Source organism: Tauraco erythrolophus, chromosome 2 (genome assembly GCF_009769465.1).
Source record: "Tauraco erythrolophus isolate bTauEry1 chromosome 2, bTauEry1.pri, whole genome shotgun sequence".
In the NCBI taxonomy this organism is placed as follows: Eukaryota; Metazoa; Chordata; class Aves; order Musophagiformes; family Musophagidae; genus Tauraco; species Tauraco erythrolophus.
In genome coordinates this window covers 94573799-94717977 of record NC_141466.1, presented here as the reverse complement: position 1 = coordinate 94717977, position 144179 = coordinate 94573799, and positions in this window count along the sequence as shown.

Below are 144179 nucleotides of genomic sequence, written 5' to 3'. Positions count from 1 at the left end.
AATTATACTAAATTGGGTGCAAATTTGTCTGAAGATAATAGCATGAGGGTTTTTTTCTATCAACTACTAGCTGTAAAAGTTGGCTTTGGCAGGTAATGAGGACACTGTAGAAAAACTGGCTATAGAAAATTAACTCAAATGGAGTGATCCGGAATTAATTTGGTCTAAAAAAAATGAAATAGCAAAGGTAAATCTGTAATTAAGACTCTTTTGTTCAAAAGAGGAAACTTTGATAAAAAAAAAGAGAAATGTAAAGGTAACTACATGAGAAACTTTGGTAGATGAATGGAGAAGGCATCTGGAATTTTATTAGGATAGATACTCTGTTAAAAAGCTATCCAAAACTTGAATCTTGAACAAGTTAAAATGTAGAGAACAGTTCCAGGTTTGTGCACATCAAAAAGATGTTGATAAGAACAGAAAGAATAAACTTGGATACAAAAGAAAACCAACCACACAACCAAAAAAAATATGATCAGCAAAGAAACAGAATTTTCAGAAGGCCAGGTGAGTTATGGACACATCAAAGGACACTAAAAGAGCTATGTACCCCTGAAGAAAAAGCAAGTGCAGTCCCCCAAAGACTCTATTAGACAAAGTATTTTGAGCAGATAGGCAAAAGTGATTAAAACCTTACCTAGAATTTTGCACAAATCTCCTATTCTTAGCACAAACCTGTTTCACACTAGGTAAGCAAAGATAACGTTGGTGGGACGATCTTCTGAGAAGAGGTTAAGAAAACTGGACTTGTTTAGTAAACCAAAGGCTGACTGAGGTTCCAAGAGCATCCTGTGAGCTTACCCAAAGAGCAAACTAGAATTAAAAAAAAAAAAAAAAAGACAAAGAATAAACACTGCTCATAAATAAATGTACATCAGAAATGTGAAAAGTTTCTAGTCATAAGCAGAAAAGTGAGAACAGCATCCCTGTAGGCATAAGAGCTGATGTTTATGACAATGATTATATCACTTCTAATATCAAAAGTGGAAATCATAGGATAAGATGAAGAAATGTCTTCTAGCTACTCTTTTCCTGAATTTCTTTATGTTCCTGATACTGTATAGCTTTTCTGTGATTCTGTTTTGCACCTGTCTTTTATCACGTATTTATTCAACATAGGATAAACTGAGAAAAAGACCTGCCACTTTAATATACTGCATAACTAGCCTATAAATATATTTATTTGACATGGTAAGGCTAAGAACTTCTCAAGGGTCAGAACAATACGCATTTATGAAGATAATGAGCACAGTCAGTGCTTCTGTAGAGAAACAGTGGAGGGGGGAAAGCAATATGAAAAAGTGGGGGTTGGAAAAAAATAAGTAGATTGAATACCAACCTTCTTGCTTAGGTTCACAAGCCAGCTACTAATTGCTCGTTATGACAAGTTAGTTCATCATTATCTAGCGTTTCTTGCATCTTCTTCAGAAGCAGCTATCCCTACTCAATTTCTAGCAAAAAGGTACCAGTTTTAGATGATTCAATGAAGTGACTTAGTAGAGCACATTTTATGCAGTATCTCCATCATCTTTGTTCAGAAGGAAAAGAGCTGAGACTCTTTTTTGTACCAATTGCATAACTACAGAATAGTAAGGGACTCTGGTAGTTCTGGCAATTGGTACTGAAGACAATGGAGAAATAGTGACAAGTAAAACTGAAGCCTGGTTTTCCTGGGGGTTTGTTGTGTTTTTTTTTTTTTTCATTGTTTTCACATGTAGAGATGAAGATCTCACTCTCTTGCTATGATGCAAAAGGCTTAAGCTCCCGTGGTGCAGAGGCGTAATTATTAGCAGCTATGCTAGACATAAAGCAGTGGAGAATAAAAGCATTGCAGCTTCAGGTGAAAAATGGATCTCTCTGCAGAGGAAAATAAAAAAAAATCAACCATGAGCATTGTTTTTTTCACCCTGCATACTTCTGGATTCGCAACAGTAGCCACAAAGTATGAGACAAAGTTAATTACTCATTGAACTAAATAGAATAAAGGTAATCTTAACTCAACACTCATGACTAAAAAGTTCATAAATAATGCACAAAGTTACTCAGAATGGTAGGAGTATGGAAAAAATTGAAAGAATTTCAGTGTAAGTAGCTTCTGAAATAGACAAGATTCCTTTGTATCTTAACATTTTAGACTTCAAAATGGGTCTCTACCTTAGTTTTAATGTATTTTTCTCCACTTGAATTCAAGGCTTAAGGTTTCCCTTGACTTGGCAATGTACTCAAGAAAGATAAGATATAATGCTTAACTGAGATACTAACAGCATACATTTTTTTCTCAAAAATAAAGCACAAATCTCTGCATTTAAAGATCAATTTTTCAGAAGCAATTAATTTAAATCAGACTGAAAACAAACAACAACAACAACAAAACCCAAAAAACTGACAAGACGGTCTAAGATAATTTTCGGAGGAGATACTATACGTTGAATAATACTTAAATGATGTTAGAAGTAGAAAAGACTGCAGTAAGTTATGGCCCCATTTTCTGCTCAGTAAAAAATAGATAAAACACAGTCTGGAAATGGTAACTAAGTCTCAATGATATCCTTTCTATGTGTGCACTGAAACAAGTTATTATTCATATAAAATGGTAGGAGAAAAAACGGTCACTCACACTGTCTGTGTGAGAGCAAAATATCTGTTCACAAATAATAGGAAGCATTATGATTAACAAATCACACAGAAACTTAAACAAGCCCAAATCTAAAACACCTGTGATCACAACTTCAAAGCCCAATATAATTGTTTTTGACACACCAGAGTACACTGGAAGATACTCAGATGGGTGCACCTGTTTCTCTTGGGATTCCAAAAATGTTAAGTATTTCCATCAGCTATATTTTTATGGGGAAATTGTCATATGCCTCACTCTCCTCACTGTTTATCACAGCTTAGGCAGATCTGTAGCTCAAGAAAAGTCTTTAATGTATTTTAGTTGTCTTTAATGAGACAAGAATACTTGGTGATGTTTTTTTTTCTCCTGTAAATATCTGCATCGTTTTCTCCCAAACCTACTGAGGCAGGAAAAAAACTAAAATATCAGTTTTATTCTGTTCTTTTCTGCCCTTTAACCGTCATGTTACTGGTGGCTCATGCAACCTCAGTCCTACTGATGATCCTCGTCTCTAAGAAGAGATCTAATTCCTTCTTCCTTCCCTGAGATGAGAATGCCACTACTTTTTGAAATACAAAACTGGAAAGAATCATGTGGTGATTGTTGAGGACCATAAAAATATACTACAAAGTCTGCTTCTGAGAGCTACTTTAGAGCTATTGTCTTAAATTATTGCTTTTACACACCAATGGCAATAATGCACACATTGAAAAAAATTTCAAAGCATTGGGTTGTTCTGAACAGAAAAGAAAAAAAAAAAAACAAACCAAAAAACAACCACATGTTCACTAAAAATAGTATAATAGAATGTCTTGAATGATTTGGAAATGGCATTCTTTGAGGGGTAATTTTTTCTGTACATTTTGGCAAAAAGAAAAAGTGTAAATTCCCGACAAGTTTGACTTTTCCTTTTTGGAAAAAAGAATTTCTGCCGAAAATTTCTAAACCCAGTTCCTGATAGCTATTGTAAGGAGAAATGAAGATGCAGGCAATGGTTGTCAGATTGACAGAAGCAATTGGCTGGAGCAGGAAGAAATCTAAGTGGTATCTGTGAGAAAAAAGTGAAGACACTGCAGATGAAATTATTGTTTCAACAGATGAGATTGATTTTTATAATAATTTTGTATTTTGAGGATACAATGCAAGAGAATAAGAACATAAAGAAACAAAGCTTAACCAAGAGAAGTTAACATAAATTTGCTACAAATTTAACACAGTTTAACACAGTAAAGCAAAGGTTACAATCGTAACTCAAACTGCAGCCTCCTTCGATTAAAGAGAAAAGGCTTAAGACCAGTGTTCAATATCCTTGCCAAGGATATTTCAAAAGAAACTGATCCCACTGAAGTTTTCTGTATATTTCTCTGTGAAGAAATTAAGTGGCAAGCACTGCACCAGAAAATGAACCTGCACAAATGCAAGACTCTCTCAACGGTGGACGTGCTCCATGCAATATTACCTAATCAAGCACGTGTACTAAAAACAGATGGCAACCTAACTCCAAGCCCAATCACGTGATGAGCCTTACACAAGGCCTCCAAGCCATTGCACAGCCAAAATATTTTCCCACATCCCAGTTCTCTTTGCAGCCCATACTTTGCTCCAGCAGCTTCTTTCCATCCCTGCTGCAGTTGCAGCTCTCGACTCCTTGAGTAGCACAGAGAATGCAAATTGCCATTAGTAGTAACAGAGAACAGACCACAGGTCTGAGGTTGTCTTGGCTTGAACTGGGCTTAGCTTGTTTAAGCTGCAATAGCAATTGTCTAACAGCTAGGTAAGTGTTCCCTAAATTGTTTTCAGCTTTCATTTGATTTTGTGCAATGCTATGGTTAACACTTACTGTTAATAGCAATACCCAGAAGCTATGTTCTGTGGCATCAACTCAAGAATAAAACGTGCTGTGGAAGAGCACCAGCACAGGCAGATACCAGAGTTCCCCTGTAGTGAACACAAATCACAGTGGGCAGCTACTGGCCACTACAGGAGTGCAGCCCCACGAATCAGGGACAACAAAGACAATCAGAAAAACTGGGTAACTGGCAAGCAATGAAAAGAAAGAGCATACATGCATGTCACGTCAGGAAACAAGACAAAAATAACCCCAAGGAGACTGCAGGAGCAAGGAAGAAGGAATCACTGCGACCAGTATCAAACCGCTTCTGGCAAAGCACTCAGGGCACCAAGGACTCTCGTTATCCTCACCCCCTTCCTCTGGAGGGACATTAAAGCTGTGGCCTGATGACTCAGAGAACTTCTGCCTAGGTAACCATAATGCCAGAGAAACAACCAGGTGGGTAAGAGGAAATTTGGCCTTTGCAGGTTTTTTTTTTTTTTTAAAATGAACATTTTAACTATGTTGCTAATGGGAGGGGGGTAGCGGGGAGGGGAGAAGGGGAAGGTGGGCAGGGTCCTGTGTCCCTTTGGACTAAGACTGTCGTTATCGTTATTGTGTTTGGACTAATAATAAATATTTGGTGCATTTGAATAGCCTGTCAAGACTTTAATGAGACTAGCAACAAATTCTTCTGTCTACATGTCAGGTGTGCTCCATTTCTACCCATAACAAGATTTTGAGAGTAATATGAACAGGTGTATACATCAGTTTTGTGATCCAATGAAACCCTAATGTGGAATTAATCTTTTCTAATGGCAGTGTAGGTGTCTGCAATGAGGCTGGTCCCCTTAGAATAGTGAAGTTCAGAATATGATTCATCCAGAAAATACAGGCATTGACTTTAGGATAAGATGGATTGTAATAGAGATATTGCTGGCTATATAAACTAGAGCTCCACTGAGTATTAAGTGGTTCAGACTGGCTGTAAGTCCCTGTACTGGAGATGCTCACTTTTAGTCACAAAAATAGGACTCATAATGACCCCATTGGTCCGTGTCCCAGAACAGGCAAAGACACACTTGCATGGGATGCTTCATCTGGCTGATGGAGGAGGAAAATCAGGATAGCTGCTTGCAGGAGATAAAGCAAGAGTGGTGGAGTGTGTATGAGGACTACTGATGTTGGAGTATGTCTTGCTTGACCCTGTAGGATTATGTTGAGATGCTGTTAACCCCTACGTTAGTTACCATTGGACGAAGAAATTACATTTTCCATAAGCAGGGTCTCATGTCTCTATGGCAAATGAAAAGCTCAAACATTCCCTTCTTCTGAACAAATCAAAATTCAAGACAGTGAAGACTGGAAATTATTTGTGGAAACAAATTTGAAGAGGAAAAAAAATATACATCACGTTTGAACACGAATGTTTTGGGCAGCCCTCCTGAAGACTTAAGAGAAAGTCTTTGGCATTGATTTATGAAAACAAAACATTGTGTTCATAAGCATCAGTAGAAATGAATGTGAAATTGCAAACCTCCCAACTCTTCTTTCATTAAACTTTGGGACACTACCCACAAGATGAGAATGAACACCGCTGTGATTAAAGGCCTGACTTATGCCTGTGTGTGGATTGCTGATACAGTACCTAATGAGTTGGTATCCCTCCCAGTAGGAGAAGGAGCCATGCTCCCAACAGACTCCTCACAGAAAATGACTACTGAATTAAGGAAAGGGCAGAATATCTTTCTGAGAAGGATGAGAGGGGTGGGATTTTTTTTTTCAAATCCACATATTCAGTATATGACACTGAATGCTCTTGATTCCTGCCTGCATCAAAAGGAGTCAAATAACAGTCATGTTATAAGACTTAGGTACGTTTCTCAGAATTGTATCAATTTTCTCCTTTGGAGAAACCAGTCTCTGTATATGAATTTTATCAAATAGGAAACAGACTCTGAAACCACACATAAGATGCACTAGAACCTATCATTCTGTTTTGCAGCCTTATATTTCCTGTCCATGGGACCATGCCAAGCCAACTGACTCCATTTCAAGAAGTGCAATATCAAAGCTCGTCGACATTTTCCTGCCGTTGCCTCTCCTCTCACTACTCTTCCATAGAGGTTCCGGCAACACACATTTGTGGGGACTTTAAAAATGACAAGAATTTTTAAAAGTCCTATCTAAGTTGTTCGGATTGTATTTTATTTCCTTTTTGGGAGCCATGAAGAGGGACTAGGCGGAGGATGGCTGTTAGCCCTTCCTGCATTGTTTCATGTTTCATTCGGGGATGGCATTTACTGCAGCTGAGTCAGTAATTTTCTGGTTTTTTCCTCCAGGTTCATTTTACCCTGAGTGTTTGACTGCAAAAATTTGACAGTGCTTTTCATAACTTTGCTAACCCACATTAGTTTCTTTTGTCATTTTTTTACACCTAGATTCCACTGTAATGAACACAGAAGATATCGCATCGCCTATCTCTGCTTTGAATGCTTCTTATTCCTCTGCTGCATATTTCCTCAACAGTCCTTGATTTTAATCAGTTTTCAGCAGCTTGTTTGGCTTTCTTTCAAAGCTTTCCGTGTTCAGGTCCCAGCTCTTCCATGCTTCTGCTTTCTGAACACATCTTCACAAGTATTTTATTCAGTGAGTACTGTGATAGACTAGCTTTTATTCATTTACCAAGACGCATGAACATCATTTGCTACATTTGTGTGTAAGCAGAGATAAATTGAAGTCAGACACAGTAACGCAGTCAAAGAAAACAGGAAGGAATTCAATAGAACAAAATGCTGAACAGAGAATCATTAAAGGGATGGGTTTTGGAGCAGTTTTCAAACATTTCCATACCCAGGTCCGATTATCAAAACTGCAGTTATCTGAGAAGTTGACTGAATGGACAAGAAAGGCTTTTCTATCAGAAAATGGGCCAGAAAAGTACAAACCACAAGAGACCAAAATTATTCCAGTCAACTTTTTCCTTCATAAACTGATTTTTTAACAAATCAAAAGCAAGAAAATTTTCACTCCCACTCTGTGCCCCAAAGTCATTAGCTGAAAATTCCCTATAATTGACCTATGAAATTTCCATTTCAAGAGTGTTGGAATTGTTTCAGAAGATGTTTGATATCTTCAAAGGAAAATAAATAAATGGAAAATAATTACATCTTTTATAGTATTCTCCCCGTTTTTCCACGGGGATCATTTCAAACCCAACAAACTCTGATAACATTCTTGAGGATGAAACTCTGGTTCCAAAGAAAAGCTTTTCATGTCTAATAAAGGAATCAGTTTAGTGAAGGGAAGTTAATTTAGAAACAAACTAAAGCTTAACCATTTGCTGTTCTGTACATGTTTGTACATGCATGGTGGTATCCAAGTGGGCATGAGGCACTTAGTGAAATACCCAGTCTCTGCATTTGTCTCTTTTGTTTATCCTATGCTTTTTGAAGATTACCCTGTTGTTTTGTGGGAAGGAATTTCAAGGCAAATACCTAACTCCTCAAGTTAGAGGTGAGTCTTGTCCTCTTGGTACACAGTTTCATTATTCCAGTGACATGGTTGTCTTGAATGGTTACATTCTCAAATATTCCTCTAGCCAGCTGACTAAAGGCTTTGAATAGCAGTACTCCTTCAGTAGAATAACAGCATCAACACAGAGGATCTGTCACATTGTGATGCAGTCCTCAAAGCCACAAACTTTTCCTCTGTTTTGAACTTAAGAAGATTGCTTACTAGCAAGACCATATCAGCAGTGAATCAGCAGGAGAGAGTCAGTTTTGTTAAATTACTATGATAAAGCCTAAGATTGTTGTTACCATCCTATATTTTTAAGGTAAGTGATGGTTCTGTTCAGGTTTTTTTTTTTTTTGCTGAAAGACTATATCAAGAGAGAGAGTATTCCTTTTAAAGCGAAAATGCATAAGGTATAAAACATCTATTAAAATATTCCAGCTTTCATGCTGTTTTTCTTTTTCTTCTTTGTCTTTCTTTTGATTAAAAGTTTCTGTGTTTTCAAAAACAAGTAGTTTCCAGTTTCCGCAGAGAATAAGTTTTTTAAAAGTGAAATGAGAGGAAAAAGGACGTTATTTCTAAGAAAAAGTGTTTCTCTAGCAGAATCCTAAAATGGGCTGTTCATTCTGCAGAAAAGCACACACAATGCCTATGCTTAACAGAATGGAGTCTCATTTTCCCTTGGAGACTTGCATTATGTTGACTTTCCAGGCAGTACTCAGTCGTGGCCCCATACAGCAGCCAAATGTCACTGCACTGAAAGGCAGAAAATGGAAGGTCATTTTTGCTATTCTTTTTTCTACCTTGAAGATTTTTCTGTGATGGAAACAGTCCATTGTAGCTAATTCACTGCAAATCATGTTCTAAGCATTAGAGTTTAATTAAAGCACTTAGAAGAACTATCTGTGTTAACCCATTATACCTCTAAACATAGAGTCTAAACACGGAAACTGTATTACTCAGTCCTTTACAGAGGTCACTTTCATCGTAGAAGGCAAAATAACTAGCAATGTGCCAATGAGGTGCTAAGTGCATCCTTCAAAATGGACCTTGAAAGTACACAGCCTCTGCCACGTGTGAGCCTTCCCCAGTAACACACTCTTTACATATGCAGCTGCATAGTTGCAGCTAGGGAAACTTAGGCTTAGGGAAACTTAGGCAGCTTGAAACTTTTCAACTCGCAAATTCAGGGGTTAATGCAGACTGATTTAAGACACAGTGCCATAGGCTCTAGTTTGAAAGCGATCCCATAACTAGTTCAACATTTGACATACCAATCCAAATCTCCACGTATCAGGCAGCGACTCTGCGTATAGATAACCGATCCCAGGAGCCAGGTGTGCAGAGATGCTCACAGTAGCCTGGACCTTACCCTGTTATGTCTGCATACCTCTGACATGCCTGATGCAGAACTCACGGAAGTCAGTACGTCTAAGAAGAAATTATCTGCTTTTTCAGTTCATGACCTCTTTGGAGGTCCTTGTTCTCGTAAGTGTATTCATTAGCTGCTGATACTGCCCGAGGTAGCCAAACAAATGCTTCTCAGGCTGTGGCTTACTTACAACCAAATCTGTTCACATACTCACTCTCCATCCCTTGTAGCTTCATGTGGGTACAAGTTTCAGAGTCAGACGCAGCAGAAGACTTGTGGGATAAGTTTAAGTCTGGCTATAGTGATCAGTTAACACAGAACGATATCTGAATTTCCAGCAGGGCATTTCAGTTGCATTAGCCATCTTTATGCATGATTCTCTGCAAACATGTTTCCTCTCAGTGAGAGTAAACTCTCAGATGTTGCTTTACATCACAAACAGCAGAGATAACCTAATTTCTGCTCACTAGATGAACAGCAGAAAAATTTTCAAGATGAAGATAGTCAATACAAATTTTTTAACAAATAGTCATTCTAATAACATTTGGAATTCACAAGCCTTTCCATGAAGAACCGCAGACTGTCAGCATCTCTTTAAGCAATCATGAGAGTGATTCTATGAGTCAGAGAAAGCTATCAACTCTTTTATTTTTAAATTAATTTTGATTTTATTTATTGCTGTTCAGTTGCAGTTAATTAATAATTAGAGATGAAGAGAAGGTGTATTTGAGGACAAAAGAAAACTCTCCTTATGGACCAGTTTATTAAAGTCAGCTATTAAAGTAGCAAAGACTAATGGAGTTGTGACAGACCTTTAAGAATCATCGTAATTCACTTCAGTGTCTCTAAGAGCGCTGCAATTTTTAATCTTACAAATGTAACTTTTTACTGCAAAAACTTAGACACCCACTTAACATGTCAAAAAGGATTTCTCCTCTTTCTCAGGATCTTAAGTTCAGTGCATTCAGTCAGTCCTATGAAGACAGGCTGAGAGAGTTGGGCTGTTCAGCCTGGAGAAGAGAAGGCTCCGGAGTGATCTTATTGCAGCCTTCCAGTACCTAAAGGGAGCCTACAAGAAAGCTGGAGAGGGACTTTTTACAAGGGTATATAGTGATAAGACAAGGGCAATGGCTTTAAATTGAAAGAGGGTAGATTTAGATTAGATATAAGGAAGAAATTTTTCCCTCTGAGGGTGGTGAGGCACTGGAACAGGTTGCCTGGAGAAGTTCTAGATGCCCCATCCCTGGAAGTGTTCAAGGCCAGGTTGGATGAGGCATTTAGCAACCTTGTGTAGTGGAGGGTTGTCATGGGTTAGGCCGCTCTGGCAACCAACCCCCCCCACCACAGTCGTTCACTCCCCCTCCCCCACCCCCAGGGATGAGGGAGAGAATTAAAGGAGAAACGGGAAACCCGTGGGTTGAGATAAGAACAATCTAATACAGATGATTTAATACACAGTGTAGATGCTCACCAGCCCCTCGTATGCGAAGCCCGTCTCGTACCGAAGCTGCAATCCCAGATGAACACGAGGCCCCAAAATAGAGAGGGGGAGAGAGAGGGATAGTACTCCGAGAGTGGGAGTAGTGGAAGGGAGAGGAAAAAAAGGCAATAGAGCCAAAGCGCAAAAGCCCTTCTTCCCGGCTGTCCCTCACTTTTATACTGGGCATGATGCTGCATGATATGGAATACTAATTGGCCAGTTTGGCCCTCAATCTTAAGTTCCACCACAAATCACAAGGGGAATCGTGGCCCCCTTGTCCCGGCTATGCTCCTCCCTTATCCCGCCGTGCTTCTGCACTCTGCCAGAACACAACACACTGAAAAGTCCTTGGAGTTTTACTTCCAACCACAAACATCATCTTGCTATCAACATTCTTCTCAGAGCGAGCCTCTGAGTAAAACCAAAACACGGAGCTCTTCTAGCTGCTAAAAAGGAGCTAACTCTGTCCCAGCTAAAACCAGGACAAGGGTGTCCCTGCCCATGGCAGGGGGGTTGGAACTAGATGATCTTTGAGGTCCCTTCCAACCCTAACCAGTCTATGATTCTATGATTCTATGATAACCCCCTGTAAAGAGTGTCCATAGAAATGCCAGTCTCTCAGAGGTGTAAGAGCAGCACCTTGGAAGGCGTTGCAGTTCCCCAGGGTTCACAATCACAGTTCACTTCCCCAGAGTGGGCCAATTCCACTGTTAATCATGCAGGCTCATGCTGAAGAGGAGACATTAAAGGGTGAGAAAGTGCCACTGAGACTACAACATTCAAATTTGTGTCTCGGTTGGATAAAGCTAATTCTAGGCATTCCTTTAAAAAAATAAAAAAAAAAAAAAAAAAAAAGGAAGAAATTCTGGTGATACTAACAGATACCTGGACCTTAGCTCAATCTTTTGCATCCAGACAGGGCAGTCCCTGGGCTCTCACTCAGGAGACTGGGTTGGTATTGCCTCCTAGTAGCCTGTAGCACCACAACACAGGCTGTTCTGAGCTGTTGTACACCTGTTTATGACAGATCTGCTGCTGGATATGTATCTGCACGGCATTTAACTTTCGTTTTGGACAGGAGAAACCAACTGTCCTGAATACTAAGGAGGAGGTAGAATGTGTGGCAAAGGATTGTGCTTCTCATGCTTTGTTCCTCTGTGAGATACCTGCCTACTCTTTGAACATGGAAAGCTCACCCTCCAAAGCCAAACCAGCTTTGCCCTGTACCAACAAGCCCCTTACACAAACCAAGGGCAGAAAGGGGAAAAGGGCATCCTGCTGCAAGCTTGTGGTGCTCCACTAGATTGTGTATGTCCAAGCAAGACTGGTGCTGGTTTTCTGTGCCTAAGCTTATTACTAGATAGGTAATTAACCACCTTAACTAAAGTTCAACACTGAGGTAGTTGGAGCCCGGGCTTCATGCCACCTGTCCTGCAGGAGCACAGGCAGAGAACATCCTACTGCAGAGGCAACACTGTAGAGATTTCACAGATGCTGAGGGCCAAGTAACAACACCACCAAAACTTCTGGTTTCTGCTACTTGGAAGGGGAGCAGTAGAAACTCCAGAGAATATGAGGTCAAAGGAGGGTGTGGATTATCTGCATCACTCTCCACTCTTTCTTGAGAAGGCTTGCCTTTCTCACTTTAATACGTTGGTCTCTATTACCTGCCAGTTATTCGCTCCTCCAGATTTATCAGTCTTGTTAGTCTCATACAAAAGCTTCATTTATACTTTGGGAATATTTTTTTTTCTGTGTGGGTGGAGGGTGGAGGCCAACGGAATCAGCCAAAGTTTACAGAGTATGAAAGAAACAATTTCCTTTGTTTAATCAAACAAAATGACAGCAATTCCAGATGAAAAACAGAATATTCTTCAACTTGATGATGTCTGGGGAGAGACAAGAAAAACTTCTGCATGCACAAATTCCTTCTCATCTGTTTTCTTATCTCACTTCTTTCACAATATACTGATTCCAGTCACAGAAATGATTCAAGACAGTGCTGCAGACAGACACAGGTTCACCGAAGTTGCTAGTTTGTCATAGTCTTATATGCAGCCGAATCCAGAGGGCTGTTGCAGAGTATCTTCACTGCCAGCCTGAGCAAGGCAGTGCTCTGCAGCTCACGCAGTCCTGCTCTTTCAGAGCGCTGGTAGGACAAAATCATGCATGGAAGACACAGCTCAGAAACTTTGATTTTTCTACCTTTCTTGCTCAAGCTAATGTGAAGTAGGAGTTGATGCAGTTCTTCAGTGAAGAGTACGTTTTCCACAAAAAATGAGATTTCCCAAGAGACTGAAATAACTTACAAGTTGTGCTTAAATAAAGTGAGTAGCCTCATACCAAAGAGAGGGGATGGAGAACACAGAAATATTGAAGTATATGGGCTTCTGTTGCTGTTGCTTTTAAAATTCCAATATTTAAAAGTGTTAAATAACACAAACATGCATAAAACCTCTTTTTTTTGAGATAGGATGGACCCCAAATAACACTTATTTTCATTTTCCTTCAACCTCGATTTAATATTTTAGTGTTTGTCTACTTAAACTTAAAAAAAAAAAAGAGATTTTTTTGTAATGATGTGGGTAACAGCCTGTAAAGGATTCAAACAGGCAGCTCACTAATCATTTGATCAAGCGTTGTTTCAGGCAGCGTATCTAGTGATCTGTGTGAAATGCAACAGAAGTGTGAAAAACTTTGTTAGCTATGAACCAAGTGAACTAATACGTTAAGTCTGAAGCAGCGTTCTGGCAGTGTGCTTTGAAGAAGGTGCCAAATAAGAAAAAGGGCAATGTGATAGAGTGAGTCAACTAGAAGAGATGCAACACTATGTTCTTGAGTCACACATGACAAACATAGTCTTCCGACACTTTGGTCACCCCTTACAAAAGGCTACACATCTGCATGACTTGAGCTCCTGTTCAGCTCAAGGACTGAAAAGAGCCAGCGCATCACTGTGACAAATCACCAGTGCGTACACTCCAGCTCCATGTTTGTTTTGACTTGGCCAAAGGGCAGCTCTCCCTGGAGCTCCCGGCAGCACAGGCACTGCCATGGGCTGTTTATCCTCCTGCTGCTGAATGTCTCATCCAAAGCATTTCCCTGCTTCTGCCCCCAAGTCCTCAGAGATTAGGACCTCTCCTATTTCTCATATCAGAATGAGAACAAGAAAAATTTATAAATATTTTATCAATGACTCATGAATATTCTCATTCTGTCCGCCATTCTTCTGAAAAGTACATTTGAGCAGCCTGTTACAGAGTTTAAAAGGACGCCCACACCTGCTTAGGGATAACTTATGTGCAACAAACAGCACATTTATATGGCGTTTAAATGCTAACATAAAAATCGTAGCGACATGTCAATAAAGACACAATTCTGTAACTATTCTAGAGCACTGGAAACAGTTGATAACTTTAAGGTGATAACTGTAAAAAGGACAAGAACCAATGATGTATGGTTGAATGGGGTGGTATGTAAGGAGATGAGTAGAGCATAAGTGTTTACAGGAGAGGAAACGTTAACCTTTGGGTAGGACTCAACTAGTGAGAATGTCCAGAGTTACACTTAAAACAAACAAACAAGAACCTGTGTTAAAAAAACAGGAGATGGTTTTATAATGAAGAATGAGGAAGAAAAATGAGGAAGAAAATGGTGAAATAAGTGTCAAAATAATAGGGCTATTCATACAAAAAAGACTAATAAAAAACCTTTTCTTCCATTGAGAGTAATTTTAGCTATAGATACAAATGCTCGCTTACAAGCTATTAATAATATTTAAATGCATTTCTCTCTGCCATAAAACCGCTGAAGATTCCCTGTGCAGGACAGATTTTGGATCACTATTATATATGGTATTTTTTAAACCCAGTGATGTGCTGTAAAAACGTGTTTACTAGAGCTTCATCATGCGAAATTCTAGAAGCCCTGAGTTAGTAGAATGAGCATTCACTCTTCCCAGGAGTCTCACTGAAACGAGTAGAACTCTGTGCATGACTAAGTACATCACACTTCCATGATTTGCATTATAATACACTAAAAACACTGTCCACAGCTAATCCTGGATTTTCTTTTTTTACATGATTTCCCAGTGCAAAAACTGGATTACTTTATTTTTGTTTAATCGCATGGTTCATGAGAGTATTTTGACAGTAAACTCCTTTTTATACAGTCATACAAAATTATAAACACAAAAAAGCCCTATTTGGGGCTTTTATACCAACATTTGTACCAATGCTTTCAATTGCAGTGGAACTGAAGCTTGAACTTGTTGTGAAGTTGATACTAAACAATTATTAAAACATTATTTAAACAGTAGTAAAATATTTATGCTGCATTAAAAAAAATATTAAAAACAGCACAACAAAAAAGTGCTTGTTTTCTATGAGATTGCAACTAAATATACGCTTCAGTCATATTTGGAAGACAGATGCCATTCACTAGCTAAGAGATTGATTGATGGGAAAAGAAATTCTACTTTCTTTTCTTTTCTTTTTCTGAGAATCAAGGAATTTAACTCCTAACCCTTTAATCCATGCTGAAAAAGAGAAAAATCTCTGATAATTGCTTATATCATAAATAAGGGGCTAATCTGGGAAAATCTACCATCTGGATGCTGCCAGTAAGCACATCACCAAAGCGGGCAGCTCAGCTCTGCTTCTGCCCCAGCGAGGAGGCACACTCCGGCTGGATGGGGCTGCTTTACCCCGCGCTCGGAGCAACTCCTATGCTTTACACATGATGAGCTACTTTGCCCTGGGAGGTGCAGGCAGGACGAAGTGGAGCCCCACCGCTCACACCAGGGCCCATCTGAGCTGAGGTGACAAGAATGAGGAAGCCAAAATCAGCTACAGCCAAAGCAAAACAAAAAATACTGTGATGAAAACACGGTGAAAATATAATGAGATGAGTAAGCCAATCATTTCTGTATCACCTTCAGAATGTCACTGCCGGTTTTCAGAAGTCTGAATAGCATATTATAAAAAGGTAAATTTTATGAGTATTGCATGATTGGGAAAAATATTCCTTGCATTACCTATCGTGTGGTAACTAATATGAGATTCAGTTCAGCGGGAGTTTATCAGCAGGTTGAGCTGAAGACAGAGAGAGCAGAAGAATTAGTTTGTTCTTTAACTGAGCCTAAGAAATTTTTATTTCTGAAACTAGAGGAGGCTTAGAGCCACTAGATTTTATGTCATATCACTAAAATTAAGAAAAGTTTCTCATATAGACATAATTTTTAAAAATATCTAAAATATTTTCCAAGCTCTATCCCCTACAAAGGGTAAAATGTCTTGCTTGTTTTAAAGTGCTATGACTCTAAACTGAGTTTCAGTATGTTTGATAGCCTCACTAGTGCTCTATATTTTAGTAGTAACATATGTAATGTATCCCTTGCTGTCATGAAGATGTAAATCCAAGTTGAGGGTTATAGTTTTAAGTGACAATACAGAGTCTCTTTACAAAAAAGGTATTTTTCCAGTGATGCCATATGCACATCATTTGGAGGTTCTTTCTTTCCCGCCAACCTTCCATCAAGGACTCTAAAATAGGTATGTCTTTCTATGAATGGCAGATCATTCTCCAAGAAAGGGGTAAAACAGCAGTATTTTTCTCTTGAACTAACCAATGCAGAGAACTGTATATCCCAGTGTTAACATTCACAGAAAAGAAGGGTGCCACCAAAAATATGTAAATAGCAGATTTCCCTAAATATTTATGTGTTTGAAAGGAAGTCGGTAAATTTCTAACACAGCATTCTGTTAGAAGGCTTCTTGCAAGAAAAACATTTACAACTTAGATACTTTGCCCTGCAGATAAGTAAGTAACTTCTAATAGATTAGGTTTAAAAAGATATGTATTTATCATTGACAGAGTCTTTTTCATATCAGGATAACCAGATGTGATTCTACTGTTCAGTAGTAACAGAACTTATCACAGACTGTCAGGGTGCAGAACAAAATGTTATTTATATGAAACAAGCTGATCTAAAGGAGCTATTGTCAAAACACACCGGACAGGGAGCTGTCTGCTCTTCCAAAGTTGAGTGGGTTCGTGGTTTTTTTTTTGTTTAAATATCATTTCTTGCCAGATATTAAGAATATATGCCATCTCAGGCTAGGATGTATACTGAGGGAAGTACTAGTTTTTGAACTCTGCAAGACTGAAAGAAATTGGGCCACAAGTGCCTGGGGGGTCATGACAACGAAACAGTGATGAGCAGCTCATGAAAGGGACCCATATAGCTGCACACATGCTAAAACCTGTAGTCTAGGGCAGAAGACAAATGAGGCCCAAAAGTAAACCTGGCTCCAGACTGGAATATCAAATGAGCTCTTGGCTGAATGGCAGACTGAGTCAAAGCCCACACACCCATGGAAAAACAGTCCCACGTCTTCTTGGTCCATCTATGGGGAATGATGAGCATGGGGCAGATCTGGCTGCTTGGGGACCAGTCCAGGACTAACACGCTGCAGCATTATCACCACCTAAAGATTTTTCACTAACAATACAATAGGCAAATTTCTGAGCCTAGACTCATTCTAATCATTATTTTATTTCACTATTTCTCTGTTAATGTCCAAAACTGCTTCAGCAGACCAAACTTCATTTGCTAGACTAATTGTTGGTTGTTAAAATAAGAACAGCAATTTACCACTTACTATTGAATACCTAATTTGGCAGTTTATGAAATTTAAGAACACATGAAAGCACATCACGGATGAAAGGATGGGTGTTTAATTGCTTAACAGAATTGCTGCTGTGCAAAGATTGTGGAGTTGCTCTTCAAGAGAGATCCCTTGAGCCTCTTCCCTCCCACTTCCAGAAGTGATAGCTACTGTTGTAACTAACAGAGCACTCTCCTTCCAGGAGCTTTCCAGACTGGTTTTGGTAAGTGTGGAAATTCATACTTAAGGGGTAGATTTAAGAGCAAATCAAAGTGCTCTTTCAGAATCTGACACTCCGGCTGTGAAATGAACGGCTAATTTTTCACTGACTTTAAAGTCAGCAGGAGTAGCTTCAAAAACAACACAAAAATGCAAGACATTAATTCTTCAAGAGTGAAATTTGTCACTGCTGGTAGCACCTATGAATCACATGAGCTCTTCAACTGCTGTTAAATGGGACCTCAGTGACACACAGGCTGTGGAATGACAGTTTGTAGGGGAAAATATCGCATACGTTTGTGAAAAGCCACACTGAAGACTGAAAGCTAACTCTTCTTCTGTTTTCACAAGCACAGACTAATTGGATATAATAAACAGCATAAATGTAACTGCCTTCATAGTTCTGTAGATAATAGTCAAATTCTCATTTGATATTGTCCTACTTCTAAAATTTTAATGAAGCATTATGATAAGACTTAATTTTCTCTGTTTAATCTAATCTGGACATAACAGGCTCAGAACAGCACAATTACTGTGCTATGGCATATATAGAAAATTACTCATTATTACTGAGCTCCAGAGTAGAGAAATAGAAGATTTCCAAAGGCACAGAATGTCTAAGGCTATCATTCCTGTTTACACTGATAAGAAACTCTCCCAGTACCATTAACAAATTAATCAACTTTTCAATACTTCAAGGTGACAAAAATTAAATTATAGAAATAAACAACTTTACACAGGATTTAAATTTTATGTTGCTTACTCAGGCTAATTTCCAGCTTCAGATCTTTCTATTTAAGACTTTATATTTAAGATCAAGGACTGCATATATCTAGAGAAAGTGACTTTAGCCTGAGAAACAGAGAGCGCAAAGTGTATATATTCACACACAGATGTTACTAATCGATTTTTGCTCTATGTCAAATTAATTACCAAACAGTATTTCATCTTATGGGAGTTGATAAATATACTGGACCTAACATTTATAGACTAAATGATTCAAGAAATGTCAGATATCAGGGCCAACACATTTGCTGCACACCTCAATGCCTCAGCCTGAAGGTACAGCATCCTGCCCAGGTCTCAACCTAAAGTTAATGATTCCATTTTCTTTTCTACTCCATCATTTTTGATCCTCAGTGCCATCTATGTTTATTATAAGTATGGTTTTGATAAGTCAAGGTTTCTGGCCAGGTACTGTTTATTCCAAAGAGATCTTAAGGCAAGGAACAAGAAGAAAAAAAGCAGCAACATATTGGCATAGAAAACAAAGAGCATCCTCACTGAAAAGAGCAGTCTGCAGAGCATATTGTTGGATCTGATCGCAAGCGTGATGGAACGACATGCAGGAGGGGGAGGCAAGACCCACTGCCAGCAGTTTATATGCTGTGCTAATGAGTTCTCTGCTGCCCAGTGCTCCCAGTCTCATGGCTCTGCTTATTGCCTCTGTGAATCCTGTCAAGGAGTCAGTACCCCCTCTGGCCGGGAACAAAAAGTCGCTATCCACGTCTTCCAAGATGATAAGCCTTGAAAGAAAAAAGGTCTCCTTTTTCACACGACACATTGTTTCCGTGGATTCTCTCTCCAGTGCTTTGTGTCTGAGCTACAAGAACTTAAAATACCAAGAAGAAGCCCAGAATAAACCGTAAATCCTCATAAATCCAAACCTATGGTTGTAGACATTGAAATAAAGGCAAGGAATACAGAGGCTTTACAGGGGGGCTGTCTGAAAGGCTTGCCAGTTCACAGCCTCTGAAGATCATGAGAGAACAAAGAAAGCTTCAGTCACTGTTCATGGGGAGGTGTTAGATTTTGTTTTGGGTATATTCCCACAGGTAAAGGTTGGAGAAAATACGTGATTAATGGTTATTATGCAGTCTGCAAATAAAGCTGTATTTTCTGGGGAGATGTGGAGTAACACTCTTCCTTCTGCTCCCAGTGAAAATATGCTCCAGTAAGTTTAAACATCCTTAAACACCCAGCTGCCTTCTTTCTTTGCTCTTGGTGTGTTCTGTACTGTGGGTAACTGAAGCAGCAGTAAATATAGACATGGCTACAGGATTTCAAGCCTCTGAACAAATATTTGATCTGGCACAGGCAGTATCCTCTCTCACCCTCTCCAGAAAGTAACAGTGTTGCACCAGGGATAATGGGAAGGGAGGAAGCAATGAGAACCCCTAAAGGATGTAGGAACAAAGTGAATCCTAGAAAAGACAAAACAGAAGGAACAAGGGAGAAAAATCAGCATCTGGAAAGCTGTTTCTCAGTTGCAATATCTTTGCAATGGGGATAATTCTACACTGGCCAGAGGAAATGTTCAAATTTCATGCTACCTTGACCTACAACTGTTTGGTAGACACTAGCAATCAAATCCGACCCTGCAGTTGTACAGCCAGAAGTATCTACTGTAGAGTTTAAGCAGCCAGGGCTGAGCTAGAAGCAGCACAGCACGCACATGTCCCACCACCCAAAATTCCAGGGCAGCATGGAAGAAGGCAGAGCTGTGGTACTACTGTAGGTTAACAAATGTGTGGACAAAAGCCACCTCCTCTCCCAGCCCTCGACCACCAAACCACTATTTTATGGATTGTGTCCAAATAGGCATGTAGCTTACATGGAAGTCTGGTGGTATCTTTGCCACTTTCTCCTGGCAAAGTGCACCTGAGCCACTGCCTCGCACTCTGATGGTGCAGAGCTAGTCGGCTGGTCTTGGATACACAGAGGCCTCCATGATGCTACCACCTAAATGTAGGGAAAACTTGTCAAAACTGGAGTTTATGATCCCTAAGCATCACACTTAACTTGTGGGGCCTGGCTGCTCAGCGATTGGTGGTTTGCAGTTCTGGGCATAGTCAGGAGTAGATCCCTTGGAAAACTTTTCAGAGGGAGATGTAGTCATCTGTGAACTTAAAGACCACCTGAAGCAAGTAGCAAGTAACAAGCCACTATGGGAGCAGCCAGACAGCACTTACATAGTTCACAGATGTGACTATCTAAGAAGGTTCTTAGGTGGCCACATAAGCCACCTTGCTTGTATTAGACATGTCATTGCATTACTATGTTAAAGACTTGCAAATAGACAGTCCAAAAGAATACATATGATGGGGAGTTTTCACTCAGCTCTTCATCTTGAATTCAGTACTTATCTTCACTATGAGATTATCCCAAGGAGGTTTTAAACATACTAGCCATCTAAAAATTTGACACGCAGAAGGGGAGAATCATCCTTACTTGGAAATTTCTACCAGTTTTATCAGCTCATTTTCCTCTTTGCTTTCCTTCTCACGTTTGTGCATATAGAAAATCTTGCTCTTCTCATACAGAAATTCCACTGCTATTTTATTCTTCCCATTCCTCAAAGGATTCTGGTTTTGCTACAGTGTTTGGAGTAAACAAAAATGCCATGGAAGTGTGCCATGTAGTCTTGTTACTATATTTCAACAGATGGTAAGCAGTATTGTTCTGAATCTCTGCAGAACAAACAGCTATGCCTATATCCTTGCAGAGTTTTTTTCCTGAGGAGCTGGGAGTTGCAGCAAAGCAGCGCTTGATGTAATTTTCTTCCATTGTTCCTAGTTCCATAAGACACATGTAAAATTAAACAAACAAGATTCTCATTTTGAATGTGTAATCATGCCCATGGTTTGAGAACAATGAAGAATTAGATTAACTTGTATTTATAGGTGTTCACGTTAACCTACATAAAAGACACATATGCACCTCCCACAGATATGGGAAAGTCAGATACTGATTTCTTTCTCTCATCATTGTATATGGTGGATAAGTCCAGTGGAAGTCAGCTTAATGAAGGTCACATATCAAGATAGTCAGATACAACATAGTAGCAATTACCCAGGCAAGCAGAAACTGTGATTGCTATCTGTTCAAAGAAACAATTTATAGGAAAAAAAAGGTAATATTCACATGCTCATGAGCAGACAAGATTAAGAACGACCAAAGCTGATGATTAAAAGTTTCGGCTAACTATGCTACTAGCAGCGCTATAAAACTGCATAGCTGAGCAGACTGATGCTTGAAATTGAATGTCTGGAGTGAAACACAGGGTGTTTTAGTGTTGCCTGCATCACAGCACCAGCCATCATTTTCAATGAACACTGATCTGCAGAAAACTTCTATAGTCAAAGATTCTTGAGTAAAGGAAATGCGTTACAAAACCCTACCCAAATACAGAAGTGTTTGTTTAGAAAGTGGTGAGCAGTTCTTTTTTGAAAGTGCTTGTATGTCTTATGACCCATCCAATCTGAGAACAGCAGCATCATCAAAAACCTTATGATACCAGCCTTATAATACCTACTATAGATATCATGATGAAAATTCTGATTAACAAACTACAGATTAGCAGAAATTATAAGTAGAGTATGAAAAGTTCTCAGTCTCAAATATGCCACCAGCACTGAAGGACTTTGAATGAAATATTTTAGGAACATACACCAACTTAAGGACAGCTGGTAAACATGGAAAGGAACTAGAATGATTTTAATAAATTCTTTACTATATAGAAATCATCCAAATCTTCCAAGGGACAAGAAAAACCCTGCAGGTCATTGGTATCAGATGAGACATTATAAGATAAGGTAGTGAAAGCAATGTACCTCACAGTCTTGGAAAATGCCAAGGGTCAGACTGGCTGACCCAAGCAATCTGTTCTGGCCTTACAATCTGTGACACCATGTCAGCTGGGTGTACCTTTTATCTCAGTGTGCTTTGAAAAGAGAAACACATTACTAAGATGCTGGCAGAAGAATTCAGAAGGAGGAAAGAATGTAGGTTCCTCCATTTATTTATTTTTCCAAGGGTGGTAGGAGACCTGATTCAATTCCTACCTGGGAGTGTATCTTAGTTATTGTACTAACAGGTATTTGGGATGGCAACTGCCTCTGTTGATCTATCTGAATGAAAGAATTCACTAAGTTTTGAGTAAAAGCAAGGCTGCCTATAACCAAATGATTGATAGGATTGTAGGACTGGAAGAGGGCTTTTGAGCAACTGAGTCCTTTACAAGCAGGCATTATCGTATAATTGATAATACAAGCTTATCAACTATCATCCTAAATCTAGATTTATTTTTTTTGGCCTTACTATTCCTTGTAGACTATGGCTTCATACTCCCAATCTTCAGATGGCAAAAAATCTTTCCAATTTGCAGCTGCAACTGATTTATGCCTGCTTCATCCCTAAATAGCTTTGTCACAAACATCATTTAGTTAAACTAGTTTTTCTCAGATCTCAGCAGTCTCCTCTGGGACATGCTTATAGGAGACAGCCATTCCTCTCCACCCCCATGAGAGCCATCATTTTCCTTTGCTAACTCAGCCAACCTCTTTTGATCTCTTGTAGTAAAAAATGTTCTCCCAAATGCCCTTTCCCAGCACTGAGATCCTAGCATAGATTCATGCCCTTATCCCCAAGATGTGTGTCCTTGGCCTGTCTCCTACTGTATCCATTTCTACCCTTCTTGTCCTCAAGATCACCCCTGGTCAATGTGCAAGACTACAGTACCACCATACACTACAGATGCTTCCTATATGTGTCAGCCAATTTCATTATCACACTCCCTGTCTTTTATGCCAAAGTCTTTATTGGAAATATTAAATAAGATCTGTCCTGAGACCAGTCTTTGAGGAAATTGTCTAGTAACCTCTTTCAGCTTGATCATTTGCCTCACAGCATGACTTATAGTCATCTCTAATTTAGAGAGCTCCTTACCACATCTCAGTTCTTGTAATGATCTCCATCTTCACCATTTTAGCTAATAATTTCCTGTATGACACCGCATCAGATACTTTGCTCAAGGTCAGATAGATTTTACTGCTTTTGTCCACAGAATCATTTCTTTTTTTTTTCTAGACACATGAATGAAGATTTGTCAATCTTCTTTGATAACACAGGCATCAGGATAGCCTGACACAATGTGCCTCTGACCAAGACTATTCCATTTTATCTCGCTTTTCATATATCTACAGAGTTTTAATTAGTCTTTTTCAAAGTTTCTTATATAATCCTTTCATGAAAGTGTGGTCGGTAAAACTCATAAGCCAAAACAAGATATTTGAAATCCCCTAGAAGATAATGTGATAATTAAGACAAAGTGATAACGTGGATTTGATGCAGCTGGGGATGGCAGGGGAGGCAGAAGAACCAGATAATGTAACCTCTAACCTTTGAAGTGATGCGTATTCTCTCTTTCTCTACCTAAACAAAATGGAAAATGACATTATCCCATACAAAGTGGAAAAACAACAGCAAGTAGAATTTAATTCATAAGATATAGCTGTACCAGCTCAAATCTGTGGTCCCTCTCCTCAGCCCTGCAGGGACTCTCCGTCTCCATCAGTGACCTATAGCAGAAACAAGGAAAACCTACAGTGCAGCTTTTCCACTAGTCTCTCCCAGCTCCACAGGTGTGTGGCTCATGAATCCTTGAGAAAAAGGTGGTATCTGTTTGTTAAATAGTCCTTACTGGTTTTTCTGTACTGGATCCCTTTCTACAAATCAATGTAAGCTTCCAGCAACCACGACGTCTATGGAGACATGTTTATTTTGAGTCTCTTATCAGCTGATTTCTCTTGATGCCCCTTAGTGTTTTCAACAGGAAAAACACTGAACCATCATCCTCCTCACCTTTTCCACATCATGCCTCTTCTGTATTGCCCTTGAGCCATACCCATGGAGATATTCCCTGTGCACAAGCCATTGCACACCTTCAATCATCTTTGCTCCCCTCTTCTGGGCTTTCTCTCATCCTTTCTCTGCCCTTTCAGTGTACACCCTACTGCTGTGAAAAGGACTAGGGCCATTCCCAGAGGGGGAAGAAAGTTTTCAAATCTTTCACGACGAGGCCAAGTCCATCAGTGTCAGAACCAAATGCTGCTGGTTAATTTCCACTCCCCTGTTCCATCCCCTTCAGAAAAATCTGACCATTAATCACTCTGTGGATCCCATTTTTAAGTGTCTCTTTCTGACTCATCAGATAAGGACCACAGAAACCAGCAAGTTAGCACTTAACACTGCAGCGTTTAAATCCTTTTAAGGATTTTGCCCTCACACCTGCCCATGAGGCCATTCATAAAATCATTCCTATTTCCCTTTAATTTCTGCACAAGATGCTTGCTCATTTAACATACATAATTGCTGAGTTAAAGATAAGTCGCCCCTCCCACCCTGCATAACGAGAGGTAAATAGACATTCATGGCCACATGCTGCAGGCAGGGGTCCTGCACCACAGCAGGGCTGCCCAGGAGTGCTGCCCATTGCCCGTGGCCTCAGCTCTGCCTGGGCACACGCATCTTCCCTGGGGCTCCAACAGACCCTGGTACAGCCCTGACTAGGCAACCAACAGTGCCTTCTTATTTTGTTTGGAGCAAAGGGAGATGTTGCATCACTTCAGCTCACTTAATTTTGAAGCTAATAAACTCACTGTGAAAATGGCACAGGTGGACAAGGGGGCATGCCTCTTTTCAATACTTTCATTAAAGAAACATAGGACATTATTGACTTTTTACCTGTTATTCCAATGTCACATATGCATATTAACTTATTAGGACCCTAATTTTTACTGAGCTGTTGAACAAGCAATTGTTTCCCGATTATGTTGAGCTAAGACTTGTTATTTTGTGCAATCAAATTAAAAAGTGAATATAGGGGGTTTTTTATACTATGTTTAACCTGAGCACATATGTGCTTGATATTTTCAGCTCTACTTGACATTGCACGTCTGCTGACATTGCACATATCATCCAATCTAAAATTTAAAATTGATCAAAAAAACATTCTGTGTAACCAGTACCTGTATGTCAGGCAAAGCTTCAAACCTAATAGCATAGCTTAGCATATTACCCTGTAAACTTTATTTTTTCAAAACTGCGGTCCTTTCTCAGAAGAGCTTTTGCCTGTGATGCAGATTTTTCAGACTGGTGGTTTTGTCCTGCAACCGATATTGCAAGAGAACATTGCCCTCTGGTGTCACAAGCAGTGGCTTTATGCTTTGGAGGGTTCCCCACACACACTTTCTTTCTCACTTCTTTTTTTCCTTCTCTTTATCTGCTGCACTGACAGAGTTGTAGATCACTGGCATAAGTCAGCAGAAGATACGGAAGGGGAATGTTTCCATTTCTATGGGAAAATTTTTGCAGTCACGTAACAATTCCCATGGATGTGAAAATAATCTTTTTACACTACTTTATTGAAAGCCAGAATTAGAATCCTTCAGGTTGGGTGATACTGTAAAATCTTAGCTGATTCTTCTTTCTGACTAAGCAATCAAGTCATTTATTCGCTCTTTTGAACAGGTAAGTTTTTAGGGCTTTAAAGTGAATGTTACTAAAGCTAACAGAAGATTGAAGCAAAGATATTACTGGCTTCTTTACTGTTACCAGAGATTTTCTGATCATTACCGAGTTTTCAGGCCTGCACTTGGACACAGCAACGAGCTCTGCTTAATTGCACACAGCCTTGCTCCTAAGAGCCTGCCGGCATACTAGGGCAAAAAAGTGGTAGGAAACAGCAAAATCAAACCCAAAGAAGCCGAACTGTACCTGGGTGTTGGATAGCTGTACCAAAAGAGAGAGGGAGCATTATCATCTCAATATTTGGGGAAGGGAAAGGAGTGGTGCACTGGGAGTAACACAGAGCTTAATTTGCCTGGCTAGCCTTGCAGGCTCTGCTCTCAGATCATTTGCATAAGGCAGGACAGACAAGGAAAAGGGCCAGATTATTTTCCCTCAAATCTTAAAGCCAAAGATAAATTTTCCACTCAAATATTCCAAGTGTTTATTAAAAATGCCATTTTCAAAAGGACAGTTACCAAGATGAATAGATCTTATTGCTAACTGATTGGTCCACGCAAATTGCATAGACATGCATTTTTCCAAGCAGTGAGTGATGATTCCAGCAGATGATCCTACCCACAAGGTGGAATGAGTGTACACCATTAAAACAGAAGCTAGAGGCTCATTGCAGGGGTGACCAGATGGTGCTGTTTGTAACTGGTGGCCTATAACTTTCTGGATGTTGTCTAATTATTGCTTACCTTTTGATCACTATTTACTGATGCAGTGGGATTCTACATCTAGCTTTAGCCTGCTAACAGTCAATAGTCCAGGCTCAACTCTCTGGGTAGGACCCCTCATAGACAATGGAAACAGCTCCAGGGATTACTTTTCCTCCTCTTACTGTAGATGTCGGAGGGAATTGCCCCTCTCCTTCATTAACTAGAGATAATTATCTGAAACTAGACGCATTCGTTTTTATATGTGGATTTCTATCTGTCCTGTGGACTTTTCCCCGGTTGCACCAGGTCAGTTGTTGAGCCAGGCTCTCCATTAGTGCAGACACTGAGTTAAAGCCCTGTTGATAACCTGAACACAGGGATTATCTTCCCAGACATTTACAGGGCTGACAACTTTTGCATTTTTAATAAAACAAAATAATTCACTTTTCTGCTCTTTCAGGAAAACACAAATTGCTCTCTTGAAGAATTGAGGGCTGGCATTATTTTTGTGTATCTCCTCATTTGTAAATGCCTTTTACAGAGGTCTTCGCTGTCAGGAGAATAGAAAGAGAAGAACTAGAAGGCTGAGATCAGACAGGAAGCTCACTTTAGGAATTAGAGAAACTAAAGTCACTACAAAACTTAAACTTGAGAGAAACTTCAAGCTAGACTTCATGGAGAAAGATTACAGAAAAAAATGAAAATGATTCTATGAAAAAGCATTTTCCTTTTTCTAAAGAAAATAAAATGTAGATAACAGAAAGAGAACAAGCTCTGAAAAAATTTCTTGAGGTATTACAGAAGGAAATAAGGAGATAACTACAAGAAAAATTGGTAGTGAAGACAGAATGCCGTTTGAAAGCACTCCTCTATGAAGAGCCTTTTTTAAAAAAATATAGTAATAAACACGTAGTAAAGCAATATTTTCTTGAGCTTTTAATGTCCTTGTCAATGCCTGTTTACCCTTCTCCTTGTGCAGTGCTAGCATGGGCTTTTGGTGGATCTACACCAGACCAAATCAAGGATCTGATCATGCTGAAGGTTACTTTTGCTTTCTATGTTACTTCTCAGCTGGATCAATTTGGAAGTTTTGGTAGCGACGGGGCTAAAATGTGTCAGGCTACAATACTTCAATCCGGACGCGAAATTGGACAGCAGTCTGAAATTTAGATTTTTTTAGAGTCATGACGTAAACAAATACAGCATTGAAAGACATTCTGCAGAGCAAGCTCAGGGAAATCAGTGACTACACTCCCACACCAGAGACCTGACAATCATTTTGCCCTTCAGATTTATTTGCAGTAATGCATGCTACACATGCTATGTCCGGTAGGCCACATTTTCCTAAAAATTTTTGCAAAACAAATATTTCAATGAAAAATTTACACATAAATTATTATAAGGCTGCCAACTGTGGTAACCAGTGAGTTGGAGAGAAAGCCACCTCCTCCTAAATTTCAGTTTTTCTTGCTACTTACTTCATTACTTTAACTTATTTTTTAGGATTTCAAATAAATCTGGTGAGATTACTACTTACCAATCCCCAAAATCTGCTGAGCTGCCTTTTTGACTTCACTGACGTGAGTTCACGCCTATGGCTGCGCCACTGTCAGTGGAGTTGTGGTCTTCAACAAGCGATTCAAATGGTTGCCACGTTTCTCTCTCTAACAAGCACACTGTTAGAAAACATGATTGAGACCACATTTAACAGAAAGTCTCCTTCTGAGCTCCTGCATAGCTGTCTCCAGAGACTGGTTAGTCAGTCTTTGCAAATTACCTCTGAGAGCTACAGTCCCGCAGGCTGAAGATGGCTCTGGAGCCACCTTAAACTGTTATATGAGGCAACTTGCTGCCAGACTGACTTCTCCTTTCCTCCCTTTACTTATTTACCAGATTACAACTTTGTATACAGGCAGATCGTACATGCCTGAGAATGGGAACACGTGGGAAGATCTGCAGAAGAGAGCAGTAGGCTTCAGGGACAGTAACACAGTGAGGTTGATCCAGACTCTGGCTCTGGAGGTGAAATGCAGGTTCAGTCCCTCAGACATCAGTCTCAGCTGCCTCTCTTGGTATCCGATGTGGGCACCCACCTGCGTTTGTGCCTCATGCAAAGCTGATGCAAAGATCTTAGAGGCAGAGACTGTCTCTTACACACTAATGTAGCACCCGGCACATGAGCAGCGTTAAGGCCCTCAGTTAAGCAGCACTACCATGGATATGATCAGTAAAGCAGAGGCAATAAGATAATTAATTACCTTGGCTTTCAATTAATTAATATGGCTTTCAATACAAGTATTCACTGGATTCATTTAGTTTCAGAGTTGCATAAGTAGTTCTATCTTTATTTTTTATTTTAGAGTTGTTTGAGCGTTCCTCAAGGTTTAGTTTACGTTGAACAGGTATTGCAGGGACTAAGAGTCTCCGGGACGCTCAGAACTGAACTGTAATCATTTATTTGCATCCAGACCTGGTATAGCCACCCTCACCCAATACAGCCCCGCACTAGCAGGGTGCTGGGAGGCTGTGACTGTTTTGCCCCGGGTGTCAGAGCTAGTGTTGTCGCTGCTCCTCTTGGAGCCTCTTCCGCACGTGGTGGCACAGAGCAGATAAACCCTGCAATTCTCTGGGTACATCCCATTTCCTGAGACTTCTCCTGCCTTTCCGTCAGCTGCTGAAAAGAGATGAAGTGACACCCAAGCCCACTGTAAGTTCTCACTGTTGAAAGCAGTAGGTGCAAATCTCAGCATAAACTGATATAGCTCCATTATTTTCAGTGGAGCTACGTAAGATGCAAATCCAATTGACTTGCAAAAAATTGAAACCCCCATTACTCTTTGGTTGTGTCTCTTTAATGGTTACTGTCATTAGTTACTGTTGCCAACACATAGCCTAGTCTTCAGCCTAAAGCTCTTTACTGAACTGAGGCAGGCTACTACACCCTTAACCGAAGTGGTTATTTCAAGAGTAGATCTATAAACAGAAATGCAGGAACTGACAGCAGCCTGCCTTTTGGGAAAACCTGGTTTTCATCTCCTGCCTTTAAAGCAATCGCTCATTTTTAGTGAGTTTGGATTTTTTTTAACGTTGCAATATTATTTAATGCTATTATTTTATTGAAAAAAAAAAAAGGAACAGGTAATCAATCAATAGGTACATTCATCTTAATATTCAATGCTTATTCTAATGATATTTTGGTCTCCTGGTAACATTGCTAATGATTTGCCATCACGAAACGCAGAAAGAGTGAAGCTATTTCATTAGATTCTGAAACATGCTGAAATCAAGCAAGGGTTACACTGATTTTGCAAAAATGCACTGCTGGTTGCAATTCTCCTCATGTTACAGCAAACCGTGAAATAACACTATATCAAATTTCTGGCACTTGAAAACAGGAAAGCAATCCAAAGACAGTGGCCTTTTGGCAATGTCTAGCAGAAAGATGAAAGTGCTGAAACACAGGACTTCCTTTCTCTCTCTCTCCCGGTATTCGGATGTTCATAAAGAATCAGTGTAACAATTTTCCAGAGCCTAGATCAATGGAAACATGGAAATTAATTGTTGCAGTCACCTCATTACTTGATTGTCAGTGTTAATAGCTGTTCAGCGCTGCAATAAGAGCAGCAGTAGTGTATGATTTTATCAGTGCAGAGAAGCGTTTTCCAAGTGACAGCTTACAACGAGTGGCTGAGCCAGGTGCCGTGCACCACCGACACAACTCAGGATGCCCCTGTTCTGCTGCTGGGGACAGGAGAAAGGACCAGAGCACCACAGCTCCCTGCCACTGGCTCAACCAAGCAGCTTACTCATGGCAAATCTGTCTCCCATGAACAGTACAGAGCAATCACAGAGAGCAATATACCAAAGTATAGCACAAAAATGATAAAACATTTAGAATGACCTGCTCTTTCCCACTTCCTTTAAATTTCCAGAGGACTATTATGAATATAATTTCATCACTGCTCTGTGGCACTGACGAGTATGAAGATAGCCTTGCATCTGCAGAGCTCTTCAGAGGCAGTACTTGATGAGCATATCTGCTGTGCTGGAAGCACCCACCTCACTACAGCTCTTCCAAAAGTCATATAATCAAGCACTGAAGTACAGAAATGGTTTGTTTGTTATGTATCATGGTGAAGTGAGTAAAACATCCTTCCACAACTTTGGCAGCTTCATCCTCTGACTTCTCAGCTGTGCCTGTTTTGGAAATAGGCTAAGGTAGAAAAAAAAAAGGCTATGTGAATCCAGTCCTGAACGTAGTATCTTTGTTGATAAGGTTAAAGATATATGTGGCTGTAGCTGGTCAGAGGCTAGATGTTCTAGAGCTGCACCACAAAGTTCTAGTGAAAGCTGGGAGAGGATTCTTCAGAGTCCTTTCTTCATGTGGAAATCCATCCCCAGAGAAGAAAGACTAGTATGCTCAGAAAAGGGAATCTAATTCTATCCTAATTGAACAAAAGACAGTTCAAACCTTGATAAGACAAAGGACTTTAAAAAAAAAAAAAAAGCCAACATGGCTTCACTAAGGGCAAATCCTGCCTGACTAATCTGTTGGCCTTCTATGATGAGGTTACAGCATTGATGGACAGGGGAAGAGCAACTGACATCATCTACCTGGACTTATCCAAAGTATTTGATACTGTCCCACACAACACCCTTGTCTCTAAACTGGAAAGACATGGTTTTGATGGATGGACCACTCAGTGGACAAGGAATTGGCTGGATGGTCGCACTCAAAGAGTTGTGGTCAACGGTTCAATGTCCAAGTGGAGGCCTGTGACGAGTGGTGTTCCTCAGGGGTCAGTACTGGGACCAGTGCTGTTTAGCATCTTTGTTGGCGACATGGACAGTGGGATCGAGTGCACCCTCAGCAAGTTTGCAGATGACACCAAGTTGTGTGGTGTTGTGGACACGCTGGAGGGAAGGGATGCCATCCAGAGGGACCTCGACAGGCTGGAGAGGTAGGCCTGTGAGAACCTCATGAAGTTCAACAAGGCCAAGTGCAAGGTCCTGCACGTGGGTCGGGGCAATCCCAAGCACAAGTACAGGCTGGGCGGAGAATGGATTGAGAGCAGCCCTGAGGAAAAGGACTTGGGAGTGCTGGTGGATGAGAAGCTCAACATGAGCCGGCAATGTGCACTGGCAGCCCAGAAAGCCAACCGTATCCTGGGCTGCATCAATAGAAGTGTGGCCAGCAGATCGAGGGAAGTGATTCTGCCCCTCTACTTTGCTCTTGTGAGACCCCACCTAGAATACTGCATTCAGCTCTGGAGTCCCCAACACAAGAAGGACATGGAGCCGCTAGAGTGGGTCCAGAGGAGGGCCACAAAGATGATCCAAGGGCTGGAACACCTCTCCTATGAAGACAGACTGAGAGAGTTGGGGCTGTTCAGCCTGGAGAAGAGAAGGCTCTGGGGTGATCTTATAGCAGCCTTCCAGTACTTAAAGTGGGCCTACAGGAAAGCTGGAGAGGGGCTTTTTACAAGGGCATGTAGTGATAGGACAAGGGGCAATGGCTTTAAACTGAAAGAGGGGAGATTTACATTAGATACAAGGAAGAAATTTTTCACTCAGAGGGTGGTGAGGCAGTGGAACAGGTTGCCCAGAGAAGTTGTAGATGTCCCATCCCTGGAAGTGTTCAAGGCCAGGTTGGAAGAGACTTTGGGCAATCTGGTGTAGTGGAGGTTTTCCCTGCCCATGGCAAGGGGGTTGGAACTAGATGATCTTTGAGGTCCCTTCCAACCCAGACCATTCTATGATTCTATGATTCTATGATTCTATGACTTGGTTTGTTGATTATTGTTACTGGTTTTATTATTATTATTGTTATTCTTATTGTTATTATTTCTATGGGAGAAGGTATATAGTGAAAACAATCTAACAATACAAGACAATACATTTTGCTGAACATCCTCTTTTGCAAAAACTCAGGTAATGCTTCAGAAGCAGAGGCCAGGCTTAGCCAAGAAACAGTAATTGTTATAAATCATAATTATCAGAGCTTGTCTATACCAGATGAAATATTACTGACCTTTGCCAAAGAGGCATAAGTTTAACGGCTGTTGAATTGTCACACAGACACAAAAAGTCTTTTATTTGGGATTTCCAACGCTGAAGCTCTGTTTGTTCAAGCTAGTTTCTTTGGTCTGTTTCTACCAACTTTGTTCTGCAGGCATCACTTTCTCCATCTCCTTCTGCACTTACAACACTCAAAATATTAGTTGAAAAAGAATTTTGAGTGTCTGTAACTCACTGCAAAAACTTTTCAGACTGCAGAAGAGACAGATGAGACACTAACACTGACTGTATCTACAAAATAAATCCTTCAACACCAATAAATTGTATCAGTGCTTGTTTATTGAGTTTGGGTTATTTTTCATGTGTCCAAACTGATGGCAACTTATCAAGGCAATGTTATATAGGTTTGATAGTATATTTACTAGCTGAGAAATTTATAAAGCCACACGAAACTTTAAGGTCACATAAGAAAGCAACTAACGTCTTGTCTCTTTCTTCTCTATGTCAGATGCAAATCACACAATTAACAGGGACAACGTTTGCTCTTGAATTGCATACATCCTTTCTAATGCCCTCAGAGCAGTTCCTATGCACTCATGCATTTCTTGGTTACGGCCTATGCTCTCCATCCCAGTTTCCTCCCCAACAGGTAAAGGCAGCCTTTGAAAGGGCAGCACCATCATTTCACTGTAGTAGCAATCGAACAAGTCACCAAGGGGCTGTAGTGACGTAGATGAGTCCTTGTGGATGGCTGATATGTTTGCAGCAACTAAAATCTCTAGAAATCTTCATGTGAGAGGAGGAAGCAGACATGATTGTTCCTGCAACCTAATGTGTGCTACCTAGACTATTTTCCTCTCCATGAGCCAGGCTTATTTCTGCACAGAAAAATCCTCTTGAACAAAGAAGACCCTTTCTCTTGGGCTATGTAGAGTGTCTGAGGGCTGGACATTAGGTCAACTTTTCAGTGCAGATGGTAAGACTGAAGCACCAATTCACTACTTCGATGTTGAGCCTTGCATCTTCTAGAAAGTGAATTCAGAAAGCTGCCTAAGTTTTATTTCTCTGTGAGGAGCAGAGATGGCACGGCGCCTGTAGTCTGTGATGAATGTTAACAACATATACTACTTTAGTACCTCGTGTCTTCGGAGGCTCCATGTGCAGGTTTTCATGCTTTGGCTAAATGCAGCCAGGATTCTGCTATAGCTACACTTTCGTGTGACTCAGCTCTGCCTCTTGAGGTAAAACATCCTTCTGACTGTCAGCAATTAAACTAATGGACAACAGAGAAAGAAAGAAATATATATCCCCCAGCTTTTGGTGCTGGGGGACGTGACAGAATAAACTTCCAAAAATCTTGCTTCTCTGCTGCGGTCATGGGCACTGAAATTTGTCACTAACCAGTGTCATCTATGCCATGTTATTCTACATGGAAAAATGTTACGTCAGAAAACATTCTTTATAAATAGCAGTAAAAATGAACCATAATCACATGCTACTGAATGAACAGTCAGTAGAGACTGCTGGGTTTTGGTGTGTCAAAGCCCAGAAGGCAGATCTTGTCTTTCGGAGAGGGGGTGGTGTAGGACAACCAGGACAAGTAATTCCAGTACACAGCTAGAACAGAACTTGCTCATTCCCCTACTTCAGCTCATAGAATGAGTAATTTATTCTATGCCAACAACAAAATAAGAGTTTTGTAGGTGTACTCTGGGCAGCAGAGCTCATGTTAAAGTATCACCTCATAAGCTGACTCCGCACAGTGCATTGCTTGCTTTAATAGGAAGAGTCCCTAGAGCTAAGTCCCCAGCCCATAGGTCCTCCACTGGCAAACACAGAAGTGAAACTCTGGATCACAGGCTTCAGAAATGGAGTAAAGAAATTAAGTCATAGCAACAGTGAAATGAGTGAAATGTGGGATGATAGAAAGGGATTCGACTCATCACTCACTTTTCTGGCTGCTATTTGTTTATACCACATGACATGATGTCAATCATGTTGTGTCAAGGGTCCCTGCAGTATACAGAAAGTCTCCTCTTCGGTATGTCTTTATATGCAAACAAAAAATATCACTGACAATTTGGGAAGGTGTACTTACCAGAATCTGTTACAAAATTCAGATTTGTTCTTCAACATTTTTTTTGCCTTTGGTCTTTAGATTTATTATTACATCTTTACATCTGAATGCACTTTTCCTGATTTACTGGATTAGTTGATGTTTTTCATGATCTCTCGTAAGGTACTTAGTTTTAAGGATGGTATTTTCGTTGGGTTTTTTGCTATTAGTGACCCTTTAGATAATGTTTATTCTGAGTAGTTCTAAATGCTGCGCATTCCTCTTTTCATTACACAAAAATTGGTGGTTATTAGCATTCCAGAGACAACACGTCTACCAAGCTGACTGCAACAAAGATAAATTATCTGGTTTATGCTGTAGAAATTCTCTTCTTTGTATAAACACACACATCTATGGGACTATCTATGTTCATTACAATAATTTATTGTAAATAGTGGATAATGTTCATCATCCTAGCATCAGCTAGCTACATAATCAACTTATTTAAATTAAAAATTCATTGGGAAAAAAATTTCTTGTATTTTTTAACTGTATCCTGACTGAATAAAAATAGACTGTAATTAGTAAAACATTCTGAATACAAATATTCCTAGGCGATATTTTCCAGTGAAGAACACAGCAACATTTCCATTAATTTCAAAGGTGAACAGTTTTGATGAATACCGTGGGCTTTGTAAATACAAACCAGACACAAATAATGAAGGCCTAATGGGCAAACAAATGAACCTCGAAGGGTAGGCATTTGCAGGCAAAATTATGAAATTATGTTACCAGTGAACTGATGGTAAACATCTATTAAAGCATCTCAGTATTTATATTTAATCAAAACATTTACATTTAGCAAAAATTCTCACCCTGTTCCATACGACTCAATGAGATTGAAGATGAGGAAGGTGACTGTCAGCTTTGTTCTCCGTTAGTCCCTGAGCTGCCAGCAAACGAGCCAGCTTCCCTTCGATGCAACAAGCCTCAGGGGGCCGTGCCGTCTGCGGGGGACCACCGCAGGAGGGCCGTGCTGGGCACGCTGCCTAGCCCAGGCACGCTCTCTGCATGGGAAAGAGAAATGAGCAGATACTTCAGGCGTAGAAGAATCAATTTTCCAGATAGGACAACACATAGACTTTTACTCCGCCACACCTGCACAAGGTTTCTTAATAAGCTGACTCAAAGATGCCACATTAAAGGTGGGTTGTGGTAATTAATCAATTATGCCTAAATTAGTCTTGTTCATAGAAAAGTAGCTTTGCCAGCTCTGGGGTATTGTCACCTTGCACAACAGAGAGCTATCTATTAGCATATATACATCTATATATGCTGTGTAGTTATAACTTTGTCCGTATTCCCACTGTTCTTGTAGCCTTGATCTTGATCTGCCTGAGGTTTTGACATGGCTGAGCCTGGGTATACTGGGTGCAATTCTGAGCAGAAGCCAAGAAACGAGAACTCATTTAAAGCATAATTCCTGTCTGTGCTCAAGAGGAGGCAGGGAAGAAAGGAAATAGTTTAAGCCATCAATTGATATTTCCACATGGAAAAAGAATGGTTTCAAACTAGAAAAAGGTTTCTAATCACTGGAAAATAACTTTCTAGACTCAATACCAATAAAACAAACATACATGACCTCGTAAACAAATGGAAGATAAAATGAAGTTTCTGACATATCTGGCAGAATTATGCAATATAGTAAACCATGACAGAAGAGAGCTGGACTTAGTGATACAGGTCTCTTCTAGTCCTAGGCATGAGGTTCCTACAGGTCAACAACAACTCAAGAGATACAGACTTGTGTCAGGAAGGGCAGACAGACAGCTATCCATGTATATCAAGGGAGACCTCACCTCTACGGATCCACTCCTACTGTAAAAGTACTTATTATTTTGATATTCATGAAATTATTTCACATCAGGAGGCCTATTTTGTCTTTTCTTGATTGCATTATTGCACTTATTTAAATATTATTTAAATTCACATCTCATCATCTAAACATAACAAAGCCTACAAGGGAATTTAAGATGATATACAGCAAGCTAAAGTGATCTTCAATTTTTAATCTCCATCTTCCCATCCTAAACAAAAAGGATGAATGTGTCTTCAGCAAGGGAAACATTGCTGTGGCATTATAAATTTCCAGATGGTGCTAGCAATAACTGAATGAGTTCATATCTCTGATGTAACTCCCGTCAAATTAATGGCACTACACCAGGAATTAATTTGCCCTAGATCTGTACAAGTCAAATATAGCAAGCTGTAGTAACATCAGTTTTCTACACTCTATTTATTAAAAATATTAAATACAGACATTTCTAAATTTACACAAATTCTTTTTGTAAATCACCTCATCAGTATGTAATATCTTTCAGTTATGCATTTCATATAATTTAAAGGCAGCATATAATTATATACAATAATTTCACTGCAACCCAACATATGATCTTACATATTGTCATCTGAATGAAGCTATATAGTATTTCCATTTATAATATAGAAAACTAGCCGTTCTTGATATTATGGCATGTGTGTTTTTTCTTTAGTGGCTTGGCATAACAGAAGAAATAGTCATAAAAGTGGAAAAAGAATTTAGAGCTTACATAAAATATCTAAATCACTAAGTTTCTTATCATTGACCTTGAAAAACTGCACAAGAGACTGTAAAAAATAAGAAGTCACGGAGATGAAATACTGTCTGGAAGTGATGACCACAATATAATGGAAATAGTCCACGTTACAAGAAAAAGCACCAAAAACATGGAAATTACACCCTAGAAATACTAGCAAATACAATACCTTTGGCAATAGTAGTTGGCAAAAGAAACGTCACAGTTCTTAGTAATGGTTCCAAAACTGTTTTCCCTGACAATTTAGTAGAGAGTACTTTTCTTTTTTCTTCCAACAGGTAATATTGCTGAACAAAGCCTAAGAAGTCTATGTTTGGTATGACAACACTTTTTTTTTTTCCAACCCTAAAAAATCCAGTTGGGCAGAGTTAATAGGAAACTCTAGAAGGCAGAAGTTAAGTCGGTGTGGCTGAAACGCCATCTCTGCACAGTCTTGAAAAAACTCAGCAGATGTACAATATGACCATCATGAATGATGTTTTCAGCCAAGTTCATGCTGGTCTAGCCCTGCTTTCACATAAATCAATGTGAATTTCATACCATTGTTGAAACCTTTTGAAACTTATGGCTGGAGTTTCTGTAAAGAACCATGTAGGAAGGGGAAGAGAGACTTTCCTTGTAAGATTCAAAATTTCTAGTCTGCTTCATGGTAGATGCTACCTCTAAAAACGATCATACTTGATGGGATACTGCATTTCTGTGCTAAAGACAATACAGATGGCATTCATTAGACATACTAGCTATCTGAAATCTAGTCATCTAGTCTAAGACTAACATATGCAATGAGCATATAGACTCAGTAAGGAGCAATTGAGGTTTCCATTATAGCTAATGGAAAGCAAGATATGTTTTCAAAAGCAATCCATTTCAACTTTGCATGTCTAAGGTACATAAGATGAATTACTCTCTAAAGATTCTTTTCTTCCTCAATTGTACAGGGAGTCTAAGTGACTTTCTTAGACAAGACACCTTCCACGCAGTCTGAATTGGGCAAGAGGAATTTCACCCTCAGTATCTAGTAAGATGAGATGGAGAGTTTTCAGTGAAGGAAGATATTTGCACATAGCTATTTTCTTATCACCTCATATGTAGTTTTTATCAAGATATTACTCAGGTGATATAGCTTTGAAACTTCTCCAGTTTTCAGAGCTAGTGTGTTTTGTTTTGTTAAGCCCATTTTGACCTGAGATTTCACGGTGTGGGTGGTGTTGCTTGTCCTCCAGGAGTACCTAGAAGAAAGGTCCACAATGTACTAGACTCAGTTCACATGTGTTAAAGAATTCTCTATTCACAAGTGTTTGCAACAAAATGTACAGTAATGAGCAAAAAGTGAAGATAAACACCAAACAGAAAAAAGGCAAGGAATACAAAATACCTGGGAAACAATTCTATTATAACAAACACCTTAGCCATTATTGGGTCTGGAGAAGGACCATGCACTGGTTTTGTGGATCAGTCCAGTGGGCTCCCCCATATGTAGATAATTACATGGCAGAAAACGCCAGGGAATTTGAAGGAAAACTACTGTTGCAGTTGACTAATTCATCTTCATAGGAAAATATGGTTTTCTTATTCATTCTGACAATAGCTTAATGCAGTTCAGGGAACAAAAGAACCAGATCTATCCCTCATCCTTCTGAATAATAAAGTTCTTACAGGGCTGAAAAAAAAAAACAAACCCACACAGATTTTTATCAAGCTTTCCATTCTCATTCAGGTATTCTTCTGAATTTTTGAGTTGACCGAAGTCTTAGAGGTATAATATTAAAATACTGTGAGATAGATTGACATAGATAAATGAACGGGTGGACGGAGGGACATATATGCACACAATCTATGCAGAAAGAAAGAAATCTGGGACATATTGTCAATATCTTTATTAGAGTAGGTTGCAGGCATTTCTATGCCGTTTTGAGTTCTTATCTCAAACTTGACCTGTAAATCTTTCTGTGTATGCTCAGTAGTCAGATTTAGAAAGCTAGCAGCCAAACACTGTCTGTTATAATGCGTTTTCCAGTCATGGCTGAAGGCATTTTGTACTGTGTCTGAATATACAGTTCTCAAGATTGCACAGCAAGGAGGGGGTTATTAAAATTAATGGAATTTATATTTGTACATTGGAAAAAATAATTGCTTACTTCATGAAGTGCTGTAAATGATGAGTGACTTGAATATTATGTTAGTGAACATTTATAGCATAGTGGATAATTTTGTAATTACAATTTTTGATTACATTATTAAAGGTAGGTCACTTATTGCAATAATCTCTTCTGTTATGCCTCCTGGCATAATTACATTAGTTAGTAAGTACAGTGTTTTTTGAAGAAATTATGCCTGTCATTAAATGTTTCAGCCTTACCTATAATGAGATCAGCATTAACAAGCTTCTATCAGTACTCTAGGAAGATTTGATCAACAATGAATTAGAGGATTGAAGAGATAAGTTACTGTTTTAATTTGGTTTTAAACATTCCTTATTTTTATCTTCTGAAGGTTAACAAAATGCTTGTTTGAAAAAAAAGATCTATTTTTCAAAGTAGATGCAGATATACACGTGCAAAAATAGGCATCGAGGAAGAGGAATGCATCTTCTCGTTCTTCCTATATGTATGGTAAATTGCACCTGTCTCAGCATGTTTCTTTGAAAGCAGGGATATTATTGTGGGTAAAATAAAGTCAGTGAACGTAATGTGTCATATTTGGAAGTTCGAATACAAGGTATAGAAAAAGCCCCTTGCAAGACATTTTTAAGAAAAATAAATACACAATGAAAAAGGTCCAATCAGATATTAAAAGTAGACAAATCAATAGAAAATAGAGATCTAATAATCATATAGCCTTTGCAACAGAATGAAGTGGACGATGCATTTCTTTAGGGATTTATGAATTGTAGTGTGCAAAGTAGGAATCCTAGGCAGAAGCAGGCACCAAGAAATCCAAAACCCACAGAGAAATAAGAGGAAAATATTGCTATTAAAGTTAATAAAAACTCACATAGAGTAATGATTCACTCCAGATGTATTGAATGAAATTGAAAGACTGGGCTGTATCACTGCAAAATGACTGTTAATGTCAATAAGGACATAATTTGAAACAGCCTGTGTTTCTCATAAATTTTATGAACTCTAAGCTAGTAAGATCCCTTCAGAGGGAAAGATCAATGAGTTCGCCTATTGAGGTTATATCAGAAATTAAAGAAAATTGCATGGATTCATTTAGGTGGGAAGAAGGGTAAATTATGATAAGAGTTACAAGCATCGGTGTTTCTTGCACTCAGAAGGAGGTATAGCAGATACAGAAGAGAAATTTCATAAGGAATAGCCCTAGACCAGATTCCTGCTCTAGTGTGCCTAACCAGGACTTCTGCCACTAGCTTCAGGTGGGACAAGGACATCCCATGACAATCTTCACTTGCAATCATAAATATCTATACAGTAACAAGCACAGTCTAGAATCATTGCCCAAGAAAGTTAGTGAACTTTAAACAATGAGAACATAAAAAGGAATTGTTAAGTGCTTTTTCTCACTGATTTCATTTATTTGAGGCCCTCAGTGAAGCTAAAAATTGATACATACATGAGATACAGAAGGTTTCTTTAAAGACCAGAGGAGCAATCTCTGACACTCATTCATTTTCTTTCTTCTTAAGCGTGCATGCCTCACCAGCAAGGGGATGCAAAACAACAGGGCATCCACTCACATCCGATTAAAACATACTGTGAAAATTTGAGAAATCTCAACAGACTGAAGTCAAGCCTCGATAGTAAAAGGTTGAGAAACTGTTTTACAATAAGTTTTTTAATGAAAGAGCAAACTGTATATTAAGTACTCCTAGATATGAATTCAATTTTTTTCCAGGACTTTTTTCAAGGATTGTAAAAGATTTTCAACTTTATAAAGTTAGGCTTGAGACTTTGTAGGACAGACTATGCAAATAGAATTGATACTACCTAGACAACTCTTGCTGGCCCAAGAGACAACTCAAAATCATCATTTCAGTATTTATCACACATTTTTTGGTCTAAGACTCCTAAAGCAGCCTTCCTTTTTAAACAAATGTGTGAAACTACTTCCTACATCTGCATTTCTATTCTAACAGGCAAAGCTGAACTCTCTATTGCATTATCTCCTCCTCCTCCTGGTACAACCTGACTGATTTCCATAGGTTCTTACTTAATTTCAAATGCATATGAAAAGCCACAGAGGTATATGCTGTTAGATGAGGGGGGAAGGCATTGAAGTTACATAGGGTAAAGGTGATATTGTGGACTGACAATCTGTCCAGATAAAGGAAGTAATCATTTCCTTCAATGCTATAAAATTATGCTCACATAAAACTGCTGTTATTCCAAACAAGGGTCAGCTCCACTAAGGTGAAAAAGCAAGAGTCTATGTTTAATAAGAATTACATTGCCCTGATGAGACCAGAGATAGAACTTAAAACATTTTGTGCAGCATTTAGGGAGAAAATGTAGAGCAAAAGTGAAAATGGGCCTTGTCCTTTCTTTTCTTTAAATAAACCCCAAAACATCAAATTACTAAAAAACCTCAAAAAAAACTAAATTCAGTTGCACAAAACCCACAGACACGGCTCCAAAAATCTCTGAAATTTGCCTTCAGTCTTTTAAAAGACACTAACATGATGTACAATACAAAAATGCATTAAGTTTAACTATCTCACACTATTTTCTGCTATGTTTACACTACAGAGAGAAGGTATTTGAATTTATACTCTTTTTAAAATCTCAGGAGATTGAAAAGCTTTTAAAGGAGGCTTTTTGCACACTTTCTAATATTTGTTATCATGTCTCCCTGTGCACCTGCTACTACATATCTTCATTATTTTTTTAGCAGGTTTTTTAACTGACAGCCACCTCAAGACTACTTAGATAATAAGGTGAAAAAAGAACGGTTACAAAGAACTGACTTCACACTTATCTCCCATCTCTCTTTATATATGTCCAATGCCTTTTCATGTTCATTTGATACTGAGGCAAGTACAACTTCTGTGTGAATCCTAAGACCTTATCTAATCCTTCTAGATGGATGGCAAGCCCTTCAAAGAAAGAAGGACTAACAAACTGCAGAGTTATTTATTTTAATCTTTGGCATCCCGTTCCAGGAAACTTTAATACCAGTAGATTTACTGCAGCTCACAATGATCCATGATTCTTCAATGTAGAGACTGCTGGGTTTTGGGGGGAATTTTGCCTTGTACTTTTATTACAGATAGCTTTGGCAACCATATTTAAGTGTCAATATTATTTGTTCTAGCACACTGAATGTAAGAGATTAAGATCATGTGCACTACTTTATGTTTCCTCACTGTATATATCCAGGCATCTAGCCAAAGTCTCATGTATTGTCAGAACTGAAGACTCACACCAAATTGCTTCTGAACTATGAATTCATCAAGAAAATTGATGCTGGTTTCTTAGCATTGATCTTCCAATGGTGCAGAAAAATCTTCCTGCTTAAAGCAGCACTTTCCAAGGAAAAAATTTTCATAATTTATTAGGAGGAATATTTGGGGATACATTTCCATAGCTTCGATTAATTTGATAGAGCCTGCCAAGAGGAGAGTGCAATACAACACATCCATATTGCTTATATGCTCTCTACTCTAGAGCTTAGTGCTCTATACTACTGACTGTTTTCCTGGTCTTCAGGGGAGAGAGCATTTGGCACAGACAAAGAACATTCAGAGAGGTAGGCCCAATTAATAGCTTATTCTTGGCACAAAGTCATACATTCATTTATTACAAGGCCAGAAGAGACCCCAGTGATTTTGAGGTCTGACTCCTATGCAGTAGGACTTCCTGAATTAATTCCTGTTTGAAGCAGACTACATCATATAGAAAAATACTGTATCTTTGTTCAAACACTTCTTGTTAACCTACCAGTTTTAACCTGGATGAGACCAGAGAGAAAGGTAAAAAGGCCTTATTAAGGTTATAATTACTACAACAGAGTTTTAGTTTAATTTTAGAAGCATGGAGAGTTTTCAATTTTTATGGCCTATAACAAAATATTCCTGCAATTCAGATCCAGAATTCTATCACAAAACATATTTTTTTCTATAAAAAGTATATTCTTCTGTGATTATCAGGGTTTTTGCAATTCTCAGTTGACTGCTAAGTAAGTATAGTACAGAAAAATTCAAGACTAATGTGAGAAAAATTACCTATATTTATCCATCCTCAATGTTATGAGAGGACTAAAGATTTAAGGACTAACAGAAGATTTAAACTGTGTGCCATATGATAATCTGTGTTTCTATCCAGAAAATGTCCATAGCTGATGTTTTCAGCCTAATGGTCCCACATCGGTGTAAGAAGAGCCCTGCCTGTCTGATGGCATTTCATATCACATATAAGCAGTGCCAGAGGTACAGGGAGAGACTTGATTCTTGCAGGCTGAGGTATGCTTCAATTCTTGCTAGTGGGAACATAGAGTCAAAGCTTTGCCACCTCTGTCATCCCATCACTCACCAGACACTTACTTTTTCCTAAGCAGATTAGATTCAAACAGTTTGGATGTGAAGTGAGTTTGATCTCTAGCATGGATTGATGCATGTTCTTAGGAAGCAGAACATATGTACTCTTTGGATCTACTGAAGCTATGGAAACCTTCCTTTGTGAGAGGAAATAAGCAATATTAATAAATCAATGTCGAGACACTTAAGAGGTTACTGTTGATGGACCTACAAAACTGACTTCTAAGTCTTCGCTTCAAGTGATGTTTTTTTGGTAATTTTATGTGAAAAAATTAAAGCAAGATTTATAACATTGATTTTCTGCTTACAGCAGAGCCTTGTTCAAAATTAATATGACGCTAACAGACATTAATGATGTTACCTGGTGAATTCCTCTAAGCAATGGATAAGAATTACCCATTCCCTTCGGAGGAACCAAGATTTGGCTCATCACTTTGTAACAAGTTTGATCATTTTGTATTAATATAAATTTTTAAAAAGTAACACACACTTATTTCTGCTAATACTGTTCAGCTTAAAGTATCGAAACAGATTTTAAAATGTCATGAATCTAATACTGTGTTTCTGAAGATATTAGTATGTACTAACAATACATACTATTATCAGTGTTTTGCAACTGATATTTCAACAAAGTCACATCATCTTGCAAGAAAATTCCACCCTTTTCTGACTCAATTCAGATAAGTATGCAAAGGTAAGGATAGGTCAGACTGGGAATACTCTTCCTATATAGGAATGTGTTTTTTATGAACAATTTGTTATCTCTGTGCTCCTTGGATTGGATTCAGTCTGTCACTGTTTTTAGAGTCAGCTTGGCCCTAGGAGTCACTCGCATCTTGAAAGGATGCTTTGTGAATGGGAATACAGCTTATCTTTGAGTAAAATAAGGCTATCAGCTTCTACCAGGATTCAATATAAAGGCATACAGAACATTCGAAGAAGTGGGAGCTGCAGCTTTAGGGTACTCACGATCTTGGTAGGCATAAAACCAGACCACTACATAAAAGAGAAGCAAAACTAATGGAAATCATTATCCCTTAAGTGCTTTAAATACCTCTCTCTCTCCTACCCTGTAGTACATTTCCTCACTGTGCATGGCCACTGGCCTAAAATACTTCATCTTGTGTTTTAAAATAAGAGTATTTCCCACACTGATTTTGTTGCCATTTCAGTTTGCAAGTAGTAAGAGGCAAAGATCAAATAATCCTTCAGATAAGCTAACGACAATTTAATTTGATGGCACAATTTGTATATTCAGTCGACAGTCGACAGTCTGGGCCAGTTAAAGACGTATCCTGTGCCAATCAGTATGAGACACAATCTTCAGGTTTGTCTGACACAGACATACGGCTTCTGGCAGACTAGAGCTAAACTTTTTATGATTTTTTATATATTTTATAACTAATTAAAAAAAATACTTATGAAATTAAAAGCTCTGAAATTCACTTACCATATCAGCCTTCGGGTACTGTATAATGGTTTTCCATTATGGACTGAAATTAAGCAGTTATAAAGAGGCAGTAATTTCATAGTTAGCCACCCAGAAACTTGGTCATGTTAAAACAGCATTTTAGAAAATTACAGGTAATATTATTCCTGAATGCAAATTAATACAACTTCTGTTAGCCTCCTGAGATAGGAAAGCTCAAAGAATTTTGCAGGAGTCAATAGTCACAGAAAGCAATCATGAATAGCCCGAATCTCAGAAATTAAGCTGCGAAATGAAATATAAGTACATGTAGTTCAATATAGGAACATACGCACTGACAAATAAGAAATCAATGGTTGTTGTGACACTCCATTATGACTGTTCACCCTATGGTTTCCTGAGGAATGAGGAGATGAAAAATATGGTTTTACATGGCACGTGAATTTTATCCCAAAAGCACTGAAGTCTCAAGTGTCTTCTGAGAGTCATGCCCCAGAAATGAATCCACATTAAATAATGCAACGCTCACATACTCCTTTTTATTTTATCCATTTATCCATGAAGGCTTAACTTTAATACACTCATTGATTTTAATGGAATTTGATTGGATCCATTTTTGTGCCTGAGCTGATCGAGGCGTAAGAAAGAGCCAGTGACTTGGAAAGAGCTGCACAATTAGGCAGTGAGGACGCATGTTCTACGTCCTCTCCTCAAAACAATGATACTCATAGCAATAACAGTCTTCCTACAGAAAAACTCTAACCATCCAGCAAGTAAAGATAAATCAACATCAACAACAATAAAACCAAATTGCTAACGTCTTTAGAATAAAACTCTAATTTCTGTGAAGAGCTTCACTCCAGAAGATAATGCTAAATGTGACTCTGAGCCCTCAGGCCTGCCATCAGATGGATAAATAAAGTGAGCAGGCATTGTAATGGTGGACACTGGCACAAAATCATAAGACTTTCCCTTAGACAATGAATTCATTGTATCAACCTTCTATCAGCCATCGATCAGCAAAGTATTTTGCATGCACTGACTTTCTAGTATATATTTACAACACAGTAAAGCCAAGCTGAAGGTGTATGTGAAATCTTTCCCTGAATTGAGGCCACAGTGTTGCTGTACTTTTCAAACATAAAAAAGAACTTTTTAAAAGAAATATTTTAAATATAATTCATAAATTTTTGATCCACGTATGAAAGTATCTAGTGAATTTCTCTGTCTTTCTAAAATATTTTTAAGGGCCTTAATTATGTAGCAATTAAGCAGCACACTGCAAACAGAATAAAAGTGTTGGCAACACTACTGAAATAATGTTACTATCTATGAATATAAACATGATCTCATTTTAATGTGTAGTGGTAATTCGATTTTATTTATGAGTTGCTATACTTTGAAAACAATCACTTTGAAATAATGTCATTTTTAACTCTTTCAGAGACTCTTTAATTTTGATTCAGAAGTTATAAAGACATAAAGATTATACAGTGTATTACCTTCCTGGGAAATACCCTTGTTTTCAATGTTTACTTCTAACAGCCTTACACCATTCTACATTTCCAAAGCATTTTGTGCCTTAATGGTTCATCCCTACAACCCACAGATTCAGTTCTTGCAAGCACATTTCAATTAACATTTTTAACTAACTATTTGGTATTGGCCTGTCCGCTGCTGCACTGATTCTCTGAAGCAGCTATTCAATTTTCTGGCTCACCAGTCAGGTCAGAAACCACAGCCATATTCTGATACAGAGCATTTCTGATACAGCAGTATAAACCTTAAAACACTGACAAACATTTTGAGCCTTGCTGGTTGCCAGCTATGCACAATAAGTGTTAGGGTCGTGTGTCCACCTACAGCCATAGTGCTCAGTGGTAGAGGGAAAGGAAAATTAATGTGGATTTTAAGAGAGTTTTTTCAGCAGCAGGGGAGAAGATGAAAAATTAATTCAGAATATTTCTGTTTATTTCCTCTTTCCTTTGAAGAAATTTGATGCCCTTTTAGATTGTTTCAAAAAATAAAATATTCACTTTTTTAATAGAGAGACTTATTTTCATGGGAAAAACTGCAGAAGGTGAGAAACTATAAGAGATTTTTCTCGTTTGCAATGACATAGAAATGCAGTGCTTCAGCTTTGTCAGTGCACCTTCTAGAGACATTTTGAGAAATCTATAGTATACAGTGCAATATCTTTTGTTACAAAAGTCTCTTCATCAGGCTGTACTATTTTTTTCAGATTTCATTGCAGTAATTAACGAGAACGTTATAAAAAGGTAATAACAGATGAACAAAACAGATTGTAAGTATAAATGAGAGGCTGCAATGAATAAAGAAAAAAAAAGACTGATCAGCAAAGAAAGCACTGTTCTACATAGGAGGTAATATAAAAAGATAAGCAAAATTTAGACTGACATACATATTACTAAATAGATTAAGAAATATAAATAAAAGACTTGACCATAAACAGTAAAGAAGAGAGAGGAAGAGGAAGCAAAAAAGCTTGGCAGCTGTGCAGCAAAGCTATGAAGAGACCAAAATCAATATCATGAAGAAAGACTGCCTAGCAGGAACGACAAAATAAAAATAGAGATTTCTGCATCAAGATGGAAGGAAAATTCAGAGGTTAAGGCATTCAAATGGAGGCAGTTCATCCCTAAGCAAGTTGTGAAAAGGCTGACAAATGAAATCATAACTCACCTAGTTTGGATTTGTATATCCAAAAGGCTGGCATCAGTAATGGAAACCTATAAATAAAAACCCTACATTTGAGAAAGGGAAAATTAAATGATACAGAATTAGAGGTTTGTTATGCTTACCTCTGTGGTGCAGAAAGGCTATAATACAGATTTTGAGAAAAGAGTAATTAAAAAAGCAGAAAATCAAAATGAGGTAAAATATTATGCAGATTTACCAAAAAGATAGATAAGACTAACCTGACACGTTCAGTTGATAAAATAACTGCTTTTCTAGTTGATGGAAAGGAAGCTTGTCAGTCTGGATTATAGCAAAATATTTGGTACAGCATCACATGGGAAATTATCAGTTAAGCAGAAGAAAATATAGCCTAGTTCAAGAACCATAATGTTGAAAAGGAACATACTAAGAGAAGAAATAACAGACTATGTTCACAGTTTAGACGTATTTTAATATAGCTGAGTTTCTTGATGGTTTGTCTTGGTTTGATCTTATTTAATATTTTCATTAGTCAGCAAAAAAAGGGAGTGTGCCAATAGAATTTGCTAGTAATACAAAAGAAAAGGCTCTGAATATCATTCAATAAGCTAAGGATATTAAGAAATTAATCACAATAATGACAATAAGTGAATAAAAGATATCAGATTAAGTGAGCTAATACTAAGTGGAAGGATATTCTTTTAGGAACAAACAAAAAGACACATTGCTATAAACCGGCAAGCAATGGCCCTCTGAAGCTCATGCCTATCCCACATGCTCCAAATCTATTCATATCTGCCCAATCTAAATTCTAACCGACAACTTTTTTTTTTTTTAAATCATCTCCTACAGTCAAGATCTCACATTCTCCCTGGATAATGCATTATGGAGCTTACCTTTTTCCTAACGGCAAATTTCCATTTAATACATATACTCCTTTTTCCATCATTCAAGTCCTAAAGAAAATGTTGAGTAGCATCTGTCACAGGCAGACCTTCTGAAGCCCTCTCCAGTTATACTTATGTGCAAGAAAAATGGATTTGGGCTAGGAATGATGCAGAGAGGGGCTATTCAGATGAAAAGTACATGGAGAGTCTATCACATGGAAAAGAAAGTAGAAAAAGAGAGATTTACACTCTTTAGATAGAACAAAAAAAAATAAGGGAATAAGCCAGCTATGAATGTAAGTAAGGTTGGAAAGTGGAAGATTTCTATCCATGAGAGTTACTTTCTGCAAATAGGAGCATCACAAACCAAAAAAAAAAACCCTGTTTCTAAGATGGAGCTCAACAGCTTGTTCATTAAGTTTTATGACGGCATTATCTGAGATAACTGGAGCAAGCATCAGTCACACAAGAGGACACATTCAGACCTTTGCTCCTGGAAGCAGGGCCTCTGACAACTCATAAAAGACCATTCTAGGTCCTGATTCCAGTTCAGCCAGCTGCAGAAGGGAAAACACGTGGCAAGATTATCCCCAAAAGGATACCCAAAGCACAGAGAGGTTTGACTGCGAGATTCTAGCAGGTCTCTATGTCACACATGCAAATTGTGGATTTGAAAGACTTAAAATGTGCCTCAGTTTAAGTCCATCTTCTTTTACACAGAAAAGCCATTTGTATCACTTGTCTTTAAGTTCTTCTCCAAAGACAGGGTGAACTAGAGCGTCTCAAAGAAAAAGGCACCAGAATTTTGTTAACATGAGCAGAACAGTACAGTTTTCCTAGCTTTGCTCTTGCACACAGCTGAACAATTTCCCCTGAAGCTTTTCAAGTAAATTCCAGCTTGAGGCAGACATAGTACATTGAAGGTTATAGCATAAGGAATGTGAGCTCAATAAACGCTTACTCAACTGAAAAGAGGCCTTTATATGCCTTGTGTTGTCAGCTGGAGGGAGGTGCTGGGCAACCACAGCGACAGGTGTCACTGCCATCTCGCCTGTGACGCCAAAACGGTAGTCTCTAGGCCAAAAATCTTGCAGCATTAACAGATGGTGAAAAAAACCTGAAATGGCAACAGCTAATTTGTTTGTGAGGAGGCACAGGACATAACAACAGATAATATTGAATGCATTGCATTTAAAGTAAATAAACAGGAGTCTGATAGGGCATTTAGTTCCTCCATAATTGTCAAGCATCCGGGTACCAAACCAGGCACATTGCAGATGAACCCTTCCCGATCACATTTGACCCTGTAGGAATTTTTAAGTTCTAAATGCAAAACACAGCATGTGGTGGTTGAAGATTTTGCTGCTGTTTCTTTGGAAAGATAAGATTGCAATGAACAGGCCAAGTGCTGATGTGGAGCAATGCCGGCTGGGAATCTGACCCACAAGGATTCGCTCTTTGGGGATGTTGCCAATTCATCCCAGGGCAAGTTTTAGGTTAAGCACTCCTTTGTTGTGGTCATGGAGAAAAAGCTGCTGGATTATTCACAGTGGTAACACAATACTCTTGTCATGGTTCTTGTCAGTTTGGCTGTGGCATTCTAGATTCACTCAGTGGTATGAGCTCGGTCTCCATCTTACCAGGGTCAGAACATATCAACTTCAGATGCTCCATGTTCACCATGTAAGAGCTGAGGGGAGCACAAAAATAAAATAAGGGCTTTACCTATGACTTTCAAAGGAGAATACTGTCAGCTAATGATATTCTCCCAGTAGTGTTAAGAGGCTAAGAGGGCCCCACATCTTTTTGAGACAAGTGCATAATTTGTTGGCTATCCCTTCTATCAGAGTCATGCTTTAGATTATTTGAAGCTTTAAAGTGATTAAGTTACATTTTTGTTATATAGAGGAACACCAGTAATCATAAACTGAATAAGGTCAAACTGTAAATTCAGACTTTGAATTTTTATTTCTTCTCATTGAGTTTCAATATAGAATCTTCTGTAGTCTAATCTGCATATGTTAAACAGTGTAATTATAAAGCAATCCTTTATCCAGTGAGTTCAAATGCAAATATTGGCTTTTTCCTGAGCGCGGGCATTGGTTTGTGCAAGTGAATTGCAGTTTAACCAAAGCTACTATGCTCTTTCTCTTTTACTTAAATTAATGTAATTATTATCTGGCTAATTAGCTTGCAGAATGACTTGTTCTGTGATTCATTAACTGGGAAATTTCTTTCCAGATATAGAAGAATATGTGAACATCCATCTATTTGCAGCACAAAATACTGATTAGGAACAGATCATGTTATCCAAGGAGACAGTAATGATTTCTTTTAAAAACATCTTTTATAAGAAAACTCTTCAGTCATTAGAAATGAGTCCATTGTAAGGACTGTGAATTACTCGTCACCGTTGGAAAAGGCAGTTAGTTTTATAGTAGGAACAGCAGACAGATACGAGGCAGCCTTCACAGTTAGTATGCGATGCTGTCCCCTTTCCATAAACCTATCTTTCTATCTCTAGCACTGTCTTCTGTTTTACAGTCTCTAATGGTGTTACATATTCAAGCAAGGAAAGTATGTGGGAAGAGTATTTTCACAGTTACCAAACACATTTCCAAGCACTGATAGATAGTCAATCCCCAGTGTGAAATTATAAAAAACGAGTCAATAAACTTTAAATCATATTGTGCAGAAGAGATAGCAAGAAGAAAGTCCAGAGCATCCTCACTGCAGCAATGCAGCACATTTCCAGTGGCTGTTTTATAAGGACTGTAGGTAATTGAGGAGATACACAAACACACACACAAAGTTACTTTTACTTTCCAAAGCTTCTTTTGCTATTCCCATTGTGCTTTGTTGCAAATTAAATATTTGCTATTTCAAAGTCTCGGTATAAATAAGCATGGAGGAAAACTTGATAGATGCTCAACAACAATCTCTGTAGAGCTAAAGAAAATCTTACATTTTTCACTGCCTGTAAACAAAATCATTTTCATGTTAGAGCACTTTTTATTTCTTTGTAATCAAGAGTGCTGATTTTATAACCTTAACAGACTCCTGTGCACAGAACAACTTCCATCAATTCTGAGTTCAATACTAATCCTGGCATGAATATCCAGGAAATAGATCGGATTTCTAACAGGAATTCTAAGGTCCCAAAACACCACTAAATGATGCAAAGCTTTCTGCACTCTAAGTCCTTTTCCTCATTTGCACTCAGGTCCTCTAGACCTTGCTAAGGTTTCCCAAGAAGTTGGATTTAGAGTCCAAAGGCATTATCTATAAACAACAATTGTTTACAGAAGGGTTGGATGTGGAAGGAGATGACAATATTTCAGATGAAAAAAAAAAAAGACATTCCCAAGCTGGCACATGGGCAAAGCATGAATAAAAAGAAAATTCTGAGAGGCTAATCCTATGAATTCCTCTATCATTGAAATCAACACTTAGGAAAATAGTAGAACAGATTTTTTCCTATTCAGTAGGCAAAACTACCAAATGCAGCAGCTGGGGACTATGATGAATGGACTGAAGCCTGGCCTATGATAGCTTAATGTCTGAGGTCTATGGTCTTCTGAACATGAGGTAAACTACCCTTTTTTTTTTTTCGTCTGGGCAGAACTAGCTTGAAAAGATACAGTTAGCAGGTCAACAAGGAATCAGTAATTCAATCTTTCTTTTTTGTTTTTTTTTAGGATGGTCCTTAAGCAAATGCCAGTGATTATTCCTTATTCTTGCAGTATCCGGAATTTACAGCCATTTCTAAATCAAGCAGAAGTCCACAATATTAGTAGAAATGAGCAAAAGCCTTCTTTTGTCAAGTCTTGACTCAAAAGGTTTCTTGATTATTCAACTCAGGCCCAGTCTGTTCATGATTATTTATTATTTTACCATTAACCAGTTTATCTTCTTCAAGGCAAATATCTCTGCAAAGCTGTGATGTACCTAAGTAAGCAGAGCAACAATTATGAATGGAGTCTCCAAGAACTGCATGCTGAATATTGAGCAACAAGCTATGTTTGAACCTACACTGACCAAATTAAAGGCAATAGTCTAGAGAAGAGATAGAGATTTGCAGCTATAATTAAACTGGAAGGTCACAGCCTTCCTTTGAAAGCATTTTGTTAACATTAATAAAGTTTTCAATATCTTCATATGCCCAATTTTTCACATCAAACAGTAGTGATTCAGGATGATTACATCACGTGGGACCACATGTTTTAAGGACAGTTTTGTGGTTAAGGCACGAGACTACAATTCGAAATCCCTGACATTTATCCACACTCCAGCTACAGAGTCACCTTGAGATTGTCATAAATGATCCAATCCCAAGGCCTGAGATTTTCTCCAATGGAATGATATTTCTCTGCTTAAGAGATGTATTATGGATCTTGCCTTTAACAATACTATCAAATCCAGATATCCAAAATTCATGGCCTATTTCTACCTCTCCCACCCACCAACTGATGAGATTAGAAAAAATACTGTTGTGGGAGGGTCTTTTTCTTTGCCATTATGTTTTAAATGTAATATGTTCATATTTTCCAGGGCTCCTCTGGAACCAGGTAAATGAGGTTATATTTTTCAATGACAGCTTTCTCCTGCATTCCCGTGGATCTAAAAAAATAGAGAGTCTTCTCACAAACTCACATATCCCCAGAACCTCCACAGCAATTAATAACTTTCTATTCACAAAAAGTTCAACTCTTGGCAAGCTGTGTTGGTACTAGCAATGGTCATGACTTTGGTGAACATACAACAGCTGGGATGACAATGCACTGCTAGTAATTCATAATCTGATAGTCTTCCAATTCCCTTAGTGGGCTTTGGCTCAGGTGCTTGGAGTGGCTTGGGCTGTATTTGTTCCTTCAAGAATACCTAATGTAGGGAAAGTATAGAGCCTCCTGGGAAAGCGGTTAGTACCCAAGTTTCTCTCTTTCTCTAAGTTCCTTCTTAACCATTGACGTTCTTAAAGCAGAAAAGGTGTCCCTCAGAAACACAGGCAGATTATGGCTCTGAAGCTTCCACTTTTCCATCCAGAGCCTATGTACAAAATCTGATATTCCTCAAGAAAATGATGTATTACTGGATGGAAAAATTGACTCGTTCATTAGGAAACACTTCAAAAGTGCCCTAGCCACAGATTCCAGGTAAATCTCCAAGTTAACATTCTTATTTGATGATAGACTGCACCTCATTCAAAGGAACATTGTATTAACGCTCATTTGAGCATATTACCAACAGCACTAAGCACTGTGATATGTTACCAAGCACCAACAATATTTATCTTTAAGTCACCGACAGAACAAATCCTGCACATATGGAAACCTCCTGCAGCTTCAAAATCAACATGCTGACTTATGGCTTAAGTTAGCTTTATACTGAAAGAAAAAAATTGCAAGAAAAAGGCAGTTGGATTCTTCCCAAGATGTTGATGCAGACTTCAAGGCTGCTATCATGAACAAGTAGACTCTATCAGACAGAACTGTCCACTGTCAAGAGCTTGCATCCATCTTTCCAAACACTCCCCAGATATTTCAAAAGCTCATTCCTTGACAGTCATTTTAGCCCATTCCTGCCTCTGGAGACTTTCTGAAAATAAGGCGTATTTGACATATTCCCAAATCTTATACTATGTGGATTTTGCTCAGAATATGTTCAAGATCCTTGGCGAAAAAAAATGCATCTCCATTCCTGGGCTTCCTTTTTGCTTTTCGCTTTTCATTTGCAGATCACAGCAAAAACCCAGGTCATTTTAAACCAGCTAATTTATCCAGTTTACTTTTTTTTCCTGCTTTAATTTTGTCCTGCAGGTGCTCTGTTCGTTATTCCATGATCATTTGCATTTGTATGAGTAGAATATTTTAGAGTCTTTTCTTCTACATCTTGTGATCTTTCTTGCAGGCTTCTGGTCTTCTTTCATCTCCTGTCGCTCTCTTATCCAAAGCGCTAATCTCAGCTGTAACTGTCTCAAACCTTTCGTCCAGAAAGATCATTGGAGTCTGTAATTTATCACTTCCCTATTGTAACTGCAAGAATAGTTCTAAGCAGAACAATCCTTATCTCATTGATAGCTACTTTGTCACCTTGTGGCTGCAAAGCATTCAGAAATGGCATTTGGTACATTAGCTGCAGATGGCATCAAGGGGATTCTGAATAGATTTTCTGGCTTCTTTACAGCTATTCCTTGACATTAAGAAGCCCAAACAACTTTGCAGCGATTGCACTATGTTTTTTAAACAAGGAGACATCTTCTATATCAGGTTTCACATTTTCCTGTATAGATTTTTAGGGGCTTGGAGCTAATCCAAAATCCAGCTTCTCTGATGAACAGCAAGTCTTGCCCCATTAAGCTTCAGTATTAACACCACTTCCCCTTCATGACCATTGTTTCTCCTATATGTGGCTGTGGGAAAGTTAGACTTCTTGTTAATACCATCAGAGTTTGTGGCTTCTTGGTAACTATTTTACTGCAATCCATGTCTAATCACAGTATAACCAAGAAGCTTAGCAGTGTGTTTTCGCAGACTGCAAATTAGCTTGCTTTTCCATTAAAATACTCTTGGTTTATTCTTTCTCGTGTGTTTATAAAATTGTCTGGCTGAACACTTGGGCACTTGTGTGTTTTGTTTGTCTAAATGATTGATATTTAAATGGCTTAATTGCATTCATTCCACCTTTTTATGGTTGAGCAAACGTTTATTGCATATTTTTTTAAGATGCAAAGGAAGCAAATTCATTTGGGACTCAGGAAAGAATTTTATGAATATGTGCCAAGGTAGTTTCAATTTCAGAACACAACTTATTTCTTGAATATGTATTGTGGCAGCATAAGGTTAGAAGATCTCATAGCCCTGTGAAAGTACCAAACAGTCTAGCTGATTTTGCTAGAGGTGTCTGTAGCTTGTATTGAGGCTATGAGGGTAAACTCTGTGCAGATGATGAAGAAATGTAGAGGCAGAAAAGAAAGATTATATTGTTTTAAGAAACAAGCAAAAAGAGGAAGGGGAGAGGGAGAGAGAAAGACTTAACACTGTTCTTCAGAAAGTAATTAACAGTATTCCTTAAAGGCAATGGTAAAATCAAATCAGTTTTCATCAGTGACTTGACAAGATGCAGGTATTTAAATATCCTCTTTCTCCTCAACTGTGAAAAGGAATTGGAGGGACTTTGATTTACTTGATAACGGTAAGCAGAAAAGCACTGATCAAGCTATTCAGTATGAACACTACTCCTGATTAATTTAATCTTCATATTGGTTAGTGAACTACTGTGACATGATCATAACCTACAGATATTCATGATTTGTAAGGAACAGCTGAAAAACCTGACAAGTAATATTTCTGTTCTGGATGGCGAACAGGCCTTGGCCAGTCCCTATTTGATAGGTACAATATATAGTTACTTAAGTCATAAGGTATTTTTCTAGTATTTTTGTTCTAATTTGTCCTTTCTAAGTGAATACTTATAGCATTGTTAACAGGAAAATCATTACTAATAATCTCATTTTCAGTTCAGTCTCGTAATTCCTGACAAAGAAAGTCCTAAGAAATGTTGTTTATATTCAATTCCATATATCCCTTGCAAAACTTCCAAAAATGTTTGTTCTTACATAGAAAAAAAAAGCTCTAGATTAATTTTAGATTTAAACTTGAAACATCAGTATGTAGTCAGTAAACACCATTTTCAGACTAAAAACTGTATCTGGATTACACACCTATGGAATACTCTTTCGTCTTATGATCATGGATGCTAAGTAGGTTTTAATAAGGAAAAATCAAGTCATTTCTAAAATAGCTTTCTTTTGTCTCTTCTGTGACAGCAAGAATATAGACAATAAAAAGAAATAAATCCAGGGAACAGTTTACAGCTGCTGAAGATTTGTCTAACTTTACTTAAAAGAATAACTGTGTTCTGGGAAGAAGAATAGGACTGAAGTTCTTCTGCTGAAATTAATATTCACAAAGGTCTGTTCTTCCTTTGAGCCGTGTGATCCACTAGTTGATGTGGTGACTGAACAACCATCTAGTTACTGCTATTATGTGAAGGTGAGCTCATATTGTGTTTTCATTCTTTCTTCTTCAGTGTAATATCTTTAATAGTTTCTTTTCAACATGAACTTACTACTTATTGTCTGTACAAATAACAGTGTAGGAGACCAGTATGGACTTTATTTGGTTCTTAAAACATCTCAAAATCAGCAGTATGAGATGGAAGAGGAAAGACATTTCTTTCAGCTTAGCTTACAGTCGTTGACTGCCTGTTTAAGTTGCATGTCATAGCAAATCATTCACAGAAGGGAAAAAAATAAGGTGAAATGTAAAATTGCAATAGTGGTAATGATGGAGGTAAATTGTGCATGCAGCCAGGCAAATTGATTTCAGGAAAGCTGAACAAGAGTTTACAGGTAAAGCAATTTCTTTGCACTTTACAAACAGCCTTGTAGCTAAGTCGGCGCCATCCTTGACAGCTTAGAGCAAAAATATGAAGAAACAATGAATATTTCTACTACCTTGCCTGTACACAGCTAAGACACCTGATGCATGTCATGCAGGGGTACTCACCTCATCTTAGTGTGTGCATGGTTTCACCAGCTACACTGAAACTGGGCTTGCCCACTTTGTTTTCCTTCCAAGACGTATATTTAATGTTATATACTCCACTATGATTCACAAAGGACATGTCATTGCATGAACCAAAAACACAGAATTGTTTTGATAAATGTCTTTGCTCTTCATTTCACACATAATTGCAATTTAATGTTGCCAGAATTTCAAATCTACTCTGTGGAATTTAGATTCTGAAAAGTACTATTGTAGTCCTTTCACCTTAAGGAAATTTCATAGATGTCTACTGAATGGATAACTTATTTTTCTCAAAGCCATTTATGATGTCTCTGCCATCATCTTTTTTGCTTGTTGCTTTTGTCTGGTTATCTTTGGCTCTGAACTGATCTGTTCATTTAATATATCTACCTTTATCTCTCTATTTCACTTGATTTATACGTATTTGCAATCCATCTTGCAGTTTTTAGTAGCCTTTCCAGATGCATTTGTCTTGATTTCAGGTGAGGATTCTGCTTTTCTGTTAACTTTTTAAAATTTCTTTTTTTCCCGTTTTTGTTTTGTGTCCTTTCTCACATGTCCCCTCTGTGAATAAGATGAGGCAGTTTTATTTCACCTGTTAGATTAGCCCCAAACTGCCTAAAATACCTATTTTTTTTATTTATTTTACCTATTATTCTTATCGCAAAATCTAGTACACAATACAATGTTTCGAAACAGCAACAAAAGAGAGACTAAAAAAGGGTGTTAATGCTAAGCAGTCAGACCTAATATGTAGGGCTATTAAAACTGAGACAATTTTTTTGCAGCTGGTGTGTCTATAGTCCAAGTCAGTATTTGACTTCTTCCAAGCACCTGGTGTTCAAGTGTGTTTACTCCAAAACTCAAGGCTCCTGGACTGTCACTTCACCAAATCGCCAAAGGAAGTGGTGTCACAGGACAGGTGAAGTGGACTGGGTCTTGCTCACCTTACAAGCAGCCACCGTCATTCTGTGAAGGTAAGCCTCAGCAATGCTAACACCAAAGCCTCAAAGGACTTTCACTATGGTGTGACCAGAGTGTCATGATATGCACTGTGTAGTCCTGGAAAGTCTGCGTAAATATGAATTCAAAAGATACAAGTGAAATTCTTCTAATCAGAAAGTGATTCACACTAAAACGTGGATTGCTTTCAGATCATATTTGCTCTGTCAGTGAATTCATGGGGAGAAATATTTGTGTCCTGAAAGGGAGAGAATTTTGACCAACAAATAACATTTTATCAGACTATAACAAGCAACAGTATGTTACCATCAGGGTGTCGGGAACAATGACTGAGACAGAAATGCTCATGACAGTACCTTCTAGTTCAGATACAAGCTGCTGCGCTGTCACTAGCTACTTCTGGTCTTCCACCAGCTGATCCAGTCCTTGGATGAGATGGCAGCTCCTCATCAGAGTCCCTGGGGAGAGGCAGGTTTCCCAAGAAAAACCACAGGCTCCCAGAGGGTCTGTTCCTAAGGAGCGAGGATCAGGCACACACAGGTACGTCAGGACCTAACAAGACAGAGAAGTCAAGAGAGTCAGCTCCTGCTGAAGACAACCTAGATCCACCTTTCAGCATCCCAAATGCCTTTGTAAATCTAGCATGAACCAACATTGCTCCATTCCCAGTTCGCACCAGAGAGCAGAGCTGTTATTCTTCAGCTCACTTTGTAAGCAACAGATAGAAGTAAGATCTTACACCATTGTAGCTGGGAGTGTGTTTATGGATTTCAGGAGAGAAGCCTGTAGAAAGTTCTTCAGCAGTCTGTGCCTATATTTAACTTACTATTTAAGCAAAGATCCCATAAATACTGTTTCATTCTTTTTTTCCCTTTTTCTTTACCTGAAGCAGGATAACTTCAACACTGAATGGATAGAAGCTAATGGACTGAGTTCATTGTTTCTTCTTTCCTTTTTTTAAACTGAATGCAGACTGCAGCTAAGTGACAAATTGACTGAATGAACATTGTTTTGCAGTCAGGTCTGGTTTGCCTGGCATACTTACCTCTCAGCTGCTTCCAGTAGCTTGAACAAAATGTAAATATTTAGCAGCCCTGTTGTACAAACAGAAACCCTTCGCTTGCTTTCTCATGCATCATGCACCCAGCTGTTTCCATGTGGTTAAAAAAGGAATTAATGCACAAGCAAATGGACTGATACAAGCACTGCAGTAGCTTTAGTTGATTTTGCATCTTGTTCTATTTTGGATATCAGATTAAGAGTTAGATCGAAGCACTGACATATGAACAGGGAAGTCTAGCTCATATTCCCAAGTCCCTTCCAATATATCATCTGCACATTGTCCAAGAGCAATCAAGGAAATCCATATAGTGCGCCACCTCACTATACATACAGAACAGTTACCTGGGTTGGTTTCAGACTGGAAGTAATGCAGACCCATCATCATATGTCTCCTGAGATAATCAGCCACATTATGAGAAAAGGCTCATTAGCCAAAGTGCAACTACCTTACAGAACTGCTACTATTCCTCTGAGACATAAACTAGTATTTCCAGAGTTAAAGTGGAACAGAAGGGCTGATAGCCCAAAGACCTATTCAGCTATCAAAATATAACACAGCTGGCATGCAACCTCCATATTGTCCACTGCAGAACTATTGGCATAAGAACTGCAGAGATGAGGTTACAGATTCTGCATACTGAAAGATGCTTAAAATCTGATTGGATAAAACCAGGAGCAACCTGCTGTATCTTTGGTGGTAGCCCAGTCTTGAGCCAAAGGCTGGTCCTTCAGATATCCCTCCCAACATAATTTTTTTAATGATACTATGATTCGTACCACTTACTTGCACTGCTTTACCTCAGCAATTCCCAAAGCCTTCACACAAGCAAAATGCAGTTGGGGCCTGTGCCCTAAATCAGATCAGATATGTGATCTGACTTTGAAAGTCTTCAAGGATGTAGACTATCCCTACAAAACAGGTGTGTTTGTTAGCATTTACTGTACGATGAGCCAGGAGGCAGTGGAGTAGTGGAGGATCAGGATATTGGAACACAGTAAATCTGGAAAATCCTAAAGCTGATATTGCTGCCAGAGACAACATGTTGTCAAGCCACAGCTGATGTTCTCCAAGAAGCTATCTTCATGGCGTTAACTCAATCTAAAGTTGAATATTCAGTAAAGTACAGTACATAGAAAAGTCCCACCTTATTTTTGTTTTATTTGAAAACTGTTTTTCAAAAGGAGCATCAATGGTGCTTAAGGCTTTTACTCAAACTTTAAAACAAAGTTTTAAAATGAAGCAAAGGAGGTAGCCAAATACAAACTTAGATTGTCAATCACAGGAAAACATGCTATTCTTTTCTTATACAGTGAAGTCCTCATTCATGACTGAGGCTATAAAGTGTCACAACAACAGTGAGATCAGATAACGAAAACTGTGGTAACAATACAGTAATTTTGTCATCTCTGGTGTTCATTTGCAATGATTCCCAGAATCAAATTCCCCAAAGCCAGGCTGACTCCCTTAAGAACCAATCTCATCCATTCTCTGGTGCCACTTAGTGCTCTTATTCCATGACCCTGGACAAGAACGGGGGGCCGTGCTCCGCCAAAGCCCCCATAGAACGAAGAGGCATAAGCACAGCATGGCTCCTTGCCTGCTCTTGAGTACAGAAAAATGGTATGTTTCCAGGCATTCATGACTACTGTAAATGAGGGGAAGAGGAGTGAAGGGAAACATATCCTCAGAGAAGCAGTAAGAGAAGGTTTCTAATGGCACGAATGGAAATCAGGCAGCTTCCTCCAATTTGTTTTAAACAAAATGTGGGCACATAGCTGCCTCTTGTAATACCCTGCACATGAAAAGCACTCTTTTAGAACAGAGATGCTGCTAAACACGACTGTATGTACATGGACTCTCTCAGGAGGCTGAGTGGAGGGTGGAGAAGTGAAGACAAGGTCTAAGAAATGTGATTTTTTAATAATGGACCCAGTAATACTGCCACATTTTGGTACCAAAGTTCTAAAACAGGCAGGATACTTCAGATCGGAGCCATTTTTTTGTTCCAAATAAGTATTTATTCATTTAAGCTGTTGTTTGTTTTTTTTTCTCCAGTGCAGCTACAAAAGCATTGTTTTAATATTATGGATGCAAAATCTTGTTCAAAGACTCTAAATTCTAATATTTGGAGCTAAGCAGTCTGAAAGACATTTGGAGAAATAGATACACAGTTTTAGTATGTTTGTAAAGGAACAGCAATTGCAGAAAATGCCTTCTGCTTCTCACACACGCTGCATTACTGCACCAAATCCTGTACGCTCAGAGAGACAGGCTTTTGATTTCTCTTTCTCTGTCCTCTGCTCTAGATTAGAGTGAGGAGGGGCTGGACTGAAGTGTGCAGGATAATGGAGGTGTGTTCAACCCCAGTGGTATTCTGTCAGATCAAGTAAGTTATCCCTTGTCGCTTACCTGCATTTAACAGATGTTGATGGGACTGCTGATGCTTGCAAGATGAATGGATCTGTGTTTCTTAGTACATGGAATTGTCGTTACCATTCCCGGACACAACACTCTCTAGCTTTCAGTACTCTGAGGGATCTTTCAGTAAGTACAGCCTGCACACAGAGCTTTGAAACCTCTGCAGGAGGCAGGATTGGGCCTTGAGTCATTAACAAGGTAGAAAGAAGGAATGGGGAGGTATCTTCAGTCATTTCCATTGACCAGGTAGAAAAAGGCAGCATCTTGGACAACAGATCTGAAGGAAGTCAGATGGGAGACAACAGCAGTGATATCTACAGGCAATCCTTTACACATCAAAACTTACAGACCCTTCATTCCCTTACTGTCCCAGGAGCTCATTCCAAGCACACAGACTCCTCTTCCACCTCTGAGCGTGCACCACCTAGCCCATCCAGTCAAATGCTCCACCACCTAAATCATAGGCACAAAAGCTGCAGGAACTAGGGATGTGACATAACTGAGAAAGTTAGAGATAACCTAGAGCTTGCAGGTAGTGAGGAAGCTCCAGGCCAAGAAGGTCTTCAATGGCTTGAAAAGATGAAGGTTGTGGAGTGGCAAGAACTTTAAAGGAATTGGAGCCAGGCCTGAAGAACAGGATAACAAAGGACACAAAGTAGGATGTTTGGACAGACAAGCCAACATGGCAAGAGAGGGTGGAGAAGGCAGGAGCATAAGCATCTCTTCCATGGATGGGATGAGGAGCTCAAGGAGAGAAAGAGATGACAGGGTGCAAACTGGGAGCAGGAGGTGTGGTTCTCTGGGCAGCACTGAAGGATCTTGCCAGGGGTGGAACTGGGAGGATCAAGGACCTGTGGATCCTTGTGTGATATTGGGCAGGGGACAGGGCACTGGAGTTGGTGCTGCCACCAAATCTCTTATGAGGCCTCTGTCAGGTATATGATTCCTGATACCCCCCAAAAAAATAAATGTAGAAAATTTGTTCTATTTGCACACCCTTGTATGCTAAACAAACATATTTTGTGAACAGATACTAATAAAAATGATGCATTCAATTTCTGAATGAGAAATCAAAACTTCAAATTGAAGTTGAAGAAATTCAGTAATTCATTTCTGGAATACAAGAAATATTTTTCTTAGATTTTTGTACTGAAAATATATTGGGATTGGATTTTCCTATTGAAAATGTGTATTTCAACTTTCATGTTTGTTATTTTATTTTCCAACTGGAATTTAGTAATGACAAAGCCTACATAAAAGCTGGTATTTGCTACCGGTTTAGGAGTTGGCATTCTAACTGGTAACTGGCTGAGAAACAAAAATTGCTTTGGTAATTGTTGTGGTCGAACCCAGCCAGCAACTAAATGCTGTGCCACCACTCTCTCACCCTCCCTCACCCCTTGGGGAATAGAAAAAAAGAGGAAAAGGGGAGGAAACTCGTGGGTTGAGATAAGAACAATTTAATAATAAGTACTCTCTAAAATGTCATTCCTTTATGGATCATTTTAGTTTTGAAGATTCAGCATTTCAGATAGAAAAATTTGCACTGAAAGTAGCCAATCTGTTTAATTTTAACAGGCTTCCTACATCAGAAAGGGCAACCCATACAGCAGCTGAGGTAAAGGGAGTGTCTTTTTTTGGAATCTTTCACAGTAGGAGTATAGATATTCAAGAGCAAGAGGAGCTGAAGCTACTGTACACCTGCCCACTCTTACAGCTTGCGAGTATTCCAGCTCTGTTCCTCATACTCCTTTTCTTGGGAGTTAATATGAAGAGAGTACAAATTTTTATTGTTTTTTAACAGAATTTGAAATAAAAGTTAAGGTGATATTTTCCAATTTTTATACTATCTCTTTTGCAGTATCTTTCACTGCATTTTCAGGCAAAGGTACCATAAGATTATTGGATTTCAGATTTCTAATAGAAGTTTAGACATGTTCATTGTAACCCTTGTACAAATGTTTCTACCATATTTTCCCAAGAGCAACATGTTTTTAAGGTTTTTTAGCTTTGTTTGAAGAAAATCCCATGTAAAGAGAGCTCTCATTTTAACTGTTTTACTATTTACTCTGCAATAATATCTAACTGTACATTATCACAATAAATAATTTTTTTCTTAAATCTTAACTCAGATCTTGTCTAGATAGAAAGAAATAACTTTTCCCTACAAATTTAGGGAGTTTTGAACAATTAATTATCACAGCTGAGCTATTTTTCAGTGCGGTGGGAAAACAATTAATGTTGTGATCTTGAAATATAGTCATTGTTTCTTTACTCCAAAAACAAATAAAGTCTTTGATAAGGAGAAGTTGAAGAAATAACAAGAGCAATTGCCTTTCTTTTATCAAAGGAACTTGTTTTGTCAGGTCAAATCCAGTTAAGGTTTTCCTCTGCTTGTAAAATCAGAAATGCTCATTTAAATGCTCCCATGTCTTACCAGATCCTAAGTCTCACAGAGAATTCCTTGGTGATTCAGAAGCTAAGTTTGATTCTGTAATGAACTGCAATAAAAATTTTTGACTAATCATGTCAACTCTTACAGGAAAAATACAAATTAACAAGAGTCCTAACTTCAAAAGTAAAATGTATATACTTTCTATAGTCTTTGCACACAAATGGGAGTATGAGAGTCTTCATCTGATGAGGAACTAATTCCTTTCAAACAAGACCAAGGTAGATAGCTGCAAATAATTTTCTAATGCCCTCACAAGATCTGACAGAGGAGATGGTCATAGAGACAGAAGTTCTGGGGAGTTGTGTGATACCTATCTAAGAAAGTATGCAGTAAATTTCAGTCTTGATAAGTCAGCAAGGTTGGGCTATAAGCAAAAGACAAAGGCAGAGGTAATATCCGTCCTTCAGGGGAAGAGAGCAGTTGAGATCATTCAAAGTACCTGACTCGATAAAATTGTCTCCAGAAATAGAGTTCCTACAAAAGACTTGGATTTTGCAAGACATGATCAGAGGTCCTGAGGGGAAATAAATAAGCTTTTGTTACTTTTTTTTTTTTTATAAATTACTGTTGTTATGTTAACATTATGGTCTCAGAACTACAGGTTAACGACAAAATTACATCAAATTAAAAAATTAGTGTCATTTCACAGATTTACAGTGGGTCTCATGAGACACTGGAAATGTACCATCTGCAGTAGATAAATTTACTGCTACCTTTGCACTTCCTTCCTTTCCAGGTATAGCTAATATCACAAATATTGCAGGAAAGGTGTCAATTCTGTTTAATGTCTTGACTGGAAGCGATCCTCTGCTACAATCTTGTACTCTATAATCTCCAACCACAATGCAAAGATGAACACTATTGTTTATGCAGATGTATGGAGCCAGTATTTAAGAGAAATGCTTAACAAAACTTAATGAACGGAAAACACTGCAAAACTAGTTGTATGGCAAGCACTTACTTGAGCCCACTGCCAGTGGAATTCTAGCTAATGACCATAAAAACAATACTTGGGGTTTTATGCATCCACTATTATTTTTTAAGTAAAAAAGCGTGGTGGCTCTGTTCCCTCTTCTACATTTCTTGGTCATTCCGTTTAGATTTATGTAATATATGGAAGTTAGTAGTGGAAACAATTAACTAGTGACCCCAGAGATCTACTGCACATTTTAGGAATATGCAGCAATACTCTACATACTCAACAAGTTCCTGTCCTGGCAGGAATTTTCCATGAGAGACTGAATTAACAGCCTATAACACAAAATTCTGTTCTTTGCTTAATGCATTTTAAAGGCTACATCTTCCTCCTTCCTATGGGCAAATCCAAAACAATTAAAATAAATAGACTTTTGCATCTATTATCTATTCCAAACGACCCATGGAATTATTATAATAACTTTCATCCCTCAAAATCTTTGTTGTGACTATTTAGTTACTGTCTGCTCAGTCCTTCTCTGAATACTCCATTAAGAAATAATAACTTGGGAAAACCTATGCAGCTTGTATTGCCAAAGGCCGAAGACCATCCAAAAAGAAGAATGGAAAACAACTGTAGCTAACAATACACAATGGCACAATAATTATGAGAATGAGTGTAGAAGAAAAAAAATAATTAAAATAGAAAGATGTCCTTAGGTAGCAAGATCCAATAGCAGGAAGCAATCAGCCTGCTACTAAATGTAAACTAAAATAGAGACAAACATTGATAGCTTCACCTACCTACATTTAAGATACGTATTCCCCGTCTCATGCAGAAATATACAGAGCTAGAACAATCCCATAGGAGAAAAGCCTGGAGGAAAGTTACTGCATCTGGTTGCTACAGATTCTGTTTGACCTGTTCTTTCAATGGCTGTGAATTTCCTGCCCTGCTCCTGGATAATTATCCATTCATTGAAACAGAGTAAGAAACCCTTTATATTATCTAGTAATTTATATTATGAATAGTAATTTGCATAATAGGCCCCTAAAACACTGAATGGCCATCTAATGGAAATTGTGTAGATCAAAATAAATCTCTAAAAATTATGTGGGGTTATGTAGATTTTTGCATAATAATAGGTTTAGCATGCGTATACACCGCAATCACAGAGGTGACTGCAGCATAGAATAGCAATGGGCTCCTACAGTGTTGCAGGCAGCACGGGTTACCTTATCTCACAACTGTGACTGTGTTGCAGGCACCCTGAAGTAGCATCTTTCTAGACTTTTCTCTCAAAGAAGCTTTAACTCAATTAAAGTCAGGTAGTTATCAACAGAAAATCAGGCTTCAGATAACTGAAATGCTCCACAAAAAAAAATCTACTTTTAAAATACCCTTTTTTTCCCCTCAAAATATTTCAGATTAGATCTGTTGCCACACTGAGTGATGGGAGTTGCAGCTAGACATATCTTACATCCATTCTCTGCTGTCACTTAAATTGCATACTTCTGCCAAAGGCGTTACACCCTCCATTTTAGTGAAAAGAGACGGTACATCTTAGCACTCCCTTGGTCACTGAGCAGACAGGAGATGAAATACAGCTCTGAACCATGCCCACGGAAGAGAATAAGAGCAAGAAATCCACCAACAAAAACACACAGTTCAGTGGCAGTAGAGAATCCAAATATTTCTGCTGGCTAACAATATCTGGGTATTCCAGTTTTGACCTTCAAATTCCTTAGTTTTCTCTATTTAAAAAAATGTGCTTAATCGAAGGCCCATCTTGTACTCCCAAGACGGTTTCAAGTGAATGGTTTTGCCAGCTCCTTGTAATGACTTTCATGGCTGAAGATCCTGCACTGGGCAAGACATTATATGCCCATAAGTGAAGCAGTTAACAGCCTTTCACATTCAGTATGCCACAATGTTATTTAAAAAACTCAGTAACCCTAAATTCTACGACAACAGTGGGAATTCATTAGGGCACCTTGGGTGACTCTTCCTATCATAATTTCAATTGTCTAAAAACTCACAAGTGGACAAATCTTACAGGCCTCAGACAGTGCTGCAGTTGTGAAATTGCTATTTGTGTGTATATATCCTTCTTCTCCAGTTTGCTGGATTTAGCTGGGATAGAGTTAATTCTCTTCACAGTAGCTAGTATGGGACTACGATTTGGATTTGTGCTGCAAACAGTGTTGATAACACAGGGATGTTTTCGTTACTGCTGAGCAGTGCTTACACAGTCGAGGCCTTTTCTGCTTCTCACACCACCCCACCAGCAAATAGGTTGGGAGGGGACACAGTTGACCAAAGGGATATTCTACACCGCATGAAGCCATGCTCAGCATATAAAACGGCGGGAAGAAGAAGGAAGGGGAAGACTTTTGGAGCGATGGTGTTTGTCTTCCCAAGTAACCACTACATGTGATGGAGCTCTGCTGTCCTAGGCTGATAAGTAAACATGACCTCTGCTTTTCCAGTTTATAGTATGGAACATACTAAAAAGGATTAGTTTAATCAGCTCAGTTTAAGGAGCTTGCTAATTAGCTTCTTTTTGTGTTATTGTATTAATCCACTTAATTTTGTCTTGTTTTGCATATTTAATTTATGTTGTTTGCTCATTTGATTCTTGCTAACAAAATACACAAAATATACAACCTGCATAGTCAGGCATTTTTACCTTGATAACAAGGTTTTAGAGCTAAAGAGTCACATGGAAGGTGGATGTTCAAGTTTGTGAGTTACTTAGTGTTGTCCCTATAATATAATCCCTGTCCCTCATAATACACTTTCGGCTCCAGATATGGCCAGAAAGCCATCTGATCCTTCCTCCCAATTTTTGAGAGATGACTACTACTACATTTCCACAGAAACTTGCCTTTCCCATAGTTTGCTCTCCTCTCAAGACAGCTGCCCCAGGTGCTCCTCTCCAATACATCTCCCTTTGATTCCCCCACAAGCAACTTGCAGCAGCTCCACACCATACTCCACACCATGTCCTCATCCCAGAGCTACCCATGCACAGTCAGAGTTTCTGCACTTTCAGGCTTCCAAGCCTTATCCACAATGCCACTATAACCAGTCAGAGCTTCTGAGCATCCTCTTTATTTTTAGCAACTCCAGCATTTTTCACCTCTCCAATGGTTATTGGGAGGTGACTCACCTGAAGCTATTGCCTTGCTGTTCTGCTTGTCTTTTTTTTTCTCCAGTAGCCCCTATTCAATTCAGTGTTTTCAAACAAGAAAGAAAGATAACACAGATATACAGTGTCTGTACATGACATCATTTATAAATAAAATTATTACACAGAGCAACCTCACATCTCTGAAAGTATCTAAAAATCTGCTATTCAATCTAGAGACTTGTTAATTAAAAAGCAGCTAGCCTGTGACCCTCCTTCACTTTGATCAGTTCCTTTTCATATTAGAGTAACATGAGATGACACAGGAGCTGCTTCAAGTCTGACAGCACCACCTATTTCCACCTGTCCACTAGTCCCACAGTGACAGGAGCAAAGCAGAGGGGATAGATACAACAGTTTGCCACTACTGCAATTCCTTCCACAAAAGACCTCCATTTCATCTCAGAAAATGCAAAGGTGCAGGATAAAGGGCAAGATACTGTGTATGCCTTGTTTTTTAAAACTCTGATGACAAGGTATGTCTTTTTGTCCTAAAAAAGTAGCCAGGTTAAAATTTACACAAATAAAGGTGAGATTCACATAACCATCTCTGATCACATTAAGATAGCCTGCTATGTAATCTAATTGTAGGCCGATTTCAGCGTTCTACTAACAGGACTGTGTTTGCAAAGAGTCTCTAAGTCAGTAGAGAAAAGGAGACAAAACACTTACAAAAATGAGGCAGAAGGTGTTCCTTCACATCCTTCACTGATTTCAATGTCAGCTCTCAGTAAAGCAAGAACTGGGAGGGCGCCCCTCAAGTCATTCAATTCCCTGGTCTTCATCAATCCCTGACTAGTTTGCATGAAAAAATTTAATGATTAGACTTCTGGTTAAATTTTTCAAAAAGTGATTATGTTAATTACTGCTGGAAGTTAATTTTCCTACATAATTAATGTCCCATTGAAATCCATAATGTAGCTGTTTAAGAAATATTGGACTATATCTGCCAGAATCTTGCAAACTCCTGTTCGGTTTCTTGCTTTCTAATCAAATAGAGTTTTAATTAGGTCTCAGTGAATCCATTTAATAGAAATAGGGATAACTAATGCAAAGTTAGTCTTTTTTCTTTTTCACTATTGTAAATTATAAATGGGTGCTCATTGCAAATTCAGCAGCTCAGTCAGCTTGCAAGCAATTACAAACAATTCTCACCATGTAGCATGATGGCATAGACCTGCATTGAATAAATTATTTAAAAATCTTTTTAAAGTTTATTATTGTCAGTGAGAGTCAAGCAAGATATCTCCTGCCATCAGCACCTCAGAAACAGAATCAGTTCACTTAGGATTTCCGACTGGATGCTTCCCTTTTGCTGAAAACCAGGGGAACTGCTTTGTATTAAGATTTAGCTCTTTAAAAGACAAGATGCCCATTAAAGGTATTTTGGTAAATTTATCATATATAAGAACTAAGCAAGAAGGCTGGCAAAGTAAAGCTAGCACATGTCCTCTGACAGGATTTTTCACTACTTGAATTTGAGAGCTTAAATCAGAAATCCATGTCCCTGATGGCTTTAATGGGCTTACATATTGTAATGAACCTATGGTGGAAACTCTGTGTGGCTCCTTTTCCCTCTCCATGAGTGTACGTGACACAAATGGCAGTACAGCCTCGGGCGTTCCCAGTGGGATTTTTTATCTCTCATTCATTACAGATATAACCTGCAGAAGACTCAGAGCTATCACCAACACCAACTCAGGTCAGCCAAGGCTTGATCTAGCTGACTTTTGAAATCCTCCACCACCCTTACTAGTGAAAAAGTTTTTCTTACGACCCAGTCATTGAAGCTCTGAATCCACAGTCTGTGGCTGTTGCTTGTTTTTGTATCATCTGCTAGCACTGAGAAAAGTTTGGCTTTGTCATCTTTGCCATTCAGACAGGTGCAGTCTACTATCAGGTAGCTTCTTAGCTTCCTCTTCTTCACTCTAAGCTATCCTAGCTGCCTACTGTCTCCTCACAGTTCATGAGCTTGAGGTCCCTGACATCCTGGTCCCTCTCTGGACACCCTGTCCGGAACTTGTTTCATTTCTCAAAGTTCTTTTTTAACTGGAAGCCCAGAATTAGGCAGTTTCTAGGTACAGGCTCAATAGTACCAGAGAAAGGCAAACAGTAACTTCTCTTGGTTTGCTGGCCATGCTTCTCTTTACACAGCCCGGCATGTTTTGCATTATTTGCACTGAGAAAGCACTACTGACTTAAAAGAATTCGACCCTTTTGAGTCAGCAGTGACTGTGGAAGATTATGATGAAAATCTAGTTTGGTGCAAATCAGAAAATTTAATTCCTTTGTGCTTCTGAATATTGGGTTAGACAGTTCTGGTTCTCAGTAATCTGTACACCTATTTCCTCAAATGTTTAGCAGTATTATTTTCGCTTCCTGCCCTGAATTATTTCCTTTTGTCTCAGCATTAGCTTTAATCAATCTTTAAGACACTGCTGACTATCTGCATAAATCTAGGAACAGAAATATGCTAGTTATTTATACTGTGATTTTTTTTTTCTTTTTGCTGTTCTGATCCTTGAAATTTAAGAAGACAGCTTCTACACCATTACATCAGGCAGAGTCATTACCTTATGTCACAGGGAAGACATAAACATTACTTTCACACAGTTTTACATTGGTTTTTTGATCATTTGCTTTCCCATCTCCCTCTTTTGCCATTTTCTAGACTGAGCGTCACTTTGTCCAAAACACATGGCACAGAAATAACACAACTGGTTCTGGGTTCAGTCCTGCAGCTCTTTCTACAGGTCAAACAGAGTTCTTAGTCAAACTTGGAGGATGGATGTATTTAAAGAAAAAATATTCAAATGTTTCCAACTAAAGGGAAACACCTTTTTTCTGCATCTCTGAAACATATTTTCATACCTTTGTCATGGAAAATTTGTGTCACTTCTTTTTGTTTGAAGGAGCATCTTCTCCCATTCCTTCTTGTAACTTGTTATAGCAAAAACATTTCTGCATTTTTCTGCTCATTGTTGACTGACTGCTTTGTAAGCACCACAGCCTGATCAATGACGTGTCCTAGTCTCCAGAGGGAAATATGTAGAACACAGGCTTGGGGGACTGTATCTCAGACATGAAAACTTCCAGACACCTTTCTGTTTGATTTATTTCCATGAAAAAAATTGTAGTTTTTTTAGGTCCTCCCAAAACTGAAATTTGAGTGGAGGAAAATTCCTCAAGCTTTCAAAATACACTCTTCACCATGATTTTTGACACCTCACAGGATCCTCTGCTCCAGAAGCTGGAGACCTGCACAGCTAAAGGCCATGGCGCCAGAGATGGATTCTCCCCCTCCCAGTACAGGTATGTATGTGCTCATATATGAGCAAGCAAACACCCTGTGAGTGGGGCACAGCACATGTGAGCATCTGTATGTTACTGCTACTTCTGTTGCTTCTGCAATAGAAAATTATACACCTAGAGCAGAGCTCATTTTCCACTTCCAAAAGCAGTACAATAGGTCACCTTATTATTCTGCCACAAATTGAGCATAGTTTTCACTGCGATTCCTCGAAACGCAGACAGCCTCTTTCACTCACAAATGAAACAGCACACAATGCCTGCCAGAGCCAGTACTCCCACATTCTAGCATAATGCTTCAGTAAGTTGAAGAAAGAAGCTTGCCAGTCTTTCCTAGCTGTCATTAAGCTAAATGAAAAGTGCAGAGATACTTGTTAAGCAGGCTATTGGTCTTTGAATATCAAATGTTTTCCCCTTCTAAAAGCTTCCCTTTTCCTCATTAGCAGCACAGGTGGATGAAGCGCATCCAAAGCTTCTCCTTTGGATGTGATGCGTTTCAGGTTTCTGCTCCCTCTGCCTCAGTTCTCCTGCGGTGCAGAAGGCCAGAAGCTTGGACCACAACCTCCTCAGTCACTTGGAGCTGCTCAAGTGGTTCATGCCTACTGGGAAGTGCAATAAAGCATATGAGCAGGCTAAAGCGAGACTACCTGGCTGTTAAGCAGCACATCATTTTAGTGCTGGGGAAAGGCATGTGCTGTGGGTATAGCTGCAGTAGTACTCTGGCAACAGCCAGCTGGCTGATGCACATACAGTACGTGCACCTAGCCCTAGACATTGTACTTTCTGGGCCCAGTATACTTTAAATTATGCCAGATGCTGAATTGGCATTAAGCTGTCTTCCAGAGCAGGGAGGTGAAAATGGCTCTTCTGCTCCACGTATTCACATACAACACAGCAGAGTACATGGCCTTGATTTTGAGTTGTTTTCTAATGCCATCCTTCATGACCCAGCAACCTGCAGCTCAAGATATCCCATTAACCATAACTGCTCCCTGCTTTCAGTCTTTTAAGGAGATAATCACTCATCATCTGTAAAATCCTCTTTGTGGCAAGATTTCAAGACTGTCCTGTGCACTAGGAGAGACAGAGATGAACCAGCCAGCTCAGCAACAGTTGGCAGCTGCAGGAAACCAGTCAGCATTCCTCTGGAAACAGGGAGAAAAAGGGCAGTATCCAGGCCACATGTTATCACTGTGTATTAGATTTAATAGAGAGGTGGAGAGCAGACAAAATATCCCTGTCCATGGGCTCAGGGAGAGTCCCCTTCACAGGGGCTGTGAAGGGCAGCCCCAAAAGCGTTGGCATTTTGCACCTTTGCCCTGCACAGCTTTTTAAAATCAGCTCCCCGACAGCAGCCCTGTGCTCCTGTTTCCCCCCTCACTGCTTTCCTGCCCCACCTCTGCCATCCCCACCCCAACACCTCAGTCCTGCGCTCACTTTGCAAGTGTCATTGCAAGTTCCTAGCATGCACTGGCTGCTTCTTTAAGCCAGAATTTATAATTGTATTTGCCAAGTTTTGGGGAGCTTGTAATTGCAAACAATCCATATGCAATTGTTGGTGTTAAGAAGCAAACAGCAACTGTTCTTACGGCCAGCTTTGTCACTGCAATGTTAACAGTTTTATTTCCAAATGCAGAAAAGAATATGTCCAACCTTTCAAGGACCAAGTCAGACTGCAAGAGGTTTTGTTTCGGAGTAGAATTATTTCTGTAGATAAGGTGAGCAGAACTCAGGTCCTGAAGGTTAATGTTTTAGAAATGGCTACCCATGACAAATTGCCAGTGTCCTGGACAAAACCACACATCACAAAATACCGTGTCTAACATCTAGGGATGATCATCTTCTACTCTCTGTTTTTCCTCTTGTTTATCCACCACTCAGATGTGTTCTACCAAGGCCTTTCCACCTCATTTTTCAAATATTTCCATTGCAAAAAAGTAGCCATGTTTTTCTTTTAATTCAAAGAGAAATATGTGGCATATCAAAGCCTTACTTTTGTGTCTGTGGCTTTATACGCAGGTACAGACAGAAAGGGAGATGCTTCTCTCTCTCTCTTCCCTCCCCCTCCTCCCCTTCAATTCTCATTCATATATGCTCAATAGAATAAAGCACATCTCAAGGTATTGTAATATAGCTCTTCTGTCTATCTTTATACCAGCACATTCTTTTTATTTGGTATTAATACCTCTAGAGGTTTTAAATAAAATCCATCATGTATAAGTCAGTAAGAGACAACCAAATGAAAATATGTAAATAAAGCCGGACAATTTTTTTATTACCAGGGTTTGCCAGCTGTTGAAATAACCTGTTGCCCCTTCAAGCTGGCTGCTTAGACAGTAATCTAGAAAAAAATATCCAAGTGCCAAACGATTCACCGTGTGAGTGAATGTTTATGTCAAAATAGGAATATTATCACCTAGGCAAGTGAAAAATGCCTTTGGCATGTGACAGTGAAAGTATATAGACTCGCAAAGAAGGTCTTTAAATTGGAACTAAGGACTCTATTAAGGTGTTTAAATAGATTTTTCAATGGACTACAATTAAGGCACTGCAGCCAGGATGGTCCACTGTAAGTGGTTATTTTATTAATCCTGATGGCAGGCGGAGTTCAATGTTGCACTGCAAGTTTCACAACAGTGTTACATAAAGGAATTACGGACTTTGACTTCTAAAAGTCACCTAATATAATTATCATACTGCTCCCTTTCAGTATACCTCAGACTTCAGCTAAAAATTCCCTCATTAAAAATGGATAATGTGTGGTAGGATTTCTTATCTCTACTTTTTCTCCACATCGAATTCTTCAAGATTCTTTTAAACCCATGTCACCTTCCTCCTTCTGAGTCCAGCCCTCTGTAGCTTCCTTTCGAGCACTTAACCTTAAAGTTTCATGGTTCTTGCTCCTTGAAGTATTTTGGTACATCTCCACCACATGCTTATCTGAATAATAAATCTGGCTGTACTGAAGCATACCAGAGATGCATGGTAAATTTTCTGAACCTATTGAGGTGACCACGGTGGCCGAGAGAAAACTGAGGAGTCTAGATCAACTAACAGCCCAGAGCTTCAAGCCTACAGACATTCACAACATATGGGGGAGGGAAGGGAAACAACAGCCTACAAAAAGCTATCTGCTCACACAACACCACTTTCCTTACAGTCTTAGGCTTCTCCCGTGAAAGATTTGCCGCATTTGGATATGGTAGTCTTGGATAAACATGTGAAATTCTTCAGTCCATTTTGATTTAGCTGTCTGTGGTTCTTGTTTTTTTCTTAGATTATTACTTCCACATGAAACTCCCTTGCAGGCCATGCTGAACAACAGGGCATTCTTAAGTCAAGAGCTTACAAGTTCTTAAGTCAAGAGCTTGGGTCAGCTATCTAATCATTAGTTTTCTGGGGACCATACAATCACTTTAATTTCGTGCTTTAAGGTCTTGCTGCTGACTACCCAGCATTTCTTGATTTACAGGGCTGCTACTGAAGTGTTAGTAAAGTAATCAAGGGGCTCGATTTCAAGAACCATTTTGTTTGCCCGTGCTCATTCTCCCTCTTACACTCTTTCTAGCCCTAGCAAATTTCACTCTATGAGTGCATATAATGGCACATATCTGCAGAGTTCTAAGAATTAGTCACTTATCTTACCTAACTTTCCGTTTCAAAAAGTTGTGAAGTTGCAGATACAACTCTATATCTAGGGCAAGATTGAGTGAAGATGGCTCAGCAGGCTACAAATTACACTTCCCGTCTCTAGCACAGCTCCTCTGTGCTGCAAGGAAAATCATTTCCTAGGAAGACAGGAGGCATACCAGCATTGCCTTCCCTTAGGGTGATGCACAGGAAACAAACACTGCTAGTTGCTGCTCTGAGCTCTACATGCTCTCCATGGGCAATAGTTGCTGTGGGGAAATATAGGATTCTGAGCTGCAGCTTAATAGGAACTAACAGCATCTGAAATTAAAAAAAAAATCTGCAATAATAATAATAATTAAACAAAGAACTACTTTCTAGGATGCTGTGACCTAAAAACATTGGTCCCAATTCCCAGATGCAGTCATACTGAGCTGAGCAAAACACAGGACCAAGAATAGAACACAATAAGCAACCTTAGCCCTTGGAAACTGATTAATCAGGACAAAAGCTAGTGTGATCTTAAACAGAAACAACATAAGGACTACTTTGTTTGGAACCAGTCCTCAGAGGCTTGGCCCCTCAGCAAGTTCCCATAGGAATACTTCCTAACTTCCTTTCTTGTCTCTGCTCATCTAACCAACCCCAAAATTTATCAGCAGATTGAGTCCTCAAATAGGTCACCCAGCTGGTTTTGTGGCTAATTTATAGGAGCTAGAGAGGTTTCCTTACTGTCCATGCTCGCTCCTTAACTTGACCTAGCATTTGCATGCTTTCTTGTCTTCACTTGGTTAGTTTCATGTGAAGTAAAAAACCCCACTTTTTTCTTGCCCAGTTAGGAAGTACCTTTGCAGTTGCTTCCCTGTCTTCTCTTCAGTTTGAAGTCTTTGCAATTACAGTCTAAGTGACAGCTGCATAACCGAGGTTAAAGAAAAGCTAGGAAGTCTGATTCATTGGTGGAAATTTAGAGCAACCTCCTGAAACTAATGGGCAGAGTAGAGGTAACTGGTGCAATTGAAGTGAGAGTTCTAATGCTTTTTGTTCGCCTCTTAAAAGGAAGAAGAGTGGGAGGTCAGGCAGAAGAATGAATTTTAGGATGCCTGGATAGGATAAGATTGTTTGATAGATGGTTTGCTGCTTTGCTCTAACTGCAATAGTTCTGCTGCCTTTAACGTTCTGAAAATAGGGATCATGACGCTGAAAGATAAGTAGAAAAGAAACAATGCTCAAGGGAAAAAATAAGAAAGAATAGGGCAAAGAAGAAGAAAAACAGAAATTAGTTTTGTGGTTTACAGTATGTATTTTCCATTAAAAAGTTTATTCTTGTGTTACATGTGCTGGCACCTTTGCAGTTAATACATTGTTTTCAGCACTGTTATTTCCTTACAATTATATTTAAGCTGTAGCTTATGAATCTGGTATTAACTCACAATTATTCAAATTGTGCATCAAGAAGCTGGTGCTAAAGTCTTCCATTTATACCAAAATGGGTTTGAGAAGGCACATTCTGTTCTGCAGAGCCCCCTGCATGGAGACTTTATGAGATGATCACGCTGGCTGTTAAGTACTTTGCTGTTGAATCTGTAATTATATCATTATCCAGATGCTAAACGATGGTGGATTTTGAGGGCTTTCACTATTTTCTGCCAGCTCTTATCTGAAGTTGCTTCCTGGCTGATAAATTATCTAAATGTATGATGGAGCTGCCTGTTGACTTTTCTGAGGTTTCGACTCTTAATAAATGGCATTGAAACTACAACTCTTCAAATCCAAATAAGTCTTATAAGCAGCATAGGTAAATAACAAGCAAATTAAATCAACTGTGATCCAAACCTAACACAACAGCCCAGTGTTCCTTGCAACTGGAAAATCCTTCTCTTTGGTCAGTCACAGTTCTGCAGTCTCTAGGGAATTCTCTCACCTTTTCTTTCTACATCACTTTCTGGACAGTATAAAAGGCAAGTTCCTTTAGGTGCTGGGCTACCACTCTCTCTCCACTAATGAAAAGTGGCAGTTGTCACAGAAACTGTACTTAGCTCCCACTTGGCCACTGTCAGCAGCAGATTGCGCATCAAATCTGAGCATTGCCTATGGTACCCTCATGGATTGAGCAGGGAATAAAATGCCTCCTAGGGACAAAGCCTATCTTTTGTAATTTGTGGTATTCCCTGTAAACCTAGTGGATGCTTGATCATAATATCTATGGCAGCAGACCAAGGTGGCCTTGAAGGATAAGTAATGGCATTTTTCCTATTTACTAGCTACAGCTGACATTCATTTTCTTTCAGTCACTCAGTATGTCACTGAGTGAAAGTTAATGTGGCTAATAGTGTCTAAATGCAAGTTGAAAAGATGATTTTGTGGAAATGATAGTTACCCATACCTATTGACAATCAGATCATTACTGTGACAAAAGCAGTGGCATGCCTTCAAGAAGACTTCTCCTTTTAAACAAATATAGAAAAATACTTCCTTTTTCCCTACATACAGCTGAGAACATTTCTCTAAATAGTATGATAATTCCAGTTGCACCTTCTATCGCCTAATTTAAAAAGAAAAAAGATTTCCTTTTCTTGTGGGGCCCTGTTTTTTTCTGCATCCTGGAAGAAATAGATGTCCCATGTCTAGCGAGAGGTGATAGCAGCAGCAGTAAACAGGTGAATTGTAGCAGGAACACTAGGAGTTGGCAATGTTTGAAATGGCCAGTTAGCCTACACTACCTCCAGAACAATCCTGTTCTAATATGCCACTATTGTAGAGCTCGGTGAGACATGAAAATTCAGAGGCTGTAATCTTGCAAGGCAGACTTAGTTTTAAGAAGCAACAGGAGAAAGGAATGTGAGATACTTGCTAGGTCTCCATTTTTCATTCAAAGGCTGCCACAACACATGCAAAGTGCTGACATTTTGCTCTTGTCTGCATGACACAGTTCCAAAGAGAGGTTACAGCAGCACTCTGTAGCAAAGCTGTTAATGTAAGTAATTACTCTTAGATGATAAAATTGCTATTCTTTTACTATACCTTGAGAAATATCCATTAAAAAGCTCAGAAGATTCAGAAATTAAAATATATTAATGGGAAGGTAATTAAGTACTTATTGCTTTTGTCATTTAAAAAGAGCTAACCAGATGGCAAGGAAAAATCTCAGAAAGATCCTCTCAATGAGCTATTTAGATTTAATTAATATACAGTAACTAGCTCATTAAAGCTAAGTTAAATGCTTATTTGAGACAAATAGTAACCTCTCTTGTATTATAGTTTCCATTTTCTGTAGCTGGCAGAGCAACAAATCACAGTTCCGAAAGCTAGCAAACAAAATGTTTTAGATGTTTATTCTCTCTGATCACCTCTGTGGTAAAGAAAATGAGAGTAAATTGGGTGGTGTTACCCCAAAGCAACAAAAGAAGCAAATTATTTAAACCAGAAGAAATCCCATCAGTGTCAAGTTAGGTGAATATAGGAAGTAGCCAGTGTCCGCAGAAGGAATCCTTGTGACCTGGGGAGCATCCCAGCAGGTTATTCACAAGGAAATGAGCACAGCCTCTAGTTCAGCTTCCAGTCCCATCCATCCTGATAGAAAGAATCAAACCAGAGACAATGAAAAAGTAAGACAACAGGCAGAGCACAAAGAAGAGGTAGAAGTCTTCAGTCTGTCCATGAGGACTTCAGACACACATTTCTTCCCTGTCTCACCAGATTTTCTCTAGAGAGAACATTTCTTTAAAAAGCTCCCTAGGAGCATCCTCATAGATAGGTTTGTACCCTATAAACTTCCTGAGGTTTTATCATGGCGAGGAAAGATATAACCTAGAGTACAGAATGCAAAGAATTTTCCTGGAGAGAAGGGATTTTGAATTTCTTAATTTGTGACTCTCTAAACATTTTCCATGGAGACTGACTTCATGAGGACTCTTCCTTTTTTTTTAGGAACCTGATTTTCTCAAGAACCCACTGAAAATAGCTTATATACTCCTTAAATAAAAGACACTGTCCTACAATAAACTAATATGTAATAAAGATATTATACACAGGAGAGTATCTAGTAAAAGTCTACTCTTTCTTCTTGTGCAAGGTGTTTCACACTGTCCCACATGACATCCTTGTCTCTAAAATGGTGAGACACGGATTTGACAGATGGACCACTCGGTGGATAAAGAACTGGCTGGATGGTCGCACTCAAAGAGTTGTGGTCAATGGTGCAATGTCTACGCGGAGACCAGTGTCAAGCGGTGTTCCCAGGGGTCTGTTCTGGGTCCAGTGCCGTTCAACATCTTTGTCAGCGACATGGATGACAGCAATGAGTGCACCCTCAGTAAGTTTGCCGATGACACCAAGCTGTGTAGTGCTGTGGACTCACTTGAGGGAAGAGATGCCATACAGAGGGACCTTGATAGGCTTGAGAAATGGGCCAGTGCAAACTGCATGAGCTTCAACAAGTCAAAATGCAAGGTCCTTCACCTGGGTTGGGCCAGTCCTAGGCACAAATACAAACTGGGCACAGAGTGGGTTGAGAGTAGCCCTGAAGAGAAGGATTTGAGGGTGTTTATAGGTGAGAAGCTCGACATGAGCCAGCAGTGCGCTCATGCAGCCCAGAAGGCCAACCGCATCCTGGGATGTATCAAGAGAAGCGTGGTCAGCAGGTCAAGAGAGGTGATTCTCCCCCTCTACTCTGCTCTTGTGAGACCCCACCTCGAATACTGCGTCCAGTTCTGGTGTCCCCACCATAAGAGAGACACAGATTTGTTGGAGCGTGTTCAGAGAAGGGCCACAAAGATGATCCAGGGGCTGGAGCACCTTTGCTACGAGGACAGGTTGCGGGAGCTGGGATTGTTCAGCCTTGAAAAGAGAAGACTTTGGGGGACCTAATAGCTGCCTTCCAATACCTGAAGGGAACCTACAGGAAGGCTGGGGAGGGACTTTTTACAAGAGTGTCCACTGATAGGACAAGGGGAAATGGGTTTAAATTGAAGGAGAACAGATTTAGATTAGATCTTAGGAAGAAATTCTTCAGTACGAGGGTGGTAAGACTTTGGAATAAATTGCCCAGAGAAGTTGTGGATGCCCCCTCCCTGGAGGTGTTCAAGGCCAGGTTGGACGGAGCCTTGAGTAGCCTGATCTAGTTGAGAGGCATCCCTGCCCATGACAGGGAGGTTGGATTAGACGATCTCTGAGGTCCCTTCCAGCCTATGCCATTCTATTACTCTCTAGCTCTGCTCAGCATAATATGTGCCAACAGCAGCTGTGTCTAAAAGTTTGTAATTATAATGCCAGTTCTTATCTTCAGAAAAGTCCGTGCTGTACTATTTTGACCAGAAAGTCCTTCTGATGTCCCTATTTATTCTGGAGCTTATTTACTTTTCATTGTCATCTTCCCAAAAATATTACCAAATATTGCATTATTTAGACCTTTATATTTTTTACAGCTGTATTTTGTACCACTTCTCTATCAGTCTCTGAGCTAAGAGCTGACAAAAATAGTGCTGGTGCCTAAGGTCACCTCAATATTTAGAACTTCTGCCAGCAAAGTTGACAAAAAATGTAATTTATTTACATTTCTACATCAGAAATGTAGATGCAGTAATATTGGAAAATAAACATTTCATTAATAACCCTTTCATTCATGGAATTACTATGATTTATACTAGAAAAACTGATATCCCAGTTTGACATGTTTTGAATCTTTCACAGGAAAGTTTCCAGATGCAAGAATTCCGGCCAGTTGTGCCAAGCTTAGACAAGGTATGCATTCGCTGCTTTGCTCTTGGTGATGTACGTTTACCTCTTTTAGCACAGGAGTACTGAGAGCAATTTTGATTATGTTAAGGACAGAGGCAGAACATTGCTGAGGTTATTATTTTTCCCTTAATTTGTGGATTTTTTTTAAATAAGCAGCTTTCTGCATTTCAGATTTCAAGCTCTTGCCAAAAGCAGACATACCAAAATTCCAAGACTGTTTTTTTTCCCCTACCTCCGCAAAAGTATGGGAAATGGTATGAACAGATGCATTTTGCTGTGATTACCAAACAAATTTTGACATCAATATGCTTCGGACAGTATGTTTGGCTGATTGTTTGAATCAGCCTGCTGGCACATTGTATGCCAACACAGGCGTGACAGATTTTGGCTGGTAGCGCTTAAACATCGGGTGCGGGGAAGGGAGGAGAGGGCATGGCCAAACTCAGCAGTAGAGAGAGATGGAGAAAGAGGCAGTAGTGGTAGCCTGACATTGTGATATCAACAGCCCCCAGGTCCCATCAAGTTACTCAGGCATATATTCAAAATGAAGATTCGCACTATCAACCAGCAGCTCACACCATCCCTCTGCTCATAACTTGGAAGATGCCCCCCTGCTCCCATGTGTAGCTGGGCATACCTAGACTCCAGGCTAGGCTTGGCTGAAAGTCCCGGAGAAATCCTTCTGTGTACCAGCCCCACGTGCACTGACTGGATCAGTCTCGTTTCAGCCAGCAGCTGAATTAAGAGTCAAGGAGATGACATGCTGTTGCCCCTGCTGTGTCCCTGGGACGAGTGTTCTTGCAGAAGCCACAGTCGGATCAAGCAGTCATCACTGCCCTTTCCACAGAGCTGTCCTGTTTATTGTAGACCACCATTGCACCTTGAAAAAGACCCAAAACAACAGGCACAGTGATATGTCGTCAGATCTGTAGCTGTGCCACAGTATAAAGCTCTATGAGCAGGCTTTACTAGTATGACTGTAGCTCCATATTCTCATAATTTACAAGGAAAACACTTTTTCTTTGCTTTCACAACTCCATTGATTTCGTTGACAGCCACTTGAGAAGTACAAACCTAAGACATGTAATATGAGCTCCATTTTCTTCTGACCTGTCAGTAAAACGCTGAGCATCTTACGGGCATGTGGTGGCTGAAGGAGTTCTGTCGAAATAACTCGTTTTTTTAAAAAGCTGACTTATGGAATTTCTGAATTCTACAGATGACACAACATCATTAGCAGCATCTTAGATCTTAAGTATGGGGTGGGGAAAAAAGCTTTCTCACTGACAAAAAATGTGTCTAGAGATTATATTGTGGATATATTTAACTATAACATGCTTTTATACATTCGGACTTCAGTGTTTTAATAAGGTATGTAAAATCTTAGAATCCTTTTGAATTCTTCCATCTAAATTAAATCTGCTGTCTTGAACTTTTTAAAAATGTAGCATAAAAAATGCTGCAGGTTTTCTTTCAAAAGCCAATTTACACAAACCCCTCAAAACTACTTTCTAAGCATTGTAATAATGTTCATCTAAAGCAATTACAGCTTCAATTAACTGCAATTTCATCTGAGAAGTGTTCATGCTTGAAAAAAGTGAAAATTTCCTTTTATTTCAGAAAGAAACATCTGAGTACATTGTAAACACAACTAAACATTTGAGATTACCCACTTGAATGCTGACAATGGAATAATTGAACTTTGACCCTTCCTCTACAGCACATCAATGTTAATACAATGCAAGTCAGATCTGTACATTTTTTTCTCATAAGAGTCTAAATAAATAGGATCTTCAAGATAAGTTTCCCATTCTCCATTAAGGTGACAGAATGGAGTTTGAAGATAAATTAACAGAAATAAGATGCCATTATGCAGCCAACAAATGCATCTGGTGTGCCTGAAGCAAAATAACTAGCATTACAGGAGACCTCTACAACCTGCACTCAAAGGCCACCAGGTCTTCAAGAAATAAAGCAACTTGTAATAAAGTGAACATCATCTACCGCTTTTTCTGTAGGTAATCCACCTGCCAGGAAAATAAGCTAACCTATCTCAGGTATGAGTATCTTCACAACGAAGTTTTATTATTCATTTACCACTGTTTCTGTAGAGCATCTTTGATATAAATGTCCAACGTGATCATATTTATTTAATGTCTTACCTCTCCTTCTCTTCACATCTGATCCAGTGATAGGGACAAAAGCAGTCTCTCCACTCATTTAGATTTTCCTAACTAATATCCCTCATTCATCATGAGCTTTGGCTGAGGTTTTCTAAATTATCTCCTCTCCAGTGAAAAAGAACATTTTAGACACCAGGATCAGATATTTTTCAATTATTACGGCAAAGGTCATTGCTACAGGCACTGCAGCAATGCAGGAAATACCATGCTGGGGTAGCCTTGTATCCTGTCTTTGTCAGTGACATGTAATTTAGTTCACAGGAAGGAGGGACTAATTTCACAGTTAAGAAAAAGTGAAAGAACAGTACATCAAGAAACAGATTTTTCTTTTGTTCCCAGTCAAGTCCTTACAAAAACATTGGATCAAACATGTTGGTCTTCTACCAGATCAAATTAATGAAAAAGAGTTTCTGATGTAAAGCTACTGGCTAACACTTTGGCATTCACACAAGCATGGCAAGTGGCAAAGCGCTTAGGTACGTATCTTCATTTTTTTCATATATTCACTCAGCTGTAGATATTACACATTTTGTACCAAATATCTGCTCTGCAGGACTCATCTTATCTAGTGTAAATCAATGTGGCTTCAATTAGGTCAATGTAGTTGTGCTAATTTACACTGGTCTCGTATCTGGAGCATCGATTCTTTTAGTAAATGGTAGAATATTCAATTCTGGGTAGACTCATGAGCCACTGATTAGCAATTTTTTATGTCTACTTCCTAAAAGAGAAGAAACAAATTCATTTTATGTATTTTATGGTAGGAAATTATTATATTCCTGATTTTTTCAAAGTGCCTGTATTTCTTATTCACCCCTCAACTCAAGTACATTCACATTTGCAGGTCAATGTACACTTAGGATGACGAACATTCTTCTATAAGCTCTTTAACTGTCCTTTAGTCTTGCCCTTAATTTTTCTGATATCTGCATAAGGTATGCTGATGACCTCTTATTTACTGAAAACTGAGGAGAAATAACTACTCTGAATTTCTCCCAGTTGAGAGTTCTCACATACTTACCTTTTTCATCTCATGGGACTGTTATCATTTCTTCTAATGTTTATGTAACTGTTTTTGCAGAAAATTTCATTTTGCCTTACGTGTTCCTAAATGTCTTTATTTTCTTCTTTTTTTTTTTGTTCCTCTTGTTTTTAGGCCAAGCCTGCATGAGTAAACTTATCCTACTCATCTATCTTCCTTCTTTCTTGATTTTGTTTCATTTTTCATCAAGCTTCCTTTCATCTTCAAAAGATTTCTAAATATTTCTAATATATTTTTTAATAAAAAAATCTGAATTGTCACTGTAACCTGTGCCAAATAAGAAAGTAAAGAGAGGTGGAGGGACATCAAACGTTCCTACTCTTATTCTAGCAGCTTTCGAGTCAATGTCACCAGGCACAATAAATGTTTTAAGAACAAATTTTAAAGATACTGATCCTAGAAATATATTTTTCAGCTTGACATATTGACTGTATTTTAGATTATGGCTACCCTTTGCATTTCTTCAAGGAACAAAATCAACATGTGATTCCTATATTTTTAGTGATATTCATAACAAGCTTCTATATGCATTTCTCATTTGCATAGGGATTCCTGCAGATCTTCAAAAGACATCCTCTTTTCCCACTTTGTAGCTGGTAGCACAGTAAAAGAACCCAACAAGACACCTGACTGGAACAATATGTAGAGTAGTCTGGCACAAGATGTATTTATAATATTGTTGCTCAAATTTAAAAAACAAACAAACAACTCACAAAAACAAACAAAATAAAAAACACCCTAAGATTTCCCACAGAAGAAACTGTAGGACTTTTTTCCCCTGGGCTGTTTTTTTTTACCCCCATAATCTTGGAATCTCACAGACTCCTTTGGGGTTAGCCAGCTTCCCGGTCTTCTAATGAACTAGTATCCAAGTAGCCTGTTCACAAGCTACAGCAGCAGATGCACAGGTCCAGATCCTACCAATCAGCCAACTCCTGAGGCTGGCTAGCCCGAGTAGAGCCACTTTGAGAATGGAGGAGCCAGCCTGACCAGGGAGAAACGGCCTGGCTCGCAAGACTTAAGGACCAGGGCACTTAGGTAGTCCATCTAATGAGCCATTTGGGCATAAGGATATCCCAAGGAGCAGAGGAGTCTTGAGGTATGGACATGGTAAGTCAGTAAGATTGGATACAGTTGTCCTATGTCCCTAGCAGGCAGAGAGCCAGGCTGGCAAAAGAAACAGCAGGCAAATGGAAAACAAAACAACAAAAACCCTAGGAAGCAGCATCACTGGCAGCATCTCCCCTGAGTGTTGAAGGAAATGACAGGCTCTTGCAAAATGTTTCAATCCATCAAAACACTATTTTTTGACATACAAATATTCTGTGAGAAAATTGTCTTTGAGATCAAAACTTTATGTAACAAATAGCAGAAAATTGCATTTATATTTTGTTCTTAATGCAGTGCTGAGGAACCTTCTAGGTGAATATAATTGTATGAATCAGCATGTGTTTAAAAAATGGAGAAAAGCAAAAAGAGATGCAAATATTCTTCACAATTTGATTAAGGAGTCATGAAAAATCAGGTGATTTGGAAAGGAACTTAGGAGTTCCACATACCAGTGAAAAAATCCGCTAAAAACCCTCCAGTCCACTTCAGTGTGCATGTCCCTGCAATGAGCATGTACCTCACAGCTGATAATTTACATGCTCACGAAAAACAGTGAAACTGCAGGGACTACATACCAGAAACAGTGAATCATAATCAATGCATGCCTTAAGAAGCACAGAGAAAAACCCTGAAATCAATATGGAATTTCACAGCAAAGCAGTACTGGGACTAAGTAGGACTGAAACGTATAAGAAGCTAAATTTATGTTATCGGCTCTTGCCTAGAGAAGGAAGAATCATAGATGAGCTGCATTTTGGACTTGATGTAATAAAGCAAGTTGTAAATAAAGCACAAGATCCTTGCCAGTTGAGTAGGAATGCTCAAGAAGTTTCCCTTGTGCACCTGGGCTGTGTCTGAGAGAGCTTCAGTGCTGAGACAAGGCATCTTTTTCAAAGCACTTTCTGAAAAAGAAGTAGAGTCTGAGTAGAATATAGTGAGCCAGGTTAAAGTCCCAGCAGGTCTATAATGACATGGCAGTCCACATATTTCCTTTACCTCTGAGGCTTCAAATTATCTGAGACGTCAAATAACTAGTGTCTAAAATTTTCAGAAATAACCAAGACTCACTTATGGATTTGCACTTGAAATAATTCAACAGGGCCTGCTGTGGGACTTACTACAATTCAAGTTTCTTTTTATATTCCTCAAATATAAAAACTAAAAAAAAAATGGAGATGCACAATTCACTAATGAATTATGGGGAAAAAAACTTACGACTGCAAGAGCAAGAATTTCCATCTGTGTACCACCCTTGCTAACTAAGGACCAGATCTTCAGCATAGCTTCAGTTCATTTAGTGCCTCTGTCTCAATGGAAAGTATCCCAGGCATTTGTTAGCCCTCTGTACAACAAAGCACAGCTGTGGCTGAGGTCCTACAATCCATGCAGCTAAGAACAATAAAATAGGAAAGTATTTGTATTTCGAGGATAGCAGATTCTAATGCCTCAGGACTCATGTACATCCAAGCACTTCAGTTTCTCAATTAATCTCTGCATATGAAAGCTAATTTCCAAACTGTTTTCACTTAAGGACTTATTTAACAAATAGATGTTCTTTTAGTGAACTGACCTCAAGCTCTAATCCTCATTTTAAATAGTGTGTTGCTAGTGCAGTACAGCCTTCATAACAATGAGCGTAGATATGATCAACAACTTAATATTGGTTTGCAGCTTTGGTGATTGGGGATCATGTTTGCCCTGATAATGTTTTCAAAGATATAATGTTTTCAAAGTGAATAATTTTAGTCACACTTCCTCTCAAGTCTTACTGATGACCTAGATTATATAAATACATTCATTATATATATGTTACATATTATTTTATACACCTAAATTATATAAATACCTCACAGAATGAGATTTCTCATACTTTTTCTGAGGAATCACCCCTAAATGGGACCACTGGGTGTATTAATGAACTTAGAAGCAGTGAAGCTCAACAGAGTCAGTGACTAGACTGCAAGTGTGGCCCAAGGGACTTCCTTGCTCAACTCTCATCCTGGTACAACAGCTCTTTGCAGGAATATTGTTCTCATGTCATGCTAGAGTAGCACAAGGACCTTCTTAATTTATACAGAGCTGCAACAGACACAACAGGCCAATAATAAAATCAAGAAATGACAGCCCTGACCTTCCCTGCAAGCACTCCTCCTTGCCTAGGCTGTCAGCAACAGAGAGGGAAGCTCTGGAATAAGGTTGGTTGTTCTCTCCTCTCCAGGCTGGCCAGGCCTCATTCAAAAATATTTAGGATGATGGTGCAAAGCAATCCTGCACCAGAGGACTTCTTCCAGAGATCTGCTTTGTATAAGTACTTCTTTTCGACTTTTCTTCACATCCATCATGACCATAGTCTTCAACCACTGTAAACTGACACGTATTCATAAAAATCAGTGCGACTACTCCAGTTCTTACTTCCTGAAATTCTGTTTGTGTGGGTTGGGTTTGTCTTTTTATTCTGAATTTGTAGAGCGGGTACAGTAGAGGTCTGCTCTGGATGCCAAATGTATAGTAATGTTATCTTCATGTAAATTAAAAGATTTCATTCAAACCCAGTTCATTACACAGAACTTAGTTAATACATTAAGATAATAGATCTGAAGATCAGAAAGAATAGCTATGATCATCTCATTTGTCCCCCTGCAGCTTACAGGCCATAAAATTTCATTCCTGCATCAGTCACTACTTTTGTAATAGACTTGGTGTTGAGAACATGGATTATAATGTTCTTGTTTAATTCTTAAGATTTAAAAAGGTCACCTTCAGTTATTATCAAACTGGCCCAAATACTTGTGGGGTTTCTTGCAGTCTGTGCTCAGAAAAAATCACCAAGATGACAGACATTTTGATAACTTTTATTTTCTACTGTCTAATAGCTTCATCAGGGCCTAGAACAGTGAACTGAAATTGAAGAACAGTGAACCATATAGAGATTCATGCTGCCATTAAGGAGTTGGTTTGGAGTTCAAGATTTAGGAGCCCTTGCATGTATGGGCACAACATATGTGAGAAGAGTTTTTACAGGGCACATGCAAACCACAGCAGTTTAAACTGTGACTTGTTCTTACAGAAATCTGTGTGGGCATAGCGATAGAGACCTCATAAATAAGTGGCATAAATAAACAAGAAGCAACCTCGAGCCAACTTACAATATGTCCACAGCTGGAAACCAGATAAATCTGTGACTGAACCTCAAAAGGCATGTGCCCAGAGTCTTCAAGAAGGCAGTATTCAGTGAACGACCTGTGTAAAGCCACACCATTTATCTTTTTTAAAAATAGGACCAGAGTATTCTCCACATGCAGATTTCATATGACCTTTCAGTCCTTCGATTGACTGCAATTACCGTATTTACATTCCTGATAAGATTACCCAGATGTCACTGCAGCTTTATTTTGAAGACAGTGGATTTGCACATATAAAACCGAAGGACAATGAGTTCACTGAAGAAAAACAGAGGCTGGTGAGAGTTTTAATTGCTGTTTGTGACTGACGAGAAAGAATGAAGCCACGTAAAACACAATAGGAGAAAAGACCCAGACAATAACAAAACATAAGGGAAAATGAGATAAGAATGAAACAACTATTGTAGGCATATTAAACCTTAGTCACAGTAAACATAACCTATGCTACCTCAGAAGTTCTTCAAGAAATGCTGCCTTCCAAGGTGTTGTAACACCACCCCAGACACTGACAGTCAGTAGAGATCTGTGAAGTGGTACACATCCCCTCCATTCTGCACAGCACAGGCTTTGCCCTGACCTCAGCAAATCATCTTGATGCTGGATCCCAGAAAATACTACTTCATTTCAGTATAATTAAAAGCATTTAGGAAGTGATGTATAGCTTAGAGCAGGCAAGACGTGATTTAACTGGAAATTTTACCCCTAACAGTTATGATAAAGGGATGCAGTTACACAGAGAAATACTTCAGCAGCAAACTCATAAAGAATTAACATTTTATACCAGCCTAATGTCAAAAAAACATTGAGGCTAATATGCTATGCAATTGTTGGGTTTTCAACTGTGTGCTTTTAAGGACAATTGTTAACTGTCTGTCTCTGGGCTATGGTACATCTAACTCATTTTTTATTATTATTATTACTCATATTTCTGATCTTTTACAATCTTTCTGACATCTTGATCTTTTTACTTAAACATGATTATTTTTGTAAAACAGAGACTATTTTCCTAAGCTTTTTCTCTTCTCCTGACCATGAGACGAGTGGTCCACTTTGCCACTCGGTGGAGAGAAATGCACCATCACAACTCAAGTAAAAATAATCAAAATGTTTCATAAGCAGTAGTCACCACTTTCATTGCTGCAGCAATCTGCAGAGTTCGGACTCCTAATTAAAGTAATCTGGACTCAAATTTCTATGTACTGTACAAATGTGTGGTAAAAAATAGTGTCTTCAAACAGATTTATGGATGAAATTTGCAGACTATCTGTGACCTACATCCATTAGTTGGGTAAAGCATCATAATTTTTGAAAGATGAAAGGGTTTTCTCTACTTTTTTCTCCTGAAGCTTTCAAACTTGGTATAAAACAATTAAAGATGAGGGAATGACAAGGGAGGGAAAGGTTGCATAAGTGAGGTTCAGGCTTCTTTCTCCCAGATGACTCATAAAGCTGAAAAATCATTTGGTCTCTCATACCCAGTGAATATTTAATACTGTTATGTGAAGTGCAAGAACTTCATCTCATAATTTGACTTCAGAGCACTCTCCTGAGAAGTGATCCCCTTCAAACAAATGGAAGACCTAAAGCTGACACTTCAAAACACTGACAAATGCCCTAATCATAGTGCTAAGGGAAAAAAAGGAGAAAGTGACTATCATTCAAGTTTTTCAGAAAATTGTTGCAGGCACCTGCTTCCACAGGTTCTGGGGAAGGAATTTGAGTAGATGGAGAATGGGATTTAGGACACACGCTGGTTCTCAGTATTTCACTGTCAGATGGAGTAGGTACTGTCCTACCCAAAGATCTATTTTGGGCGAGCTCTCGCTAAACATGCTGGTGGTGTTTCAGGGCATTTAATCTCCTGTATGGCCACTGCATGCCTCCGTGACACAGATCTCAGCTTCTGCAGCTCAATGACTAAAGGTTTTGTTCTCTTGACACTCAGCATTGATACATTTAAGCCCTAATGCAGATCTCAGTCTCAGAGTTTAATTACAGCTTCCAAAGCAAATTTGGCGTTATAAGGTTAATCCTCCCTGAAAGCAGCTTTGTGGAAAAGGAGACCTGAGGGTCTCGATGGACAACAAGCTGACCATGTGCCAGCAATGTGTGCCCTTGCAGCAAAAGAGGCCAGCAGCATCCTGGACCACATTAGGATAAGCATTGTCAGTACGTTTAGAGAGGTGATCTCTCTTCTCTACTCGGTCCTGATGAGACACATCTGGAGTGTTGGGTCCAGTTTTGTACTCCACACCTGAAGAAAGGGCCTGTATAGGGCCTGTATAGCAGTAGTTATCTTTTTTAAAGCAAGCTCCACTTTGGCAACAGGTAATAAAGCCTACGTTTTTTCAATTCTACTTAGTAAATGTTAAAGAAAGATGAAAACTGGATTATTTTGTTCTGCAAAGAGAAGAGTGCTTTTCTCCCAGTCTAGAGTTAATAATACTGTTTAAAAAAAGTGCTTTGCTTAAAAAAGACAATGTGGATACATCCAGAACAATAAAAATACCACTCCTAATGCAAAAAAAAAACGTGCGTTAACTTAATGATTTGCTAAGAAGTCTGAAAATCTCTGTTGTAACACTCAAAAAGATGCAGCTTTTCGTGAAGATGTCCCCAGTTCGAACTGACTTCTCCTATATGAGGTCAATCAGATAAAGTGAATCCTTGTCCACGGTTCAAATTCCTTTTAAAAAAGTTCAAGAGCATTGAGACATAAACAGCAAGTCAAATCTGAATGACCCTGAAGAGAAAGTACTATTATGCATATATTTTGAATGGAGTTTCTATTTCTCATGTTACTGCATCCTGAGTCCAATGTTGACTTTTACTTACAGTTAGATGTTACAGATATCTATTTAAAAGTAAATGGTTACAACGCATACTACAATAGTTTAAGTAACTGCATTACTCCTGATATAAGTAAAGTTATGCAGGCACAAATGTTTATAAATTTAAAAAAGATTTTACGTTTTCTCTTCTGCTTCTTTTTCACCTCCTTTGCTAAGCTGACTGTGCCAAGACTGTGCAGGAGAGAGCAATAACCACAAAATATAATTATGATTTCATAGGTCAAGATATCTGTCTACTGAAACATCAAGTTTGCTATTCCCTGAATCTGCTGATAAAGGACAAGCAGAGACATGGATTTCTTATAAAAAATTTTTAGGAAGATCTAAGAGACAGAATTTGTCTGAAATTTTGAAAAAGATTTTTAAAATAGTAGTCCCAAATACTTTCAATAGTTCATTCACTAATATCTGATAGAAGCAGATGCAACCATTCAGGATGCTTTATGGCTGCTTCTAAGCAGATACTATGATTATCATTAAAAGTACCAAAAAAGAAGGAGCAGAAAAGATCCTTTAATGTCACTTGCCTTTAAAACAGACAGATGCTGGAGTTTAAGATATCTATCAGCTTACAAAAGCAGACTGCAAACGATTTTCTTGTATATTGTTTACAAATGGCAAAAAGGAGTATCTGAGTCATAGAAGAATACAAATTAATTTCCGTTCACGTGACGGTCTTACGTAAATAAATAACAGAAGTGCACTGGCCACAAATAATCTCATCATTGATGACTCTCTGAATTTAGCTAGCTAATTAGCAAACAGTGTCCAAAGTTTTTTATAAAGAGCAAGCTGTTAAAAAAGTCAAGAAAGTAGCCTTTTTTGTGAAGTGCTCACATGGCATGTTATTAGTACTTTAATAATACCATACAGAAACTATTGAATTAATGGATCTTAAAACTCCTGCAAGAATTATGAAATACTCTCGTACATAATAATACTTTTGTACAATACGTACAAGACATAAAATGCTGCCATTGCACCATTCTTTACATTAAAGATGTTATCAGGAGAGCTAACCAATTCGAGATGACATAAAGCAGTTTCAGTTCCACAGGTATATCAGAAAATATATATATTTTCTTATATATAAAAAAAAAAAGAAAAAGCCCAGTCTATCTGAAAAAATAAGGAAGCAAAATGTTTTTCTTTGCCTAAAAAACTCAGAGCATCCAAAGAAGGATCACTTCTCTCAAGCATTAAAGTTGTTAGACATGCCAGCACAGGTCCATGCATAAAGTGACAGAGGTCACAGATGCAGCAGATGCTGAAAGTTTGTTTTATTTTCCTCTCTCCCTAGTCATTTCACGGACAAAAAGGGCATCATCACAATGCCACAGACAGTAGTAGCAGCAGCTCCTTTTTTATTGGTCAGGTATAAACTGATCATAAAAAGCCAAACAGTCCACTTTTAACCCACTCTCACCTTCCAGTCTTAAAATCTCTCCACGTGTTTCATATTAAGTTTAACCAAAGGACACTTGCTACAATCTAGGCTTATGTGCCGAGGACTTGTTTAACAGTAAAGCACCCAAATATAGTTCTACTGGATGTGGTAAGTTCAGCAGTATTAGTCTCCTTATTCAGCGTTTCAATCTTAGGCATATTGCTAATAGCACTTAGAGATCTCTAATATTTTTATGACAACACTTGTAAAATACTGAATGGAGCAGTGGCATGTAATTTCCTCACTGGAGATCTTTTGAGCAATGCTGATGACAACTCTTTGGGATATCTACTATTTATACAGCTGTTTTACACTGGGTGGGTCACACTGTGCTCCTGTTGGAGCCCTCATAATAATAATGTGAATCATAGAATGGTTAGGGTTGGAAGCGACGTTAAAGATCATCTAGTTCCAACCCCCCTGCCATGGGCAGGGACACCCTCCACTACACCAGGTTGCTCAAAGACTCATCCAACCTAGCCTTGAACACTTCCAGGGGTGGGGCATCCACAACTTCTCTGGGCAACCTGTTCCAGTGCCTCACCACCCTCATGATAAAAAATTTCTTCCTTACATCCAATTGAAATCTCCCCTCTTTCAGTTGAAAGCCATTGCCCCTTGTCCTATCACTACACACCTTTGTAAAAAGTCCCTCTCCAGCTTTCCTGTAGGCCCCCTTCAGATACTGGAAGGCTGCTATAAGATCATCCTGGTGCCTTCTCTCCTCCAGGCTGAACAACCCCAACTCTCCCATTAAAGTATGAAGTAATAACAAAATACTAATAATAATACTACTAATAAAAATAGAAATATTAAATATTAGCATCACTGGCTTAAGTGCAAATGACCAAAACTTGTTATTAGATTAAGACAACTTGGGTAGTTTACTCAGAAGCTCAGACTGTGCCAGAATAAATTATTGCAAATCTTGAGGACATCAAGGCGTTCTGCGTTTCACAGTACGGGGGAGATATGGGCATATTGGAGAGTCCAGTGAAAGGTCACTAAAATGATTAAGGGACTGGGGCATCTCTCCTGAGGAAAGGCTGAGAGCTGTGACTGTTCAGCCTGGAGAAGGTTCAAGAGCAATCTCATCAACTTATGAAAATATCTGAATGGAAGATGTAAAGAAGACAGAGCCAGGCTATTTCCAGTGGTCCCCAGTGACAAGGCGAGAGGCATTGGGCACAAACTGAAACACAGAAGGCTCCTTCTGAACATCAGGAACCATTTTTTCACTGTCAAGGTGACTGAGCACTGGCACAGGTTGCCCAGAAAGATGGTGGAGTCTCCATCCTTGGAGATGTTCAAAAGTCATCTGGACATGCTCCTGGGCAACTGGCTGCAGATGACCTTGCTTGAGAAGGGAAGTTGGACTACGTGACCTTCAGAGGTCCCTTCCAACCTCTACCATTCTGTGATTGATTCTATGATGCTATGATAAAAATGACTTAGCTCTTGATCTGCACATCTCTGAGGCCAAACTTGATGTTTCATATGGTCATTTAAGGAATGACAGGAGTGACACCTCTGAATCCCTGGCTTTCTTCTATGGTCAAATGATTATTCACAGACTACAGAGGCAGAAGAGATCATTGCAGTTCTCTCAGAACAGTGACACAGAGAATTGCAGAGGAAAGCCCGGTACAACAGTCCGGTACCAGCAATGACTCCATGAAAACAAAACTCCTCTGGGGGGCTGTTCTAGAGGAATAAGAGACAGGGAGTGTCTCAAAAGATGCTGGCATAAATTAAAAATGCTATCCCTCATTTATTTAGCATCACTCATTGTTTCTGACATATTCATTTTCTGTTCTGCTTTTGTTATTAGCATCAAGTATACCCTCCACTGAATCCAAGGTTAATAGGAAGCCGAGACAACGGGTTTCTGCATGAGAATAACTGGAGTTTGAAGGTCTAGAGGGGAGAGAGATGGGAATTCAAATATTTCTCCTGGCCATTTTTTATCAATCCTAAGAAGTCACAAGGAAAACTTCTAATCCACCCACCTTCCCATTAAAGTCTCACTGATCCCTGCTGTTGCTCAGCATAACACCAACATTGGGTGGAAAGCATCTGGTGAGACAGAGACATTTGTTTCTGAGTTAGTCACTCCAACCCCTTTTATAATCACTGGAGTGAAACAAGCACTTTTGGATTCAATTTCATCCTCAAAAAGATGTCTAAAATAAGTCAGATGAATCTTATCCTAAAAATACCTATTTCTTTCCACAATGCTTGAAGGGAGCTGATGGCAGCTGATGTAAGCAGACACTTACTTGAAGATGAGTGTCAGACTGTGATGCGGATTTTTGTAAAGAGAGACAGTCATGATCTGACCTGATGTAAGGGTTGCAGATGCAGTAGATTTTCACTGCCATTTAGAATTCTACTTTTATTGACAGGCCTCTATGCTGACATCACTGAGAATTAGTCACCTCAGGAGGAGCATACCTCTAGCCTTTAGCTCCCAAGTGGCCATCCAGAGGGAGCAGAATGGGAAAAGCAGAGGTGACAGCAGTCCCCTGCCTTGCTTAGTCTGCTACAGGACATCTTTTGTCTGTTAGGGAGGAACACCACTACTGCTACCATTGCTGCACTTTTAGTTATGAGGACCTGCTGCAACGCCAGACTGAGAAAATCCCTTGCTAAACAATTAACTGTCTCTTGCAGGTACTATGATCAGTAGCCTGTCATCTTCCTCCAACAGCTGCCTCACGCTTCCAGTAGATTTTCAGACCAGGAATAGGTGGAACAGCAGTGGGTACTAGTACTCCCGCTGTCCCATAGGACCACAGACCATGGTGCAGGAAAAGTATTGCTGAAAGTCACATGGATAAAGGTTCAGGACCTGGGTATTCACAATGCCACACTAATTTACAGAGTTGCTTTAAAACTGGTAATAAAGCAGCCCCTGATGTTGTGTGGTAAGCTAATTCTGTACCAAAACTGTTAATTTTCTTCTTGACTATGATCTCCACAGGGAAAAAGGGTCATAGACACATGATTTTGAGTACTGCTGTGAAATACAGGGATTTGAGGACGCTTCCTTCCTCCCCTTACTGGGCTTGTCAGCCTTTCTGGGCAGTGATATTCTTGGAAAAGACAGAGCATTGGCTCAGAAGAGTTATTTCAGTGCCCTCCAGTATAGAAAAACAAATACAAAGCCTTCACCACATCCCTGCTGAGCACAGAGAGGAGCAATCTGAATTTTTACTGAAAGGCAGTCTGCTGGCTCTGGCTGACTCAAAGGCAGCCTGGTCACCAAAATCAAACTACCCTCCTGGGGACTGCAGTGAAAAGACAGAGATGGCAATGCAGAAAAAGTGGAAATAGGCCTTTCAGGTCTCCTAACATCATCCTATAGGCTTCTGCTAAGTAACTTCATTTTGAAAACAGAAATCTTTTTGACAGTCTATCATTGCATATTTAACATAAACAGACTTTGAGATCCTTTTAGTTTTTTTCTCCTGCATTCAGAACTACTCCCCACTGAAGAAGTAGTGTCTGCAGTGTTCCAAAAGTCAGATTTGTCTAATTACCTTCAATTCATACATGTTTGTCAGAGGCTCACCTGTGCCATTCAAAGACATTATAGAAGGACATCTTTTCAATTATTTAAAGAATTATAAGAACTGTATTGTAGTCATTGCAAAGGAACAGAGCACAAAATAAAAGTGGTGGGATGTGGAGATGAGTAGCTTTTTATTCACCCTTTCTCTTTACACAGCAATAAACACGATAAGATCAAAAATACAAAATCCTTCCCACCTCAACACATGGATAAACGTGTCACATGAATCATTTTCACAATGTGTGCCGGTCATGTTCTGGTCTGTAATCACTTCTATTTTATTTTACTTTTTCAAAGCAGGAAGTATCTGCTTCTTTCACATGTTGGAGTTTACGCATTAAGTCCCCACGAAAATAAAAATCTAAGCCCTACCAAAGTAAACAGAAAAAACTTCACTAAATTCTGTGAAAGCCAGGGCTTCACATCAAATCTTTGGACTTCAGAAAAATCTTCAAGGTTGCAAACCTTCCCTGGTCTTGTGAAGACCCAAAGTCATAGTGTCCCTCATTCTTACCCATAATCTTTCAAATTATTTATGCTAAAAAAGCTCACAGCTACCTCAATTCAGTGTTTATGCATTCTTTGTGCAGGTAAAAGCAACTTACTGCTTTTCATCATTCTATCAAGCACTGAAAAGCATGTATACTCCCTCTCCAAAATAAAAAATATCAGATGATGGCATGCAGAAAAGGAGCACTTCTATGCATGAGACTTTCTTTGGTGTTGTAGTAACAACATTATCTCCCTGTTCTTTGAGTCTGAAAGTCTGATGTATGGTTTAACTTCTACCTTTGCTTGACTTATCCTTGCTTGTTCCCCACTTTCCTTCCTCAGATAGCACTGTGCTTTATACAGATGTGTAAACGCAACCCAGTCCAGTTCTACTGATACAAAATGTGCTCGTTTTTGTGTTATGCGAGGAAGCCTGTGTGGCTTCGTTTTCCCTCCAAATATGACCAAGCCACCTCTTTTTCTGTGCACTCTTTTTATCAAAGTGAGTATTCTGCAAAGTAAAACATACAGGATTGCTTTCAACTAAACACGTCACAGTATGTTTTAAAAGCTCATCTAAATTGGAAAGCGCTTTCCCTGTGGCATGTAGCAGGAAAATGTTTGTTTTGATTTAATTAAGAAATCATTTAAGCATTTGCCCTTATTTTATATGTTGCTTTTAGTATACAACAATTTATTTCCCCATGAGAGTTCTTAATGCTCCCAAATGATCAGGAAATAAAATTGAAAGTTCAAAGATTTTGCCATCTGGTGTATACAGATATCACAATTGTGATGCTGAAGCTTGGTTTCCAGCCACAAATGTGCAGCAAGTGATTGAAAGTCATTACTTTGCTCATACAGGAGATGAGGAAGAAAGGTTCAGTGTGCAATGTGACAGATGTGACTTCTTGGAAACATGAAAACTTCAAAGCTTATTATGCAGGGAGAAATGGCAAGCACTGTAGACACATAGAATATTCAGAAAGTCTTTTGGATCAATACTATAAATATTACGCACAAGTGTGTTCCTGCTTCTCTAACACAAAACCACAGGAATACTGAACAAGCCTAGAGAAAGCCTCACTCTCCAGAGAAGATCTGTTTATACTAGCTTATTGTGGTACCAACTGTGCTGGTTTTGGCTGGGATAGAGTTAATTTTCTTCATAGTAGCTAGTATGGTACTACAATTTGGATTTGTCTTGGAAACAGCGTTGATAACACAGGGATGTTTTCATTACTGCTGAGCAGTGCTTACACAGAGTCAAGGCCTTTTCTGCTTCTCACACCACCCCACCATTGAGTAGGCTGGGGCTGTACGAGAAGTTGGGAGGGGACACAGCTGGGACAGCTGACCCCAGCTGACACCAAAGGGATATTCCTTACCGTATGACATCATGCTCAGCATATAAAGCTGGGAGAAGAAGGAGGAAGGGGGGGATTTTCGTAGTGACGGTGTTTATCTTCCCAAGTAACTGTTAGATGTGATGGAGTCCTGCTGTCCTGGAGATGGCTGAACATCTCTCCCTGCCGATGGGAGTGGTGAATGAATTCCTTGTTTTGCTTTGCTTGTGCATGCGGTTTTGCTTTACCTATTCAACAGACTTTATCTCAACCCATGATTTTTCTGACTTTTACCCTTCTGATTCTTCCCCTCATCCCACCAGGAGAGAGTGAGAAAGCAGCTGTGCGGTGCTTAGTTGTCAGTCAAGGTTAAACCATGACACCAACCAAGAACACAAAGGATGAAAAAAAACCTCTCTGCTCAAAGCATATATACCAAGCCAAAAACTGGAAATCTGACAAACTCTCACCTGCACTTCCCAGGATTTCATACAACCGATTTCATACAACCGATTAACTCAGAAAACAGGAACACTGTTTGCAAGGCTTTTCCTTTTTAATGTTTGATCTGTAATGCTTTATCCTAGAGGGTGAATATGCTGTTTTTTGAAACCTAGTTTGAAAGTCCCTAGTTCACTCCTTTCTTGCCCCAAGAGGAAATATTGTGCTTGCAGAACTAAAGCCAATGCTGTATTTGGAGGTGTCCCATTTTCCCTTGCTAGACTACTAGCTTTCCTCCATTTATCACAGCTCTCTGATTCTCATGGAGTCTTTGGGTTCTCTATGATTATCCTTTAATCACACAACCTAACATTCCCAAACTCCAAGGTCTGTGTCATGGCAATACGATTAATCTTGGCATAAAGCTCATAAGGCCATTACCAATGGAACACACAAATATCTTTTTCAGAAAGAGAATTGTCAGCTTCCCCATCAGCTTTCTTAAGAAAAGTTTTTCCCCACACAAACACCATTTTTCCACTTGCTTGTTCACATGAAACATGAGAATAAATTCAATGGATGTTATTTAAGTGACATTTACACCAGTGGTGGGTGTGGTGAGCTTCATCATTTCTCATTGCAGTTGCTGTCTGCATAAGTATCGCTCTTGTGTCCTTATCATATCTGGTAAACTAAACTATATATAAACTAAAGCTGAGTAAGTCACAACAGGTAACTTATTCAGCAAATCCACACCTTGTTTCATGTGAGGCAGGTTTAGAATTTCCTTTAATTTTATACTCACATTTAGTTGAGGAGGTTTTCCTTTGGGTTTTTTCCCCAAAAATCTGTGGACTGAAAATGAAGAGCTCAATGTCAGCATTCTGTATATATATAATACTAGATTCAAAATTTAAGCTATGTTACTTATACTTCAATCAGTCAGTTACTATGATTTCTATTCCTTGAATACAGATCCATATTTAAAGTAACTAAACACATAGAATGTTTATCTGATGCATTAGAGATTTATAGGCTAGCTAGAAAATTAACGTTCAGATTTAAATTGCCCCACCATTTACAAAATAATAAAAGAAACAGCAGCATCCCTCTTTCCTGAGAGGTACTAGCTCATACAGAGTACGTGACTGACAGTACATAGTGAACATTGCTTTATCCTGTCTCCATTGACGTGCACCTCCTCCAGCCCTTAACATTACTGCACATCTGTAAACAGTGGACTCTACTGAAAAGGAAAGCATCCTACCAAATTCCTCACAGACATTTAGTAAACTGAAGACACTATTTACTCCTGATAGAGTGGGAAAATCATAGGCACTTTGAACTTGGGAACTGAAAGCAAGTAGAGTGACAAAAAAGCAAACTGTGACGAATGGACTCAGAAAGAGGGTTGTGCATCCATTTGCTTCAAGACTTGTTCTGATCTGAGGTCTGTTGCTCTCTGTAGCAACTCCTATGCTGCATATGCATGAACATGACATTTTCTAATAGATAAGATAAGGCAAACATTAGTAAAGGAGTAACTTTAAACTATGCTACAGGCAGCTTATGACTGCTGGCAAGTCTCCGCTGGGCTTATTGATATTGGTCTCCTGTAAGACTATGTCTCAGATAGTCATGATCCTGCACTGGTGGGAAATTCCAGGTTAATATTGCTCTCAGACATATAGTCCTATCAATCATCTCACTTTTAACTGTTACACCAAATGTATATAGGGACTGGGTAGTGGAGAAGCCAGATCTGCTCTGCCCCATTGCCTAGAGGTGTCCAAGAAGCTTGCACAACTCCCCAGAATGACATACTTGGAGATTGTACCAGTTTACCTCTGTAAGTATCTATCAACAGATAGAACAGGGTTCGAACAGCTTTCAACAGCGATGTAAATATGCTTTTGCTGGCAATGAGACATATCTGCTTCCAGGACTAGTTCAGGCATAATGAGTTCATCGTCTTACTTTAACACATAAGGAGAGTTTCTGCACTGCTCAATGCACACAGGCTTTGAGCTCAAAGAACGTCAAGCTGCCAATGCAGCTCATACTCTTTTATCTTTCTATGATCCCTCCAGGCTAGATTTGACCATCTGTCATTTTTATTGAAAAACAATTAAGTTTACTTTATTAAACATATTTATCTAAAAATCTTTTTTTTCTTTTTTTTCTATTCTACTCTCCTGTCCTAATTTTCTCTGTTGGCCCAATTTTGCAGCACTGGTCCTTCAACTGAAGAGCTTTTTATCATAGTTATACAGACACCGTAATTTGAAAGGCCAGCAAATTCCTCTCATTTATTGTATAATGTTTGCTGTCATGGAATTATGCATTATTAATATAATAAGAACAGGCAAACATGACACTGCAGGGAAATTGGCACATCTTCAGGTAAAACACACAATGAAAAGGTTGTCCTTTACAGAAGAATATTTAGGCAGGTAAAGGGCACTTGCAGAGTTGAGATGCCAGCCAAGTGCCCAAGGACTTGTCTGCTTTCAGTCCAGCGAATTCAGGAACTAAATCCCACTCCCCCATGCCACCAGTCTCCTCAGAAGACACTGTGACTGCCCAGTGGTTGCCACTGTCACTCTGTCTTTTAGCTCCTCTTGGAAATAATGCTTTAGCTACAAGTGATGAGCAAAATGTTTTTCCAGCTAATAGACAACCTGATAGACAACATTCCCTCCTCCTCATTTCCATCAGAGTTTAAATGCTTTTTTTTCTGCTACCGCTGTTTTTCCTGAAGCCTTTCCACTAGTATCTTCCCATCAAAGAAACCTAGCAGGGATAGGAGTGTATATAAGTACCTCAATGAATTAAGGTTATTCCACTCTGTTCTAACTAAACATGAAATAAAAATATTTGTATCAGGAGAAATTCTGAAAATTCTTTGAAATTCACAGAGTTCACATTTCTGCAAGAGTGGATCACAGAAAAAGAGGACATTAGACTGGAAAGATTTTGCCTGATTTTTATGCCAAAGTAAGCAATTCCCTCAAGATACCCTGAAGGTATTTTATGCACTTGATAAATCCCTGCCTGTCAATGTTTGTGTGTGTTGCAATTAAGGTTAGTAGAACTGTAGTGTCACTCTTCCACAGAAAATAAATAGATTACATGTAAACTCTGGTGCCAAATAAATGATGGATGGTTAAGCTACATATTATAAATATGAAATGTGCAAACAATTGTTCTCTACAAGAAACAGCTCACTGCATGAATCCCTCCTTTTTCTTTGCTTTACCCATCCTCAACATCTTATTACTGAGGTGTTTGGGTGTGCTTAACTTCAATGGTCAGAGAAGTTCTCTTGCGAGGAAGTTTATATTTCTTAAAATTATGTGCCTGTGCTGATCAGAGGATCTTGGCAGGGGACTGAATGACAAAGGAAGTCAATTTTTTTGAAAGAAGTTCTTTTAAAAAGGTTTTTGTCTTGTTTTTACAGCATCCTTAAAGCCGTGATATTGTAATGCAACATGATGTAAGTTGTGGAAGCAAAAATTTCATGTTATGGGAAGCCTGCACACTGCCTGTTACAATGGGATTTTAACTCAGTTTGTCTAGAAACAACTGGATGATGACAAAAATTATAATGCTGTTAATGGCAAAGAGGACAGTGATGATGTGATAATTTCCATTGACCTTTACAGATAATGCATAACTACAAAAGGGCACTGCAAATGTTATGCCTTCAACATCTTTGTCTACAACTGAAACTAAGCAAAAGGAATATGACTCTTTTTTGTAATTATGCAAATACCGAAGTCTTTCTAGCAACATATAGATAGAAAGTTGATTTCATTAGCCCTTGATGAGGCCAGTCGGGTAATTTGGAGCTAACCAAGATGGAAAATTTCTTCTATCAATGCATATTTTAATTGCAGACTGACTACTTACAAAGCCATCATTTACAAAAATGCAAACCAGGTATCTTAGAAAAGGTCTCTCGGTTTTACAGTTCATTTTTGCACAGTCTTTTACTCGGCTTCTAGTACTGCAGAGACCTATCTCACTTCCCTTGGTAGTCTGTAAAGAGATGGTTTCTGGAACTATTTTCCACTTTCTTTGACTAGCTATGCAACTTGAGGGGGGTGGGTAATGAATAAAAAAGACAGTGATCATAACAAAGTTTGTTTTCCTTTCCAGTTGTTTCTGTATCACAATATATTTTTTGAGGATTGCATACCCATTGTCCCTAAGGGTTCATGTAGCCTATTTTGTGACAAAAAAATTCTCATTAAAAGCATTATAAAAAATTAGATTGTTGGGCGAAAATTTCGTGTTGAATTCTAACACATAGTAATAAGTTTAAGGATTTTTCCCCAATTAGAAGATAAACTTCAAAATAAAAGTATTTTACTCTATTTTTATGGGGTTCTTCAAGACATCTAATTAGAAAAATATTTATCGCCACTGAAGACCCTCAAAACTATAACCATAGTTGCTCTTAAACCAAATACATATAACTATGCTTTCAAGGAGAGGAAGGACAGGGAAAGAGAAGAGTTGCAGTTCATAAAACTAGGGCAGGTTATTCGCATTTGAAGGGAGTAAATTTTGCAGCAAAAACCAGAAGTGAGACAAGATGGCTTTGCAGGAAGATCTACTACTACAGACAGAGTGGACAGGGAATTCATCCATCATTTCTTCCCTGAAGAAGGTAATTCAGCTGGAAGCATCAAGTCCTCTACAGTTATGCCTATTAGACGAACCACTTTAAAAATTAAGAGGACAGATAAAAAAAGGAATGGCATCTAAACCAATTATATAAAGAAATCCTTTTGACAAGGAAATAAGAAAATAACAGGGATTCTTCAGTGAACTGAGGTAAAGGTGGATTTACTTGATATTGTTGGTTATCTTTAAAAGGCTGTCCTGAAAGTTCTGGAAAGCAAGATGGTTTGACTGAAATCTCTGTTACTGTATCTAATTTTGCAATGAGCAGATTGTGTAGTAGTTTAAGAGATGATACAGATCTGAAAGACCATTATTACCTTTGGGCATGAAATACAGATGAGTAAACATTTCCTCATGCATACCATTGTTACAGGCTCACATGCTACTCCTGTGAATATATACTTCATTCAGGAATTTGATGTATCCACATTGTTTGGAAAACTACAAGATCAGAACCTGTGTGATCTACTAAATTTCAATTTATTAATAAAAGCCAATTCTACGCATACTTGAAAATGTTTAAGCTGTTTGACAGCTAGTTAAACAAAGTGAACGTTTAATTTATTGAATAGGAAACGCTTGCTATGTAGTAGTTTATGTTGATATAGTAGTGCCCTGATTTTTCATTACATGACTTTCTGTCAAAGCTAAATATTTCAGATGTTTCCAAAACGGTTTACTACTCCTGCAGGAATACAGTATTCCATTATAAATAAATGCTGTAATCATGAATAGAGATAGGAAACTGCTGCTCTCATTGACAGGACCGAAACATGGTCATCTTGAATTACCATATTATTTATTTTAGGAGAAGGGAAATCAATTTATCTTAGCTGGTATGAGATAAAAAGATTCCAGAGATGTATGTCATCAGCACAGATGAACCTGTTGGATATAACTTCAGAAAGTAGGAGAGTGTGATAGTTTGATGTGTGGGGGGGTGTTCTGGTGGCAGGGGAGGGGATTTGCTCCCTGTGCCACCAGATCTGAGTCCCATCCCCCCCGGGGGAGGTTGAGCCAAGGCGGCGCCTCTGCGAATTGCCCTATTTAAGTTGGGACAAAGGGGCGGGAGGGGGCTTTTTGCTCAGGAGCGAGGAGAGAGCAGGAGGGCGCTGCCCTCGCTCCCGGCTCCCGGCCGAGCGGCCGCTCGGGCCCGGGCCGGCGCCATGTGCTCAAGATGGCGCCGGGGGAGCCGCATGGGGGACTCGGTAAGCGCCCCACTACCGGGGTGCCCGCCGGGCCGAGCTTCCCCAGAGAGGATTAATATCTAAGAGAAGACAACCACAACGACCGGGTCAGCAAAGATGGAGCAGGAGGAGGTGTGCTGGAGCTGAGGCTTCCCTTGCAAATCGGTGTGAGATGGCAGGCGGCCCCCCTGCAGCCAGGGTGTACTCGGCGGAGCAGCGACCCACTCGTGGCCTGTGGAGAAACCCACGTCGGGAAGGAGATGCCTGAGCCCAGGAGAGGTCGTGGAGCAGGGGATGCGCGACCAGGTACTGTTGATAATGGGGCATGGAATGCACGACGAGGTCGTGGAGGCATCTGGAGACCGTGGGACGACCCACGCCGACGCGAGTGGCAGCAGCTCCCTAAGAGGCCGAGACTGGTAAAGCCCAAACTGGTGCGATCCATGGGGAAGGATTGCAATCCTGCGGGCAGGACTTACTTTGGAAAAGTTTGGGGACCTTTTCTTTGTGAGTAGGGGATCCACCGAAGCAAGGGAAAAATGGTGTAAAGACTCCTCCTCCTTTAAGAAAGGAGCGGCAGTGAACAACATGGATGAACTGACCTGTACTCCCCCATTCCCTGTCTCCCTGCGCCGCTGGGGGGAAGACAGAGCCAGGAACGAAAGGAAAATAGGGGGTGGGGAGGTGTTGTTTTAAGATCGGGCCTTGTTTTCTCTTTCTCCTCTCAAGTAACCGGTTTCGTTCCCTTGTGTCTCTTGTAACTGTTAATAAATTATTTCGTTTTAAGAAGTAAGCCTGAGTCATGTTTTGCCCGAGACCATGTTTGGTGGGTGCTCCCTTTTCGGTTCTTGTCTCGACCCTCAGTCCAAAAAAAAAAAAACCACGACAGAGAGGAATAGAAGGTACTCTAAAGAAATGTTAAATAAATTAGATAGAAACGCAGGAAAACCTCTTTCAGAAGACAAATTTCAAAGAAGTTCAGAGTCGATCGCTTACTGTACTGCAAAGATAATAAAATATTGATACAGTTTTTAGTTTTTCAACCAGGGAAGTGTTATTGTTGGGTAAATTCTGGTTAATCTAATGTATATATCAATATACTTGCATATTTATAATATTCTTAGTGACAAAAATAATACCAATACAAAATATAAAGACAACAAAAGCTATTGTCCTTACCTATGAAAACCCAGGCTTTTTATTTCTTTGAAGTAACTACTGAGAGTTATTTAAAGTCCTCCAGGTTTTTCGTTGGTTTTTTTTTTTTGTTGTTGTTGTTAATGAGATTTGGAGTACACCACCAAGACTGTTTTCATCAGAGTTCAGCAATATTTTAGAGAATTTCCCCAAATTAAAATTCAGAGTTAATGGGCAATAGGCATTATCATCTTATAGGACCTAGATAGACATAACACCTAGTTAGGAATTTCTCTGTTGCTACTTCTTTGGTCTTGAGAATAACATTGGACAGTTACTTATGCCTAAAACGGGAAGATCTCACAAAGATTTCAGTTGAAAGTCTGTTCTTTCTGCCTAATCTTTTTGTCTCTCAGTCTGCCTAAAACAAAGATTCGAATGAGAGCTTCTCGTTATGGATCACTCCAATACTAGAATCCTTTGCAGAAAGTGCAGATATATCAGGGGTGTTATTTCATGTAATGGAAGGAAAGAAAGGAAGAAATGCCTTTACCACTTCCAAAACAGACTATTGAAGTTCAGTTGAATGTAGAGACAAGAGAGTATTTCCTTCCTTAGATACTCATTTTCAGACTGTTCCCAAGTACAAGATTTCGGGGTTTGCTCTGTAAAAGCATCTGCATCTGGTGTATTTTTGGTTCTTTTCTCTTCCTAACCTCTCTGAGCCCAATTCTCAGGATTTGATCCTGGAAAAGCAACAGATCACCTACCTCTACTCTGTCTCCAAACTTGAACACCAGATTCCAAGTAACATTTACTAAGCAACAAGACCATCTCCTCACACCTGTACCTTACTAGATACAAGCTGGGAGACCGCCCCTAGGTGAGTACACTCTTCTGCTATGTATAGTTAAGCCACTAGCTAGAAGCTATCCCACTATGCAATAACATGCCACTCTTTGGAGGGTAATACAGTAATAATGTTGCCAGCAGCAAGAAAAACATATTAATCATGCTTCCCCTAGATTTCAGTAAAAAAAAATCCACAGAAGCAGAAACCTTTTGGAGGGGTTATATGATAGGTAATGATACCACTACCACATTAACGTCATTTTAAGCAATTTCTTAACACACTTTCTGAACTATCACAGTTTTCTTTCTAATTTCAGTGACTCTACCAAGCTTCTTTGTAGTCTACAGGCCTGGTGATTTATTTTGTTTTCTGGCTTTTGACTATTCAACTTCATTAATCTTCCATCCAGGGCAAAAGTATGGATTCATGAGTCTCACTTCCAAAAGCAAAACTATTGATTGACTTTCTCTAGATAGCATGGATTAGATCATCTTAAACCCTTAAGGTTTAATATAAAAACCAGTAGCGCTCTTATTTTACTGAAAAAAGACAAAGATTTGAATTAAGAAGTGAAGATTTTGATAAAGCTAAAAAAAAGTACCTTCCAATATTTTAAAAATCTTTTCACAAATGATACTCACTTGTAAAACCATACTACAAAGGAAAAAAATGTTTTTTCAAAGAGTAAAGTATGTGTCATATTAAGGAAAATTTTTGAAGTTAAGGATACATAACAGGTATTTATTTGCTGCAATGATGGCGTCGTTAAGCATTGTTGTAAGTAGTGGTGGTAGTGTTGGAAGAACAGTTATAAAAATAAAAGGAACTAGGGCAGGATTTTTGGATCTTTAGCACTTAAAAATGCAGGTAACTTCATTCGTTTCCTCATGAGTTGAAGATCTCAAAACATGAGCTAACTTGGAACAAAGAAATATTGCATTTACTAGATGATCTGAGACATGTTGTACTAAAAAATTAGTGCATATGAAGACCTTGAATGAGAAAAGGTGCTTTCAAGGTTGGATGAAAGTTTCTCTTTGAAGACAGTCGCACTAAGTTAAATGAAAGTCTGCAAGACTTACGCTGTCCCCTAAACACACTGAATTTTTTTATCCCCAACTATTTTCTCTATTTCTTCTAGTTGCCCCATTACTTTCTCCATGCTTCTGTTTCCGAATACTGTCTGTCAAAAATTTTCACGTTATATTATGATAATTAAAAACAGTGGGACATCATTGGCTAGCCAGATGCCTTACACTGTGTAGCCTCACATATCTCAAAACATATTGCAAATAGATGTCTTTAGATGTAAAATCTGGGGTCCATAGAGATTTGCAAGTGTTGTCTAAGACTCCACAAGGAGCCATGGCTGAGCTAGGTGTAAAACCTTTGTCCCTTCATTCTCAGCCTCCTGTTGATGTGGCAGGTCTCTGTTGTTTCAGTTCTTGCACGAAATCCTACCGCCTGATCCAAAAGTAGCTGGTGGGATTCCTTTTTTAATTATAATGGCTACAGCAAAAGGAACACAGAAATAGTCCCTGAGTCTTACATTATAGCCTGGTATAATTGGTATTCAACTGTGCAGCCCCCATTGATATTAATACAACTGGTGTGGCCGAAAATCTGCATTTGACGTCACAATTTCATTGGATCTCATTTTTCAGCATTTATTCAGCTGGTAGACAGGCCACTACTGACAGCAAATAGTGCAGCAGTAACAAAAGAAAAGCTGACAAATTCACTCCCTTCTTAATGAGTTTTGATTGATGATATAGAAATGACAGTGTACAATGTCATCTTACTGAAAAGTAGTTCATTTCCACCCTGAACATTTAGCACCATATTGCTCCACATTATCAGGCTGATCAGATCGTGTTAATCATTAGCCAGACCCTGATCCTTTTGAAATCAAAGGTAGCTTTGGTATTGAGTTCAACGGGACCATCAGAATGGGTTAATGGAAAAGCTGGGACATAAATAGCAGAGACATAAAAAAATAGAAAAAGAAACGTCTCACAAAAAGCTCTTCTGCATATGTCAGTGGCTGAATGCTGCAGAGCTCAGTGATAGACTACATTACACCGGGATTTGAAAGCAGCCTGCAGAAAACAGCTTCAGTTCCTAGCCTCTGAACACAAAAGAAGGGCTACAGAGAGACATAGGAAAGTATGTTAAAAATAATGCTTGAGGAAATTATGGATTTTTCTGTTTATTGGGGAATTGAGAAAAAATAAACTGTGAGGCAAAATGGAGATTTTTGAAACTACAGGTGAGCTGGCAAGTAAATACATGTTATTTATGAGATAAAAATTAAGAGGATCATTTCGTTCATTTCAAGAGGATCTTTTCGTTCCCATTTCACCCATCTAAGATGTTTCTGAATGGTTTAAAACATGACTTAACTTCCCAAATTAAAACTCATTTTTAGTAAAAAAAATTAAAACGTTCACTGCAAATTGAGGTAATAAAATGGTGGGCAGGTTATTGTTTGTCTGGTGTTTTTAAAGAGATAATTTTAGTGGGCAAATATAGTATTTATTGATATATCATCTGACACATTTAGAAAAGTTGAGCACTTGTTGGGATCAAACCCTTCCATCAAGCTTCAGATCGTTTGAGGAAAAGGGTCAGATTTTCACTGATGTGAAAAAATTGTTAAAAATAAAAGAATTTCAAACATATTCTCACATCACAAAAGCTACCTTTCTTTTATCAGAGTGGAGGAATTTTCTCACCATTCTATATGCAGTGACACGTTTTTTATCTCTGGTCCCTAAAACACTCGTGAAAATAATGCAGTTCTTGCCCAAACTGATCCTTTATTTATAAACTCATGCCAGAAGTTTTAGGAGGCAATTTTGTGGCATATATAATACCAATTCCGACAGAGCATACTACAAGCTGGAGCTCAGAAGATGATAGAAACCCACAGTGAAAATGACAGAGAGCATCTTCTATCACATGTATGCAGTCACTAGCACTCTGGCTGAGTCCGGGAGTCTCATTAACAGTATCAAATAGAAGGAAACACCTTCAAGACTGTCTTCTTTCCAGATGTTAATCTAATTTCCTCCTGCTGGCAAGGGATGATGAGAATTCACTGACCTGGAAAAGTGAGTGGTTGCAAGGGGAAAAGATAAAAGTCATAGTCTCTGTTTCATCTCAACTATATTTATTCTTAGGCATTTCATTGTTCATTTTGAACCACATTTATCTGGACTAATATAAAAAATATTCTTGAATTTCCACATGTAGAATAATGTACTCTGCATTAACAATAAATATAATCTTTTCCTCATCCCAGTGTAGTTTCGGAATAATTTCATGCAATGAAGAATTTATTGAATGCTAATTTCTGAGCAATTGCCTCAACACATGTTGGGATCGGAATCATAGAATCACAGAATGGCATAGGCTGGAAGGGATCTTAGAGATCATCTAGTCCAACCTCCCTGTCATGGGCAGGGATGCCTCTCAACTAGATCAGGCTACTCAAGGCTCTGTCCAACTTGGCCTTGAACACCTCCAGGGAGGGGGCATCCACAACTTCTCTGGGCAATTTATTCCAAAGTCTTACCACCCTCATACTGAAGAATTTCTTCCTAAGATCTAATCTAAATCTGTTCTCCTTCAACTTAAAGTCATTTCCCCTTGTCCTATCAGTGGTCACTCTTGTAAAAAGTCTCTCCCCAGCCTTCCTGTAGGTTCCCTTCAGGTATTGGAAGGCAGCTCTTAGGTCCCCCCGAAGTCTTCTAATATTCCCCATTTATTTATTCTGTACTACATAGAATGCTGTTGGACTACATAAATGCCTGACGGGTTGTAACCTTATATCTTAACAACAATGGACCCAATTTAAATTTCTCTTACATTGATTTAACTGCACTGGAATCAATAGAATTCCTCTTGATTTTCATTAGTGTACTGTAAGAGACCAAGGATCAGGCTCAGTGTCTTGAATATAGAATGTTTTGTTGTTATTTAAAAGGACTGCAAGTAAAGTCCAGTGAAAAGAATGCAATTAGTGTCATTCCAGGCTGACATTCTCTTTTGTTCTATTCTTCATTTTTTTGTTTCAGACCAGCCTATAGCTGAGGGCTACGGATCAGATCTCTCTGTAGTACTAAATAGCCAAAGAGGAAAGCAAGCAAAATTAACTCTGTAAAAATCCCTGCAACTCCTCTGAAATTAACTGAGCGGCATAGATGTGAGAGAGATCAGAATTTACTTTCAGGAGGCTGGAAAAACACAGTGATATTAAGTTTTCAACTTCATGAAGACAAAAAAATAGATTCTCAACTTGTTGTAGAGAAGCAATCCAAATGTTTTAGATTCTTCCCTATCTCTGATTAAGGTTTATGTCTCCTAGTAAAATCAAATGTGACCAATACATTTGGTCATTTGGAGAGGTACATTTAGAGAGAGACTTTTTACAAGGGCATGTAGTGATAGGACAAGGGGCAATGGATTTAAACTGAAAGAGGGGAGATTTCGATTAGATATAAGGAAGAAATTCTTCACTCAGGGTGGTGAGGCACTGGAACAAGTTGCCCGGAGAAGTTGTGGATGCCCCATCCCTGGCAGTGTTCAAGGTCAGGCTGGATGAGGCTTTGGGCAACCTGGTGTAGTGGAGGGTTTCCCTGCCCATGGCAGGGCGGTTGGAACTGGATGATCTTTGAGGTCCCTTCCAACCCAAACCATTCTATGATTCTATGATAATACCCACGAAGGATAATCAGAATTAGGGCCTCAGACCTCAGGCTGGAGATAGCCTACAGGTGAAGATTAAAGACACCAGCTTATTAAGAATAGCTATAACTTGCTGTCATGGTTTGATGGGGGGGGTGGGGGTTCTGGTGGCAGGAGAGGGGCTTTGCTCCCGGTGACCTCCCTGGTTTTGGAACCGGGTCAGACTTGGTTCTGGCCACCAGATCAGACTCCCATCCCCCTCAGGCTTGATCCAATCAGCGCCTCTGCGAATTGCCCTATTTAAGTCAGGACAAAGGAACCGGAAAAGGTGCTTTGCCCAGGAGCGAGGAGAGAAGGGAGGAGGGCACTGCCCCCGCTCCCTGGCTCCCGGCCGGGCAGCTGCCTGCGTCAGGCCGGCACCGCCCACGGAGAATGGCGGCGGCGGAGCCAGCTGGGGAACTCAGGGGCACCCCACTCCCGGGGTGCCCACTGGGCTGAGTTCACCTGGAGAGGACTGAGATCTGAGAGAAACAGCCGCATCGACAGCAGGTCAGTGAGGATGGAGCGGGAGGAGGTTTGCCGGAGCCGAGTTTCCCCTGCGGCTGGTGGTGAGATAGCAGGCGGCCCCCCTGCAACCAGGACGGCCTCAGTGGAGTAGAGACCCACTCGCAGCCCGTGGGGAGAAGATGCCTGAGCCTGAGGACGGTCATGTTGGGATGCATGACAAGTCAGAGAGGCATCTGGAGTCTGCGTGACGACCCATGCTGGAGCGAGTGGCTACAACTCCCTAAGTATCCGAGACTGTGGTAAAGCCCACACTGGGGCAAATCCTATGGGGAAGGATTGTTTCCTGTGGGCTGGACTCACGCTGGAGAAGTTTGTGGATTTTTCCTCGTGAGTAGGGGATCCACTGGAGCAGGGGAAAAAAGTGTAAGGACAACTCCTCCTTTAAGAAAGAAGCAGCAGTAACAGCACGGAATGAACTGACCTGCACTCCCCCAGTCCCTGCTCCCTGTGCCGCTGGGGGGGGGGGGGGGGGGGGGGGGGGGGGGGAGGAAGGTGTCGGTTTTTAAGATCTGGCTTTGTTTCTTTTTATCCTCTCACGTAAACGGGTTTTTTTCCCTTTGTCCTTTTAAGTAACCATCAATAAATTGGTTTGCTTTTAAGAAAGCCAAGTCTGCTTTGCCCAGGACCATGGTTGGTGGGTGCTCCCTCTGTTCTTGTCTCATCCCTCAGTCCCTTTATTATATTTTTCTCCTCTCCACTTTACTGGAGAAAGAGAGACTGTGTGAGTTTTAGTTGCTGGATCAGCCTAAAACCACGACACTTGCCTAAGGCAGAAGGAATAAATGAGTAAGGGTCAACTGAATAGACAAACCTGTCTCTAAGCCCTTGTAAATTTGCGAGGGCAGAGTGTTCTAATTAGGCTGCAGAAAAAACTACAAATACATCCAGAGCGTTATCTTCCAATTCCTAGAATTTCTTCCTCATTGGTGTTTGGCATCCTTTTGAGCCTTGCAGTGATTAGGAATTTAGCGCAAAAGCTAGCAGGGCTCATTGACAGGTTTTAAACTAGATTTGAAGGGGGAGAAGGGTAATATCAAGAATGATAAAGATATGCTGGAAGTACCTCTAGAACAGAAGAAGGTAATTCCAGCCGCTCCAGCCGGGAAGTCAGATTCATCTGGGGCCCAACTTAAATGCCTTTATGCCAATGCACGCAGCATGGGGAACAAGCAAGAGGAGTTAGAGTTGTGTGCTCGCCTGTTGGGATATGATCTTATTGGCATCACAGAGACGTGGTGGGATGAATCCTATGACTGGAGTGTCAGAATAGAAGGGTACAGGCTCTTTAGGAAGGATAGGCAGGGGAGAAGAGGAGGAGGAGTTGCCCTCTATGTCAAGGACCAGCTAGAGTGCATGGAGCTGCACCTGGGGACGAATGAGGTCCCGACTGAGAGCTTATGGGTTAGGATTAAAGGGAGAGCAGGGACAGGGGACCTAGTAGTAGGGGTCTGCTACAGACCACCTGACCAGGAGGACTGGGTGGATGAGGCCCTCTACAGACAGATAGGAGCTGCCTCACGTTCACGAGCCCTGATCCTCATGGGGGACTTCAACCACCCTGATATCTGTTGGAAGGACAACACAGCAGGGCATAGGCAATCCAGGAGGTTCCGGGAATGCATGGATGATAACTTCCTTCTCCAAGTAGTAGAGGAACCAACGAGGAGAGGTGCTACGCTGGACCTTGTTCTCACCACCAATGAAGTGCTGGTGGGGAACGTGACGCTCAAGGACAGCCTTGGCTGCAGCGATCGTGAAATAGTAGAATCCAAGATACTTAGAGAAGCAAGGAGGGTGCATAGCAGGCTCACTACCCTGGATTTCAGAAGAGCAGACTTGGGCCTCTTCAAGGATCTCCTCGCTAGAGTACAATGGGATGAGGCCCTGGAGGGAAGAGGGGCACAAGAAAGCTGGTTAATATTCAAGGATCACCTCCTCCAAGCTCAGGAGCGGTGCATCCCAACAAAGAGAAAGTCAGGTAGGAACACCAGGAGGCCTGCATGGATGAACAAGGAGCTCCTGGACCAACTCGGACACAAAAAGAAGGCCTACAGAGGATGGAAACAAGGACAGGTAGCCTGGGAAGAATACAGAGCGATTGTCCGAGCAACCAGAGATCAGGTTAGGAAAGTTAAAGCCCTGATAGAGTTAAATCTGGCCAGGGACATAAAGGGCAACAAGAAAAACTTCTATAGATATGTCAGTGATAAAAAGAGATCTAGGGAAAATGCAGGCCTTCTCCGGAAGGAAACAGGGGACCTGGCTACCCGGGATATGGAGAAGGCTGAGGTTCTCAACGACTTCTTTGCCTCACTCTTCACTGGCAAGAGCTCCAGCTGCACAGCCCAAGTCACGGAAGGCAAAGGCAGGGACTGTGAGAATGAAGAACAGCCCACTGTAAGAGAAGATCAGGTTCAAGACCATCTAAAGAACCTGAAGGTGGACAAATCCATGGGACCTGATGAGGTGCATCCACGGGTCCTGAGGGACCTGGCAGATGAAGTTGCTAAGCCACTATCCATCATATTTCAGAAGTTGTGGCAATCTGGTGAAGTTCCCAATGACTGGAAGAGGGGAAACATAACCCCTATCTTTAAAAAGGGGAAAAAAGAAGACCCAGGGAACTACAGGCCAGTCAGTCTTACCTCTGTGCCTGGCAAGATCATGGAGCAGATCCTCCTGGCGACTATGCTAAGGCACATAGAAAACAAGGAGGTGATTGGTAACAGCCAACATGGCTTCACTAAGGGCAAATCCTGCCTGACTAATTTGGTGGCCTTCTATGATGAGGTTACAGCATTGATGGATAGGGGAAGAGCAACTGACGTTGTCTACCTGGGCTTATCCAAAGCGTTTGATACTGTCCCACATGACATCCTTGTCTCTAAACTGGAAAGACATGGTTTTGATGGATGGACCACGCGGTGGATAAGGAATTGGCTGGATGGTCGCACTCAAAGTGTTGTGGTCAATGGTTCAATGTCCACGTGGAGGCCTGTGACGCATGGTGTTCCTCAGGGGTAAGTACTTAGCCTGGTGCTATTCAACATCTTTGTTGGTGACATGGACAGTGGGATCGAGTGCACCCTCAGCAAGTTTGCAGATGACACCAAGTTGTGTGGTGTTGTGGACACGCTGGAGGGAAGGGATGCCATCCAGAGGGACCTCGACAGGCTTGAGAGGTAGGCCTGTGAGAACCTCATGAAGTTCAACAAGACCAAGTGCAAGGTCCTGCACGTGCGTCGGGGCAATCCCAAACACAAGTACAGGCTGGGTGGAGAATGGATTGAGAGCAGCCCTGAGGAAAAGGACTTGGGAGTGCTGGTGGGTGAGAAGCTCAACACGAGCCGGCAATGTGCGCTGGCAGCCCAGAAAGCCAACCGTATCCTGGGCTGCATCAAAAGGAGCGTGGCCAGCAGGTCGAGGGAAGTGATTCTGCCCCTCTACTCTGCTCTTGTGAGACCCCACCTAGAATACTGCTTTCAGCTCTGGAGTCCCCAACACAAGAAGGACATGGAGCTGCTGGAGTGGGTCCAGAGGAGGGTCACGAAGATGATCCAAGGGCTGGAGCATCTCTGCTATGAAGACAGGCTGAGGGAGTTGGGGCTGTTCAGCCTGGAGAAGAGAAGGCTCTGGGGTGATCTTATTGCAGCTTTCCAGTACCTAAAGTGGGCCTACAGGAAAGCTGGAGAGGGACTTTGTACAAAGGTGTGTAGTGATAGGACAAGGGGCAATGGCTTTAAACTGAAAGAGGGGAGATTTCGGTTAGATATAAGGAAGAAATTTTTTACATTGAGGGTGGTGAGGCAGTGGAACAGGTTGCCCAGAGAAGTTGTGGATGCCCCATCCCTGGAAGTGTTCAAGGCCAGGCTGGATGAGGCTTTGGGCAACCTGGTGTAGTGGAGGATTTCTCTGCCCATGGCAGGGGGGTTGGAACTAGATGATCTTTAAGGTCCCTTCCAACCCTAACCGTTTTATTTAAATCATTGCATTTCAGCATATTTGACGATCTGTGCCCAACAGTGACTAGTCTTTTTTGCTTCTGAAAAACTGGTAGAGGTTTTTTGAAAATATCTCCAAGATTCCTAGCCAGCTGCAGTCTCCCTTAGAATACTCTTGTGTTTACCAGGGTGAAATCCCAGCTCAGCACTATCCCAATGCTGCTCTTTTTGGCTTTGTATCTTCAAACTCCCCAGATGCCTTCTTGCAACACCCAAAGGCATGAAGTGTAATTTCAGGTCCTTCTATAAAAATACTATTCTGAGAGGCTGCTACATGATCTCCACTTTATTTTAAACACTTTAAACTGAAAGGAAACACAAACAAAATAACAATTTTGCCTTACAGCCGCGTGGGACCCAGCAGAAGTACAAGGTCAAATGCCCTGGAATTTTGAGGTAGTTGGTGTCATTTAGCCCGAAAACCAAAAAATGGTCCCTGGCCTAATGTAACTTAGCAGCACAGATGTAGCCACTGAGGCCAGATTTTATTTCAACTAATGGTAATCAGGGATAGAAACAGAAAGAGAAGCCTTAGACCCTCCAAAAACCTCACAAAAGATTTGCTTTAACTGCTACAGTAGGATAAGACAGAAGCAGGGAAGGCAGGAGATGCACCGTAACATCTTAGATAGCATTTCTTCCCTAGTTTCAAAGAGAATAAAATATTAAATAGACATGCAACACATCTGCCTGAGAATGCAAAGCATTTACATCAGAGAGGTACAAAGCAGAGCCATTCAGGAAATTTCAGTATTTGTTCTATTTGGTGTAGGGGGTCCAAAGGAGTCTGAGCTCTTCTTGTCTGGGATTTTTTAATCTGTTTTGCAGTCCTTTTCCAAAATACTATCCAAAACAAAACCATAAAAGAGAAACATGGGGATTTTGAAAAATGTTGCAGGAAGGACATTCTGGTACTTTACGGACTGAAAAAGAATAGTTTTTTTAACAGAAAACCTCTTTCACAAGAGTCAGCTCTATCTGATCCTTTAGCTGCAGTAAATCTAATGTGAATCTTCAGCAAGAAAAGCATAATGAACCATTGTCATCTATACACTAATCATTAGCAAACTGGAAAAGCTAAAAATTATCATGAATTTTTTACCTTTGTGGTGCAATGCAGAGCTGCAAGAAGCTGCGGACCAGTTCCTGCACATTGTGAGTCTGGGACGCACACAGAAATACCTGTGTTGAGGGAAGCTACCTTTCACTGTGTACTGCAAAGACAGAAAAGCCCTTAGTGACCTCTTCCATGCACTTGGGGTCAGAATAAACTTTGGAGGCAAGTCAACACTTCTGAGCTAAGAGTTTACCGGTATCTCAAGGACTGTCACCTCAATTGAGCCTACAAAGTATTATTTTGAGTTGAAAAACTATTTCACCTTAGAAGGAGCACCATGAGTCATTCTGTCTTCACTATGCCATGGACTCTGCAAATGTCATCTAGGTCCTGAAAAAAAAAAAAAAAAAAAAAAGCAAGTCTGAAGCTCATTCAGGGCTCACTTTTGTAAAGATTTTGACACTGTCAACACTTATTCATTGACAGGGAGGTGAGAATCCTCTGAAAGTAAAGACTGCAGGAACATAATAGGATGAAGGAGGTAGTCTTTCTTTTGAAATCTGTTTCAAAACTCCTAACGTGTGCAATTGAAAAACTTTAATTTGAAGCTTATCTTCAACAAAATCAATACTTGGAAGGCTTGGTGAATTGTGCTGTGTTCAAACAAGGAAGAAATTTTTTCCCACTGCTCATTACAAGGTAGGAAAGGACTTAATAAATTCTGTGAGTTTTAAAAGGACTGTAAGATTTGAAGATAGACCATTAGACTGCCAGTACTTCTGAAGTAAGTGCAGATGCTATACTGAGTCTTTTAGTAAACAATAATTCTTACCAAAGAGCACCGTATCCAGCTTGTTGATCATTGAAAATGCTTGCAATTTCCTGAAAAGTCAACATTTTTCAAGGAAAGTAGCTGAATCAAGTAAAGGTAATCTTCTTCAGTTAAGGCAAAATTGTGAGGTCAAGTCATTGAAGCTGATGTACACCACTGAGAAACCTATTTCCACCTTTTCTTCTTTGCCATGATACCTTTTTAGATAGATAAGAATTAACTTTTACAGATTTTTCATTCAATTTTTTGTTGTAACTGACCCTTCAATGAATGCATCATGCAATAAATTTTAGGTGATACAAAATCAGACTCTTCTAATTTTAAGTCTGTACCACAAAGCAGATTGTGGAAAAAATATAACTAGTCTTCAGACACTGAAAGTGACTCTCCATCATACCTATCTTTATCATCTTTGAAGAACTTAAAAATTGCCATCAAGCAATTCTCATGCGATGCATAAATGTCACCAATCATGGGAAAACCAAAGCTGTAAATTTTCTTCCCGCCAGTACACCAGCCAATATATTTTTGACAACATATGAAGCTTCTGAACTAGTAGTATATATTATTTTACTTAATGGTGAATCTTAGAACAAAATACTATTCCATTTACTAATACAATCAAGTGACCTATTTCATTAACTACAGTTGATAAAATCAAGGTATCTATTTCAGTGAGTACCTTTACTGCACTGCTCCTGCAACAGTCACCTTTTCATTTTCTGTATTTGTGCATTTGTTATTGACTAAAAAGTTTCAAGAGTTTTGTTCTTAGAAGCTGAGCTAGAATCATTTTTACACATTGTCTTCCACCTGACAGTTCAACATAAGCAATTGGGAAACTTCTGCATAAATTACCGTAAGCCCTATGGCAACCGTTGCTATCTTTACTGGTCCATGTAAAATCATTTATCCACTCATGACAGAAAGTGCAAAGCTGCTTCTTCTTATCTTGAGGGCATGTACCTAACTTGTTGATAGAATGTAACCATCACAGTCACTGTCATGCTTGTAGTCCCTGAAGGGGTGTAATCTGAGACACTAAAAATACATTAATAGTTAGATTCAACTTGAGACCAGGATAACCGTGTTTCACAGCCCCTGCTGCTGGCAAAAAAATTCTAGACATCACACATAATGCAATCAATGTGTACCCAACTATAAATTTATGGGGTATTATTATCATGAAATACATAGATCATTGACTATATATAGCAATCCCAGCTGCATTTCTTTCAGATACAGAAAAGCTTCACTGACAATACGTTTCAGATATGGTTTGTGGTTTTCAAGTGGTAGTTAAAAGTCACTCCATACAGTTTGCAAATAAACGTAGAGTCCTTTGCTTTCGAAGGCACTGCACAATTGTAACACACTTATTTGCATACACAGCACTCAATCTTAGACAAGGAGGTGACAAAAATGAAATAGATTTTGTAAAAATATTTCCAGCTTCATTACTCAGAAGTCTCCCGTGGAAGGTGAGTGCACACAAGATTGTCCACAGTATCCAGCTTTAAGCTGGGTTCTTCATCTGCATGCACTGTGTAGGGATTTTTCCGAGGAAGACAGATGAAATCCCCACCTCCACCTCTCATCTCCTTGGTTTTAGATACCTATCCATCTCATTACTTCTCTAAAACCCTCACCCAGCCCTTATCATAACCTGACTGGAAACCTATCTTGTTCCTTCTAGGTCCATTGCACACCTCTCAGCTTTCCTCATACAGTTTACTCAGCAGTTAAGAGCTCACAGTACACCAAAGCTTCCTCACCACCAACATGCCACAGTATTTATAGATTGCTGAGCCTGGATGAAATTTCCAGAGAGCATATAAGTCATCTTAGAACAAAATTCTCAGTCCAATCAGAAGGAGCTGGCTTCCTACCATGCTTTAAGCCATACCATGAACACAGTACTCAGCCTTTGCAATAAAACAAAGTAGTGCCTATATACTGGAAGCATTTTTAAACTGAAAGAGGGTAAATTTAGATTAGATATAAAAAAGAAATTCTTCACTCTGAGGGTGGTGAGGCACTGGAACAGGTTGCCCAGAGAAGATGTGGAGCAATCTGATCTACTGTAGATCTACTATTGATCAGAGACTTTCCAAAAGCTTCCTCAACTGCCATTTCCTTACCTGTGTTAAAAGTGCAAAAAGCAGAAATGTGGTATAACATCACATTTTAATAAGTGTAGACATGAGCTTGCAGGCACAGCCACAACTTATATTTCATGTGTGATGTGTAGTGCAGTAGGTTAACTTTTCCTTCCTCAGCTTTGCACTTAGCCTTTGTGGTTACGCTTCTCCAGCTTGAATTCTGAATCAAGTTTAATTAGCAGTAGCATTACTTTCTGTTGCTCCACAAAGGTTTTGATTGAGCTTTCCATTTATTCACGTGAATTAATTAAAGGAAAACCCTTAAAATAAATAATGGCTTACAAATCAAAGATATGAAGGACAGTCCCCTAAAACAATGCACTTGATATCTAGTCTGCTCAAAGCTCTTCTGTGTACAGGCATTAAATGGAGGAGTGCTGGCTTTCCTTAAGAAGAAAAAAAAAAAAAGAGGAGGATGAGAGCAGCAGGACATCTTTTCCCTCCATCCTCTCCTCATGCACACATAGGTGCACTTCTACATTACAATATACATACCTATCATAACTGCTAGCAAGGAGGTGAGAGATATGTCTCTGAGGGGGCTGACCATACCCCCATCCCTTCTCCTTTACCCTATCTCTAGAGAGGCTTCCTGGCAGAGGGCAGGCTTCCAGGCAGACTTTGGTCTTCCCTTTCTCTCCACTGCAGCAGCACCAGTCCACACCAGAGAAAACAGGAGTTGGGGCTGGCACATTCCCTTCCATCTGTTCCTCTCCTGCAGACATCCAGAACACCAAGGAATGTCTGGTAACAAACCTGTAAGAAGCACCTTTTGGTGCCTCATGAATATTCCTGTTTCAAGGAAATCAGTGGACTATACAATTTTCAAGTTATGTACAGCGAAAAGATAAAGGTCTGAAATCTAAGAACAATGACAGTCTGTGGAAAAATATCAGAGCAGTCAATAGAGGCAGTGAGATTCCAGGAAATGCTAATTATTGCCTTGTGCCATATATGTAGTTTACATTACATCTAAACCCACCCCTATTTTGATCTGGAAGCACTTACACCCCCCTATGTGTGACAGCCACTGTCGTGGCCAGACTCAGGCTTGTATCAGGCTCCTGGAGAGGGGAAGGAGACAAACCTCTGTGCTCATGAGTGGTCGCAAACTCATGCTGTCAAGCACAGGGCATGGGCTGGCCCGTAAGTCACCTCTATGCAAAACGTGCGGAATTGGAGAACGGACCCTGGTTGTATATAAAATTAATGAGAGTCCTGGGAAGAGCAGAATTTTAGTCATTCTGCTGTAAAATCTAAAGGATCCAGAGAAATGAAGCCAAGACACACTGAGGAAGCTAGTCTGGATTTACTGAGTGTTTTTCCAAGTTAAATAATCTTCTCTTTTAAATTTTAAAAGAGAGCACTTGTAAGCTAGGTTGCTTTTAAAGAAGTTATTGGAGCTTTAATGATAATAAGAGATTGACAAAAATAAGATGTTTTATGCTTTCTATCTTTGAAAGTCAACAGCTATTAATAAATATATTGTACTGTACTGATTAGAAAGATTTGAAGAAAAGTTTTTTCCTTTCAGTTTATTCTGCAAAAAGGCCCTTGTTGACAGTGCTTTGCTGTGACCACTAGTGGAAAACAGGAACAAAGTGATGTAACCTAAAAATTTGAAAGTATTGCCTGGTGATTGATTGATCATGCTTGATTGATAATACTCCAAGGTGATTCTGCAAACCAGAAAATTCTGTGCTCATCCCACACTGACCGATTACTGAGGTGTATGAGGTAGACAAATTGCTCACCTGTGTTTACAGAATAATAGTAGAAACCCACCCTTCAAATGAAAACGTCAGGGAGTGGAAAAACATACATATGCCCTTGGTAAAGTATATTGCTAAGGTGTGTATACCAGCAATTAAAATTTATGTTTCGGTGTAAGACTAAATATTAAATTGAGCACAAAACGCTAAAAATCTATTTATGATCTTTAACATGTTTCAGGAAAAAGTTATTACCAGTTTGTTTTCTGTTGTTATTGGTGGAGGTGGTGTTGCTGCTGTTTTGTTTTTATTGTTATTGCTATACTGGAACTTCTTTTCTCCACAGGTCAAAAGAACTTTATATTTGAGTTATCAGATTCTATAACATTCATTCATTTGCTCTAGTCAAATATGGAATATATTTATTTAATAAAGGGATATATTCACTCTTCTGGGGAGAGACTTTAGAAAAGGTGTTTTTTTTTTCTGGTTATCATATGGCACAAAGTCTCTAGGAAAAGATTTTTTTTAAAAAATAACAGATTTTGGATAGGGATTAAGAGTCAATAACAAGGACAGTACAGCTCCAATGGCCCTGAGAGCTTGTCAGAGCAGTAGTTTTTGCAGTAGGTTAACATGTTGTGATGCTCCAGGGACTGCTGCGTGCACGCTGGCCTCTGTGCAGAGGGCAGCTGGCTCAAAATCTGCATTGACTAGCATTAAAAAGCCTGCACTGAACTCCACCAGCACATCAAGGTCAGCACAAAACTTTGAGACAAGCCACGCTGGATGCAGAGTGGTCTTTGCCTCACCATTACCCAAATGACCATGGGCTCAATTTGTCCTGTGAAACTCAACTGTGGAGCTGCAGTGCTATATTATCCTTGGGAAGCAGCAAGACTCATTTTGTTTGATTACTTGATGTACACAGAAAACTTCACTTAGGTGAATTCTAGGGATGCCTTGAAACTCATTAGAGGCTCAGCTCTTTAAGCTTCTGAGCACCTGAAGCACCTTGCAATGAGAGAGGCCATAATAATATGAGCTTAATAAAGCAAGACCAAAAGTACCTTTCACAGCATGGATAGATTCTTGTTAGAAAAATCAATTCTATTCTGTGATCTTTATAAAATTAGTTAGTAAATACGATGAAGCAGTGCATCTGTCTAACTGCTATGGCAGGAAGATATTCAAAAATCAAATTTAATGAAGACAGATTTACTCTCACAGTCCATTTAAAATGTCAGACTGAAAGGAATTATTCCAAAAATGGCTCTCAAACACCAAAATGAAAGATCTTCTGGTTGCCTCAAAAGAAACATTTAAAGATGTGTTAAGTTCAGTAAGTGGTTTCAGCCAACAGGAAGATGGTTTCAGGTTCAAGAAATAACATCCCAGGAGTTCCTCTCTTTATTCCAGTTTTCCTACTGGGAAACTTAAAATTTGGATAGACATTCTCTTGGAAAAAATCCCATGAATTACAATAAGCCCATTGCCTCACTTTATAGCATTAGTAGTGAGTTCTATAAGCATATGCTGTCATTATTTGAAGGGAACATAAGGATAGGTGGGGTTTCCTGAACTGAAAACTAATCCAACCTAATAACAAAATGCCAACAATAATAAGCTCTAGTTGTCATACAGTTATAATTTGATGCTTATATTTTCGTCTCAGTATCAATCTTTAAAAGCCCATATGAGGATTACATATGAATTGAGTTACTGGAGCCTGATTTCTTGGTCCACTGGACTGTCACCTGAGAATTAAGCCTGCCAGATATCGAATACTCTGGAGTGCGTATCACACAACAGTATCCAATCCTGAGCATTTTGTTGACTATGTGAAATGGCATATTCCATCACTGTGTTTTCAAACAGCTGTTTATTTTCTTTTTCCTTTCTTTCTTCCTCCCTCCCTCTCATATCATAAAATGAAGAAGAAAGGTGAATTTATATAACAATAAAACATTTTATGTATCTCTTGGAATAAAAACAAAGCATCTGTTTGGAAAGAAGCTTTACTATTACTTTTCTGATTTTCACAGTGGTTTTATTTACTTGTTTTCATTACTCTATAGTTTCTTATCATATAATGAAGAATATAGCTTATTCTCTTTCTTCTTATACACTCATTTCCTTTGCTCCCTGAAAAATGTTTTTCATACATAATAAATTCCTCTTCCAGATGCACCCTGTTTGCAACTGTGAACAGACAATTTTTAAGGTTCAAAATCCATTTTGAAGGTCAAAACAAGCAGTCTGCTCAGCCCTAAAAGTAACCAGGTTCTTAAAGGTTCATAGAACCAGTAGGATGAAGAAACGAAAGCAGAGACCTGGAGTGCATGTGGCATTAATAATAAAATATGGTGCTTTCCACCTCTGCATTACTGATTCAAAAACAAAAGTTGCTACCCTGTGATCATTATTCAGTGACCCATACGAAATGTGTGGATGACCTCCATCCAGTTCCTAGTAGCTATTTGTCTGTCTCGTAAAAGCAAACACAAAGGTTAGTGCCCTGGTTAGGAGTTTCCAAAGAGAGACTGATAACTGCTCTGCCACTGCTATTGCAATTTTTTGATCTGTGCAGTTTCACTTTCTGGCTTTGTTAGTCTGGAACTTTGTGGGAGCAGGAGATTGATTTTAAAAACAACAAAATGATGTAAAGCCACATACTAACTTGGAGGGCACAAGTAAATCTGCTCAGCACAAATGACTGCAGAAGCAAAGCTTTTGTAGTATGATTTTTTTTCTTGGTTTAGTTTGATGTTCTTATCCCTCACAACACCTGTTTCAGTAACTTTGAAAGACTTTAGAAACCTCTCATTACACAGTCAGTGGCTCACCTGGGATTAGCACTTCAGTTCCTTTGATATAATCAGTAAATTGCAGTATGCAGCCCATGATAGAACCACCAACATTTGTGAAAATTGGAAGAACAAACCCCTGAGACCTCATGAATTTTCTGCATTTGGCTGACTGAGGAACCTAAAATCACATCGAAGATTCTCTGGTATCAGAGCCTGAAGGAAATTTCTGCCAGAATGTCTTTAGGGGATGGATATTCATGAGCACCTACACACACCCATTATACTCAAAAGCCTGTGGAAAATGTGTTCAAAACACCACTGAAGTCTTCAGAAAGTCTCCCATGAGATTCAATGGACTTTGAGGCAGGGTGAGAGATACAGCACCGAATCGCTGTAATTCCCTTTTACATGAATGCTCTACATGGTCCCAGACAGACAACACTTGTAATGGCACAGAAGGAAGAGAGCTAGTCTGTTGGAGAAGCCACTTACACATGGCATAGTAGATTAATCATTTTTGTTCCTGTGATGCTAGGACACTTCTTTGTTTTCCTCTTGGAAAACTGTATAGTAAATCGCCACAAAAAAATGAGTGTAGTGAAAAAAGGGTGGTTGTTTTTTTATGAATGCAAAATTTAAAAGATCAGTAATGACACTACAGGTCTGATCAACCAGTATATTCATTTTTTTCCCAACAAAACCAGGATCATCCTACTACAGGAGTACTCATATCAGCCCACCACTGCTAACACTCTTGGACACACTACATTAACTCAAGATTGGACAAGGACTTCTTTCCTTGATAGTCATCTCAACTGTAATCACAGGCAATGTGTCTCCAGTCAAATGCAAATCCTTAAACCAGCACTCAAACCTCTCTCATTTAGTCCCAGGCCCCTACTAGCCAGAAGCTGGAAAGCAGGTTATAGTGACAGCAAAAGGAAGAAACCAAGCTGCTGCAAAAGTGAAACATTAAAAGGATTTTAGAGAGCACAGAAGTAGCTGAGAAACTGTGAAGAACAGCAAGTGATATGGAAACACAGTTTAGAAACAAAGTATTCACCAAACAAATCTCATAAATACTTAAATTTCATAGACTGGTGACATCTGTTAGAAGTGACTTTCCTTTTATGATAGGAGATGATTTCTCACATCTTGCCAAGATTATAGTGCTTTCACCCTGTTATTTGAGGAATAATTCGTCGCTCTCTTTCATATCTGAACTTATTTAAAATTTGTGAGACCCAGTAAATCTACTTTAAAGCTGATTTATTACTTCAGACTTTCAAGCCTAGCAAACTCAAACTACTATTAACAGCAAAAAAAAAAGCCCTCCAACAAGATTGTTTTGCTTACATTCAGCGTTACCTTGGCTCACCTGGTTCTAAGAGTTTTCTACAGACTTGAGTTTTTTCCTTGGCATAGGAGAGAGATCTTGTATTGGTGAAGAAGTTGTATCTGCCCCCTGGCCACTATATTGAAGAAATAACACCTGTGTTTTTCCCAATGTTACCTTCAGGCAAGGGAGAAGGTTGAAAAGTCACTTTTACAAGCAGAACAATTTTTACTTTTTTTTTTTTTTTTTTTTTAATTCATATTCAGTTTCTTCTCCCTTTCTAGGATGGCATTACTGAGTGCCAGGTCTAATACTTTATACTAATTTTTAACAAGGGATTAATTCATTGTGTGTTGTTTTATGCTCCTATTTTTTTCAAGCTGTTCATAGATTATTCTCAGGTATGCTGTTTGCATGTTTCCAATGTAACTGGCTTGTCGTGGATCTGAAGATCGTACACAGCCTCCAAAGGTGAATAAATTGATGAGAGAAAAAAATACACTGGTTTTGAACTAACAACAACTATAACAATTTCCTAGCTAGCAAGCTGTAGGAGGACAAGCTCCTGTGCAGCCCATGCTAAGGCCATTCCTGTTTTTTATGCCCTACGTCAATAGCCATACAGAGATAGAGAGAGGATATAGACAGAAAAATAAGCACAAGAAAGAGAGAATTACCTTAGTGAATTCAGCTCCAGTTTTGACTCCACTGAATACTTCCAAATATTCGGCATGACGCAAACTGAAGTTTTTGCTCATGGGTACTTTAACCGTTAATTTTGATTGCCTGGGAGCACACTCTCTGGCCCAATTAATATTTAATTACAATGATTTCACCAAGAGAGAAGGTGAATTTCCTCCACCTCCTCCTCTCAAAAGACAACATGATCAGGCAGCGGGTGCAACTCAAATTGGATTTGCTGTAGGCTGAGCTTCGCAGTTAGAGAGCACCTTTCTGCTGCTATTACCATCTTCTCCTACAGTCATGTCTTAAAAGACAAGGACTGCAAGGAGACGGATTTGAAACACTGTACATTTTAGGTCAAGTCATCTCCAAGAATTACCAGCGAAGCTCAATAGGAAGGTGAACATAAGATCAGCGACATTAAAAACATTGCTCTGTATTTTACGTGGTGTGTCTGTCCTACTGAGCGAAAGACCCAAACGTTTCCGGGGATATGGTGGTACTGTTGTGTAAAACATGGTTAAAGATTTCCTGTTTCCTAAGCTCTCACACATCAAATCATGAATATCTTGTCGGGACTGCAGACATGTGTTACTGTTTACAGGAACAGGTTATAATTTTTATTTTGAAGTTGGCTGAAGAAATACACATCTGTGAAGAAAAGCTAAAGCAGATATCTACTATGTATGCAGAGCAAAATAATAAATGTAGTCCTGGCAAGCTATTCAATTTATATATTATCATGATTAACAGACATTACGTTTGCAGCTATTTGTTCTTTTCCCAGGAAAGGTAATCCAATCCTGGAAAAGAGAGATAATACATTTCCTTGAACTACAAATTATTTTCAGCATAGTCATGGTAATTGATGTATTCCAAAATGTTATCTTGAAAATGGGATTGAGCAGATTTCGTTACAAAAAATTGAGCAGGACAGTCTGAGTAGAAAAGAGCAGATAGAAAATGATATTGTAAACACTGTCTAATATCCTAATTATATCTACAAGACTTTTCTTTCTTTCCTCAATATTTCACCAAACCTTCATGATCTAGCTTGAAGGCAAAGTACTTTTCGGTCATTAAAGGCCCATCATGACATCTGGTCAACCAAAACTGAAAAGCAGCATTTGCTTTATACGTCACCTTCAATGTCATGACAAAGTACCATAACTCAACTACCCGTAACATGGCAAGATGCTTCAAGGACAGGACAGACGTCCTTGGAGAATAAAATGGGTGAGTGATTTGGCAAGATGTAGGCCAGCAGGACTGTCTGAAGAGGACAATAATTCCTTAACTAAGTTTCTGTGACCACAGATGACACCACTGTTGACTCTCTATCTGTAAGCTTGAGAGGGAAGGATTTCAGTAGTATGGTGGAATGTTTAAAATAACCCAGAAATGGCCTATTTTTCTTCTTATTTGAAATAAAAAGAATTTTGGAAGATCAATTTTTTTCAACAGAGACCGAAATCATGAAGTGCTCATTCACCTATCTAGTGGGTAACAAAAAATTCATTTTTGAATCAGGCAAGCTCCCTTTGGCTTTAACAAGTTCGATATTTAGATAGGAACTGAGTAAAGACCCAAGCCCATTTTCCTCTGATGTCCATGCTCTTCTGTCCAAGTCATCAATAACATTTAAGATATTCAAAAACACTGTTAAAGAATGAAGTTACATTTGATTGGTGTCACTTTCAGAAGCAAATGCTAACAAACTTTTCATGTCAGCTTTTTAGATATATATTAGTTGAATAGCACACAATATTTTCAACTCTCTTTTTTCTATTTAAGTATTTTCATAGATTCATAGAATGGTTAAGGTTGGAAGGGACCTCAAAGATCATCTAGTTCTAACCCCTCTGCGACGGGCAGGGAAACCCTCCACTACACCAGGTTGCCCAAAGCCTCATCCAACCTGGCCTTGAACATCCCAGGGATGGAGCATCCACAACTTCGCCGGGCAACCTGTTCCAGTGCCTCACCATCCTCAGAGTGAAAAATTTCTTCCTTATATCTAATCTAAATCTGCCCTCTTTCAGTTTAAAGCCATTACCCCTTGTCCTATCGCTACACACCTTTGTAAAAAGTCCCTCTCCAGTTTTCCTGTAGGCCCACTTTGAGTACTGGGAGGCTGCAATAAGATCACCCCAGAGCCTTCTCTTCTCCAGGCTGAACAGCCCCAACTCTCTCAGCCTGTCTTCATAGCAGAGGTGTTCCAGACCTCGGATCATCTTCATGGCCCTCCTCTGGACCCACTCCAGCAGCTCCATGTCCTTCTTGTGTTGGGGACTCCAGAGCTGAATGCAGTATTCCAGGTGGGGTCTCACGAGAGCAGAGTAGAGGGGCAGAATCACTTCCCTTGACCTGCTGGCCACGCTCCTTTTGATGCAGCCCAGGATACGGTTGGCTTTCTGGGCTGCCAGCGCACATTGTCGGCTCATGTTGAGCTTCTCACCCACCAGCACTCCCAAGTCCTTTTCCTCAGGGCTGCTCTCAATCCATTCTCCGCCCAGCCTGTACTTGTGTTTGGGATTGCCCTGACCCACATGCAGGACCCTTGCACTTGGCCTTGTTGAACTTCACGAGGTTCTCACAGGCCCACCTCTCCAGCTTGTCAAGGTCCCTCTGGATGGCATCCCTTCCCTCCAGTGTGTGAGAAGGCCTACATTTTCCCTAGATCTCTTTTTATCACTGACATATCTATAGAAGTTTTTCTTGTTGCCCTTGATGTCCCTGGCCAGATTTAACTCCATCAGGGCTTTAGCTTTCCTAACCTGATCTCTGGTTGCTCAGACAATCGCTCTGTATTCTTTCCAGGTTACCTGTCCTTGTTTCCATCCTCTGTAGGCCTTCTTTTTGTGTCTGAGTTGGTCCAGGAGCTCCTTGTTCATCCATGCAGGCCTCCTGGTGTTCCTACCGGACTTTCTCTTTGTTGGGATGCACCACTCCTGAGCTTGGAGGAGGTGATCCTTATTTTCTAGAATAATTCACCATTAAAGTAGTTATGCAATCATTTTCCAGTTCTTCTTTTATATACCTATCAAATCTACTTTTTCCAGAATGTTAAGCAACTCTCTTGGCTCCCATGAATTTTAAAAATAAAATTTTTGAAATTTCTGACCTCTTCTCATTATTTTCGTATTCTCCATGTACATTGTACGAATCTGCATGTTTATAATTTGTTTTCTAATATTCTCATCAAACATCACTTTGTTTATCCTTTGATCTTTCTCATCTAATTCTTGTTGCTAGTTATTTTCTTGTTTCCACCAGAACTCTTCTGATTTCATTTCTATGCCCTCATTAGACATTTCTATCGAAAATGAACACATAGAGCTGATTAAAACTTCTTCCACTATTTGGAATCTTCATTTGTTTGTTCCTTATCATTTTTCTTTTCCATTTCAGCATGCCTAGATTTTTGCTTTAAGTTTTATTTTTTCTGCAATAATCTACAGAGCACATGTATCAACTTTTACTTTTGTTTTTTCCTCTAGTTTAAATTTTCATCTTAGATCTTTTCTAAACCCACAACTGCAGCAGATTCAGCTTCTTCTATTAAGCATTCTTTAAACCATGTGGTTTTTAAACATTGTGCTGGCAATTTTAATTTGCAACATTTCCTTCTATATCTCCCAAGCTTTCTCGGATGGTTCATGACTGAGAAATCTGGCATGAAAAATAATGTAGTTATTTCTGAAGTATTCTTCCTTTCATTAACCCTTCATATAATACCAACCAGGGCTTTGTAGTTCTCAACATTCATATTCCAAAATTAAAGTTGAACTTGATTTGGTTGCAGTTGGCAAAAAATAAAGGGACTCAATCCATCTACACCTTGTAATAGCCTCAGTATAAGTCACTTCTTGTCTCTGGAGTCAAGGATTTTTCTCTGGAAAAATAAACTAGGAAATAAGTTTCTAGTTTCCTGGAAATAAAACTAGGCACTATTTTTTTCCCCTCAGAGTAAAAGTGATTAATTACAATGACTCCCACTCCAGAGAACACTAGACCACAAACTCTTCCCCTGTCATGAATACATCTTGGGACTTTTTGGAGGAAAAAAAAAAAACGAAACCAACACACCAAACAAACTAAAAGCCTTTAGATCTAAATACTTAACCATAAGAAGAGCGTGGTCAAAACAACTGAAAAGCATTCATGACCCATTGATCCAGAACTTTCTGTTACACACACTATCTATACAGATAGATAACTTAATTCATTAAATGTTATGTTTCTGCATATTCCAAAGAATTATAGAAAGCTAGGAACTTACAAAACCACAGAATGATAATGGACTTATTTCATTCAACCCCTATATTGAGGGAAACTCCAGCATTTTCCAGACAATGTTTATTAAACCTGTTCATAATACTTGTAATAGTGGAAATTCCACAGTTCAGCTGCCTGGTGGTATGACATAGAGAAGACAGACCCAGACTCATCTTAGATACGTAAAACAATAGAACAAGAGGCAATGGGCACAAGTTGAAACATGGGAAATTCCAGTAAGATATAAGAAAAAAAATTCCACCATGTGGGTGGTGAAATACCTAAACAGGTTCCCAGAGAGGTTGTGGTATGTCCATCACTGGAAACACTCAGAACTTCATTGGACATCATCTTGGGTAACCTGCTCTTATTGCATCTGATTTGAGTGGGGAGTTGGAATAACTGGCCTCCTAAGGGCCCTTCTCACCTGAATTATTCGGTGACTCCATGGATCTCTGAACATCACCATGTATCTCACTCCCCATACTTCATTCTCCATAACATTGTGGAAGATGTTCTTAATATCCAATGTAAATCTGATTTGATGTAAATGAATATATTTTTTGGTTTTTGTCATCAATTAGTGATGCAAAAAACTGTTCAACTTCCTCAGTGTAACCTCTTCCTATACAGTGAACCTTCTCAATTCTTTAACTTTTCTTTCCAAACTTTTTATCATTCTTACTGGCCTGTTATGCTGTTGATTTGCCACTTCCTTAAAAAGTGATCTCTTAAGTGAAATCCAGTACTTCACACTAATTAAAGTGGGAAATTTTTGATCCATATTCTGCATCCTCTTTGCAGTGAATAAAGCTAGATTTTTTTTTTTTAACTTGCTTATGAGAATGCCACGTTGAACAGTGTCAAAAAGCAATACCAAAATTCAGATTTCTTACTTTCACTGGTTTTGTTTTTCTGGATATTAAGCTAGTTACCTTGTCAGGGAAGGATATTGAATTGGTTTGACATAATTTAAAAAACAAACAAACAAACAAAAACAAACCAAAAAAACACAAAACCTTACAATGACTATTTTTATCATTTTCTTATCTCCTGATTTTTCTAAACGCAGATTGATTAGTTATTTGCTTTTAAATCTTCCCAGGGAAATTATTTTTAGAGTCTCACCTCATTTCTCTTTTAAAGATAGCATATTGTCCTTACTCATCTGTCAGGGAATTCACCGGTTCCCAAGGGTTCTTGAAAAGTATCATCAGCGATTCAGAAATCCCAGATATTTCTCCTAATGACTACGTACTCTATAAAGCTAGCTATGGACTTTGCAATCCTTTGAAAAGTGGCCATAAGCACATTCCGGATATAATGCAGTCAGGATGGAATCCTCTGTTCCAAACTATGATTTCTCGATGAGTTGAGTGCTGCTGTACTCACCACAAGATTCATGCATAATTAAGTCCAATTCATTTTGCCAATTAACTGCCTTCCTAATGTTTGCACAGAGTTACTGGAAACAGTCTTGTTTGCTTCCATCATGAATTCCTTCTTAGATGCTTGTTTTAGCCTCGTTGCTTACCACATCACTCTGTCTTAGATCAATATACTATGTTTACTCTAGGTTATAAGGCATTATAGGATTATAACCATGCTGTATTATTAATGTGCACAAAACTGCAATGTAATGCTGCATTGAACAGAAACGAAAGAGCAGTCATCATGCATATTTGAGGAAAAGCGTGGCCTTTACTGTTAATATTTTCAAGGTGAAAATTATATTTTTAGGTGACTGAAGTTCTGAATACATGCCTTTCCTATTGGTAATATAGCTGTTCAGACATAGACTGAAATTTTTTTAATATACTCAACTCTTTCTTTGGCCATCCAGTTATTTGGGGACTAGTCTTGAATACTTGGTAATTTCTCTATTATTTATAAGCATTTAAGGCTTAATCCAGCAAAGCATACACTTAACTTCAAGAATATCAGAGCTCCCATCACCATTTCTTATTTTAGGACAGAATTAAGTCTTTTGCTCGGCTGGCACATGCCTAAATGATGTGGATTATAGTCATTGTAGCCAGAAATTCCACTCTTAGACATTCGGTACTTTGAATTGGGTTCTAGCACAGTGGACTTGATTATCTAAGTCATGAGGTTTTATTTCCTTCCCTGAATGAATGACCACATCTAGATCAAAACTGTGTGCCTGCATAGTTATTACAGGCACGATTTGTGATTTCATTCAGTCCCATCTGAGGAACTGTATGAAAACTGGCCTTTGATGAATGGCAAAGCTCCCACTGGCTTCACTGTAGTAGAGGTTTGTTGTGGCTTAGGCCAGTCGGCAAATAAATGCCACTCAGCCACTCACTCACCCTCCCCCATCTCAGGGGAATAGAGAAGACAATTAAAGAGAAAAAGGGAAGGAGATGAGTGGGTTGAGATAAGAACAATTCCATAATAACATAAAATCAAAAGTAATAGTAATAAAATGATTATATTATATGAGTATATATAAAATAATATATGCAATCAAGTGACGCACAGTGTAATTGCTTACCACTCAGTGACCAACACCCGTCTCGTCCCAGCAAACGGTGCCGAAACAGACAGTCCTGACACTGCAATGTCAGAACAAGTGAGAGGTCTGAAATGAGAGCGAGAGATAGAACTCCCAAGAGCCCGAGAGAGCCCTCCAAAGAAGAGTTCTCAACTTCCCAGTCAACCCTCATCTATACACTGGGCATGACATTGCATGATATGGAATATTCCATTGACCAATTTAGGCCTCAATCCTAAATGTAAGCTCAAATCATAAGCTAGGAGTTGTGGGTCCTTTGTATGCCCCATGCTCCCCGCCCCCAGCCTGCTGTGCTCCTGCACGCTGGCAAAAACACGTGAAGCGGCAAGGTCCTTGTTGTCTCAGTACCAATTGTAAACATCAGTGCCCAATCAACACTCTTCTCATAACAAATCCCAGACTAAATCCAAAACATAGAGCTCTTCTAGCTGCTAAAATGAAAAACTAACTCTGTACCAGTAGCACCAGGGCAGGGTTTCACCTCTAATTCCTCAGTGAGACTCAATTTGCCAAGTTGTGGTTTGTTTTTTTTTTTAAAAAAGGAAAAATTATTTTGGAATTACATAAAACATATCAGATCAAGTTTTCCTTTCTGAGAGAAAGAAGATGATATGAGAGAAAGAAGATGATATGAGTTCCTTGTCAAGGATTGATCATAAGTGGAGATTGCTATTCTGGTTTTCACTTCTTGAGAGTAATGTCTCCATTTAGCAAAAAGAGAGACTTCAATTTCTTTTTCTTTCTAATCAATGACTTTAAACTCTGAGTTGCAAGGAAACTGGGGTCTTTAATGTGTACATTTTGTGAAGAAAAAACAAAGCAGGAACATCTATACGGAATGCTAATTGCTGAGAATACTGTGTGCCTATTGATATTTCATTTAATAAACTGGCATGCTAGACACATGTATTTTAAAGTTCAAGTTTAATTAAAAGATAAGACTAAGCAGCAGCTTGGCAAGAGGATAAGGGAAAGTGCTGAATTCTTTGTTTATGATGGCAAAGCGGCTGCTTTTATTTTTTAACTAATCTCAACTTAATGTCAAATCAAGAGACTACTTTCATGTTTTTGGTGCCTGTAACGAGTTACTCAAGTTTGCACTCACACAATTATCCTTCCTCATCTGATACTTTTATAGAGTGAAACATTTGCAGGTCTCAGTCTGCTTGGATTTTTAAAAAGCTGTTTTCCTCATACACATTGTAGTAGAAAAACCTTATCTTCCAGACTAAAACTATCTTCATGAGTCATGAAGAAGAGGTTAAAAGCAAAAGCATGGGAAGCTGAGCAAGTGATTAGCTGCTTAGAGGGTAACAATTGGAAACATTATCTTTCTACAGCAGGCATTAGAATGCAGGAAAATGCTTTCAAATATATTAGTTCAGAGGGCAAAGACATTCATGGCATTCTAAACTGGGCATAACTCTACAGGCAGCAATAAAGCTCTGCCTATTTACATCAAAAGAACAGCTGGCTCTTGTTACTTCTTGTGCATCCCTTTGTAAAACAAGTGTCAAGGGCAAAGAGAACAAATTCTTTCTATTACTTGAATTCAATAGCACATAGAAACCAAATGAAAGATGAAAATCCCATTGTTACTGGCACTGAAAAGGTGACTGAGAAAAAAGATATTCTTGTTGAAAGGAGTTGAAGCAACTGAATATGAACTTGCACTTAACAGATAAATGAAAAAATAGAAACATGAGGCTGCACTGGTGAACACAGGAATGAACACACACATCAAAGCTGCTGCCTTGCTACGTTGATCGCTATGTGGAAAAAATCAGAGCAGTCATTCAGATGTCAGGGAGAAGTTATGAAGCCTGCCAACCTAGTTTTCATAGAGCATAAGCTGATATAAATAGCTTTCCAGCTTTACTAATATCTAATGGATGTCAAGGCTAGTCACAGCTGGTCAGAAAGCAAGTAAGACATTTCACTGAAAACTGCAAGAGCAGAAGCAGAAAAAGAAGTCAAAATTGTTGCAGGGTGTGTGTCTTGATTCAGCATGAAATGCAAAATACATTTTCTTTTGAAAAAAGTGAGACCTCCCTACTAGATGAAGGAGACATGGGCAGCATCCCTACTTCACATCAATAACAGCAGTGACTTGAACTCAGACTACCTGCATCTCAAGTAGCGACTCAAGACACAAAGTAATTTTATGCTGTCTTGTTCACATGTGTAATCAGAAATCTCTCTCGGACTTGAGAGCACCTCACACACCAAAAAAAAAATAAAATAAAAAGCATCCTTAAAAATTACATTGCTGTATAAAAAAGAAATTGCAGTTTTTCCAACTAGCTCAACTTAAGACTTGCTGCACAGACCAAATTCTTTGAGGTCCAAGAACTACTGATACTCATAAGCCCCAGCAAGGTGAGTATATGCAGTTGTTTTTGGGATTGTTTCCTACAGTGTTGCATCAGAATAGAAGAACCAAATATAAAGTTTGATCCTTCTCTTTCCTTTTCTCTTTACAGAGTCGTGTCCTTAAATCAGGTTTAAGATGTAGTTGTGTGTGAGTGAGACTATGGGTATCAGTTTCACCTATGGAGATACCTTACCCTTTAAAACTAACACTAGTACCTACAGAAAACTGTGATTTTAGTGGGAGCAATTTTGCCTTAGATGTCATTCTATTCAGTTATGATATGCAGAGCCAGAGCGGGGAAACATTAACAATTGCAGTAGGAGGAGATCTCTCTCAAAAACGTAAGAATAATGAGACTGAATTTTCTTTCCTCCAATAGCGTTTATAAACGGATGCCTTGGAAAGAGTAAGAACAGGGGAAATTTTCACTATATTGCTTTCCCTGAATACATTTCTGGTTTCCAACCATTTTCACCTCAAGGACTTGCTGGTCTAGAATTTACCGAATAACTTCAGTGGAACCTCTTCCACATCTGACCTTCAATGGGAAATATGTTCACTTGTTGCTAATAAGTGCTCATAATTAGCAGGAATTAGATATTAAAGCTACATTCAGTTCCTGAAGTTGGCCAAAACATTAAGGATTATCTTCATCTTCGTACTACTCAAGTTGTAAACCAAAACTCAGTAATGTGTTTGTTAAAACTGCTTGGCAGCACTACCAATGTGTAGATGCTCACATGGGCCATTCCACTGAGGCTAAAAGTAATTATATTATATAGGTAGCTTCAGTCTTCCAGGTCTTCACTGGAAATCTCCAGGACTAAAAGAATCCTTGTTGCTTTACTATCAACTTTAATGAACAAAATGTCACAAAGCTTGTCCAGATTGGAAGCATCTAAAAAGATCAAAGACCTCAGACATAGTAAACAAGCTGATTTCTTTAAAGTCAGTCAAGTGGCACTAATATACCCCCTTGAGTATCTGGCCTAAAATCCCAAGCGTGGCAAGATACCTCTTTGTGGACTATTGTCCCCTCTCTTTGGTGTTCTCCAATTGCTGAAGTAGTACCAGCTGCTCTACAAGAGGGACAGCCGTCAGACTACATTCCCCTCCCTCTTCTCAACTGATACCACTGTGGCAGAAAAAACACATTCATGAGGAAACCATTAACTAGACGAAGTTAATAGATAGCATCCAGGGTAGTAAGGCACTTAGCAAAAAGAGAAAGAGTGCAATAATCAGAACACATTTCCTGGAATATTTATCAAGTAACTAAGCAGCCCTAGGCCAAATTATGCCATCCTTGTTCAACAGATATCCCCACTGACTTCAAAATGGAGTTGTTTTGAAAAACTGACAGCAAGATAGATCCCCTGATACACTTCTGCAAAGTTTTAAGGTTGAAACTTTTTAAAAAAGTTGAAGGAAACATCCTATCACACTGCAGCATGTTAAAGAATTCACTCTGAAAGGAAAGATGATAAATACAGAAGCAAGTTTTTAAATAGTAGCATAAAGCTATACCAGAAAAATCTTTGTTCTTAAACTTGAAGGTTAGTTTTACCATTATTTTGCCTCCTATTTTCGAGTTTGCTTAACTGTTTGGGTGTGGGAAATTTTTATGGACAAACATATCGGGAGGGGAAACTTGTCCCCCTCAGACCAAAACATTTTGTGGAACAAAATAAATCATCTTTGCCCTTCTGGAAAGTTCTGCTGATTAGCAAGTTGTTCAGTTTCACTGTGGAAGAGGAGACTTCTCAGTGCTTATATATTACCAAAAATAATCTTTTTCGTAGAGACTGCGACAATATGAAAGGAAACTCTGCAACTTCACTGATTTAATGACAGTTACTCACAAATTATATGAGCACTCAAACGTTTTGTGTCACTGTCAAGAAGAAGAAAAGTTGAAGTGAAGTAATCTTAACAACGACCACAGCACTTTTGCTTTTATGAAGGCATTATTTTTTCACAATAACTATAAATATCCCCTTATCATGGTGAGCAAAGAGGTACAATTAGTTAATTATTTTTCTGCTGCTGTGACTTGGCTTATTTTCAGCAGTACTGCTTCCTCCTCCAACCTAGGGAGGTCCAACACAGATCCACAACCTGACAGTGACATCCCTCACAAGATGAAGCATAGGCCTGAATGTGGCTTCCTCCGCCTGTATCCTAACGATATCAAACTGTCCATTTCCTTTCATGTAGCTATTTCCCTAACATCTTCCTTCATTGCAAAAAGAAAAACCCTGCTCTGTTTCTGAAGAGCCCTCTAAGACAATCCTTTGCCCTAAAATGCCTCAGGCTGCCACCAAAAGTGCCGGGCAGACATGTCGGGGCTTCCCCAGTCATTTCAGAGCAACGGGCAGAAGACTCCAGCAGTGTCCTCTGTACCAAAGGGCCTCAGCCCTGAACCTGGAGTCCAAGGGGCTGATGTTCCTTGCTACCCTCAGGCTCCTCCACAGCACCCAGCACCTGTGTGGTGCCTAGGCTCCTGTCAGCTGGGAACAGAACATCTCCTTTGATTGCAAGCATTTAAGAATAGCATCATGAAATGATGGGAAAAAAAAAAAAATCACAGGTTTGCTCCTCCACATTTCTTTTGTTTTCTGAGACTGCGCAAATCACACCCAGGTTTTTTTGCTGGGGCAGTAGAAGGGTTTTGGATAAACATTTTTCCTGTCTTTCCTGAAGTGCCTTTTACGATGTTGCTACCACATGTACACCAATCTCTCCTCATGTCCCGAGTTTCCAGGGTCATGAAAAGGAAGCAGAACCCATGATTAAAACATTGACGCTGCCTTTGCAGTCCTCACTGCCTCCTCCTCCCTGCCGACCCATGCACGAGCTGCCACTGCTGCAGCTCCTGCGAGCTCCTTCACCAGCAGGGTGCATCCTGGCCCTCTGCCCTCTCCCTTCAGGGACAAGCACAGCTCTTCTTCAGCACTAACCTGTGTCCCTCCAGCCCTTCTGCCAGCATAACCCCTCCAGCGTCCAGCCTACAGACATGAACCAGCACTGAGCAGCTCCGTGGATGCAGACAAATTATAAATTATGAAAAGGTACATTAACAAAAGCAAACCAACAACAGCAAACTCCTCTACGTAAAGTAAATACTTCATTCCTTAGTCCTCTAATCTTAATCTCCTGCAAGTGAGATTACATTTACTTGAATCTTACATAGTCACGATTTTGTGCCTAGCTAGAATAGTCTAGAGCTAAGAGATTTCATCTTTTGAAGCAGCTGGAGTCCCTTCCCTGCCATTAATTGCGCAGAAGCGATACATCCAGTGAACAGGAGCTATGTGAAGCCTCAGTAAAGATCAGGCTGCCAAGAGGAAGCCTGCCATGAACCTAGACAGGATGAGCGCAGGCGTCACATTGATGGTGTCAGCAGGGCCACTGAAGTGAGAAGCACAACATTTTTCTTTGACGACAAGCACCATTAAAATTTTTCCTCGCAGGCCTCCCCCTGCTCTGACACATCAGGGCTGGTGACAGCTCGATCAATCAGCACCGGCAGATCCCAAGGAAACCAGCCATCCACAGGGACCGTGATACCCACCTCAGGGGCTGTGTTGGACAATTAGTATTCCACTGCTTGATGCATAAGACTCAACAAATGATGCTTTTTCCTGATTTCTACCCCCAGATGCCAAAATTGCCAAGCAAAATCTCTGATGCCATTTGTACCTTCTCTGCTGTTTCCGAGGCTAATTACTAATCTTGTATGAAGCTTAACTCGTGACCCTAATTTAATTCTATCTCAGCAGCTGGTCCCTCAATTGGTCCCACTGCACTCCAGTTGTGCCGCTCTTTTAGTTGCGCCCTGCCCATGGACCGACAGAGAAAGTTGGGAGTCTCATCCCCTCGGCTTTCACCTCAAACAGTGTTCGTCATGATTAGACACTCCAAGACAAAAGACATGGAGCAGCTCGCCTGACACAGTGAGACGTGACAACATGTGCCCTGGGCCTGCCCATGACAGCAAGCAGGAAAGTCAAAGCTGTCCTGGTTCTGGGTAACATCTTAACAAATGCAAGGGAACATGAGGGAGAATAGCTGGCTTTTGCCTTCAAAAATAAAATGCAAAAATTGCCTTCAAAAATAAAATCTTTTTTGACCTAAAGTAACTACTCTCATGTGTAGAATGATCCTGTAATATCACCAAAAAACGGTATAAATTAATTCATCAAGGCAAAGGAACTTGTTGTAATGATTGATGCAACAGCTCCTGTACAAGGCTCAGAGAATACTTATATAAATATATAGTATACTGAGATGAAGTCGAAACTTATTAATATGCCCTCATTTGTCTGAGAAAGTAAAAATATATGGAGTACAACTTTTTGCTTTTGTCAACACTGCACAGTTGTCATTTTTAGCTCAACTGTCTGTGTATAAATAATAAATATACTGTCACAGTTAGTGCCACAGGAACAAAACTCGTTATCTTTATAGGTAAATCCAATCACATTTTTTAAATCTCTAAAGCATTGCTCACAGTAACAAGAAAATCTACTAAAAGGACATAATTTTTTACATGCTACAATACTAATCTAGGAAAAGTATTGCCACAAGACATCATTATGTCAGCAAGTCTAGAAGAGCTATATAAAGCGTTTAACATGCATAATAAAATCACTATCTCCACTTTTACTTAGAAAAAAATATAGAAATTTTTGTCCTAGAGACAAGTGATAGAAAAACTAAATAAACTGTTACCATAGCTCAGATCAGAAACACTAGCCAGAAGCAAAAGGTTAGGGGTGAGATTCTTGGGGTTTAATTTGTTTTCTTCAAGGTTTAATGAAATTTTTCATCCAAATAACTTATTCATAAAGCACATACCTTACCTGATCTGACCTGATAAGTTGATGTGAACAGATATTCACAAATTCAAGTGCAACTGAGTGAAATTTCCAGTTGGGAAAAAGAAAAAAAAGCATTTTTTAAAAAAATTCAAGCATTTCATTCTCGTGTTTTCAAAATGTCCCTTTGTTTGAAAGTGATGAAAACCACCATCGTTTCTTTGAATTTGATCTGGTTTTGGAGATATATTTCAAAACCAAAGAATTCTATTCTTCTAGATTTGTCAAGGAATGAAAAATCAGTTACTTAAGTACTGTTAGCTTTTATGCTATTTTGCCTTGAAGTACTGATACTGGTCAGGGTAGTATTGCACTAGACATACTTAAAACCACAGTTCCCATATTCCTCTAGGAATAAGGACACGAGCAATTTTTATTTACTAAACATTATGTCATCCTAATCATAACTATTGAAGGTAAGATGCACAAATGGGTGCAATCATTTCCTCGCATTTATGTCTCATTACATCGTAACTTTAAAAAGAATGGGACATACAATGCTTTTCCACTGGATTTGTGCAATCATATATGTGCATATACGCAAACAAAAAATTTTTGTCCTGCTTTGTTTTGTCAGAGGTCATAACAAGCCAATCCACTCAGTGCACATTAAGAAGGAGCACTACTCCAAACAAGAGCAGAGCAGAGCTGCTGAGTACTAGGAAGTGCTGATGTAGCATCAGCATTTCTGTTATCTACGGCTCCCAGAGAGCCCTGTAATTCACTCCTCTTCCTCCACTCCACTGTCTGAGCACACTGAGAGCCTGTGTTTTAGGGAAGGAGTATCTGTGTTTCTTCAGTGGTTGTGTGCTTGCAAAGTGATAGGCAACGGTATCTCCAATGGTTGCGTTACCTACTACACTTAATTTGCAGATTGAGGAATGACATGAACAGGTAACTCGGCATCCTTAACCAACTGGTACTTAAAAGTATTCATATACCAGCCTTTCTTTGACAGCAAAGCAAATTTGATGACTTTGTGCTTCTGAGGTTCCAGGCTTTCATTTTTTTCAAGTATTTGATTTTCACACAAAATAAGTACCTGACCTCAACTGACCAGAGCCTAGTGGCTTTAATCCTATCTTTTTAGGGATACACATTAACCCATGAATTTCCTTAAAGTGAGCATAGAAATATCTTGCTCTGTTTGGATTTTCATTAACCTTAATGGACAGAGAATTTTCTTCCTACTGCCATTCCTAACACATATTTAAACGCAGGCACACACACGCCCACACATCCTTCAAATGCAAATATTTTCTATAGCCATGCAAAGGTTACCATCATGATTCCTACAATGTCTGCAAATAGAGATCCAGAGGAAAAAGTGCTCCGGCAAGAACAGGAATTAAGTGGGAAATTATTTTTTTTAACTCATCATTCATTCTGCAACAAATTTCCAGGTGTTGGTGGGTTGCAACGGAGATATCAAATTTCTGCAGCCTGGCAGACGGAGAATCGTGCTCCCCAACACTGAAAAGCACTTCCTTCACACTGATGCGGTTCCGTCTGACAAAACATGTGGCTTTATAACCAGAGTCTAGTCCTAGGGCAGGGGAGTATGTGCCCTAGTTTGATCCAATCACAAAAATCTGCTAAAGCAAAGATCTTTTGCAAATAACTCAATTCCTCAAAGTGAACCAGGCAGCATAGGGGTTAACAACTAGCTTTTAAAATATCAGTCCTGGGAGGAAATTCAACATTAAAATAATAAAATTAAGTAATATAGAACGCAAATTAATTTCTGCAGTTAATGTCCCCCATGAGTGACCATCTAATGAGGGCAAGGGAATGCTGCTCTGCACTAAAACAACAGGACAGGCTTACAGCATTATACAGGCAGAGGCATACATTTCCCTCTTCTCCAGATCACAGTAAATCCTGGGCACCTTCAGCCAAGTAATTCCATTTCTCTGCTTTCCCTTTCTCTGGACCATTGCCCATGATTCCTTTAGCCTGGCAAATCTCTGGGACAAGGGTTGTCTATTGTGACACGTTTGGATGGTAGCGATTCCAGTGGGGCTGAATGAGATCTCTACACACTAACAAGTACAAATGAATAACAACAGAACAAGAACACTCTCTTTTCTTAAAGCAACTTAAATCCCTTTTTCTATTCCTAGGCATTTTGGAGTGCTTAATGAGCATATGAGAAAAAGCCACAAAAGGACATAGTTTCAAAAGCAAATGCTTACTTGTAATTTTGTATGGATAAGTGAATCATTTTTTCATGCGTTAAGTTCAGTAAGTAAAGACTTGGCTACTTCTTATTTGAAAGTAGATCTTTTTGAACATGCACAAAGCCTGTCAGCCTGAAAAATTGCAGCAAACGGGCTGGCAGAAAACAAAAAGCCCACAGACAATTGTTGAAGGAGACTAGTAGAGGATAGATGCAAAAGGCTTTCACAGAAGCATTGGGATCTAGGACTGGGGGATACAGATAACTTCAGATAGGTGATTAAGAATCTGCATGGCGGAAAGATAACCAAACAGTATTCTCATGAAACACTGCAAAGTTTATAAAGCTGTGTCAACTGACAAATAGGATTTCTTTCTTCTTAGGCTATGATATCACTTTGGCTTCTCTGGCACTGCAGTTCTCTAGCGGACCCACTGGAAGTAAAAGCAGAGCTGAACATTTTGCCTCCTGTGCTGATTTGCTGTTGCAACGCCCTTGAGAAGCTGGTATCAAAACCATCACACGGGAGGAGAAAGCTACAGTCAAAATGCCCAGTGCCTGTATCACCTGGTGCTTTAAATCTAACATCCCAAGGAAGCAAAAAGACAGTTCGCCAAAGAAGAAGACGGATGGATGGTTATGTAACGTGGGACACACTGCACTAGATCTGATGCTCATCTGAAGGCCCTCTTTCACTGTGTAAATCAACCTTGATGACAGCCCTTACTTCCTTTCTATTAAGATATAAACAATGGAAAGAAAAACCAAATTTTCCAGCTCATAGGGAGGAAAACATAAATCAACATTAACAAAGGAAAGTAAACATTTCTAGAGTGCTTATCTGCCTGGCTTTAATTTCCAACACTGATTCCCAATGAACTGTAGATTTGCATCAACTCCATCCTCAAGAATATGATGCTGAATTTCAAGAAGACTATTTAACGTACCTCTTCCTCTTAACCAAGACCAATCATTCCACAAGATCCCCCACTCTGCACTCTCCTAATCAAACAGTCCACACTCTGCCTTTATACCTGGCACGTGCGAGTCCTCTTGAAACCACCTGGAGAAAATTACCTATGCGTGATTCTCATCCTTTAAGCAGAACGTCATTTATGACATTCTGACTTTTACATCCTAGTGCAACAATTGAAAAGTCAGGAGCCCAAAAAGAGTTTAGACTTTTATTATTGCCCTACATAATGCTATCTACATTCTCACGCACACTGACTCTTGGTGGGAATTACAGAATTAGCTGCTCTTTGCTCCTTTGAATATTTCCCCAGAGCTGACAGTCGAAAACTTCATTTTGAACATCTGGAACAGTAATAGCAAAAACAGCAGCAGCAGCACCACTA